Below are 130,776 nucleotides of genomic sequence, written 5' to 3'. Positions count from 1 at the left end.
GTTCTTTGCTCAGTAATAGACATAGCAGGACCTCAAAGAGATGTTTGGTTCCTTCATCTTTCTTGGAGGCTGAATATTTCTAGATGGTCCCAGAGAGAAAAATTTACAAGGATATTCTCTCAAAGAGATAATAGAAATTACAGATGGAGTTAAAAGTTTGTGTCAAGAGATAGCTTAGAGTGGGAGTTGACAAACTGCAGTCCATGGGATAAACCCGGCTGGGTTTTGTATGGCCTATAAGCTAAAAATAATGTTTGCATTTTTAAATGGTTGAAAAAAACAAAAGAAAAATTGTGACCTGTGAAAATTATATAAAATCCAAATTTCAGGGTCCCTAAATTAGGTTTCATTAGAATACAGCCACGCCGACTCACTTTGTATTTTCTGTACCGGCTTTTGAGCTACAACAGCAGATTTGAGAAGTTGTGACAGAAACTATATGGCCTGCAAAAGTGAAAACGCCTATTAGTACCAGAAAAAGTTTGCCAACTCTCGGTTCAGAGTGACTTTCTGCTTGAATATTGAGAATAATTTCTCAGGAACCCAGAGTAAGTAGTTCCGAAGGACTTCAGCGTGGCATGACCTAAATGTGGCAGGTTTCAGAATTACTTGGGAGGAAATCCTGTTATTGCAGGAATCTTTAAGGGGGCAAAACCCTACTGGAGGCTTCAAATTCTCATCTGAGTACCACTTTGGGTAGGTTCTTCTGCTGGGTTTCGCGCCTTTGGCACCTCTGTCACTCCGTGGCTCTTCTGGTTTATGTCCTGAGGAAGCTCTGCTTGCATTCACCGTGAATTACAATAATTAAAATTAAGTGGTGCCTCCTGTGTGGGAATTTTCCAGTCCCTGACAGGAAGACGCTTCCAAAGGATTCTTCTTTCTCAAGAGTACCCTCTGCTGGTCAGTTCTCAGAAGGCACCTTATCATCACGTTTACAGCTGCAGGTGGGTTTTGATGCCAGGAAGAAGCCAGAGGCGGGTTTTGATCTAGAGACAAAAGCATTTTGGTTACTGTCTCCATGCCTGGGCAAGTTTTTCACAGTACATGGGCATTAGCATCTGAAGATATAGAACTTATTCATCGTTGAACTTGGTGAGGGAACAAAACTCTCGTTGAATGCAAACGAACAATCCCTAGTTAGGCAGGAGAGTACACACAGCCTTGTTGAATGAATGGCGGCTTTCAAACCACCCGTTACTATGGCAAAGCTGTGTTCATTGTTTGCCACCCTAAGGAAGGCTGATAGTGTCTTGATAAGAGAAGGGCAAGGTCTGATTTATTAAGACTTTGAGGTCTAGTTTAAGGCAGATCAGAGAGGCCTAATTAGGACGGGGAGAGGATTGTGGTATAACAGATTAGGATTGGCGGATACAACAGGGTAAGGTGAGTCGACGAATGCAAACTGTCTACTGATGACTTGAGACCTGCCAGAAATTTCTACAATGAAACAAAGATTTGCAACCTGCTTTTCCAAGGTAAGGGTCTCTGGACTAGTAAAGTTATGCTAATTAAAGTGACATAATGTAGACAGGAAGCTGTGGAGGTTAGGAGGGACGCTAGTTTGGGTGCTAGGTTCTGTCGACTGAACCTAAAAGTTCAGTGAATAACCTAAAAGTTAAGAATTATGTTTTACTTGGCTGACAAAACTGAGGACTTAAGCCCGGGACGCAGCCTCTCAGATAGCTCTAAGGGACTGCTCCAAAGAGGTAAGGGAGAAGCCAGGATAATTTTTTGCAACAAAGACCAGGCAGTTGGAACTTCAAAAGATTATTGTTAATATAAAAACAACCAGGGGCTTCCCTGGTGGCGCAGTGGTTGAGAGTCCGCCTGCTGATGCAGGGGACACGGGTTCGTGCCCCGGTCCGGGAAGATCCCACATGCCGCGGAGCGGCTGGGCCCGTGAGCCATGGCCGCTGGGCCTGCGTGTCCGGAGCCTGTGCTCCGCAACGGGAGAGGCCACAACAGTGAGAGGCCCGTGTACCGCAAAAAAAAACCCAAAAACAAAAAAACCCCAGATATCTCAAGTTAATGAATTTAGCCCTTTTCTATGTATGGGAACATGTGAGAGTCTGTGCTCATTGAAATCATTCCTTTGATGTGCACCTTAGCTATGTAGGGCCACTAACCTATTCTTTCCCATCCTGAGTCCCCTCAGGGATCACTTTGGGGGGGCTATATTGGCTTGATGACTGCCACATTCTTCATTTACTGATATGGCGGGTGGCATTTTTCATTCACACTTCTTAAGATGGTCAGTGTTGTCTAAGAGGTCTAGTGTGGATGGGAGGTGGGCTTAGTGCCCTGGTGACTTCAGACAAAATGTTGGGCCTGCTCTGGACTTCCAGTTTTGTTTGGGGTGAATGGAACTGTGTTAATAACTCTTCGTGTTTGGATGTGGGCGCTCTGCAGCTATAGGGGAGCTGGTGAGAGAAACCAGACTATGTTACCCCAAACTATGCCTCTCTGACATAAAAATTATTTTGAGCTGAAGGCAATTAAGAAGCAGCAAACCCAGGAAAAGCTCTCCCTTTTTTTGCCTAAAGGCAGGAAATAAATTCTCCTTTTACTGGAGATAGACTCTTATCAGCCCAGAGGTGGCACCGGAGGAATCTGTAAACAAAGCTAATTAAACTAACACTTATCCTTATTAAGGAAGATAAGGGTTGAGGGAGATAAGGACTACCTTGGCCTAGTTGAACCATCCCTAGCCCAAACTCCTTTGTCTTGTCAATTCTTCACAAATGTATTGTTTCTTTGTCTAAGAAATATAAAATCTTCCTGCTCTGGTCACTTCTTTGAGTCTTCATCCTCTTGTGAGGAATCCTACATACATGTAAAAAAAATTTTTTAATTCATATGCTTTTCTCCTGTTAATCTGCCTTTGTCAGTTTAATTTTTAGACCCATTCAGGGACCCTAAGAGGGTCAAGGAAAGCTTTCTCCTTCCCAGCACCTGTCAGGAAGAGGGTTGGTCTCTGTAGGCTGCTGAGTGCTGGTTTCACAGGAGTATATGCATTGGGCCCTGCGGGGGCCAGGGTGAGTGAGAGACTACCCCTCTGCAGAAGCCCTGCCCTCACTGAAGAGATCCAGATGGTGCCGAGGACAGGGCCCAGGCTTGGCTGGATGCAGGGAAAAGTCAAGGAACCTGCACAGGGTTGACATGAGAGCTGGGATTCCAGGGATGGTGGGAAAGGAGAGGCTTCGGGAAAGTCTCCCAGACCAGGAGGCCAGAAAGCTCCCAGCATGTCCAGTGTGCTTTGGGATCAAGGTAGGAAAAGAAGTCTGGGGCCGGGTGCTTGAGGGCCTTATTTGCAAAGGTGTTGAACTTGACCCTGGAGGTGGTACGGAGCCCCTGAAAAAGCTTTAGCAGCAAAGTGCTAAATATGCTAGCGATTTTCCTTGTTATTTAGAATTCCACTCCAGCCTGGAAAATAACAATAACATATTGAGGGCCTTCACTAAGAAAGTGGCTTCAGGATGGAGAGGAGGAAAGATTCAGGATGAAGAGGTGGAATCACCATGCCTTGAAGACCCCTTAAATGTGGGAGTGAGGAAGAGAGAAGGTTTTCTAGCTTGGATGATACAGTAGACTTTGGTTCCGTAAGCTGAGATGGGAAATGCAAGAGAACAGGTGGATTCATCGCAGACAGTGCCCCTTTGGTATATGGATTATTTTGAGCTGATTGTTTTTTAAAACAGCAAACAGCAGATAAGCTCTGAAAGTAGAGTACAAGTTACCCTTTCATATGGGAAATTTATATTTATAAAGGAACTCTCCATTTGTAAGGGTGTCTCCCTCTCTGTACCCGGAAGAGAAGGGTGACCCGAAATCACAAGACACTCTTATCCATGGAGAAGGCAGGGACTTAAATCTGTGTAACAAACCACCGTGCTTTTCCTGGTCATTGCCCCCATGACCGGCCTTCCCCACACCGGTTTTTTGTTTTTAGCGAAGATGGTATTTCAGCCTGAATTCTAAGCCACCTCTTGGAGAGTTACTCAGTTTTTCCTGGGTGTCTCCCATATACGTATACATGAGGTATACCTGTGAATAAACTTGTTTGTGTTTCTCTCATTAATCAATCTCTTTCGTAACGGGGCCCCAGCTGAGCATTTAGAAGGCTAGAGGGAAGAGGTTTTCTCTTTCCCCACAAAGGTGAAATGTTCAGCTTTGCAGTTGCTGGCTATGAGGTACAGAGGATGGGGCTAGCCTGGGAAATGCAGAATTAGAGCTTATCTGAGAGGTGGGGATTGGACAGACAGGTTTAGGCTTCACAGCTGAAGCTACAAAATAGCTGAAGTCAGCAAAGAAGAGAGTGCAAGTGGAGAACAGAAGTGAAAAAAACCTGAAGGAAACAGTGGTACCTCTGCTGTAGTGTCAGGAGCTGAGCAAAGCCAGATCCTTACAAGGTCCTATGCTTCTCCCTCCAGGGACGGAGGCTCTTGCCAAAGGACAAGAAAGTGTCTTAGAGCATCTGTGGACATCTGGGGGCCTCCTACCACCTGCCCAGTGGTGAGAAGGCCATCAACCACATGGAGGACCAAGCTGGGTCAAAGAGGAACAAGGACTCCCACATCTCACAGGACAGAATGAGGAGGACAGAGAAGGTAATTAGTTTTTATGGAACAGAGGATGTAACCTGTTTCTTCCTCTGAAGTTGATCAACTCAATGCTTGAAAGGTTGGGAAACAATAGAAGTGGGAAGGAAATTGTACCAAAAGAAGCTGCCTCTGTGGGGATCCAGCTGTGTGAGCTGCAGGAAAAGCAGGTGTGTGCTCTCATGGTTGGTCCAGTCTCAGTTGTTGAACAGGGACAGATGAATAGCCCTGAAGGAGGCAGGGCTGAGCCAAGGCTTAGGAAAGGGTCTGAGTGAGGGACTCCTGTGTAGAAGCGGTCAGCTCATGACGGCCCAGAAATGTCTCCAACAGCTGTTCTCAATCTTGAGCACATCACCTGGCGGGCTTGTCAATACACAGATTGCTAGCCTCACCCTCCGAGCTCGGATTCAGTATGTCTGGGGCGGGGCTGGAGAACGTGCATTTCTAATGAGTTCCCAGGGGATGCTGATGTTACTGGTCCAGGGATCACTCTTTGAGAACCACTGGTCTATGAGATCCCCAAAGGGTAGTGTGCATACCTTTACCCAAGATGATGGTAGACAGTATATAGGGGAATGTTACACACTGAAACAGTTGTGTATATATTTTCGTGTGTATTTAAAAAGTACTACGTGCCTATAAAATTCATGATTTTAAGAATATTCTGGTTTAGAACAAGGCTAAAGTGGGTCTAAGCAAAAAGTGAGTCAAATTTAAATAAAAATACTTAGCCAAAAAAGTAGTGTAGGTAAAGTGAGAATACAGGGTAAATCAGAAAGTGGTATGCAGATGACTAATATTTAGTAAACATGAACATCAAAAGGAAGTGACCATACATTTATACTTACTATGTAGTTAGGGGTCAGGGTGGATATTCAAAAATTAACAAATAGAAAGGCATGGACACGGCACAGTCAGAACAGACAAGGTCAAAAGCAGTCAGTTCTGCCATAGAAGGGACTGCAGATAAATATCAACCCAGTCAGGGCAGTTGATTGGGTCTCTGTTTTATAGATGAGAGAACTGAAGTTTCGAGAATTTGTTTCCCAAGATCACAGTCAAATTAGGAGCAAAGCTACAACCAGAGCATATAGAGCATTGCAGAGGTAAGAACAGCAGAATGTGCCCAGGATATTCACATGCAAAGCTGGACATACTCCTGTGTTAATGCTGTTCCTTCCACACAACCTCCACCCCCAGAAATAGAGGGGCTTCTTCCTTTGTGCCATGGCCCTACACTGGACCCTCCTTCCTCTCCTATGGATGACCCAGGCCTCCACAGGCCCTCCACTGGCCCATGTGTACACATGTATATACAAGTCCTGCCTATAAGTCATTTTAATTGTTTACACTTTTCAACAAATATTTCTAGAGCACTGCTGGAGCCAGGACACTGTGCTAGATGCAGGATACAAAACAATGAAACACAAACCCTACCCTCAAGGAGCTCACAGTCACTGACGGCAGCAGACTAGAAATGATTACACGGAGTCATGATGCACTGAGGGAAGTTGCACACCACCAGGTGGAAAGAGGGTGGTCCAAGGCACCCCAAAGGTGGTGACCTGACCGGGGTCGTGAAGGCCAGGAGGACTTCCCCAAGTAGAGGAAGGATACTAGGCTATTCCAGGCTGAGAGGGGGGCAAGTGCAAAGGGACAGAGAAGAGAGGTCATGGTGCACTGCGGAACCAACATTGGTTCAGTGTGGTTGAAGCACTGAGTGTGGGAGGGCGTGATAGGAAATTAGCACAGCGTGTGCTTCGTGCCAGGCACTGCTGCAAGCACTGTGTACACACACGCACACATACACACACACACACACACACACTCTTTGCATATCAATTCATATATACACATACATGCACAAATGAATCAATATACATGTATACACATTATTAACATATGCACATATCATACACATATATGCGACGTGTGCATTATATGTTGATACATATAAATTCATATACACATGTGTATATGTGTATCATATATGTAATATGTTGATGAATAAAGATAATTTTAATCTTCACAGCCTACCAGGTAAGTACTATTACTAATCTCATTTAAAGGACAGGAAACTGGGACTTCCCTAGTGGCGCAGTGGTTAAGAACCCGCCTGCCAATGCAGGGGGCACGGGTTCGAGCCCTGGTCCGGGAAGATCCCACATGCCTCAGAGCAACTCAGCCCGTGTGCCACAACTAGTGAGCATGCACTCTAGAGCCTGCGAGCTACAGCTACTGAGCCCTTGTGCCACAACTACTGAAGCCCGTGTGCCTAGAGACTGTGCTCTGCAACAAGAGAAGCCACTGCAATGAGAAGCCCGCGCACCACAACAAAGAGTAGACCTTGCTCACTGCAATTAGAGAAAACCCGCACACAGCAACAAAGACCCAACACAGCCAAAAATAAATTAATTAATTAAAATTAATTAATTAATAATTTTAAAAAGACAGGAGACTGAGGCACAGAAAGCTTTAATAATCTTCCCAGGGAAAATAATTAGTAAGTAGAAAAAATATTAGTAGTAAAATTATTAGTAATATTCCAAAGAAAATTATTAGTAAGTGGCACAGCTGGGATCCCTGAACCCAGGCCATCAGATTATAAAACTTGAACTCTTACCCACTAGACTATACAGGACCCAGGACCAACAGAATGAGGGTGAAAAGGAATGTAGACAGGCTTCAGACATATAGGGCCTCAGACCCCGTGCTGAACGGATGGGACTTTAAGACTGCCAGCTTGAAGTGTTTTAAGCAGAGGAGAGACAGGATTCATTTATTCAGTCAGTCGGTCAATACATAATTATTAAGTGCCTACAGCATTCTGGGTACCATATACCAGACCCTGGCAATAGAGCAGCAAACAAGGTAGAAACGATCCATACAGTCAAGGGGCTTATCTGCTATCAGTGGGAACAGTCATAAAAAGAAAAAGTCCACAATTAATTAACTTCTCACCATGGTGGTAAGTAAACAGAATAGCAAGTCAGTTGGATGAAAGTGTGTGGCCAGGGGCCCAGCCTGTTCCAAGGAGTTAGTGGCAGCTTTCCGGAGTAAGGGAAATGCCATCTTAGGGCTGCGTAGGCAGGAACTGGGCAAAGGGGAATGGCGGGGAAAGGTGAGAGGGAGTTCCAGCCTGAGTCATGGTCAACTGGATCTGGAGCACAGAATCAGAGATTGGAGAATACGAAAGGAAAAGGAAGAGAGAGTGGGCTTTATTTTTGGAAACACTGAGTTTGAGGTGTCAAGAGGGATGGAAATGTCCAGTGGACATTGGGTACAAAGACTGTATACAAGGATCTGGGCTTCAGGAGAGAGGCCAGACATGAGGATATAGATCTGACAGTCGGCAAACATGGCAGTTCGAACCCTAAGAATGAATGAGATTGTCAGGGAATGTTTGAATAGAGAGAGAAAATGGCTGCAAATGGTTCCCAAGGTAGAATAGGAGGCAAATATCTGAACTCTTTGGGGCAGAAAGGAGGGGAAATCAGCCATAAACCATCAGAAGTGGGTCTTCCTACCACCAACCTCAACCCCCATCCCAGGCCTCATACTCACAAACAGCCTTACATACAGACATTGAGCTAAATTTCCACATGAGGCTACATATGCAGTCTTCTTATCTGTGAGAGAGAGAGAGAGTGTGTGTGTGTGTGCGTGTGTGTGTGTGCAAAAAGTGTTAATTTGCTGTACATTAAACATTTAATGTATACCACAATTTTTACAAGGTTTGGTGGTCCTTGATTTTAAAAACATACCTAAAACCTCAAAAACTAGAAATAGTCTGACCTCCCTCAACTTCAAAGAGGCCCTGAAAGGGTAGGCAGGGTTTTCCACATCTTTGCTATCGCTCCCAAGCTGCCTGGTTCCTTCATTGTTCCAGCTCTCCAGGGTGTTCTTTTCCAAGGACAGTCTCTCTGAGGCTGGATGAACTCCTGCCAGCAGCCCCCTTAGTAATATCCCTTTCGGATTTCTCAGTCCTCTGGAGTCCCTCCCCCGCCCCTTTTTTTAAGCTGGAAAGACAATCAGGAATGACCAAATCTTGGGTGAACGTGAACCAAGGTGGATTCTTGAACACCAAATCTTGGGTGAACGTGAACATGTGGATTCTAATTCCAGGGCCTTTTCATGTGCTTCCTCAAGGTGACTGAGCCTTCATTCAAATTCAGTAAGACATTCAGATTGTCAAATTTCATTTGGCAATAATAAATAGACCTATGGTTTTCTTCTGTTCATCAGATTTTTCTGTGATCCTCTATAATAGAGATCTCAAGTTTTAAGGCTATATTTTTGAGAATTCTTGAGAATGAAACTAAGAGCCTGAGTTTTGTTCCCACCTCTGCCACTAATGCTATGTGAGCAACCCAGTGGATCTTTGTTGTCGTCTTTTGTTTTTTAATTAATTAATTTTATTTTATTTAATTTTGGCTGCATTGGGTCTTCATTGCTGCACACAGGCTTTCTCTAGTTGTGGCGAGCGGGGGCTACTCTTCGTTGCGGTGCGCGGGCTTCTCATTGCGGTGGCTTCTCTTGTTGCGGAGCACGGGCTCTAGGTGTGTGGGCTCAGTAGTTGTGGCTCGCAGGCTCAGTAGTTGTGGCACATGGGCTTAGTTGCTCCACGGCATGTGGGATCTTCCCGGACGAGGGATCGAACCCATGTCCCCTGCTTTGGCAGGCAGATTTTTAACCACTGAGCCACCAGGGAAGTCCTGGTATCTTTATTTTTTTTAACTGAAGTATCACATCAGCAAGCATGTGTTGACAGCTTACTAGATACAAGGCTCTGTGTTAGTACCATGGGAAAGAAAGTCCTCAAGTTCAGGAAGTGGAATATCAGGCCAGGGTATAATGACACCAGTACACCATGATCATAATACAATGCCCAAAGGATGACAGTCAATCTGTGTTCCATGGGGGCTCAAAGAGCAGGAAAGATGCCTCCTAGCAGAGATGGCATTTGAAAGGACCTTGGAAGATCAGGAGGTCTTGAGAAGAAGAGCATGGTACTGAAGGCCAGGGAAGGCAGGGAGGGTGGACAGCAATGGGCACAGCATTCAAGGTGGAGGAACAGCATAAGAAAAGGCACAGAAGCAGAGAAATCTGGGAGTTGTTCAGGGCCGTGCTTACAACTGCTACTGATCTACAATGAGTTAAGTAGAGAAACTGAGAGTAAGCATTTTAAAAATTTATATAGTAATTTTCTGTTCAAACTAATACTTTTTTAAAAATTGAGCTTGTGTTTATGTCCTTTTATTTCATTTTTCATTTACTGTTAAACTCTTTTGCCTTTTACTATTGCAATCAATTGGAAATTTTTAAATTGGTCCTTCGCCACAAATAGTTTAAGAAGCACTGGGGTTCAGGGAATGTCAAGTCTCTAGCTCCATACAGTGTCGAATGTGAAGCAGAACTGGAAAAAGTAAGCTTGAAGTGGTATTTTGAGGCATATTGCAGGGGGTGGCTTTTTAAAGGTGATATAAGTCTATTGGTGGGCTCAGAGAAGGCAAGGAGACAGGAAAGTATGGGAGGAGGATCTGAAATATGTGAAATCTTCTGACTTCTAAGTGTTGGATCTAATTGTAATTTTGTAGTAGTTCAGATGAAACAAAACATATCTGAGGACCACGTGTGGGCCACTGGTTTGCAGTCTGACATAGGCAGATGGGGCTGAGTTACTCAGTTAAACAGGCAGCAGCAGAGGATCAGCGCTGCAGTCCCCTGGGTCCCAGAGGCCATGGAAGTGGAGTTCTGTCACTTAGATGGTGCAAGAGCAGTGAGATGTTCCAGAACAACTGAGGGCAGTACAGCACAGAGAACCTAGAGACTTGGCTGTGGGCATGAAGGGGGCCAGCAGTGACTTGTGCACCAACAACCAAAGACTGGGCAGAAATGAGAACATCCTGGGGTACTGGGGGTGGTCTGTGAGGGCACTGATCCACCACCCACTCCTTGGCATTTCTGAATGTCCCCCAAATTTAGGCATAACCCTTGGAAACGAGATCATAATGGACTCATCATAAGTTGACTGTGATTGACCTTCTACCACAAGTGGAAAGGAGGTTCAAGCAGAAATTTGGTTCACATTCGTGAACTGTTTTATTTCACTTTCTCCAGCAATGCTTGGATTGGACAGGCTGGCACCTACTTTATTTCCCATGAGCACTATCAAAGAAGCCCATGGTCAGAAGCAGATCTGTACTTTAAAAAAAAAAAAAAAAAAAAATCCCAGGGCTTCTCTGGTGGCGCAGTGGTTAAGAGTCCGCCTGCCAATGCAGGGGACACAGGTTCGGGCCCTGGTCCAGGAAGATCCCACATGCCGCGGAGCAACTAAGCCCGTGCACCACAACTACTGAGACTGCACTCTAGAGCCCGTGCTCCACAACAAGAGAAGCCACCGCAATGAGAAGCCCACACACCGCAACGAAGAGTAGCCCCCGCTCGCCGCCAACTAGAGAAAGCCTGCGCACAGCAAAGAAGACCCAACGGAGCCAAAAATAAATAAATAAAATTTATAAAAACAAACAAAAATCCCAAATACTTCCTGCCTGTGAGGAAAGAGTGTGGAAAAGGCAGCACTTTTAAAGACACACACTCTGCTGAACTCTGAAGACTAGGGCTGCCAGAAAGTTGGGTTCATTGGGGAAATAGCTCAAACCCTCATTAACAATCTAAATTATTTATTCCTGCATAGTCATTAGTGGGACCAGTGAGGTCAGGTCTCAGGTTCCAACACCACCATTGGGGAGATTTCGTGATGACAGCTGGAGAGGAAAGGATGAGAGAGAATGCCGGTCCTGGAGGCTAACACCCGTGCCCAGCATGGGATGTTAGGTACTGAACATGGAATTCCCAGGAGGCTGCTGCCGCTGCTCTCATTGGCCAAAGCTAAGTAAGAATGATGCAGCAAACATGAAAAATAAAGAGAAACAGTGTTCAAGTGGGGATGAGAGTGAAGAGCAAAACTTTTCCTCTATTATTAAGCCTCAATGTAGTAGCACATTTACCACATTTTCCAGGGAGCTTTTCAAAAGAAAAAGCTTTTCCTGAGCCGAGGAGAGGAATTGGGGCCTGCATCTCACTGGAAAATAGGAAAATCTGTTTGAATTAAGAGTCAAAATGGGAGAGCTGAGAAATATGTCTTGACTGACAGGGGCTGTATTTCTCCTTTTCTATCTAATGTGCTCTTGCTGTTTAGAATGTATTTTACTATAAAGGAGAAATTATCCAAATGTCTCTCCAGCTCTTCCAGCAATGCTGAGTAATAAACAGGAGTTATGAGGGTGAATAGTTTATAGGGATGACACTCCATCATCCATAAACATGGCTGAAAAGAGGGGAAAGGGTAATTTGCAATAGCTAATCCCCTCTCATATACATGAAAATATACCAGACAGCCTGCCCTGAAATTCGCCCCTGTTCCCTAATCATTGCAGCAGCCTCCTAACAGGCCTCCCAGTTTCTTATGCTTTACCAACTACCTTCTGTTCTCCACCCACCCAGCAGCCAGGAGGATCATAAAGCCCAAGTCGCAGCTTGTCACCCTCTGTTTAATACCATCAATGGCTTTCTTTTGCACTTAGAAGAAAATCCAGATTTCTTGGCCTCCAAGGCCCTGCTGACCTGTGTCAAAGATAAACAAAGCCAGACGCTAGTTAAAGTGACAAGGACAGATTTTAATCAGCAATACAGTTTGCAACAAGAAAGAGTCCACCATGAACGGAACTCAACCTGGATTTGCCAAGGAAGTGCAAGATTACAAAGCGCTAGTCAGTATAAGTGCAATTAGACTAGCTGTGTCTGTTGGTTGGCTACTATGGAAGTTAGGATACTATCTCCCAATAGAGACTGAGAGACAGAGGCCTTATCCTCAGGTCATGGCCAGAACAGACAGCAAATTTTTGGACAGCCTTGAGTTTTCTTAGGTAGATACTTTAAGCATGGGGGCGGGGGGCTAGGGTTATCTTAGGGATGTGGCCTTGAGCTGTTAGAAAATATGTTAGTGTTTGTTCAAGTCTTTATGGATCAAGCTTGAGACCTAGTCGAGGAGAGGGCTCTGAGGAGCCTGGCTCAAGGTAGGCTGAGAAGAGAATCTTTATCACCTGCCCTTTCCCTACCATCACTCCCTCTCCACTTAACACAAACATACCCACCACCCACCTTGCTCATGCCCTCCTCCACCCTGCCCTGTCTTCGGTTCCACAGTATCATGTCCTTCCTGCCAAAGAGATTTTTGGCTCATACTATTTTCTCTGCCTGTTTTCTCATTTGGACATCCAGTAATAGCTCATACTTTATGACTCAGCCCAAAGGTCACCACCTTCAAGAGACCTCTTCTGACTACCCTGTCTAAATCAGAGACCTTTCTGTTTGTCTCTATCTCCTTTGCCTTGTTGCTGTTTTCTGTCTCCCTGTTGGGCTACAAGTTCCATGATGATAAAGATCAAATCTGTCTTTATCATCAGTATATCTCAAGTATCTAGCATGGTACAGAACAGATGCTCAATAAATACCTGGTGAATGAATGAATGAATGAATGCTCTCCGCCCTCACCCAGGTCTGACTTCCTCCTAGATTGACCCACTGTGAGTTACTTGGGGTTTACCTGTCATTTGAGCACAGAATAGTTCTGCGAGACTTTGAAGTACAAGGTAGAGAATCTTGTGTTCCTGCACCAAAATAAAATTTTACATAAAATGTCCTCGTATCTGAGAGCCAGTGTAGGATTAGGGCAAGTCTGGAGGAGTTCCCCATCTCCCTTCTTTGCAGCCTGCAGGCTGAGCTCCAGTGCTGTGGTTTGCAGAGAGGAATCCTGGGAAGTCTGGCTCCAACGTGAAGCCTGCATTTGGAGCCCACTTGTCAGGACAATGCCCTTTACAAGATGATCAAAGGGCCTTTGAGAAACCTGACTTCCCAACACCATAGGGAGCCCTGTAGTGGCAGCCCCTGCCCAACTCCTAGTTTCCTGGAGAAAGACCAGTTCTCAGAAATTTGAAAAAAGGACGATTTAGCCAGTACTATGCTTAGTGAAATAAGTCAGACAGAGACAGACAAATATTGTATGATATTACTTAGATGTGGAATCTAAAAAAATAAACTAGTGAATATAACAAAACAGAAACAGACTCATAGAGAACAAACCAGTGGTTACCAGTGGGGAGAGGGAAGAAGGGAAAGGCAAGATAGGGGTAGGGGATTAAAAGGTACAAACTACTATGTATAAAATAAATAAGCTACAAGGATATAGTGTACATCACAGAGAATATAGCCTATATTAAATAATAGCTATAAATGTAGTATAATCTTTAAAAATTGTGAATCACTATGTCGTACATCTGAAACATATAATATTGTAGTTCAACTATACCTCAATAAAATAATAATAATTAAAAAATATTAGAGGGGGCTTCCCTGGTGGTGCAGTGGTTGAGAGTCCGCCTGCCGATGCAGGGGACACGGGTTCGTGCCCGGTCCGGGAGGATCCCACATGCCGCGGAGCGGCTGGGCCCGTGAGCCATGGCCTCTGAGCCTGCGTGTCCGGAGCCTGTGCTCCGCAACGGGAGAGGCCACAGCAGTGAGAGGCCCGTGTACCGCAAAAAAAAAAAAAAAAATTAGAAAAAAGGGAAATGACTAAGACTTTGTGGGTGATTCAGAGAGTTAGCAAATCTACCTGAGGGTTCACTGGGGTGCCGAGGAGAGGAAAGAGGGAATAACAGTGTCCACAGGAGATCTGGAAAGCAGATTATTTAAATTTATATGTTAATCTATGAGATCATAAGCTCTGCCTTATTCATTACCTGCTTTCAAGCATTCAGAATTGGCTCTTCTATAATGTTTAGGGGAAGCTTTGTCAAAATTCTGTCAACGCAAATGTTGATCTCCATTGCCCTGCTCCCAACCCTGCCTCTCCAAACCCTTTCCTCGCTGCCTTTTGGGACGTGACATATTCCTGGTTTTCTTTCTCCTTCCAACCATTTTTCTCATGAAAGTCACTTTTCTGTGACTTTCCCTCTTACTCCCACTTAACTATGAATACCGGGTTTTCCTAGGATGCAGTCACCAGCACCCTCTTTTCTTTCTGTGGTTTCTCAGGGAGCCCATCCTCACGGTTCAACTACAGCTTTATACTGACGGCTCCTCAGTTGACATCTCTAGCCTGGACCACTCACTCAAGCTCACTCCCGAATCTCAGGAGTGTTCACGGGTGTAAGCGAAGAAACATCATGATTCTCCCTCTGCCCTCTGAGTTCTTGGCTGAAACCCCTGTAACAACAACAACAACAAAAACAGGTTAACCAGAGAAAACCAATCCAGTTACTAACACGTGCAGCACGCATCATGCAGGAGAACCTAAACCAAAAGTAACTCAGAATGGCAGCTTAGAATTCCAGCTTACAGAGCATTTTCGACAGAGAACAGTACATTTGTAGAGAAATAACAGGACAGAGCAGTTTTAGTCTTCCAAGGGTAGCCAACTAAGGAGGGAAGATAAATACATGGGAGGAAACTAATGGAGGAAGGTTTGTTTGCAGATTTCTCTGTTGCATCTCTGGGCTGATGAGAGTCTACCTCTAGTAAAAGGAGAATTTATAACCTGCCTTTAGGCAAAAAAAAGGGGAGCTTTTTCTGGGTTTGTTGCTTCTCAATTGCCTTCAGCTCAAAATAATTTTTATGTCACAGAGGTACACCTATTTGGCAGTGACATATTCTGGTTTCCTTCACATTTACATCAACCATCACCTCAAACTCAGTAGGTCCTGAACTTGATTCCTCATGTTCCCCAGCTGGGTCATTTGTACCAATGCTCCTGCTTCTATGCCTGCATCCACCATTCTTCAATTCTCTGATGTGTGACATTCCCGAGGTCACCTTTAAGCCATCCCCAGCTTATCCCATGCTGAGTCCCACCAGCTCTGGATTGTTTCTTTTGACTCTCTCTGGCCTCTGTCCTCATGTTAAGACTATTTCAATCATAAGTGACAAAACCCTAACCCAACCTGGATCAAGCACCCAAAGGAATTTATGGGCTCACATATCTGAAAAGCAAGACATTTTCAGGAATTGTCTTTTTCTACCTCTTGGCTCTGTTTTCTTTGTGTTGCTTTCATTGTCAGGCAAGCTTTTCTCCTGAGTATCAAGTATGGAAGGTGAATCCTCCATGCTCCCTGTATAGGACTAAGGAAACTCCTATTCATTCCTATTCCATTTCTACCATTAAAATTGAGATTCACTGGCCTGCTTTTTAATTTTAACATTAAATCATGAAATTCCAGAGCCTGACCTAAAAAAAAAAAGGTGCAAGTCTTCATAATTAACAGAAGAGTCTCAGAAAGAGATGAAGGAGATTTTCTCTCCCAAGGAAGAATAAAGACCTCTCTGCATTTACATCTTGTCAAAAAAGATCTGATTTAATGGGGCATTAAATTGACAGCATTCATTAGAATATCAAACTTGTCTTTCTATGTGATAGAGACTTATTACCAACTTATTCTGTTGTCTTCGGAAGAATAATTTGAACAAAGGGGTCTAGTAAAAACTGCTAAGACTTTAAAAAAATGTTGCAAGTTGTGAAAATAACCTCAAAGAGCAACCTGTATCTCTGATTTGTTGTCTGACTTGATAATGCGTTGGCCTGGTAATAATGTTGACATTGCCTCCTCTGCATTTCTGAAACCATATGAACTCTTGCAAATATTCTAGGCTCTGTGAGCCATGTGTCTCTGTCATAGCCATTCAGCTCTACGCTTATAGCACCAGAGCAGTCAGTAAGCAAATGGGTGTGGCTGTGTTCCAATACCACTTTATTTAGGGACACAAAATTTGAATTTCATATAATTGTCATGTGTCCTGAAATATTCTTTTGATTTTTCAATTATTTAAAAATATATAAACCTTCCCCATCTCTCGTTTACACTGAGTACTAGAACTGTCTTTCCCCATTTATTCATGTGGCTAACTCCCTTACCTCCTTACATCTCTACATTTACCTTCTCAATGAGGCCTAACCTGACCATCCTGTTGAAAACTGCAAGCTGCATCGTTTCCCACTGCCTCCACTGTCCCCACCTCCCCTCCTATTCCTCTTACCTTATGACTTTCCCATAGGACTTACTGCCTTCTAAAATATGAAATAATTTACTTATTTATAATTATATTGCTCATCTTCCCTTGCCAGATGGCAAGCTCTCCGAGGGCAGAGGTTTTCTGTGTAAAAGTTCACAGGTGCATCCAAAATGCCTAGAAGACTGGCTGGCACACAGACAATATTGAACAACTTTGTTGAATAATTAAACAGATGGATTAATGACCTATCAACCCCCTGCTCAACTACTAGATTGGAGTTCAGGTCATCTGATAATAAAAGTCGACTTCCCCTTCTTTTTTTTTTTTTTTTTTTTTTTGCGGTATGCGGGCCTCTCACTGTTGGTGGCCTCTCCTGTTGCAGGGCACAGGCTCAGCGGCCATGGCTCACGGGCCCAGCCACTCTGCGGCATGTGGGATCCTCCCAGACCGGGGCACGAACTCGTGTCCCCTGCATCGGCAGGCGGACTCTCAACTACTGCGCCACCAGGGAAGCCCCTACTTCCCCTTCTTGACGTAAATACATAGAGGGCTCGATCTTCAGAAATGGAATTGTCTAAGATTCACTTCTTGTTGGACACTTCATTCAAGGTAGGCCAAATGCAGGAAAAAAAGACAAAATGGTTTGTAAATAAAAAAGAAGTTGAATGCTTATAATCTGCTATACGTCTTTTCCAAAATTAGCTTTAACCCCTGCTCGAGTCTGGGGGTCCCTGCAGCCTTCTCTGTGTCTGAATCCTCTTCCAATCTTCTCACACCTGGTGGTGATGACCAGAGTTTCAAGTGGCTGATAACTTTGGGCCTGAAATAGACATGGTTAAGAGCAAACAGCTTAGTTTTTTGCACTAAAGAGTCAATTCCAGAAAATAAAATTGAAAAGCTGCTTTCCCCCACTTTTTACCTTAGTGTGGCATGAAAGGTCTTTCTTGATCGGGTCCTTGCCTCTGTCCAAGTCTCATCAGCTGTCATTCTCTCCTACCCTCCAGCTCCTATAAGCTCTAGCCCCTCCGGGCCGTGCTGCTGCTCACTCCTTCCCTTTGTACATCCTCTTCCCTCAAAACAAGTTACCCTTTTGACTGCAAAAGAGTGTGTCTGTGTGTCTGTTTATTGCTTGTTTTCCCTCAAGGGCCTTTTAAACTTCATGAAAGTAGAAGCTTGGTCTGTCTTGCTCACTGTTGTCTCTCCAGTGTCTGAAAGCAGATGGGACTGGATCTGAAAGGGTGTTAAATAAAAGTTTTGATTATTACTAGAAGGCAACGAGGACCCACTAAAAGATTCTAAGCATTAAACTGTTATGGACAGGTTTTTGTTTTAGAAAATAAGTATCATTGCTGCGTGGGGGAAAGGATTGGAGAAGGCAAGACTGGACCTAAGAAATCAGACAATTAGAGTAAGCAAAAAATGATGAGGGCCTGATTTGAGGCAGCATCAGTGGGGTTGGGAGAAGATGAGGGATTTGAGAGAGACATGAGAGAGAACAGCAGAAATCAATAAACTAGTGGATGTTGTAACTTCAGTAAGAGGGAGTAAAGGATAAGTCCAGGTTTCTGGCTTCAAGATTCTGGCTGCTGGTGATGTCTGGAACTCTCACACAGTATTACAGTTATGTTTACCTGTGGGTCACTCCCAACGAGTCATAAAGGGACCTTGCTAAAAGTCTTTGCATTAGCAGTGTTAGAAGAGCATCTATTATGTAGGAGGCATATAATAATTAAATGAATGAATGAATACACTGAAAATAGTAAACAGTTTGCATGATCAAGACGGCGAGGAAAGCAAGAGGTAACTGGCTTCTCGGTTGCTTTCTGCCTATTGTACAACTAGGAGGCTGACAATAAAGTTTATTTGAGCGTCGACGTGCCCCGACGTGGCCCCGCCTTCGCAGCCGGAGCCGCGATTGGTGGGCATTGGCAGGCGGCGGCCGTCCCTAAGCTACGATTGGCTAAGGCCGCCGTCATTTCGGAGCGCCCGGCGCCCGCCCGCCCTCTCGCCGCGTCGCCGGTGTCTGTGCCGCCCGCTCCTCCGCGCCTCTCTTCTCCCGGCCGCAGCCTGGGGGACCGGAGCGAGCAGCGGGCACCATGTTCCGACGCAAGCTGACGGCCCTCGACTACCACAACCCTGCCGGCTTCAACTGCAAAGGTGAGGAGGCGGTCCTGGGCCCGCCGCGCGTCAGTGATTCCCCCCCCCCCCCCCGCTTCCTCGCCGCCGGGCCGCCGTTCTCTCAGCGCCGGCACCTGGGCTCCCCACCCGGACCGTCCGCGGCCTTGTCTCCCCTGGACTCCTCTCCTCCCGGCCGCCAAGCACCTCTGCTTTCCGCCTTCCTTCCCCGGCTTCAGAGCCCCGCCACCCGCTCTTGCCTCGGCATCAGCACTTTCTGCACTTGCTGAACTCCAGACCCCACGCCCACCCCCCCTCGCCCGCACCCTCAGCGCTCTAGAGGGAAAGTCTTCGCTTTTTGACGTAGCCCTTCAGCCCCGTGGCTTCCGGGTGATTGGGCGATACCTTGAGCACCTGTTGGGGGCCAGCAGAGTGGTGGAATCCGAGGAAGATGCTGAGTAACTTGAAGACTCGTTCATTGCCCCTTGGGAACTAAGGGGTGGGGTGGGGGCAGTGGGAGCCCATCCGGCAGTTTGAGCTCGAGATAGAACGAAGTCCAGTACTGACAGTGTCGGGGCAAGCGCGTATAGGAACGAGCTAATGACAGTGTGCGAGTCGTGCAAAAAAAGTTAATAGCAGACGAGCGGGGCGGTTGAATTGTAAATACAAAGGTATTTGGTAATTCACAGCATTAAAATTGTAAGAAGTATTAACATTGCTCCCCACTGCTACTCACCTACTACCCACTATTCATTTTCTTCCAGAGTTCTTGGCCTGTGGTAGACTAATAAGTTTGAAAGTGATCAAGCACACCCTGGGATGTTCAGACCATTGTATAAGTCTCAAGACTTCATAAGGGAGGCCTGAATTTGAATTCAAGCTTGAATTTTGTAATTGAAAATAATTTCCAAGCAGGATAGCAGAGTTTTGTTGATCTGTAGAAGCATGTCAATTTATAGAAACTTGTTTTTCTGCTTTGCCTTTTATGTAAGAAAAAAGGTTCAGTGGTAGTAGAGCTTAGATCTGAATTTGAATCTTTGAGCCTCAGGCTTTTTCACTGGTAAAATAGGGATATTACCTACCTCGAAATGGTGTGGGAGGATTAAATGAAACAACATCTGTACTTTTTCATGAATGCGTTTAATGTGCCATAACAGTAAAAGACAATGGGAGTCAGTATCTTCTTTCTGTTTGCCATTTAATTTCTTGTACGTTATGATTGCTGTAAATTTAACCTGGCCCAGTCCTTCCTCCTCTTCCCCATAGGAACTGGAATAATAACTGACACTTAAATAGCAAAACTGTGTGCTAGACACTGTTTTGATCGTTAAATATTTTATTTAATCTTCATAACAACCCTATGAGGTAAGTCTTACTATTACTCCCCATTTTGTAACTCAAGAATCTGAGGCCTGGAAAATTTAGGTAATTAGCCCAATTTCACACAACCACTAAATGTCTGGAGTCAATTTGAATTCAGGCCAGGATATGAACATAAGTCAATCCAAAGTCTGCACTTTCAACTCCTGCTTCAAGCAGCTCAAGTAACTTATAATTTTGGAGTTAAAAAAAAAAATTCCACAAGACTGTTTGTGAAGGAAGTGTTTTACCTGCTACCTAGTGCTTCTCGTGATTTATATGGTGTTTTTATTGCAGATGAAACAGAATTTAGAAACTTTATTGTTTGGCTCGAAGACCAGAAAATCAGACACTACAAGATTGAAGACAGAGGTAATTTAAGAAACATTCACAGCAGTGACTGGCCCAAGTTCTTTGAAAAGGTAATGAATTAGAAAGTAAAATAAAACGTACAGAGAGCTTGTCTAAAAATTATATGAAGACAGGCAAGCTTAAAATTACTGTGTTCTTTTAAAATAAATAACACTAATAATGATCAGTGTTAGAAAAGCTAGACTTCAGGAATTTTACTTTTTTCTTACCATGTTTTTTGGTTTTTAAAGCAGATTATATTATCTCTTCCTACCAAACATTCAGTATTAGATAGAAATAGTATGGTGAATCATTAGGCATGAGGGTGGAGGGGAGTATAGAGTAGGCTGAGGAGAGAGGAAAGCTCATGTGCCATAAAGAGTTTGAACTTGACCCAACTGGGGAGCTACCACAGTTTTAGGTGATATGACTGGACTAGTCTTCCCACTCCTCACCTTTCCCAACCAATCCCTGCTTACTCGAAACTGTCAGCTTTAAGCTTATGTAGCTGGAGAGGAGGCGCTTATCCCCAGTACTTAGATGTGTGCCTGACATACAGTAGAGAGACCTGTTTGTTTCATGAATTTATATATTTGTGTGTGTTTATTTGTTTACATGTATGTGTATGTATGTAAATGAATGATATATGAATATTCATTTCTGCATTTTCTCTATAGCAAAACTTACTCTGTATTCACATCTTTTAGGGCCCTATACCTGACTAGCCCGCTGCCCATTGAAAACTAACTTTATAGACTGTTAACTAATAAAGGTAATGGCACAAGTAGACACTCAAAAAAAAGGGAAGAAATAGTTTTGTCCAGAAACACTGAGACTTCTTAAATAAACAGTGACACATATTCTCTAAATAGTAAAAATGGCAAAAATCAGAATTTTTACATTACATTAAAAATATAGCAGAGATACAGTTAGAGTATTATATTAAAATAAGACGTTATTGACACGCTTGAAAACTAAGATTATGTCTTGTTTTTGCTTATTTTTAACATACACAGTTGTCCCTTGTTATGTACAATAGAAATAATCCTGAAAAGATCTGCGTGTGTTATCTTATTTTTGTGGCTGGAATAACTTTCCTGTTGACCTAGTTTAATTTTAGTAATGTTTTTGCAGAAAACAGAGTTGTTTTCAAATTAGAATAAAAATTACATTTTACAGTATCATTATTTACATTAAACATTTTTATTAGCTCTATTACTTTGACGAGCTCTCTTCCTTTAAGAATATGAAAAGTAATGGTCACTTCGGCAGCACATATACTAAAATTGGAGCAACAATATAGAGAGGATTAGCATGGTCACTGCACAAGGATGACACGCAAATTCGTGAAGTGTTCCATATTTTTAATTGAGTTATTTGTAGTGAGGTGGATGGACCTAGAGGCTATCATACAGAGTGAAGTAGGTCAGAAAGGGAAAAACAAATACCATATGCTAACACATATATATGGAATCTAAAAAAAAAAAAAAAAACAGGTTCTGATGAACCTAGGGGCAGGACAGGAGTAAAGACGCAGATGTAGAGAATGGACTTGAGGACCCGAGGAGGGGGAAGGGGAAGCTGGGACGAAGTGAGAGAGTAGCGTTGACATATATACACTACTAGATGTAAAACAGATAGCTAGTGGGAAGCAGCTGCATAGCACAGGGAGATCAGCTCAGTGCTTTGTGACCACCTAGAGGGGTGGGATAGGGAGGGTGGGAGGGAGATGCAAGAGGGAGGGGATATGGGGATATATGTATACGTATAGCTGATTCACTTTGTTGTACAGCAGAAACTAAAACAACATTGTAAAGCAGTTATACTCCAATAAAAATGTTAAATAAAAGAATATGAAAAGTGACTAAATTTTCATTTACTGGTGTTTAGCTCCCTAAGTTTCTAGTTTTATGAATTAGAGGATTGTGTAAGTTACATACTGCCTCTGACAATGGGCAAGTTTATTAACCATTCTGTGGCTCAATACTGTTATCAATAAATGGGGATAACAGTGGTATCTATCTCATAGGAGTGGTATGTATTGTTATTGAAATATACCTATGTACCTTTTCACAGAGGTGCCTGGACCATATCAAGTGCTATATGTTTATTAATTTCCCTGCCTCTACTACTATTATTGCTACTACTGGATTATTTTCCTTTGCCCTTCAAGAGTATTTTTGAAATTTTTGATAGGCTTCTTAAGACTTTGAAATACATTGTTAGGATTTTATATTTCTTATATTACATCTACGATGGCCTGCTCACGTGTACAAGACAATACAGAGTTCCACATGTGGAAGGGTACTGAAGAATATGAAAAACTTTCTGATGAAAAACACCCAGAATTGACAGTAAAGTAGTATAACCTAAAGATAAATATATTGGAACTTACACAGATATTATCTTTCAAGGTGGTTTCTTTGGAATGATGATGTCATTGCCTAAAGTATATTTGGAACTTCTTTTGGAAATACTTTTAGATCAGGAGACATCTTTTGAATATCCTTAATATTGACAGTTTTTTAATACTTCGAACATGGATTTGCTTTTTGCATCATGACTAAATCTTGTGAATGAGGTGCTTTTTTTTTAAAGCAGAGGAATAAAATTTTTGATTAGAAAATAAGTGACGGCTAAAAAGTGCTGATTCATTAATTATCCCGCAAAGAATTTCCAAAAAGGAGTTCCAGAAGTTTTGAGTAATGTCATTGTTGGTGGAATTAGATTTTAAGTTCCTAAGAGACTTAGTTTAAGGACATACTCATTTGAATATGCAGCTTCTGACATTTATTCAAAACGCTTGTATGTCACATGGCTTACTCTATTCAGAAGCATTTCCACGATATGAAAGCTAAGGTTTAGATAATAATTGGTTTTGTTTTGTTTGGGGTTTTTGGTATATCCTCCTTTTTAATTAAAGTCCTTTTTATTTACCTGCTCTATGTGTATTGAGACCTAGAATCAGAAAGTTTAGATTCAGCTCCCCGATTTAAGTCGTATAGCTGTCAGCAAGTGCTGACCTCTAGGCTTCGGTTTTCTCATCTACAAAATGAAGTTATTCTGCATCTAGGCAGTGGTGCCCTATCTGGAATCTGCAAAAGTAAAAATTTCAAAAAGCATGATGGGCCTACTTCATTTTTTTTCCCTGAGTGGTACACTTAAGTGTTTCCTTCCTTTGGGTTATATAATTGCATCAAAGGTTTAGTAATGTAAATGTTATAAGAAATTCTTAGAGATCCAAACCAAGGTCTCTTTCAACTCTACCATTTTTTTATTTTGTGACTTTATAGTAATAATGAAACCAGACTTTTTATTCCCCTTACAGTATCTCAGAGATGTTAACTGTCCTTTCAAGATTCAAGATCGACCAGAAGCAATCGACTGGCTTCTTGGTTTAGCTGTTAGACTTGAATATGGAGATAATGGTATGTTTTGTGGGGAATGTCTGTTTTAAAGAGAGAGAGGAAAGGTGGGAAAGGAGTGTAAAAATGTAGGGAACTTGCCAGTTTATCTTACATTGTTTTACTTTTGGTTCATTTTAAGTTTTGTACATCCTCATCTCACTTTACAGCATCTGTTTAAAAATTTACTTTTTGTAATTATTCTTCTGTATCCAGCTCCCAAATGGTCTAGGAAAGAATTTTCTTTTCTAAAATTAGAGCGTCTCCTTACTCTCATAAGATATTAAAAGCACTGGTTTCCATTGGTATTTAGATTTTTCTTTTAGAATTTGAAGGCGATGTCTTCTGAAGAAGAAGGCTAATTGAATGTCTTCTCACAATGTCACATTACTTTGGTGAATTTGCCATCTTTCAGTCTGTACCTTAGCCTTTCAAGTTCACTTGTTGCTGCTGTCCCAGAATTGATAGGATTTCAAGTGTTGGTTGCAGCAGGTAATTTCACAAGAGACTGAAATATACATCTAATGCAAATTTGCACTATAGGCCAAAATATATTTATTATTATTGTTTAATGTTATTTTATTACAGATACTTGTATCATTGGAAGGTTTTGAATGTTAGTACCTATAGTAAAAATAGTTTTCCAATAAACTGTTTTCTCTCAGGCCATTTCAGTTTGAAAGGCCTGCTAACATCTGAATGTAAGATCTGATTATCTTACTTTACCTCCATCCCCTGCATTTATGTTGTTCTCTTTCATGGGACTGTCAGTTCCAGTCCTCTTAATGATTTACGTTTGAAGCCTTTTTAATGTCTTTGGCCTCTCCCTTTTCCTCTTATTCTGTTCCATCCTTTTTTCCCTTGTCGTATCTTTCCTTCTCCATCCTCACTGCTGTCGCCCTAATTCAAGCTCTTGCCACTTTTTCCTGAGATTATTGGAATGTCTTTCATACTAGTCTCCCATCTATGTCACCCTCTAGTCTCATCCACATGGCCCACCAAGCTAATTTTTTGAAACATAAATGTTTTAGAATGCTACACTTTGTTTCCAAACGATAGTTCCTTTTACGTATTCAGAAACCATTGCTTTCCCATTTAACCCTATAGCTTTTTAAGTCATTCGCCACTTTCCATTTTGCTTATGTCTTACTTGCGCCACTAAATTGTAAGCTGATACTCAGCTTTGTTTCCTACATGGTACCTCTATTAGTTTCCTGTTGCTGCTGTAACAAATTACCACAAACTCAGTGACTTAAAAGACTGTTTATTATCTTACAGTTTTGGAGGTCAGAAGTCCAACATCTGTATTAGGACTGAAGTCAATTTGTCGACTGGGTTGGTTCCTTTTGGAGGCTCTAGGGGAAGATCCGTTTCTTTGTCTTTTCCATCTTCTAGAGGCTGCCTGCATTCTGTGACTCTGGCCCCTTTATCTTCAAATCTAGCAGAATATCATCTTCTAAACTCTGTGATTCTGCTCTCATTGTCACATCTTCTCTGACTGACCTTCCTGCCTCCCTCTTATAAGGATGCTTTGGTTACATTGGGCGCACCTAGGTAATCCAGGATAACCCCTATACCCCCAATTTCAAGGTCCTTAATTTAATCACATCCACAAAGTCCCTTTTGCCATGTAAGACACCATATTCATAAGTTCCAGGGATTAGAATATGGACATTTTTTTGCGGGGGAGGGAGCAGTCATGATTCTCTCTGCCACAGTACCTGAGTTTCTTGTGTACAGTAGATGTGCTTATCAACCATAAATGCTTGGTAAATTCAATATATGAATGTCTATACATACTGGTGTGGAGCATCAGCCAGCTGTTTTTTTTGCTGGTTCTTCAAACTTAAGTTTCAGATGCCTTATGGCAGAAATCTTAAGGAAAACTCAAAGACTTTTTCTTTACTATGGAGCCTTTAGCAAAATATGCCTGTTCTGGTCTGAGTTGGTAGGAACTCTGTTAGTTAATTTGCAACAAAGTATTCTCCAGCTTTTCAAGTGTTTTTCAGCTATTCCCACGTAAAATTATAGTCACATCTCAATTTATTTCTATTTTACCCTTATTTAGTCCATTTGTCCCATTTTTATAATACTTCAACTTAGGTTACCTAGGTTGTACCAAGAACAGTAGATGCCATATGATTGTGTATCCTTGTAGTTGACTGTATTACTGTTAAGTACAGTTACTTCTCAGTGATAAGCATGGTCTTCTTTAATGTATTAAAAAAAACTGAGTTTGCATGAGAAACACTGCCCCTTATCGGTAGGAGGCACTGCTGTGCTTTTATGGTTTACATTAATAAGTTACATTCTTCTTGACTTTTAAGTTATTTAAAATTTTTATTCTTATTTGATAAAACCATTGTGAATTTTTATTGTTTGTGCCTTAATGTTTTTTAAAGCCTTTTGCTAGCTTGTCAATTAAGGTGATTAAAATCTGACTTAAATTCTTTTAACTCTTTTGACATAATTTTAGATTTACAGAAAGATTGCAAGAATAGTAAAAATAATTTTTCCATACTCAGATTCTGCAGATATTAACAGTTTACTTCATTTGCCTTATCCTTCTCTCTCTATATATATACATACTCCTAATTTTTTCTAAACCATTTGACACTAAGTTGTAAATGATTTCTCTTTTACCCTTATGTGCATTTCCTAAAAAAAGTCATTGTCTTACATAGCTACAGTACATTTATCAAAATCGGAAATTAACTTTAATTCTTTACTGTTATCTGTATGTGAGATTCACATTTCATCATTTGTCTCAATGTTCCTTATGGCAAAAACAAGCAAACAAAAACCTCCAGAGCAGTCCTGGATCATGTGTTACATTTATTCTCCTTAGTCTCTTTAGTCTCCTACAGTCTGGAATAGTTACTCAGTCGTCATGCTTCAGGACACTGACATTTATTTTGTAGAATGTCCTTCAGTTTGAGTGAGTCTGATGTTTCCTCATGATTAGATTCAGGGTTTGTAGTTTTGTTGAGAGTAACACAGAAGTGATGTTGTGTTCTTTTAAGTGCATCATATCAGGAGGCATGTGTTGGTGATATGCCTGAATACTGGTCATGTTATTCTGATCACTTGGTTAAGCTTTCTTCAGTGTAAAAATTACACATCTTGTGGAGAGAGATTGGATGATTTCTATATGCTTCTCCTCTTCAAACCTTAGCTTTAGTATACATTTGATGATTTTTGCCTGAGTCAATTATTATGTTGATTATGATGACTAGAAGGTGTTTTTCTAATTCCATCATTCCTCTACATTTATTTTTTGTCTTTCCACTATAAGGAAGAGCTTTCCCTTCTCACCAGTTTATGTTTGTTTGTTTATTCAGATCAGTGTAGATATGTGGATTCTTATTTTACTCAGTGGGTCTTAATCCTTTTTTGTCATTGTGTATTTTGATGTTTACATTGTTCCAGGTTTGGCCAGTAGCTCCTTTAAGCTAACTCCTGTCTGATTTAAATTTTAATCCTTTTATTTTCCCTTAGCAAATCATATAAGCACTATAGCCAAAGATGGCATTTTGGGCCTTAAGTTTGGTGAATTACTATTAAATATTTTTATTTGTAAAGTCTTTTAAAATATTATTTAGTATTTTTCAGGTAAGAGTAATAAAATCTTCTTTTGGAATTCTGCATTTTAAGTCTCCATAAAATAAGTTTAGGTTTGCATATGATGGTATAGTTGAAGTGATTTTTTTTTTTTTTTTTCTTTTTGCGGTATGCGGGCCTCTCACTGCTGTGGCCTCTCCCATTGCGGAGCACAGGCTCCGGATGCGCAGGCCCAGCGGCCATGGCTCATGGGCCCAGCCACTCCACGACATGTGGGATCCTCCCGGACCAGGGCACGAACCTGTGTCCCCTGCATCGGCAGGCGGACTCTCAGCCACTGTGCCACCAGGGAAGCCCTGAAGTGATTTTTTTTAGAAAGCAAGGTTTTTGGTTTTGTATACAGCATTCACAGAATTTGCGAAGAAACTTCTTAGTGTGTTTGTATTTAACCTCACGTGACCTATACTTACCCTTCTCCCATTCTTCTACCCCTACCAAGTTTGACAGGAAGCTGAAAAGCAGACTTTCTCTTCTAAAATTTAGGTAGTTTTTGAAATGTTTTGCTTTAAGAAATGTTAATGAAAAGATATTTGTGTCTGATAATCATTTCAGCTTAATTAAAAAGCTAGTCACATTGTCTTCTAGTAGATTTTTTATTATAGCATTTTTTTTTTGAATGCTTGGGTTGTCTTATGCTTATAACCAGTTTGGCTCAGTTAAATTCAGTAAATAAGCAACGTTTGTTTTACCTTAAGTTGAAGCTCTGCAAATTGTATTTTTGCCTATTTTTACAGCTGAAAAATACAAGGACTTGGTACCTGATAATACAAAAAACGCTGACAATGCAGCTAAAAATGCAGAGCCATTGATCAATTTGGATGGTAAGTTTATAAATGCATAAAAATGATCATCAACATTTTTGGTTTCTTAAATGTTTTTTACTTCCTAGAATGAAGTCTGGGTTTATTTGGTTGTAGTAGATTAAGAGTGTTTCATGCAGACAACATTTGTGTTGATATTTTATTCTCTGTGCTGTTTTTTCCTGTCAGTTATAGTGTGCTTTCTCGCTCCTCTTGTAGCTGAATATCTGAAACTGAAAATGCTCTTCTTTCATCTGCTCATAGTAACTTGGGGGTTTTGATTTTATTTAATCATGGTGGTGATTGTTTGCCTTCCTGGGTGCAGAAAATATTTTTTCTAATCTAATGACAGTATGAGACAAGTGTTAAAATTTTTCATTGTTTTAAGTCCCAGATGTCTTTAAGTAATTCTTTCTCCTTTTAAAAGTATTAAGATTCTAATTACTTAGATTATAATATGTTAAATATTCTTTCACTGACTGACTGTGACCTGTAATTTATGAGTTACCCTTAATGAATTAATAAGCTGCTTGGATGCTCTAGAGCTGCTGCTTGGAGAAAAGGTTTTGGGAAAACTGTCCATTGAAGGGAATCTGTGTATTAAAATTAATAGCTTTGGGAAGAAAGGTTAATTAATAGTGTTACATAAATGGGCCTTGCAGAGAAAGTTACAGAACAAACCTCATGTGAGTTAATTTAGTCATTTATTGGATTGTTCACTTTGGTTGATTAGTAGGAAAACCATTGATCTCATCAGTTTACCTGATTTACCCCATACTGCTTTTGTCAGCAGCAATTTTAGAAATTAAAGAGATTTGTTGTTACTAGAAAATAAATTTTTTTTTAAGTTTATATGTTTACATATACGTTTGTAATTACATGCTTGCAGAGCTGTAAGTTTCCATTTTTAATCTTTTATAGTAAATAATCCTGATTTTAAGGCTGGTGTAATGGCTTTGGCTAACCTTCTTCAGATTCAGCGTCATGACGATTACCTGGTAATGCTTAAGGTCAGCTTCATTTCTTGATTCTTGACAAAAACTCTGTATATAATTTTAAAAACTTCATTTTCTAAAAATAACTGTGTTTGATATTTAAATCTATGGTAGAATGAGGAAAATGTTGGAGGAATGTGGGACATAAAGCAGATTTCTTGAATTCATTGGTTTTAGCTTACCTAACAACTAATATCAAAGAGTGTTTACTGTGTGCCTGCCACTGTGCACAGATGACTCATTCAATCCTCCCAACATTCCTAGAGGTGGATGCTAGTGTCTTTTTAAAATATGTATATGAAGAAACTGAGACTTAAAGATAATAGATAAATAATGTTCAAGCTGACATAGAAAATGATAGTCAGGATTTTAATCTAGGCACTGGACCTTATGCTCCATTCTTTTCTTTTTTGGCCACATGGCATCTGGGATCTTAGTTCCCTGACCAGGGATCGAACCCACACCCCCTGCATTGGAAGCAGAGTCCTAACCACTGGACCGCCAAGGACGTCCTGGTCCATTTATTTTCCTATATCACCCCACTTCTGTTTAATCAGTCCTTTTAAATATTCATGGTCTGTATTCATTAAGATTGTGGAAAATGCCAAACTTGTAATGGTGAATTTGGTCAAAAACATACCCCCAAATCTCTTTGAGGAATGAATGTTTCTGTCCTCCAAGCCCCCCATCCTAGATAGGCCACTCAGTTCATACCTTACAGCAGGGAACCTGATGGCCTAAAAGAGGCCTCTTATTTCTCGGTGGAAAAATATACTCATGCTTCAGAAGATTTATGTTGAGTAATTTTGATAGTCTAGTGGGGGGAAGGGGAGGGGCAGGGGACTGGTACTACCAGACTTGGAAGTTATTTTAAAAATTATTATTGATTTTATGAGAAATTAAAGAGCTTTAAATTACTTTAAACTGCTTTGCAGGAAATTGAATAATTTCACTCTACCCACAAGAGATCATAATTTATTCTCCTTTTTAGAATTGTATTTATTAAATGACAGTTGTAATATGGGAATACTGTTCTATTCCTAGATTATTATAATTCTCTATACTGAATCTGAGTGTTAACTCAGATTTTCTCAACTCAGATTGGACGCCAAGAGACAAAAGTTGTTTTTAGTGAAATTTAGCTCTTTCAAAGGCTTGTTCCTTACTCAGGCAATTATAGAAATTGCTTTGGAACAGTTCTACGGTGGTTATGTCAGCTTTAATCATAAACTGAGTGAGAGGAGAACAGACAATGCTAGCATATTTGGGGTGCTAAAGTACAATATAAGTCAGTTATAATCAAAAGCTTTATAAAATTCTAATCCTAGCATGTTTGTCCTTTTGAGTTATTTTAAGAAGCATTCAAACAATACATGACAATATGGAAAACATCCATATTGCAGCTGTGAGAATCAATACATTAACTGGCAGCTGGACTGTGTAAAATACATTTGCAGTTACTGTTAGATTGGTTTAATTCTTTTTCATATGTAGCATTTGGTTTGTTTTTATTAAAAATAATTTTCACACTTATCTTGGTTGCAACTGTCATCCACTAATTAAAATTCCATTAAAAAATCTTACTTTTTATGTGTGAGCAGGTGTGTGTATGCATTTGTGTCTGCAGTGGTAAAATGCCTTGCTAATGAAAAAAATGTGTCCTTTGAAAGATCTGAAAACATTTTACTGTAATCAAGTGAAGAAAGCAGGGACAGTGTGTATGATATGCTACGCTTTGTATCAAAGGTGCATATGTGTGTGTGTGTGTGTGTGTGTGTGTGCGCGCGCGCACGCACGTGCACTTGCATATATCCCTGAGTGTGCTTGTAATTTGATAGAGGCCTTGTGAGTATACACAAGGATCTGGTAGCAATAATTGTTTTCTGAAAGTATGGCTGAAGCTTGGGTAGAAAGGAGACATACTTTTTCGCCATGTATCCTTCTTTATTTAAAAAAAAATTTTAGCACACACAAATTACTTATTCAAAAAACGTAATTGTAACGAACATCATTCCACATTATTAAATATTAGAAGTGAAAACTTTCATTACAGTAGCTATTTTTTTGATTTTTAATTTGCTGGGGAGTTTGTTAATGAATTAGGTATTTCTAATTTCATCAAATTGGGCATCCTTATTCTGTAGTCTCAGAGAAGAAAAGATAACAGACAGCCTATAAAAAGTAAAAATACTATTTTGGGATTTTTTAGGCAATTCGCATTTTGGTCCAGGAGCGCCTGACACAGGATGCAGTTGCTAAAGCAAATCAAACGAAAGAGGTATGCTGTTTTTTTAATTTAAATAAATTTTAAATTAATTATTACTGAAAGTTTCTTTTGGTTGTCACAAGTTTGAACTTTACCTGAGAATGCTTAAGATATCAATTCTGTGTTAGAACTGCCCAGAGAAAGAATAGCTTACTTCAGTGGGATTGAATTTGATTCTGAAGCAAACTGTATCCAGTATTTTTTTTTTTTTTTTGTGGTACGTGGGCCTCTCACTGTTGTGGCCTCTCCTGTTGCGGAGCACAGGCTCCGGATGCGCAGGCTCAGCGGCCATGGCTCACGGGCCCAGCCGCTCCGCAGCATGTGGGATCGTCCTGGACTGGAGCACGAACCCATGTCCCCTGCATCGGCAGGCGGGCTCTCAACCACTGCGCCACCCGGGAAGCCCTATCCAGTCATCTCTGAGTGAAAAGTGAACTTCATGTTTATCTCACTTCATTACTTTTAAGAAGCCTCCAATAGCATATCCACAGTCTACCAGTTCAAAACCACCGCATGTGCCCAGTTAAAGTTTATTTCAAAGAACTTAACACTTGTGAAATTTACTGGGTTACTTTGACTAACTGCTAGAAAACAGGACACACCTTCTCTTTTTTAGTAATTCATTTTCTTTTCTATTTAAGTCTTTATCTTCACACTTTTGTTTCTTCAGAGAAATCTCAGTTTATTCTATTTCCTAGCATAAATCATAAAAATGTAGCTTGTTAATAAATCTAGGATATTTTTAGATGAACTGTCCTAGAAACCCAAATGCCCCTGAAGTCCTCTTGACTATGGGTCAGTACAGAGAATGTCCTCAGGGGTTAGCAGCTGCAGGTGTCTGATAATGCCCCTTCCTGCTACACAGATGAAGGTCTTGGGTACAGTCCACATTCTGGACCCTGGTCCTTCTATTGTGTCTCCCTCACCCTCCAATTCCCCAATTGTCCTCTGATCCCATCTTTATCGAAGCCCAACAGTATTAAGGTTATTAATGCCGGGGCAGTGTAGTCTCCTCTGAAAGACAGTTTCTTTTAAAGTTTCTTATTGGCTTATTAATTATGTATGAATCAGGCCACTGGAAATTGGATTAAAGATCAGCTTATTTCACCCACACTATAGAACAGACAGTAAATTGTTCTGGCATAATAAAATCATTCATCATTCAGCAAAATTATGCCTTTGGTTTGGAAGGCAGTGCAAATAAGGCCATAGCCAAATCTCTTTGCTCTTGTTTGCAAAGTAAAATTCAGCTTATTTTCAATGCTCCAAATAAATCTGAACTTTAATGTCATCTCAAAAGATACTATGCTGGGCTTCCGTCGTGGCGCAGTGGTTGAGAGTCCGCCTGCCGATGCTAGGGGACATGGGTTCTTGCCCCGGTCCGGGAAGATCCCACATGCCACGGAGCGGCTGGGCCCGTGAGCCATGGCCGCTGAGCCTGCGCGTCCAGAGCCTGTGCTCCGCAACGGGAGAGGCCACAACAGTGAGAGGCCCGCGTTCCGCAAAAAAAATAAAAAAGATACTATGCTATAATAATACAGTGGAAGAGTTCTATAGTTGAGTGTTCTTGTTTGCAATCGTTCATAACTAGCATTTGGGGCGTGTGGTCATCTTCAGGGGTGCCTGTTCCTAGGTGGTCTGTTGGCAGATGAAGGGAGAACAGAAACTCTGGTACCAGACTGACACAGAAAGCTACTCAAGTACAATTCTACTCTAGTTTTTTGCTAACAGAATTTTCATACCCATTTGTTTCTTCATGTGTATAATGTATTACTAGTGATTTTAAAGCATTTTGAGTCTGGGTAGATTTGCATTAATAATTAGGCAAGAAGTGAGTAGTGACAGCTTAGCATTTGTACTGTTGAAAGTATAGTGACTTTTTTTAAAACTGGTGATGATTTTATACAGTATAATCAGCAGAAAGTCTAGACTGCCTGTCCTCGTTTTTATTTGATAGTTATTGTGAACTTTATACAGGTTGGCGCCACCATAGTCACCATCTCTGGTATATCTATGCAGGTGCTGACTGGTTAGCTAAATGGTTTAGATTCTGTTCATTTTCCTAGATGACTTCAAAGTAACTTTTAAATGAACTGTTGAAAGTTAATATAATCTGGTAAACATCATGCTTGCAGAAAAAAGCTATGTATATTTTAGATTTGTTCAATTCATAAAGGCAAATTAATGTGCTCCGAAGTAAACTTGCTTGAGGAAATTCATCTTAAAAGTAGTCCTGGGCTTCCCTGGTGGCGCAGTGGTTGAGAGTCCGCCTGCCGATGCAGGGGACACAGGTTCATGCCCTGGTCTGGGAAGATCCCACATGCCGCGGAGCGGCTGGGCCCATGAGCCATGGCCGCTGGGCCTGTGCTCCGCAACGGGAAAGGCCCCAACAGTGAGAGGCCCGCGTTACCACACACACACACAAAAATAGTCCTATTTGCCTGGTACACTGCTGCTTACTATAACTGAAACAGTGGCAGCCCTGCTCAACCTTCCTTCCATAGCAGTAGTGACAGCACTTCTGCAAAAAAGAGCTATTCTTTCATATGTCTGGTCTTAAAGGATTGGATGTGTTATGGGACTAGCTGCCGACTACATGTAAAGGCCATTCTTTCCTAACTAGTTGTAGTAGGAAAAACCTAACTCATAAAAAGGCAAATTTTAAAGAGAAAATTCTCAGGCACCTTGCCACTGCAGCTAAAAGGGTTAAAATAATAGCTAGCTGCTTTTCAATTTGAGGTGAGAAAATGTGAACGAATAACTATACGGTCTGATTTTTGTCCTTTTTTTCCTAAAGGGCTTGCCTGTTGCTTTAGACAAGCATATTCTTGGTTTTGACACAGGAGGTAAGTACGTGATTTTGTTTTAATTCAAACTGTTTTTAGAGACTTACTGAATATTTGGGGGAAATGAGTGAATATATGCAAACGTTATTGATTAATGCAGTGTTTCTTATGAAACAGATGCAGTTCTTAATGAAGCTGCTCAAATTCTGCGACTGCTGCATATAGAAGAGCTCAGAGAGCTACAGACAAAGATTAATGAAGCCATAGTAGCCGTTCAGGCGATTATTGCCGATCCAAAGACAGACCACAGACTGGGGAAAGTTGGAAGATGAACATTTTAGGATTTCAGCTTCTCACCTACTTAGTACAGTTGGGAACCATGTACGCTTTGGCATGTGTTTGGAAATGTCATGTCTTCAAGGGAAGAATTCCAGAAAATTGACTATGTTCTACAGGTATTTACCATCACTGCATTTTCTTTAATAAATTTGGGAAGGTGATTTTTTTGTTCTTTGACCATGTGTTATGTTTATGTATTTGTATAATTAATTAATTAATCTGCTTCCTCCCTTGTGGTTTAGGTACATGCCACCCCCCCTAACTTCATTATACATATAGACAATACAGATCGTTAAGTCATAGGAAAACTTAAAATATTTTATTGGAGTAATCTAGAAAATTTGAGAACTGTTACATCTTTAATATTTATATATAAATGTAATTTCTGTGGGTAATTCTATAGAGGGACTTACAGGATCAGAAAATACAAACTGAAACATTGTAGCACCTTTTAATATAAATAGAAATGCACTTATGCAGAGGTAAAAAAAAAAAATCTTAGAATAAGTTGGCTCTTTCCCATCAGTTCTGCATAGCCTTCTCTACATCAAGGTTTATGATCTTTAGGATCATATTTTTATACTGATCACATGTACTTTAATTTCTTGGCCAGGAAGAATCTGTAGCAATAGTCAGATTTAGGGTCTTAACGTGCTCTAACTGGTTCTTAGTTCAATTAATTTGGCCTTTTAAATATGACATAAATGTTTATTAAAAGTTGCTTTAATAAGCAACAATTAAAATTGTTACCTTTTTAAACTTGAAATAACTTTTGTTTTTAAAAATACAGTAGTAAAGATTGAGGTATAAACTTTTCACAAAATATACTTAGTCTTTTTGCACTGAAAATGTTCATATGTCCAGAACTTCTAATGGCCAATTGCTTTTTCACTTTCTTCACCTTTGTCCGCAGTAAATGTTCTTTAGGGTCCTGATTCCGATTGTAAACTCCCAAGTCCTTTATAATACCATAGTTACTTTCTTCCTGTGGAGGGAGGGGACAGCATGTGAGTATTTTATATCCAGTTTGCCACAGCAAGTCTTTTAAAGAGGAAATATCCTAATAGACCTTTTTTTGTGTGTATAGTTAAGCTAGGTAGACTTAAGGTAGTAGAATGGTCACCCCTATGTGTTGGCCATTAGCTTTTCTAGGTCAGAGTGGCTCTCACCAGTGGCAGCAGCAGGCCAAGTGTGGTCAGTTACCAGATCTCTCTTTCTCTACCTGGCTGATCCAAAGGAGCCACCTGAGCATGTCCGTTTACCTGTTGGGCAGTAGGGGTAGACTGCAGTTATCCCGTAGAGATGAGATCGCTGCTCTGGGAGATACTCATCAGTAAACTGGCCACTGTCTCTATTTACTGATATAACACCATCCCTGGTAACAGAAAGGAAGAGTGAATTCATAGGATTTAAGGTTGGATAGAAAAAGCCAGTTTATCAGGAAGAGAAATCTCTGCCAGACTTCTAGAATACATTTTTAAAAGTCAATTTAAATCACATAACTAAGTTAGATACCTCATGGTACCATTTAAAGGTAGTCTTTTATTCTCTGAAGATCAGATTCAGAGTAATGTGCTTCCTTTTTGGATAGTTTATTACCAAATAGCTCTGCCCTTTTTAAGCTGCATGTGAGCAATACCATTAAATTTCTGGGTGCCGTAAAAGTATGCTTTTAAAAGCAGTAACACTTGAATGATGTTAATCTCTCTGCTAATGAAGAGAGAATGAAATGAAAACTTCAGCAGGAGGGCTTAATAACTAAAGTTGCTTACTAACATTTGGTACAAGTGGTGTGTCCTCCAAAACTGGACAAGCCTGAAAAGGCAAACTGAGTGTGTCAGGCTCACCTTCTCCAGTCGGTGTGGTAGAAGTGATCTGCATAGCTCACAATGCTGAACGGGTAGTTGAGGTTGTTTTGAATAACACGCCGTCCAGTTCCATCAGGTAGTGTACACTCTAGTTTTTTAGTTCCTTTTAAAACATCAAAGAGGGAAAAGAGATCCTTTCATGCGATGGGAAAAAAAAAAATCCTTTACCAAAAATAGTGGCAGGTAAATTCATTCTCAAAGGAAACAAAGGTAGAACTAGAATATTCTATCCCCATTGCAATAATACAAATTAAAAACTGTAAAATTTTCCTATTCTATTACCAGTCTTCAGTTTGTTTAAGAGCGTTATAGCTTTTAGTGGAATTTAAACTCTTAATCCTTTTTTGGAAGAAAGGATTGCATTTACAGAAATCTGGCTAAGTTTCTCCCAAAGTAGGACATTAGAGATGAAATTATATCAGTGTTAAAAAAAGTTTGTATTAGCTCTTAAATTGTTACAAACATAACATTTGGACAAATATTAATACTTGCCCTTTGTAAGCAATGTATAATAATAGCCAAGGCTGCCTTTTAACTAAAATCCTTAATTTTTTTTTTAAAGACTGTATTATTTTCTAGTTAGGAATTAAAAGTTCCATTTTTCAATGTAGATTTTTTAATAGCTAAACGAGGCAAGAATCTCCAAGTTTCACATTTCTCATGGAACCCTGATTTAAATTTCAAATACTTATTAAAAATATAAATGCAGTATAATGAAACAGCATCTTTTCAGTTGTGCTAATAATGAAATCACACAACAGAAAGAGAGAACCTGGGAATAGGCAACCCAGATTTATTACTGAAGGAAGCCATCCTGCCACATCGCTTTGTCCTCAGCACAATAGCATACTGACTGTTAAAGTAACAGATATTTATAAATGTTATAATACTGGCAAAAAAGGAAAATAACTCCTGTTCATTTAAGCCTGTCGATTCCAACAATGGCTAATATTTATTTTTAACCTAAAAAGTGTGCCAAGTGCTCACGTGGAGGAAGGGCAAGCAGTACAAAAGTAGGCTGGACACAGTACTAGCCCTCAAGCTTACCACCTGATTCAAACACATACATCCAGGACCTCAGGAAGTTCATCACAGGAGTCATTACAAAGTGCCCTCTAAAAGGAGTCGATCATTTGCTGTACTCTTACAAATGTAAGCCAGAAGTCCTAAATGGTGGGATTTGGTTTTACTGTAAAATCTGTTCGAGTGCCCACGCTTACTGAACATGGTAGTGTTCTGTATTTGCATTCCATGAGTAGTAGTACCTGCATCTGCCCAGCAGAGCAGTTTGGAGAAGGGGTCAAAGGTTAAACCATTGGGTAGTCCAATGTCTTTATTCACTAGAATTCTTCTATTTTCTCCATCTAAAGACGATGATTCAATTTTAGGAGCTTCTCGATTCCAATCTGTCCAGTACAGGTTGCTGTGGATAAATTAAATGGAGAAAGATAAACCTTTCCCAATGTATAGAACCCAAATTTCAGAGCCATCTTTGAGGCTTTTCACTAAGCATTTCTGAGTCAAAAACACTTCGCTGAAAATGAAAGCTGAAGGTTATCTTTACTGATTTGAAGGTTTCTCTGGAATTTCATTTGGTAGAAGCCCCATTAAATATGACAAGAGTTTCTCAAGGTATAGAAATCCTCCCTGATTCTGACAAGTCCTACTGAAACACGGACCAAGTTATATGTCCCAGTTGATGACCTTAGCAATTATCATAGACAGGAAACACTGTTCTTTTGACTGTTGCCACTGTGAAAATGCGGCCAGAGAAATAACATGCCTGGTGTCTGAGTTTTGCTTACTCACCAGCTAATGCAGTAACCTCACTGCAGGTTTAACACTGGGATTTCCTAATGTGTTGCTGGAGGAGACCGACTTCATTCCGGTTGAAGTGCTGTCTCAGGCCTGGCCCGATTTTCTGATCCAAAGTGCCCCCCAGTCTCACTCACACACTCTGAATTCTCTGTGTATCACATCACAGGCTTAATAATTTCCTATTATCCATTAGTTTACTGTCTTATTTCCTCCTAGTAGAACATAAACTCCATGAAAGAACAGACCTGTCTTTGCCTAAACAGTACCTGACACCTAGTAGATCCTCAGTGAATACTACTAACTTAATATATTTTGAACTTTTATGCCCATGTTCTGACCCTCCCCCTACAACTGTACTTAGAGCCCAAGGGCTTCAAATGAGGATCTACAGGTAACAGAGGAGAATTAGGGAAGCCCGGCTGACCCTCGGATTGGATCCACAGCGATGGCGCGGGGGTTCACCAGGTCCGTGTGGAAGAGGGCCCTGCGCTCAGAGCCGTCCAGCCTGGCCCTCTCTATCTTATCCAGGCCGCTGTCTGTCCAGTACATCGTTCTATGAAAGTGGTCGATGGCAAGTCCTTCGGGGCTTATCAGACCTGGAATAAAACAAAGGCAGGGCTGGAGCAACTGCAGCTGTGAAAGGTGAACCTGAAGCAGAGAGCTCTGCTTATTACTATGTTTGAATAGTTGGGGGAAAAAAGTCTTGAGAGTTTCTAAGTCAAAACACACGGAGTCAGTAGAGGAACAGATCCTGCGTTTAGTTCTTCTGCCACCTCTAGTACCCTCTAGCCTAACAAGACCTCCCAGCCTGATGGCAGCAGGCATCCCCAGGGCTGGGGCCAGGCAGCGTCAACTGTAGCCGCACCTTGAATTCTTACTGCAAGCCCTTTGTATCCAGAGTCCTATCAAGAAGGTAGAGGGGAGACTTTGGCATAAAAGAGGCAAACAACTTGGACTTGGCAGAATGAAATGGAATGGGGATTGTCTTCTGGGTGAAGCTGCTGACCTGAGTTAATGATGGTCTCGGGCTCTGCTCCCGATTCCAGACGGGCGCGGCTAATTGTCCGTCCAGCAACGTCTGTCCAGTACACCATCCTCTCCCGGCAGTCGTAATCAATTCCCACGACTATGGAGCCCTTTGTGACCAAGACACCGAATTGGAAGAATTAGGATTCCTTGCATGTCCCCCGACTTCATGCTCGGCTGCCTCACTCATGCATGGCTGCAGCGAACAACCCTGCATCACATGGTTTTATGGCAGCCAAGCACAGTGGTTAGATGTGTTGGTGATGGAGGCCAACTTCCCAGGGCAGAGCCAGGCTTGGCCACTTGCTAGCTGTGTGACTTTGGTACTGAACCTCTATATGCCTTTGTCTCCTCATTTGCCAAATGAAGATAACAATACCTACTTCACGTGGCTGCTATAAACAGTAATACCATAAGTGCTTATAAAATACCTTAATCAGTAATTAATATACTGTAAGCTCTCAACAAGCACTATTACTATTGGTGGTAAAAACAGAAGTGATTTCATGAAAAGATTAGCCCCTTCAGTGATTAGAGGACAAATGCTAGTCTCAGCGAAGTCAGTCTTTTAATATTTCACTGGACAAAAACTGACTCTTTCAGACGTTATCAGCACTTTTTCAAAAAGCCTTTCTAAAATTTGCCAATATATAACAAAATCTACCCTCCCCTCCCCTGTGAGATCTTTCTGCTATCTGAGGTGCAGTCACCCTTACCCCCATCTCTGCCTCTTACTCCAAGGCAATCATTTAGTTGTACCCTTGTGTAAAAGAAAGTATACAACTTGATGGGTTAAGGAACTGGGGAATGGTGGTCACCTGACCTCTGGCTAGGGAGCTCTCCCCTCCTTCCTTATTACTAAATAAATGATGCAGTCTTTTTTTAAATGCCGAGTCTGTGATATTCCTTTCCAAAACTCTGCACAGAAGTTGCTTCATTCAATTTCCAACCCAGAGTCCTGCTCTGAGAAGCCTGGCAGACGTGCAGAGCCAACATGCAAGGGCCACCCAGCTATCCCTGAGGTCATGCAAGCTCCCTCCCTGCTTGCCTAACAGCCTCCTGGGGCTGTCCTGAACTTATGCCTCTGGGAGAGGAGTCAGTACAAGAAACTACAAGGCAGGATTAGGCTCCTGTGGAAGAGTGGGCAGTTTATATGGGACGATCTGAAGGTCAAGTACAATTTTAAAATTTAAAGTCATCTGTCGCGGGCACGGGTACATGGGCCTCCATTAACCCAGGGAATCATGGGATCCATTAACTCATGTAAATGATTTCAAGGTTTCTTGGAGGAAAAAGTCCCAGTTTAAGTAAGTTTCCACAAGATGTGCTTAGAACCCATATTCCATTTCTCTTTCAGTTCCACCACCATTACCATCAACAACCCTGCCCTCATCAGAGGCAAGTCAGAAATGCAGTGAAGCCGCCTGACTTGGCTAGAATAAATAGACAGCTTGAGGTGATGACAATTTTCTCTTTTAGAGAAACTTCACAAAACAGCAGCGAGTATTTGGAAACTCATACACAACTCACACCTTGAAAACCAAAAATCCCACATTGTTTTCTGAACACCGGCTACTCCTAAACTTTTTTGGACCAGATAAGAGGTTATTCATTAACAGAAGTAAATGTAAACATGGACGCTGTATTATTCTTTCTCATAGATGAGCGAATACCTGGAGCGTGAAGTTTAGAAACGGAATTAGGCGATTTTCCATTGTAAGTGTCAGTGCCCTTCTGGTGAACTCCCTTCTCTTTGCAACATTTTAGAGAAGAAATCCCTTCTCCAAAATGGAGTGTCTTGACCATAGGGAGGCTGCTGGCTCAGGAAGCAGCCAGCATCCCCGGGGGAAAGTCCTGTCCGTTCCTTTCCACGATCACCCACGCTCCCCAAAGTTTCATCTATGACAGAGTCAGAGAAGATAAGAGGCTGGTCGACAGAACCAAATGGAAGGGCAGAGGGCTGCAACGATGAGGCCGTCATTAGTTGGCTTCCAGGATCTCTGCAGAGATGTCTATGGCTTAAAGAGAATGCTGGGGACCTGGGTTTACCTTCTGTCACTTTCCCTTGGATCCCCACACGCCGCCTCAATACGCTGACAATTCCCTTACCACACATCCGAAACCCCGTGAGCCAACTGGAGAAAGCGGCCTTGGTCAGTCAGACGTGACTCCCAGCCACAGAGAGCCCCCTCCTCTTCTGTGTGTCAGGCTCCCGAAGACCGCAGCCCAGAAACCCTCCAGGATCCCCCTCCACCTCAGGCCTTGCCCAGATCTGGAAACCCGATGCAGACCCGCCCCCCGGGGGAGAAATCCACTTTACATGCAGCGACAGCAGGGTCTTGGCTGTGTCCTTCTGAAGCCTGGTACCATTGAGGGGCAAGTGGCCGATCTGCTGGCCCTGGGCATAGAGCAGGAAGGTGCCAACAGGTGGAGGGGTCACGTCGGGCCGGGGCGTGGGCCGGGCTGTGGGCGGAGCAACCGTGGGTATACCTGCGGTGGGGAAGAGGAGGGTATGGGTAGCAGACAGGGAAGGAAACGGGGTGGGTGGGGGGAGGGGAAGAAAAGTTACTTTCCCACATACCAGAGCCTCCAGAAACATCAAAAGTTTTCACCCTGGACAGATGTGCTCCAGATGTTCCTTAAAAGAAATTCTAATTTCTAGAGGTTTTCCCCAAAGATCAATTATGTAAATCACTGCCAATTACTGCGGAGGAAGACAACAAAACATTCCCCTCAGAACAAAGGAGAAAGTTTTCTTTTTCTTTTCTTTTCTTTTTTTTTTTTTTTTTTTAAGGGAAAAACTCCAGAGCCAGTGTTGTGTCAGCTTCTCTCTGGGGCCCCAGGGTGACACGTGTCCCCTTTCACCCTGGGCTCAGAGTAGGGGAAGGGAGGAGGAACTGCATATCGAATTTAGTTCCAGATGTTCTAATTACAGAAACTGTTAATGACAAAACCAAATGTTAAATCTGAATCGGGATCTGGGGCAGACCAGGTTATAAATCAACACGGCTTATCAGCGACTTCTGTTGGACCTGTTCACCCCTCATTCCCCCACCTTCACCCGCAGCTGGCAGCTTTCCTTCAGGGACACCTCAGATGCTGCCCCTGGGTGCTTACATGCAGGGGTGATGCCTGGCTGGGAGCGGGTGCCCGGCACCTCTCTGCCGTCCTGGTCCACACACCAGCAGAAGTCACTCTTCCCATGGCACTGCAGAGGCATGAAGTAGCCCAGGTCATCGCACTGGGGCACGTACTGGTCGTCCCTTGGTGTGCCACCGTAGTGCTCCAGCAGGCTTTCCCTCCAGCGCTCACAGACGGTCCGGGGCCTCTGGGTGGGCTCTGAGCAGGTGGGGACAAAAAGCCTTTGATTGTAAACCAAGGACGGAATGCAGCACGTGGCTTAAGATCCCCACTCCTGGCCTCCTGGCCTTCTTCCTCCTCGTGTCCATTAACGACACCTCAGCCAAGCCCCTGGATGCTGGCCCCGAGTAGCAAAGTGCTCTAAGAAGTTCTCCACAGGAATCAGGAAAAGGGGTCATCCTGATGCTCCTGTCTCCCTAGGCCAGAAGGATTGTCATCAATGCCCAGCCACATCAGGAAAGAACAAGAGGAGGTAACATCTGGGGTGCAAGGCTCGCTCAGCCTGGGAAGGGGCGTCTAACAGTCCTTGGGGACTCAGGGCCTACATGATGCTTAAAGCCAATATTTATTCTTTCTCGTTTCAAACTCCAGGACCTGCGTCTGAGAGGGCTGTCTTGACATTGGCCAGCGTGTCTTAGAAAGTATTACTGAATGCCCTACTTACGTGGCCTTGAGTATCTGTCCATTGGCAAACTATACTGAGTAAAAATAAAACCTACTGTAATTAGTATGCGTGAGCATAGGAGACTTGGTGGCAAACAACTTGATACTGACTGTGAGACACTGCAGCTCTGTGAATCCTTTGGCCGCCCTGCTCTGGGCTTATCTCAAAGCTGAACCTTCTTCTGGAGACTCCAGCTTCCCACCATGTTGCTCTGTCCCCTCCTTTCTCCAGCTTCCTTCCCCATCCTTCCCCCTGCCCCCCATGCCCGTACCCCCCTTCCTCACCACCATGCCTAAACTCCTGTTAGCTGCCCTTGCAGAGCAGTTTCTCTGCCTGCAATTTTTTCCCAGACTGCTTCCACAAGGCTGCCAAGGCTCTGTCCCAAACACGGCAGTTCTCTTGAGAGGACTGCTTCAGGCAGTTTAACTTGTACAGCCTCCTAAGATAGGATTACCTAAAGGAACTTAAGTAGAAGGTACTTCTTCATTAATTCCTGCAATTCATGCCTATGGTCTGTAGAATCATACAGCCAAGTACCTACTTATACCACCATGTGGATGTGTAACAGAGATCTCGGAGGAGAACAAAAACTGGGCTTTCCGCCATCAAAGCTGCTCTCCCCTAGACTTTTCCATGTCACTAGACAGCACCTCCATTCTTTCCATTGCTCAGGCCCAGTCATCCCCAACTCCCTTCTCTCACTCTCCACGTCTGATATGTCAAAAAACGTCAGCTGTATATCTTCACATCTCACCACACCCACTCCTGTCATCTTATGCCAGGATTACTATGATAGCCTTCTTATTGGTTTCCCTGCTTCCATCATCTTTCCTGCCCACCCTCTCCACCACCCCACAGTAAACTCAACTGGCAGCCAGAAAGAGTCCCTTTAAAAAAACTCATTTCATGTCACTCCTTTGGTCAAAACCTCCAATGGCTTCAAAGAACAGTTGGAAACATTACATTTGGGCTCCAGCACCTACACCTCCCCTAGGAAAGGATGGTGAGTAAAATCTTCAGAGCTCAAACCCAATGAGCACAACTCCAGGACTCACGACGTTTGTGGGAAACGGATGCCCTTCAGGCTGTCTCTATAGCTTATGACCCACAAGAAGCAAAGCTCTTTTTAAAACATCTTGGAGAAGGAGAGACTGACTTCCTCACCTAGATGTGTCTCAAAGGAACCAGAGAAGGAAATGCCACTTCCTCAGACACTCATCATCCATCACAAGGTGGGACTCCCTGGAGAAGTTCCCAACACTGCCCCAGATCCACATAACAAACTCAGAGGATCGCTTCTCAGGGGACCACCCAACGAGGCCCATCTCTTTGTTTGGAATGCGACACACAGCACAGTCAGCTTCTGGGAAAGGGGCACCTCACGTCACCTACACGTGGGCATCCCAATCATTCCTTATTATTTCAAGCTACTTCTTGATCCAACCATGGATTTATTTCTATTTCTGGTTGGCAGGGTTTTACATATTTTTAAATTTTGGGCACAGAATGTTCTCTCTCCCTTCAAAGCTGACCCCATTATGCAGATGAGACTGGTCAGAAATGGCAGCCGAAGACAAACCAGCACTGGGAGAGAAGCTTGGCTGTGGGAAAGAGTCTGTACAAAGGAACATGTTCTTCTTTTAGTAATTAACTTTTCATTCTCTTGGCTCCCTTCTGGGTCACTGTTCTTAACACATGCCTGTCTTAATAAATTTCATAGAATTCTGAACCATTCCCTTAAGGTGCCTCCCAACCATCTGATTTCTTCAAACCCCAGCTGGAGTTAGAACCAAGACCTTTTAAAGACTAGGCATGAGTGAAACAGAATTTCTCTGTATTCCTTTTCTTTTTTTTGGACCTGCAAAATATTTTCCTAAAAACAGGGACAGAGAGGAACTAGGAGTGTCACTGTGGAAGCAAGGGTATATATACATCTAGATCAAGCATTAACACTTTCTACTTATATGAATCTTAGAACCACTAATGTCCTGGCCATCACAATTCATATTATTGAAAGGATCAAAACTGGTAGTAATTCTCCAGTTCTTACTCTCATACGTTAAAAGCCAAGACTAGTACTTATGGAACCCTTTTCAATAGTAAAAATGGATCTTTGGGGGCTTCTCTGGTGGCGCAGTGGTTGAGAGTCCGCCTGCCGATGCAGGGGACGCAGGTTCGTGCCCCGGTCCGGGAAGATCCCACATGCCGCGGAGCGGCTGGGCCCGTGAGCCATGGCCGCTGAGCCTGCGCGTCTGGAGCCTGTGCTCCGCAACGGGAGAGGCCACAATGGTGAGAGGCCCGCGTACCGCAAAAAAAAAAAAAAAAAGGATCTTTGAATAGCAAGCTCATGGATATGTACAGGAATTATTTTGGCTAAAATGATATCAAACCAATTCTATGTTTTCATAATAAAGTTCTTCTGTATTAAAAGAAAAAGTTCTTCCCGTCTTTGCACAACTCAGCGAGGCGTAGAAACCTGCCTTGGCAACCTGCAGTTGGCATGAACTGTGAGCGCTTGGGAACCACACCTCACACAGGTGGGGGGTGCTCAGATGGTAACAGACAGGTTCATGCGCTGCATCTCAGATCACGCAGGCTAACAAAACGGGTTCCTGCATCTCTTCTAAAGGTGACAGGAGCAAGAGCGATTCCCCATCGACATGCGAGCCTGGCTAGAGGGGGCTGGGGTTACCTGCTTAGAGCACACTAGCTGCATCCCCCTACACGTGTCACACTTACTTTTCCCACTGACACTAAAACAGCCTTCGGACTGTTTCCTGCACTCCAGAAGTCAGAGTTAAGTGATACAAAGTTACATGGGAAGGCAGTTTCCCTTTTGGACAAGAGGCTGGTCTGGCGAGGTCATCAAGCTCTAAGATCTCCCTAAGCTGCAGTAACAGATTTGGGCAGTGGCCTCAGCCTGACCTCCACACTCAGTTTCAACTTCTAGTCTTGTACTTGTCTAAGAGGCTGGAGTCCAACATGCATGTCACGCCTGGGTCTGTGTGTCTCTGTAAGATGAACGTGCACATAGGTGTGTGCCCACCATTCAAGTGTTCCTAGGAGGAAGGGGGCTGTGCAAGGATGATGATCAGCCCTGAGTCTGTGTGGTCTGGGCAGGGGTTATAATCTATCCCACAGTAAGCAGCGTTCTGCCGCTCTGCCCCAGGCCTGTGCTGGGACCAGGTGTCTTTCCGGACTGGCTTACCTCGTGGTCCGCAGCGAGGCGGGACGGAGCCGGGTGGGGTCCGGGTGCCAGGGACTTCTTGGCCATCGGGGTCCACGCACCAGCAGAAGCCAGTGCTGCCGTGACACTGCAGTGGCAGGAAGTGGCCCTGCTCATCGCACTGCGGGATGTGGAGCTGGGCAACAGGATGAGTGCGCTGGGCCTGGGCTTCGCGCTGCTGGCGCTCACAGGGTCTCAGTCCAGAGGTGGGGTCTTCCGGGACCAGAGCAAAGGAGATACAAAGGAGGAGTAAAAGGCATTGCAACCCATCCACTTTTACCAGCCAGCCTCAAAGTCTCCTGAGGGTTTCTTTTTTTCTATAACTGGAAGACAGGATAACATGGGAAAAATAGCAAGGCGCTGGAATTTTGGAGTCCTGGGTTCTTATTTTAGCTCTGCCACTATCTACCTAATTTCTCCCTAATTCCCGCAGTTTGCCCTGTAAGTCCTGGCTGATGATACAGTGAAACAGGCCTCTCCCCTCAGCCCTCAGGGTCCTATTGCTATTTGGGTAAAATGAAGAGCAACCCATGGCTTCTGTCCAAACATCCCAAGAGACTCCAGAGAAAACAATTAAAACTGCGTTCATCCCCTGAGGTCCAGAGCTGAAGTCTGAGAAACTCCAGGTCAAGGGCAGTTGCTAGACTGCACCGTGTTGGCCAAGTTCTACTAGAACAGTCACCATGGGGGCTCACTCCCTGCTCACTACTGCATGTGCCTCCTGGTCGGTCAGCTCGATCTCAAGGCTTCATCTAAATTGTGCACTTATCAAAGCAAAGCAGATCACCAGGAGAGTTAACCAGAACTGCTACTAGGTAGGACCATGGATGGGTCATACGTCGGGCCTCCCAGAATGCTAATAACCAGTGAACTGTCAGTAAACTAGGCAGCCAGAAATAATGCAGGAAAAAATCCAGAGCCTGGAAAATCCACCAACTCAGGCCTCAGACCCGGATAAGTCAAGAGTGGGCTGAGGTGCTGTAGAAAAACAGCATTGAAGGATCTGGGAGTTTTCTGTGCCTGATCTGGCCCCCCAGACCTTACCAGGTGTGCACTGAAATCCATCCCCATGATATCCGGGTTGGCAACGGCAGGAGAAGGAGCCAGGAGTGTTGGAGCAGGTGGCCGAGGGGTGACATCTGTTTTCCGAGCATTCGTCAACATCTGCAGTGGTCAGGGAGGGAGAGAGAGGGAGGGAGGGAGGGAAGGAAGGAAGGGCACAACTTCACTGCACACAATCTATGCCACCCCATGGCTTTAGTGCGCCCGGATCAACCACGAGGGCTCCACTTCAGAAGACCTCGGGCGTGAGCAGAAACACGTCGGCACCTTAAAGACAAGCTTAACAGTCCAAAGTCAAGGGACACGTCCAGTGTAGAAATCAAACATATACTCCACAGAGAAATATATCCTGGCACCTTTCATCTACAGTGAATTCCAGGAAGTTTTTACCTTTGAACTAGGTCCATAAACCATCCATTCCCTTCCATTGTATTCCATATAATAAATATACGTAACAATAGGTTTTTGTTTTTCCTTTCCTTATTGGCACCATCTCCCTTTAGCACTGATTTACAGATGCAAAGAACCCATTGAGGCTCCAAATACTTCTTCAACTAAGTAAGAAGCCCATTCAGTCTTACATAGTCAGAGAGTCCTACTACCTAGAATGCCCAATTAATCAGAAATTTTCTTTACTTTCCACCTTTAGAAGAAATAGACAAGTATCAGAAAAATATTATCAGAGATTTTGAAACAACACACAGAAAAGAAAATCTAAATTTGTCTGGCTTATCAGTACAAACAATTCAGGTCCCAACATTCTCCATATGGTACCATGAGGATTAATTCTCACATTTCTCAAAACTGCAACATCCTGAAACTTCAAACAAAGGCTGACTTACATTCCTTTTATTTACTGAAATCAGCACAGGCTGACAATAGCAAGACACCACCCCAGCTCCACCCTGCTGCCAAAAAATAAAGAAAGAAAAGTCTGAAAATATAACTGTTGAAACCAATGGCCAGTGGTAGAGATAAGCCATCTTCAGAGACAGGAAGTCTTCCTGAGTAAAAGAAGGATAAAGGGTGTAGATCTGATCAACGCTCGACTGAAAATAAAACAGAGTAGTCGCATCTATGTTTTTAAAATGTGTGAACAGGGAAAAATGCGGGACGGGGTGATCGGTGTAAAACCTAGAGAAGAGGAGTCCCAGAAGGAGAGAACTGCATCAATTCTGTACAGCTCGTGCACAGACACATTGCACCCTGGAAGCCAGAGACTTACAGCCTTGAATGTGACGTCAGTCAGACGTGGCTCCTCGCCCAGCCTCCGGGACCCAGGTGAAATCTCTTCTAGGGCGATCAGTGCCACCCTTGCTGTGACCATGCTTTCACTGAGCCACCTTCCCATGACTAAGGGCCTTTCCCAGGTACCAGTAAGTGGATGTGCTGGATACACAACACAGGCGTTCTGTTCAGGGGAGAGGAATCTCTGACATCGTAATTAGCAATGTAATCACTTATACTGCTTATCCTCAGGCTCAGGGAGTTTACTGCACGTAAATTAGTTCACCCTGAAGTCCAAAACCCCTGAATGCTCGACACAACCAAGTTTAATGCCACCCAGAGAGGCTCTGCCTAGATGAGCAGTGGGCCTGTCTAGTCACCTTCCTTTCACTGACAAAGGCTGGAAAGTGGTTATAAATTCATTTGCAAGGTTAGAATCAAACCAGGTTTGCTGGTTAGCTCCTCAGTTAACCGAAAATAAACCAAATAAAAATAATTACAACAACAAAAAGCTTATCCCCAATCCAATCATCATGGATTCTATGATGTGTCCTAATTAATTATCGTTGAGGTTGGCCCTCTGTCTCTTCAGTAGGACAACTCAAATGTCCAGTTGGATGAAGCTGGTGCCCATCCAGATCCTTGGGACTGGAAGATGCTATAAAACCAAAGCTGTAAAAATTAACGTCGAGCCAAATGCAGGAATTTAAAGCTATTCATAATGCATATGCTAGAAGTACTTCTCATGGTAACAGGAACCCCAGGCAATGGCAGGAAGCAGGAATTCCTGAGATACAGGGCCTATTTCTAGAAACCACGGATCAGTTGCTTGTGATTATTTTTGAACTAAGAGAAAGAGGACTCCCCCAGAGGTACCGAGTTATGTTCTTAAAGACTATGGCCTAGGAATTCTGACCAGACCGGAAAGAGCAGCCATCCTCCCACAGATACCAAAGTCAAGGGGAGACAATAACTGATGAACGACCAACAGAGAGAAGGTCTCTGAAGAGACTAAAAGCATCACAAGTGAACAACAGCTGTCCCCCAAAGCTGGAGAAGTTGAAGACTCCCTGAAGCACAGTGCCCAACACCTCTTTGGAGAACCTTGCACCGTGACAGGAAACTGGAGCCTCGCCAGCTACTCCGGGGCCTGGGTACGGAGCAGGTTACACCCCTCCTTAGGAGCGCCAATCCTGAGGAGTGTGTGGGGGAAACCCGAGCTTTTGTGTAAAGGAGAAGTCTTCCCAATTTCACAGGCGGTCGGGTGTCGAGAGAAAGCGCAGAGAGACTTTCGACCCCTTGGCAAGAGGAGCTTCCTGTTACACCACTGGGGACGGGGGGCTGCTTAACCATCACTGTTGGGGTCTTCAAGGACTGGTAGAACACTGAGGTCAATGTAGCAAGGTTCAAGGCAGAGTAGAGCCCCTTACCAGTCAGATAACACAAGATGGCTTATTCTCAGTGTAATTCTCCATTCTGTCCTCTACCAAGCTGCTAAGAAAACCTGTTTGGAAACTGTATTAAAAATTCTCTATTTTGAGTTCATGCTTTGGTGCTTCAACATTCTTCTCCCTGCCTTACTTCTGAGCCCACACCCAAAAGCAGCTGAAATCCCTTCAAAACAAACCCAACCCCTGGACTCGAGCTTCCCCCTCTCTACCTCCCCTGCTTTGCTTTTGAACCACCCAGTGAAATTTCCTGGCGCCACCTCAAATCGACCTGCCTCCAGACCCCAACAAAGGCTTCGGCCCATGAGTTCTTGTTTCCTACCTACTCGGTCAAGAACCCTGCTGCTGGCTGTGCCCTTTGCATCCTGTGTGGCATGCAGTGACCCGCTCTCTGGGACCTGTGAGTATAATCAGCTTCTTCTCTGCTTCTGCTGTGGCCACGCCAACTTTACTATACCTTACCCAGCATCGACATGCTTCCAGTAGAAACCACGAGAGAGGACAGTGTAAGTACCTCTCCTCACAGCCCTTCTCTGGGTAATGGGCCATCTGTAACCCGGTACCTCAACTCACACGCGAGGAAAGGTCCCAGCTCAAAACACGCTGCTTTTCCACCCGGCAGGATCATCAAGACCTACAGGGACACACATGCCTGAGAAATATCCAGCTCACACCAATGCAGGGCTGAAATTAATCCCCACTGAGGGAAGCTGGAAAGATTTCATTCTAGTTGCACAGAAGTAATTCCTCTTAGTGACTCAGACTAGGCGGAGAACCCAAAGCCAAGTGCAGCCTCCCCGGGGAAACTGGTTTTTAACAAACTGGCTGGAGAAAAACCCACACACCCTTTTAATGCTAGTTTGATGGAGTGAAAACAAATGTGTGTTTCAAGTGTGCACACCTTCCACAAAATAGAGGCTTCATCTCTATTTTTCTCTTCTTTCTCTATCGCTATGGTCACTGGGACACATGCACACTGTGACATGCCTTTAAAAATGCACACACACCCACACACATTTATATACTTATCCTGCAAGCCTCCTTCATGATTAGCCCAGCCTGATTCATGCACAGCACAGGTATTTAGGAAAATGACTATTCATTCTCTACTACCCCACAGTCTGGAAGCTTGAACGGCAACCACAGGGTAACTATGGCAGGCAGCCTCTCAGATGGTCCCCAAAGATCCCTCCCTCCTGCTATTCAGTGTCTTATGTAATCCCCTTCCTTTGAGTAACTTGCTTCCAACCAAGACACTAAAGCAGTACTGAGGGGATGTCATTTTTGTGATCACTGCCAACCTGCTGGCAGACCCCCTGCTGAAGGCTTTGATGAAGGAAGCTACTTTGTAGGAGAGGTCCGCGTGGCAAGAAGCTGAAGGTCACCTCCTGGCAACAGCCAGCGGGGACCCGAGGCTCTCAGTCCGATAGTCCTTGGGGAACTGAATCCTGCCAATAACCACGTGAGGCTCTTTCCCCACCTGGGCCTTCAGGTGAGGCCCCAGGTCTGGCAGAGAGCCCCTGACTAGACCCTATAGAGCATAATAATGTGTATTGTTTTAAGCTGCTATGTTTTGGAGGGGAATTGGTTATGCTGCAGTAGATCACTAATACACTGGGGAAGCAATGGATGGGCTTGGTCTATTTTTAAGTTTGTGGGTTCCAGAGAGAATCTCAAAAATAGAGAACCAGAGATAAAACAGGGACAACTGAACATGGCAGAAATCAGCAAGAAGACAACAATAACAAAGAATGACAACCCTATAAAACTCCCAGCATGGAAAAGTAGCTAATGTCAGGATCCTAATATGACCCCAAAATGTAACCCAAGTCCTACAGGACAGGCAGAAGTTAAAAGAAGGGAGAGAGAATGATTCTAGAAGGGGTTAGGACAAGAAGCAGCTCATCTACATTAACATTCTGATCTTAACAGTCATCACATCTAAGCTGCAATAATCTCAACTTCTTTGTTTTAAACCAAAGACCTAAGGAATGAAATACTTTCAAAACACCATCTCTGCTGGCCTGAGCAGCCAGATGTTTAAACATGAAATTCTACTGACCAGATTTTTTCCTTTGTGCATTCTCATTTCTGAGAGCCAGTAGTGTGTTAAATCGAAATGAAGGATGAGTCCCACGCGGTGGAAAGAGCAGTATTTCCACTGCGGGGCTTAGCAGAAACATGAGAAGTTTATGTGCGTCACCTGACACCCCTCCCTCCAGACCTAGAGGGTACCTCTGTCTGTACAGAGTATCTATTACACATGGAGCTCTCTGGCCGGTCAACTGGGACAAGCATCTGTGACTTACAAATCTACCTCATCCTAACTTGAAATGCACCCGAGCTCTGTCTAAACCTGGGGATGGGACTTCCCTGGTGGCTCAGTGGTTAAGAATCCGCCTGCCAATGCAAGGGACACGGGTTTGATCCCTGGTCCGGGAAGATCCCACATGCCATGAAGCAACTAAGCCCGTGTGCCACAACTACTGAGCCTGTGCTCTAGAGCCTGTTAGCCACAACTACTGAGCTTGTGTGCCACAGCTACTGAAGCCTGCGCGCCTAGAGCCCGTGCTCCGCAACGAGAAGCCACCACAATGAGAAGCCCGCGCACCGCAACGAAGAGTAGCCCCCGCTCGCCACAACTACAGAAAGCCCGTGTGCAGCAACGAAGACCCAACGCAACCAAAAATAAATAAAATTGATTCTTTAAAAAATAATAATAAATAAATAAACCTGAGGGTGTTTTTAGGGAGAAAAAAAAAAAACTCAGGGTTGAACTGAGCCACAGTTTTGGGTCATTTCAATATAAACTATGTTTTCAAAAGTAAACCATACAGCTAAGCTTCTGTACAGCAGAAGTGGAAACATTAAAGAGCCAGGTTCAGACAATCCCGAAAAACGCCACATCTGGAAAGGAGTAGAGGGGCTGCGCTGCCCTGACATGTCTGTTCTGTCAATAACGTATGGCTTCAGGCTGCTGGTCCACTCAGCCTGTCCTGCTGAAACCAAAGGGAAAAGGAAGGAGGAGGAGAATCAAACAGCTAGCGAGGAGGTCAGGGTCAAGCTATTCGATCAGTTAAGAAGCTCCCAGGAGTTACAAGGCTGTTCTTAGCAAATCAGCTCAGTGGGCCCAGGTATACGGGGACAGAGGCAAGAAGCAATTTGATGAGAGAGGGAAAGCCTGCATTTTAGGTTTATATTCCTAAAATCAACCCTTTTCCCACCATCCTCTCATTCCCAGTGTCTCATTTAACCATTATTTGTGTGCATTACTGACAGATGTTTTGAAGATCTTTAGTGATTATGTAGATTTACTGAATGATCTCTATATTAAGGTACTACTAATCCCAGTTTCATGAACATTTATAATCAGTGTTATGCCTAGTTTTTCAGTAACAACCTCATACTTTTCTAAGTTAAATTTGAACAGTTAGTCCTGCTTTCTGGTTTAGTGATTTTATAAAGTTCAGTATGAAGTCTTAAAGACAGTTAGATTTCTGGGAGAAAAGCTTTGAGTACTTAGGTATGCATTAATATCCTTTTATATCTGTGGGTTTATTTCTTCTTCTCTCTCTCTCCCTCTCCCCTTCCAGAGAGAGAGAAGAAAGGGAATAAATTACACAGAAAGAGCTGTATGTATGTTTAGAGATAGCTTAAATTACCACTTCACGCAGGGGAATAGCAACTAAAAATTAGGCAGGACTGGAAGTGCTGAATTAAGCCATTAGCCAGAGAGATTGAAGGATGGAGACTTCCTCCCAGGAGGATATATGCCTTTCCCCACATCCCTCCTGGCTACACTAGCTCCAGGGAACAGAAGGCTACAAGCTGGCAGGGTCTCCCCACTGCTCCAGGCACGGCTCTTCCAAGGACCACCATACATGCTCAACAATCTGGTCCCAGGGCAATCACCCTCGGCTTCTCTTTCTGACTCAAAGGACACCTTTTCTTTCTCTTTCGGCAGTTCCACAGCGGTGCGAGTCAAAGGAAGGGAGAGGCTTCTGAAAGGCCCTGGGGATGTGCATCCAAAGCAACGTTCAGGGTCGCTGAGGCCGCCCACAGTTACTCACCGGTGCACTGGTGCCCGTCGCCGGCGTAACCAGGCAGGCAGGCGCAGCTGAATGAGCTGCCTCCGTGGTGAATGCACTGGGCCTGGCTGGCGGGAGCACAGTTGTGACGGCCATCCTCACAGGGGTTGGGAGGTGGGGCGATCACTGAAAAGAGAAGAAGGCAAGGATGTCCAAGAGCCCAGGCCTGCGAATGGGTGAACCCTGCACACCAACAGCATCGGGACATCTGGGGGCTTATAAGGAATGCAGGTTCTCAGGCCCCAGAGCAGAGCCAGTGAATCAGAATAGGAATTTTAACAAGATCCCTAGATGGTTTGTATGCATATTAAAATTTGAGAAGTGCTGGTCATGGTTTGTGGCTATAACACTAGGCATGAAGATCAGTCATTAAAAACTGTCCTTGATTAAAGTTTATAACTCCCCAGAGCACTGCTGCTTTGCATGCCTGCATATGTACGTACGTATGTACGTACGTACGTACACACACACACACACACACACACACACACACAGTCTCTGTGATCACTACTTTTTCATCTCACTGGATTAAAAAGTGGGTTGTCTCTAATATCATCTAGCTCTAACAGTGGGATGAATTTGGAATTCTAGTTCTTTTGGATCCACTCTTTGGTCAAGGATTTTTCTGGAATTCTAGAAAGGCTATATTTATTACAGACGGAGCTCTTTGACCAGTCAAGTGAGACAGGCCTCTTTGAATTACAAATCCATTTCATTCTAATTTGAGAAACATCTGACCTCTATCTAGACCTGTTGGTATTAGAGAAGTTCATAGTCTTGTTACATGATTGGGCCAAACACCAAGATACACAGCAGTCCCGACAGAGGTGAACATTCTTCCATAACTTACACCAAAAATATCTATTTAGAGAAAAACAACAGCACAACAACAACAAAAACACCCAAACAAAAACAAAACCCCAACAAACAGGGAGGAACTGAGCCATAGCTTTGGGTTATTTCAATGTAAATTGTCTGTTTTCTAAAAAACCATCCAACAGAACTTCTGTATAACAGAAGTGGAAACAGTAATGAGTCCAAGAGCAAGGTTCAGCATAATTTTGGCTAAAAAGAGGCACAGTTTTGGCACTCACAGACGCAGGTGTGCCGGTCGTCTGCAAACTCATAACCACTCCGGCACTCACACCTGTAGCTTCCCAGCAAGTTGACACACACAGAGTTGGGGCCACAGCGATGGAAGCCAGTTGCACATTCATTTACATCTAAGAAAGAATAAGAACAGAAAAAGCTGCTTAAACCAAAGTCCCCACAGGTGGAAGGTCTGCAAACTCAATGTTCGCTCACCCCTAAGAGGTTTCAATGGGACCAACAGTTGGTAGACTCGACAGGGGTTGAAATGTAGGCTAAACAACAGATGTGGACGCATGTTGCAGATCGTCATAAACATAAACATTTATTTCAAGTCATTCCAGTATGAGCCTCAGTGAGATATGTTTTGAACAAATATTCTGAGAATTCTTTAAACATTTAAACAATTCTGAACATTTAGAAGAGAAACACACAAAGTAACGATTTTTCTTTTAAAATGTAAAGAAATTTCCACTACTGCTTTTGAGATACAGTAAGTGAAAGAAATAGGTGGATGTCTGAAATCTGAAGGTAACCAGAAATGCACTCTTTAATGAATGTAAAAAATACTTGATTCCGTCTTAAAATGACAACATTTGAGAATGTAAAATATCCAGGTATTACAAGAGCCATTTTCAGAGTCCCAGCCAGAAATACCCACCTCCAAACTACCCTCTTAAACCTAACCAGAATCTGCATAGTTTTTAAATAGCTGTATTTAGATGAATAGCTGCTAAACTCATTGATCCATGGAGACGACAAAGCAGACACTTGTCTTCTACGGACATAATGTTGGAGGACACCATGAGGGAACGCAGAGCATACGGCTCTTACCCACGCAACTCCGTCCATCTCCCTGGTACCCAGATGCACACTCGCAGGTGTAGTCTACACCTGTCGCCGGATGGCACTGAGCCGTGGTAGCGCATGTGTGACTCCCGTCATAGCAAGGATTCACTGGGGTGGGATCTGAGTCCCCTGCATGGGTAGAGAGAAAATAAAAAACAAAAGCACAATCTGGCTGTCATAAAGAGAACGGCACAGAAGAAAGAAGATCGGCAAGTCCTTGGAACTGGCTGTGGACCTGTCTGTCTGGGGCCCGCCTGGCGACCTTACTAAATTATTAATATCCAAAGCGAGGGTGGATCATCTGCGTCGCAGTTTTCGATTCCAGAATGGCTTCCCCTTGCCCACTCTGCAGACAACTAACCTTTTCTTGTTTACAGCAGGTTTGTGTCAGGGAATTAAAATATCCAACACATGGCATCCTTTTATTTAAAAGTGCTTTCATTCTATCTTCTCAGGATAATTCTCTGAGGCAGGCTGTCATTCCTTTTATTGGTAATTTTCACCGATAAGGAAAATAAACGAGAGACATTAGAAAACTTGCCCAAGCTCACAACGCCAGGAAGTGGTACATCAAGGACTTATACCCAAAATTTCTGCCTCCTAATTGCGCAGTCTCTCACTAAGTGCACTATTCCATGGGTCAAAATTCAATTAATGAGAAAATCTTGCTTTTTAAAAAAAAATTTATAAGACCAAATAAATAGGAATGGCTTATCACAGTATTTACACTTTAGGATTAACCTTGCCATGACTCCATCCATCCACTGGGTAGTGATGACTGTTAACATCTGAAATCTTCCCTAAAGATCTTTACTTCTAGATCGAGTGTAACAGTAATGTGTATTAAGCACTTACGTGCCTAGCACTGTTCTAAACCCATACATATACCATTCCATTAAATACTCATGTCTATAACGTGAGGAAGGTATCGTCATCATCTTCATTTTACCGCAGCACAGAGAGGTCAAGTAACCTGCCCAAGGTCACACAGCCAGAAGAGGTGGATGCATCAAAAAGCTGGGCAGTCTGGCTGCAGAGCCCACCCATGCTTTCCATCATTTTGCTACAACTACCACCAAAGGAACTTCATAAAGTCATCTAATCGAAGCCAAGAGCACAGAGATGGTGGCGCTGGAGACAGCCCCAGTTGCCCAGACTGGATGAATCCGTTAACTTTGGGCACTTCCATTTACTTCTCCGATTCCTCAGGTGTAAAATGAGAATAGAAATAATGCTTATATCTGCTAGAACTGCTGAAGAAAATAAAGAAAACCCAACTCAATGTATGTGAAAGGAAACTCCACCACAGGCCAGCCCACACAGCCCCCAGTGACTGCGTTCCTTCTTCCTCACCAGCTGGGCAGAGTTCATTCTCGCTTGAAGTTTTAGCTTCGTCTCAGTCCTGAGAATTAATTCTGACCTTAGATTCAAAAGATTGCATGAGCCCCACCCAAACCTCCCAGGCTCTACCTCAAGCCATCCCTGCTCCTAATGGGGCTCCATCTAAGTCATGATAACTAGACTTCTGTCCCCGGGTTTCTGCCTCGACAGCCAGCTTGGTGCACAAGCCTACCTTGCCCTCCACAGCTGTCTCACTGCCCTAGAAACCAGCAGCTTGGCATCCCTAGACTTTGGCAGTACCACCTCCCCCTGGACTCCCTTTGCTTTCACTCTAGCTCACACACATCTCCCCACCCCCTGACCTCACGTGGGTGGGCCTCACCCACATAATTCCCAGTCTAGATCCAAGTGCTTGCTGCTGTCGCCTACCTCACAGATGGACTTCCCTCTAGTCCTTAGGACACCTGGCCACTTCCCCAGTGCTAGCCCACCGCCCACGTTACGACTCTTCCAGTTTCCTCTATGGGTCTGCTGTGAATGGGGATGCCTTGGCCGAGTCCCTGATGGGACGCCTTCACTTTCTGGTAAACTCCCATCATCGCTTTATAAGAAACACCATGTGTGGTCCCGCGGCGGAATATTCTCCTATCATTGATTCCCACATTATGGCCTGAAAATAAGGAGGGCCATGGGTTTACCCTCAGTTCACCTCAGTGACATTGGCTGAAGTAACGGAATCTTTGCAAGTAAACAGGACCAACAGTGGCTCTAGCATTTCTAAACCTGAGGAGCTGAAGTACGCCAGCAGAGGCCTCGCTCCCCAAATCACACAGACATCCATGGACGTCCCTCATCCCTCCCCTCTGGTTCTCTTGCCAGACGGGCCCGGGAGCACAGCACTGGGGTTGACTTGATCGTATTGCCCAAGGTCCTGAGTCAGTCCCCTGAGTGTTGCAGTTGAGAAAGACAGGGTTGCATCCTCACTGAAGGCCCCACGTGAGACAAGAACCTGACTGTCCCCCATTATTCTCTCTCCATTTTAGGAGAAGGTTTTGTACCAATTCCTGACGTACCCAGTCAAAGGAAGAAGTGAGCTTTGAAATGTTTTCGTTTACAAACACTAGTGGCTTAGCCCTCACGTTCAGTACTTTGCAGTATCAAAACTTCACCGTGGCACACTCCAGCAGAGATTAGTGCGTATACGTGATGTCAAGAGTTTACCACCCAGTGAGGCATTAAAAGAGAAAACATGCAGCACAAAAGTTGATTGGCAAACTTGGACAGGACACACTAGGGCACCTGAAATTGAGGAGAAAGTGTGCATAATTACATCATGCTGACTTAAAACAGACTTCACTGACAGCACGGCCACATCATTTGCTGAGCCCAGCGCAAAACGAAAATGTGGGACTCTTTGTTCAAAAATTATTAAGTTTCAAGATGGTGACAGCACAGCTTTAAACCAAGTGTCAACCCTTTCTGAGCCTGAGGCCCTGTGCTCAGAATTTGGTTTCCAAACGCACTATATTCAAAACCCATTTCTAAAAATGTTTGGTTATCCATTCTCTATGGCTAGTTAGCTTTTCTCCTATTATAGTGAATAAAGAAGAGCTGTATCCTTCTTAAGACATTTTCGATTTCACCCTTACCCTCCTGAACAGCTTGACTCTCTGACAGAGGATCTGGAACTAATTTACTCATTTAATCAAGAGGGGAAGAGTGGTTTTCCTTAAAGGAACAGTCCGTTCAGCTTCAATGCATGGCCCTCTGCCCAAAGGCTCCTCAGCTGGAGAGCTGAGCGGGAGAGCAAAGGCAGGAAGCGTTCCTGGATCCTGCCCTGTGAACCCACCAATACCAGCCAAGCCACACGGGAAGCTCAAACTCTCGGGGAGGGCAGGGGGCTGACTGGAGGGCTGTGGAGGTTCTGGACACTCCTTCTAGAACCCGGGACGCTGAACCCGGAGCTCCCACGTCAGGTGGGGCAGCTGTGTTGTTTCGAGCGCATGCCAGCCAGATAAACGCTCCCTCCAGAAAAAGGCAAAGGCTCTTGAGACGATACTGCCATGCACTGCGAGGGGAAAGAAAAAAAAGGTGGTGTTTTGTTTTCCTTTTAATAAATTTTCTTCTTTCTTCCCCATTTTTCTCCTATTCGGGTAGAATGAACAGTATTGCTGTTTTCTGTAGGGGTGGATGAGCAGGGTTAAAACCCAAAGGGTAAATCCCCACGTTCCTTCTTTTAAAGTTTGGTCTATATTACGAGGCAGTCGCGGGGTCTGTGGAGTCGACGTGGAGCCACGGTGCTGTGAGGGGGAAACAGTGGGCTCTGGAGCTGGCGTTGGGTTCGAGTCCCAGCTCAACACTTCTAGCTGTGACCAGGCAGATGACTTCATGTCTACACCGAAGTCTCTGTAAAATGAGTAATAATTCCCTTACTGGGTAGGGCTGTGGTGGGGATTAAATGAGTTAATTCACGCAAGGTACTTAGAACAGTGCTTGGCATCAGGAAGACTGTCCTTTGCTACTACTAGCACTACTACTGCTTATTATTATTATTTGACCTGGGTAGAAGGGAAAAATCATGCAACTCTAAAGGCAAATTAGCAACTTGGTACCTGCCAGTTTGCTGGCTTTCTGACCCTTTGCTACTTCTCCCTTTGGCTGTGTCTCTAGGAAAGACACACCCAGAGATCTGTCTTTTCCTTACATGATTCCAGAGTCTGAATGAGACCTTGAGGGCTGGGAGGCTCTCCTGATAAACTACTCTTCTTACAGATCAGACACCTATACCCAGCAAAGGGCTGAACTGGACATTCAAAGGTGAAGGTCATTTTCCCCTGGTGTTCTTGTTGACATCTCTCCTTGAGATCTTTTCCTTCCTTCTGAGGTCCGTGTTCCTGTAAAGTCAGCTGACATTTTTATACTATTAATTCACTACCATATAACCCCTTCTTCAGACACTCAATGGCTGCGCCCCCCAACCCAGTTTCTTAAAACCAAACCAACAAACCACACCAACAAGCTCAGGATTCCCGTTTCAAATCACCTCTACATCCTAGGGAGGAGCCCTGTCCTCTTACCTTAATCTCCTGTTATCATACTGCTGAAGTGACCGCTGCACATCAAGCCCAAGAAGGCTTAAGGGGCCCTCAGCTCCAGTGGTGAAGCACAGGCTCTCCAGTTACAGACTCACCTCTCTGAGGTATGGATTCTGGGCTCAGCAGTATCAATACGGAACTGAACAAGGGAAACATTCTTTCTCCTCATGTGCCTCTTCTAGGGGAAGACTGCCTACTGGTTTTGAGAATTAAAATGCTCCCTTGATCTGACAAGGTCATTTCACATCTGTAGAGCTCCCTGACTTCCCAGGCTCATCCTCTGGCTTGCCTAGAACATTTTTTAAAAATTAGCATACTTTAGTTTTTTAAAACAGGTTTAGGTTTACCAAATACATTGAGCAGAAAGTACAGTTTCCATAGCTACCTCCTACCAATTTGCACAGTTTCCCCTGTTATTAATATCGTGTATTAGTGTGGTACATTTGTTATAACTGATAAACCAATATTGATATATTGTTATTAACTAAAATCCATAGTTTACATTGGCATACACTCTTTGTGTGGTCCAGTTCTATAGGTTTTGACAAACGTATAATGATGTGTATCCACCACTATAGTATCATACAGAATAGTTTCACTGCCCTAAAAATCCCCTGTGCTCTACCTATTCATCCCTCTCTCCCTCCCCCCGAGTCCCTGGCAACCACTGATCTACTATCTCTACAGTTTTACCTTTTCTAGAAAGTCTAGAATCACACAGTACAAAGCCTTTTCAGACTGGCTTCTTTCACTTAATAATATGCACTTAAAGTCCCTCATGCCCTGTAGTTCCTTGATAGATCTAGAACATTTGTATCCAGAGCTTCAGTGGCCATGGCTCACGGGCCCAGCCACTCCACGGCACGTGGGATCTTCCCGGACCGGGGCACGAACCCGTGTCCCCTGCATCGGCAGGCGGACTCTCAACCACTGCGCCACCAGGGAAGCCCGTATCCAGATTTTTAATCAAGCTTCACAGGTGAGGCTAATGATGATTGAAGTATAAGAACCACTGCTTTAGAGTTTTGTTTTTTTCCCCACAACTGTTTTTTCAAATTGATATAGTTCACATACCATGTAATTCACCCATCTAAAGTACACATTCCATGCAAATGGAAATGAAAAAACTGAAGAAACATCAAGTGCGCAATTAGTTTTTAATATAGTCACAGAGCTGTGTAACCATCAACCACAATTAATTTTAGAACATTTTAATTTTAATCCCCCCCCCCAAAAAGAAACCTTGTACCTTTTAGCAATCAACTCCCTATCCCACTATTATGCCTCCAACCTAGGCAACCACTAATCTACTTTCTGCCTCCGTAGATTTGCCTATCTGGATATTTCACATAAGTAGAATCATGTAATATGTTATCCTTCATGACTCATTACCTTCACTTAGCATAATGCTTTCAAAGCTCATCCAGATTGTACCATGTAACAGTGCTTCATTCCTTTTTATGTTTTATGTTTACGTCTCCATGGCGTATCCTCTCCACATAGGTTTTCAAGATTCAGCGTCACCCATTATAGAAGAACTACTACACTTTCATGATCATACGTTAATAATCATATTTTTAATCAGCTCCTTGGTCCTCTATATTATTTTACTCATATTAGCAACTAAACTAACACATACAAGTACAATAGATGCACGAGAAGTAGAAACCATCTGGACAACCTTACCAGCCATTATCCTAATTCTAATTGCCCTGCCATCATTACAAATGCTTTACATGCTGGACTACATAACACTTCCCTTACTGTAAAGACTGTAGAACACCAATGATACTGAAGCTATGATATACAGACTATGAAGAATTAAATTTTGACTCCTATATAATTCCAACATCAGACCTAAAAACGGGAGAATTACGACTAGTAGAAGTAGACAACGGAGTAGTTTTACCTACAGAAATAACAATCTGAATACTAACCTCCTCAGAAGACATTTTACACTCATGAGCTGTGCCTTTACTAGGCGTAAAAACAGAGGCAATTCCAGGATGCCTAAACCAAACAACTCTCATATCACCACGACCAGGTCTATATTACAGACAATGCTCAGAAATCTGTGGATCAAACCATAGCTTTATACCCATCGTCCTTGAACTAGTACCACTAAAACACTTTGAAAAATGATCCTCATCAATATTATAAATTCCTTAAGAAGCTAAATAGCATTCACCTTTTTAAGTTAAAGACTGGGAGTTAAAACTCCCTTTCATGATATGCCACAATTCAACACTTCAACATGATTTATTACTATTCTATTAATAATTCTAGTCCTATTTATTGCATTCCAACTAAAAATTTCAAAATATACTTATTATTCAAATCCAGCGTTGATGTCTACCAAAGTACAAAAACAATCTACCCCTTGAGAAACAAAATGAACGAAAATCTATTTGCCTCTTTCATTGCCCCAACAATAATAGGACTTCCTATTGTTATCTTAATCATTATATTCCCAGGTATTTTATTCCTAACACCTAATCAACTAATTAACCATTGTATAATTTCAATTCAACAATGATTAGTTCAACTCACACTGAAACAAATAATAGCTATTCACAATCACAAAGGACAGACCTGAGCACTAATACTTAACATCACTTATTTATTCGATCAACAAATCTATTAGGACTATTACCACATTCATTTATACCTACTACACAACTCTCAATAATATTAATAGCAATTTATAATATTAGGAATATAATAATAATAATATTAGGAACAGCAGTTTCTCTATGGGCAGGAACTGTAGTTACAGGCTTTCATCACAAAACAAAAGTGTGCTTAGCTCACTTTCTACCACAGGGAACACTGGTTCCTCTTATTCCTATGCTAGCAGTCATCAAAACTATTAGCTTATTCATTCAACCAACAGCTTTAGCCATACTATTAACAGCTAACATCAGAGCAGGACCCCTATTGATTCATTTAATTGGAAGAGTGACTCTAGCATTGCTGAGTATTAGCACCACCACAGCTCTCATTACATTTCCTATCCTTGTCTTACTTACTATCCTCAAATTCACCATTGCAATAATTCTAGTTTATGCATTTAGCTTACTAGCAAATCTTTACCTACATGACAATACATAATGTCCCACCAAACTCATGCATATCACATAGTAAATCCCAGTCCCTGACCCCTTACAGGAGCTCTCTCAGCCCTTCTAACAACAGCAGACCTAATTATATGATTTCACTTCAACATTATTATTAGCACTAGGCCTACTAACTAATACCTTATCAATAGATCAGTGATGACAAGACATCATCTGAGAAAGTACTTTTCAAGGCCATCATACACCAAGTGTTCAAAAAGGACTTTGATACGGAATAATCCTATTTATTATTTCAGAAGTCCTCTTTTTTTTTTTTTTTTTACCAGTTTCTTTTTGAGCCTTCTACCACTCATGCCTTGCCCCTACACCTGAACTAGGGGGATGCTGACCACCAACAGGCATCCGTCCTCTAAATCCATTAGAAGTACTACTTCTTAATACCTCCGTATTATCAGCCTCTGGGGTATGTATCCACTATCTGACCTCACCACAGCCTCATAGAAGGAAACTGAAAACACATACTCCAAGGTCTTCTTAACACAGTCGCCCTAGGCGTTTATTTCACATTTCTACAGACCTCAGAATATTACAAAACATCCTTTACAATTTCAGATGGGGTATACAGGTCAACTTTCTTCATAGCTACAGGATTCCACAGACTGCGTGTAACTATTGGCTCTTCCTTATCGTCTGCTTCTTACATCAATTAAAATATCACTTCACGGGGCTTCCCTGGTGGCGCAGTGGTTGAGAGTCCGCCTGCCAATGCACGGGACACAGGTTCATGCCCTGGTCCGGGAAGATCCCACATGCCGCAGAGCGGCTGGGCCCGTGAGCCATGGCCGCTGAGCCTGCGCGTCCGGAGCCTGTGCTCCGCAACGGGAGAGGCCCCAACAGTGAGAGGCCTGCGTACCGCAAAAAAAACCAAACAAACAAAAAATTACACATCACTTCACATCTAACCACCATTTCGGCTTCAAAGCCACTGCCTGATATTGACATTCTGTAGATGGAGTACGACTATTCCTTTACGTACCCATTTATTGATGAGGATCTTATTGTTTTAGTATTAAATAGTACAATTGACTTACAATCAATTGGCTTCAGTAGAATCCGAAAAAGAATAACTCTAATATTGACATTAATTACAAACATAGCACTAGCCTCACTACTTGTATTTATCACATTCTGACTTCCCCAATTAAATATTTACACAGAAGAAACAAGTCCTTATGAGTGCGGATTTGACCTTATAGGATCAGCACGTCTACATTTTTCCATACAATTTTTCCTGGTAGCCATTATATTCTCCTTTTTGACTTAGAAATTGCTTTTTTACCCCCTACCCTGAGCATCTCAGACAAATAATCTAAAAACAATACTCATCATAGCTTTATTCCTAATTTTATTACTAGCAATCAGCCTAGCCTAATGAAGGAACCCAAAAAGGACTAGAATGAACTGAATATGGTAATTAAACGAAATGATTTCAACTCATTAGATTATGATTAAGTTCATAATTACCAAGTGCTTTTAGTGTATATAATTATTATAACATTTACAGTATGTCTTATAGAATTATTAATATTATAATTAATTATAATAGAATTATTATAGAATTATTAATATTATAATTAAATATTATAATTAATATCTCACCTACTATCTTCACTATCATGCCTTGAAGGCATAATATTATCACTATTCATTATAGCAACGCTGGTAATCCTAAATACACATTTTGCCCTAGCCAGCATAATACCAATTGTTCTGCTAGTGTTCTCAGCTCGAGAAGCCGCACCCGGACTATCCCTACTAGTAATAGTATCAAACACATATGGCACTGATTATGCACAAAATCTTAATCTCCTCCAATGTTAAAAGTTATTATTCCTACAATTATACTAATACTACTAACATAATTATCAAAGAACAACATAATCTGAATTAATACCACAGTCCCTAGCTTATTAGTCTCATAGCCTTTTTCTTCTTAATCAATTTAAGGACAATAGCCTCAACTTTTCACTAATTCTTTTTCCCCAGCTCATTAGCACCATTACTAATTTTAACAACATGACTCTTACCATAATTAACAGCCAGCCGATTTCACCTACCTCAAAGAATCATTAACTCGAAAAAAATTATATATTACCATGCTAATTACATGACAAATATTCCTAATTATAAAATTCACTGCCACAGAATTAATCTTATTTTATATTTTATTTGAAGCAGTACTAGTTCCAACACTTAGTATCATTACCCGATGGGGTAATCAAACAGAATGTCTTAACACAGGACTTTATTTCTTATTTTATACACTAGTAGGATCACTTCCACTCTTAGTAGCATTAATACATATTCAAAATGTCACAGGCTTACTAAATTTTCTAATACTTCAATATCGAACACAGGCAATAGCCAACTCCTGATCCAACATTTTCATATGACTAGCATGTATGATAGTCTCTCTAGTAAAAATACTCAACGGCCTTCACCTTTGATTACCTGAAGCACATGTAGAAGCCCCCATTGCAGGATCCATAGTCCTCGCAGCTCTACTACTAAAACTCAGAGGCTACGGTACATTGAGAATTACAACAATACTAAACCCACTAATATATTTCATAACATACACTTTTCTCATACTCTCCTTATGAGGAATAATCATAACTAGTTCAATTTGTTTATGCCAAACAGATATAAAATCACCTAGAGCGTATTCTTCTGACAGTCACATAGCACTTGTTATTGTAGTCATTCTTATCCAAACACCTTGAAGTTATATCGGGGCCACTGCTCTAATAATTGCCCACTGCCTCACATCATCCATATTATTCTGCCTAGCAGATTCAAATTACAAACGAATTTACAGCAGAACAATAATTGTAGCCCGAGGTCTACAAACATTCCTCCCAATACCAGCATGATGACTACTAGCAAGCTTAACAAACCTAGCTCTACCCCCTAACTATCAATCTAATTGGAGGACTCTTTGTAGTAGTAACATCCTTTCCATGATCAAATATCACCATTATCCTCATAGGAATTAACATAGTAATTACCACCTTATACTCACTATACATATTAATCATAACAAAATGAGGCAAATATACCCACCATCATTCACATGAGAAAATGCTCTCATAACCCCTTCACATTTTACGTCTCTTACTCCTATCGTTAAACCCCAAAATCATTTTAGGGCCCTTGTACTATAAATACAGTTTCAAAAAAACACTAGATTGTGAATCTAGTAACAGAATCTAGTAACAGTAACAGAATCTAGTAACAGAATCTAGTAACAGTTTCAAAAAAACACTAGATTGTGAATCTAGTAACAGAATCTAGTAACAGTAACAGTGACTTTTTCAAACTTTTAAAGGATAGCTATCCATTGGTCTTAGGAACCAAAACATTGGTGCAACTCCAAATAAAAGTAATAAACTTATTTACCTCTTTCACACTAGTTATACTATTTATACTAACGATACCAATTATAATAACAAACACCAACATCTACAAAATAACACATACCCATCCTTTGTAAAAAAAAACCACTATCTCATATGCTTTTATCACCAGCTTAATTCCAACGATAATATTCATTCATACAGGTCAAGAGATAATTATCTTAAACTGACATTGAATTACTATCCAAACCCTTAGCTTCAAAACAGACTATTTCTCAATATTTGTGCCAGTAGCATTATTTGTCACATGATCTATTATGGAATTTTCAATGTGATACATGCACTCAGATGCTCACATGAATCAATTCTTTAAATACTCCTTTTTCTTATCACAATACTAATTCTTATCACCGTTAACAATCTTTTACAACTTTTCATTGGGTGAGAAGGAGTCGGAATTGTATCTTTTCTACTTATCAGGTGACGATATGGACAAGCAGATGCAAATACAGCCGCTCTCCAAGCAATTTTATATAATCGCATTGGAGACATTGGACTTATTTATCAACAGCATGATTTCTATTTAATTTAAACTCATGAGACATATAACAAATCTTTATACTTAACCAAAATCACTCAAACCTACCTCTAACAGGACTTGTGTTGGCTGCAGCTGGAAAATCCACCCAATTTGGCCTCCAGCCATTCCCTCAGCAATAGAAGGCCCTCCTCCCGTTTCAGTTCTATTCACTCAAGCACAAGAGTTATAGCAGGTATTTTCCTACTTATCTGCTTTTACCCTTTAACAGAATAAATGTACCCAAACAATAAAATTATGTCTGGATAAACATAACTACATTATTTACAGCAATATGTGCTCTCACCCAAAATGACATCAAAAAAATTGTTGCCTTCTCTACTTCAAGCCAGTTAGGCCTTATAATAGTAACAATCGGTATTAAACAACCTTATCTAGCATTTCTCCATGTTTGCACACATGCCTTTTTCAAGGCCATCCTGTTTATATGCTCTGGCCCCATTATTCATAGCCTACATGATGAACAAGACATTCGAAAGATAGAGGTTTATTTAAAGCAATACCTTTTACCACAGCGGCCCTCATTATTGGAAGTCTCTCACTGACAGGAATACCGTTCCTCACAGGTTTCTACTCTAAAGAACTAATTATCGACACTGCTAACACGTTGTACACCAACGCCTGAGCCCAGCAAATAACTCTCGTCACCACATCCCTTACAGCTGTCTATGGCACTCGCATTATTTTCTTCGCACCATTAGGACAATCTCGCTTTTCTACTTTTTATTTTAATGAAAATAACCCACTGCTAATCAATTCTGTTAAACGTTTATTAGCTGTAAGTATCTTTGCTGGATTCATTACCTCCAGCAAAATTCCCCCAATGACAATCCCACAAATAACAATACCTGATTACCTGACGCTAACTGCCTTTGCTGTGCCCATCCTAGGTTTTATTCTGGCATTTGAAATCAGCCCCACTACACAAAACTTAAAATTTAAATATCCCTCAAATTTCTTCAAATTTTCCAACCTCTTAGGCATTTCCCATTATACACCGCTTCCCACCATACTTAAATTTATCAACGAGTCAAAAATCAGCATCATGTCTCCTAGATTTAATCTGACTAGAAAGCATCTTACCCAAAACGACTTCCCTTATTCAAATAAAATTTTCTATACTAGTGTCAGACCAAAAAGGCCTAATCAAACTATATTTTCTTTCATTCCTCATTACCCTTGCCCTAAGCATAATTCTATTTAATTACCATGAGTAACCTCTATAATAACCACAACACCAATAAGTAATGATCAACCAGTAACAATTACCAATTAAGAACCATAGCTATACAACACTGCAGTTCCTATAGGCTCTTCACAAAAAACCCAAAATCACCTGTATCATAAACTACCCAGAGTCCCCTAGTCCATTAAATTAAAATACAATCTCCACTTCCTCATCCTTTAAAACAAAGAATACTATTGAAAATTCTATCATCAACCCTGAAAGAAATATACCTAGAACAGTCTTATTAGAGACTCAAACTTCAGGATACTTCTCAGTGGCTATAGCTATCATATAACCAAATACTACTAATATTCCCCCTAAATAAATAAAAAATACTATTAAACCCCCAAGTGAACCACCAAAATTCAACACAATCCCACAACCAACACCACCACCTACAATCAATTCAAGTCCATCATAAATAGGTGAAGGTTTTGAAGAAAAGCCCACAAAACTAATTACAAAAATAGTACCTAAAATAAATACAATGTATATTATCCTTATTCTTACATGGAATCTAACCATGGCCAATGAAATGAAAAATCATCATTTTAATTCAACTATAAGAACACTAATGACCAACATCCGAAAATCACACCCATTAATAAAAATTACTAACAACGCAATTATTGACCTCCCAGCTCCATCAAACATTTCATCATGTTGAAATTTTGGTTCCCTTCTGGGCATTTTGTTTAGTTCTACAAATCTTGACAGGTTTATTCCTAGCAATACATTATACATCAGACACAATAACTACTTTTTCGTAAGTAACACATGTCTGCCGCGATGTAAATTATGGATGAATTATCCGATATCTACATGCAAATTATTTGCTTATTTATTCATGTAGGACAAGGCTTATATTATGGATCCTATACCTTTTTAGAAACATGAAGCATTGGAATCATTATTTACAGTCATAGCTACAGCATTCATAGGCTACGTCTTACCCTGAGGACAAATATCATTCTGAGGGGCAACAGTTATTACTAATCTCCTTTCAGCAATTCCATATATTGGCACAAGCCCTGTCGAATGAATCTGAGGTGGATTTTCAGTAGATAAAGCAACTCTTACACGATTCTTCGCCTTCCATTTTATTCTCCCATTTATCATTGCAGCACTAGCAGCTGTCCACTTACTATTCCTTCACAAAACAGGATCTAATAACCCCACTGGAATCTCAACTGATACAGACAAAATCCCATGTCACCCCTACTGTACAATCAAAGATATCCTAGATGCCTTACTGCTAATTCTAATACTAATAATATTAGTGCTATTTTCACCCGACTTACTAGGAACCCAGACAACTACACCCCAGCAGACCTTCTCAACACACCACCTCATATCAAGCCAGAGTGATAATTTTCTATTTGCATATGCAATTCTACGATCAATTCCTAATAAATTAGGAGGATGGCCTTAATCTCTTCAATCTTAATTCTAGCATTTATCCCAATGCTTCAAACATCCAAACAACGAAGCATAACATTTCGACCTCTCAGTCAATGCGTATTTTGAGTACTAGTAGCAGACCTATTAACACTAACGTGAATTGGAGGACAACCCACAGAGCACCCCTTCATTATTATCGGACAACTAGCATCCATTCTATATGTCTTTTTAATTCTAGTACTAATGCCAGTAACTAGCATCACTGAAAATAATCTCCTAAAATGAAGAGTCTTTGTAGTATCAATGTGTCTATGACCCTGGTCTTGTAAACCAGAGAAGGAGAATAACACATCTCCCTAAGACTCAAGGAAGAAGCTCCAACTCCACCATCAGCACCCAAAGCTGAAATTCTATTTAAACTATTCCCTGAAGATTTGTTATGGGACATTTACAAGATTACTAAGTACAATCTTAGTATTAAAATAACCTCTTTTTACCATAAATTACCATGTACTTCATGCATAATGTGTATTACATTAATAAGTACATGTACATATCATAAATACATGATATGTATAATCGTACATTATTTACCCCATGCTTATAAGCATGTACATTACATAGTACATATTATTGATTGTACACAGTACATTAAGTCAAACCAATTCTAGTCAACATACATATCATACCCACTAGATCACGAGCTCAATCAGCAAAGCTGCGTGAAACTATCAACCCCACTTAGCAGGTGTCCTTCTTCTTCCTCTGGGCCCATAACCTGTGAGGGTTTCTATTAATGAACTTTATCAGACATCTGGTTCTTCAGGACCATCTCACCTAAAATCACCCACTCTTTCCTCTTAAATAAGACATCTCGATGGACTAATGACTAATCAGCCCATGCTTACACATAACTATGGTTTTATGCATTTGGTATTTTTTAATTTTTATAGGGATGCTGGGACTCAGCTATGGCCACGTGAGGTCTTAACACAGTCAAATAAACTGTAGCTGGACTTTAATTGAATATTATTTACCAACATCATCAACCATAAGGTGTTATTCAGTCAATGGCTACAGGACATAAGGAAATTACACACACATACATATACATACACATACACATTGAACAGGTAAATAACCTGTTTAACAAGCCCTCCTTACGCCCCACTAAGTCCCATATTCTACATGCCCATAATGCCCTGCCAAACCCCCCAAACAAGGCAAAAACATATAAATACATAGAATTTAGTTAATTTATCCAACAAACATAAACAATGCTCAAAATAGGATATACCTAGAAAATAAACCCTAATCGTACCAATGAATTACTTAGATATCTACCATTTATATAGACAGGTATCTCCCTAGATCTATGGACCATTTTTATCAAAATTTTAATACTAAATCTAGCATAAATCATACAACTATATACATGTTATTTCACAATATAAACACAACTTGTTAATGTAGCTTAAAACCTAAAGGAAGACACTAAAAGTGCCTAGATGAATTTATCAACTCCATAAACACCGAGGTTTGGTCCCAGCCTTTCTATTAGTTTTTAATAAAATTACACATGCAAGCATCTGAGCCCCAGTGAGAATGCCCTCTAAACCCTTAAAAGGACCTGGCGTCAAGTATACTAAGACTAGCAGCTCATAACACCTTGCTTAACCACACATCCACAGGAAACAGCAGTGATCAAAATTAAGCCATAAACAAAAGTTCAACTAATTTATATTAACTAGGGTTGGTAAATTTCGAGCCAGCCACCGCGATCAAACGATTAACCCAAATTAATAGAAATTCAGTGGAAAGCATGTTAAAGAGTAATGTAAAGTTAAATTTTAATTAAGCTGTAAAAAGCCATCGCTAAAATAAAAATAGACTACGAAAGTGACTTTAGTATTTCCTAATTACACGACAGCTAAGACCCAAACTGGGATGAGACACCGCACTATGCTTAGTCCTAAACCCAAATAATTATTCTAACAAAATTATTCGCCAGAGTACTACCAGCAGCAGCTTAAAACTCAAAGGTCTTGGTAGTGCTTCACACCCCTCTACAGGAGCCTGTTCTGTAATCCATAAACCCCGATAAACCTCACCAACCCTGGCTAATTCAGTCTATATGCCGTCTTCAGCAAGCCCCGAAAAGGAATAAACGTAAGCGTAATTATACATAAAAACATTAGGTCAAGGTGTAACCTATGGAGTGAGAAGAAACGGGCTACATTTTCTATCTCAAGAATGTATTTCTCACTACACGCAGGTTTTTATGGAAACTAAAAACCAAAGGAAGATTTAGTAGCAAATTAAGAATAGAGTGCTTAACTGAATAAGGACATGAAGTAAGCACACACTGCCCATCACCTTCCTCAAGTATTACGATAGCTTCCTACAATCTATTACTAAACACTAATTATATGAGAGGAGACAAGTCGTAACAAGGTAAGCACACTGCAAAGTGTGCCTGGATAAATCAAAGCATAGCTTACATAAAAGCACCTAGTTTACCCCTAGGAGATTTCATAATTTATGAACGCTTTGAACTAAATCTAGCCAACCCCCCACAAGTTTTACTAATATAAGCAAATTAAGTAAAACATTTACTCCACATTTAAAGTATAGGGGATAGAAATTTAAAATATCCTCTGGCACTACAGAGAACCTACCTTAAGGGAATGATGAAACATTAAAAGTAACAAAAAGCAGTTAACCCCTTGTACATTTTGCATAATGATTTAACTAGTAAACGTTTAACAAAGAGAACTTAAGTTCAACATCCTGAAACCAGATGAGCTACTTATGAACAGTTTATTAGAACTCATCTATGTAGCAAAATAAGTAGATTTATTATAAGAAGATTTATAAGTAGAGTTGACAAGCCTAACGTGCCTGGTGATAGCTGGTTGTCCAGGAAAAGAATCTTAGTTCAACTTTAAAAATTACCAAAACAATTATAAATTTTAATGTACTTTTAAATGTTAATCTTAAAAGGTACACCTTTTTAGAAATGGATACAACCTTATCTAGAGAGTAAAAACAACACCATAGTTGGCTTAAAAACAGCCACCAATTAAGAAAGCTTTCAAGTCCAACAATAACTTTATCTTAATACCAATAATAATGAGCAAATCAACTCCTAGCTTTATACTGGACGAGTCTATTGACCAATAGTGGCAATAATGTTAATATGAGTAACAAGAAATATTTCTCCTTGCATAAGCTTACATCAGTAACTAATACTATATTGATAATTAACAGCACATGAGCACAATGCAACATTAAATTATTTATTTAGTAAGAGGTTAATCCAACACAGGCATGCATTCAAGAAAAGATTTTAAAAAGTAAAAGGAACTCGGCAAACATAAACCCTGCCTGTTGACCAAAAACATCACCTCTTGCATAACTAGCAGTAGAGGCACTGCCAGCCCAGTGACAACTGTTAAACGGCCATGGTATCCTGGCCATGCAAAGGTAGCATAATCATTTGTTCTCTAAATAAGGACTTGTATGAATGGACTCATGAGGGTTTTACTGTCTCTTATTTTCAATCAGTGAAATTGACCTTCCCATGAAGAGGCGGGAATAATAAAATAAGACGAGAAGACCCTATGCAACTTTAATTAACCCCCCAAAAAACTAACTAAAGCGCTAAGGGATAAGAAATTTTTATATGGGTTGACAATTTTTCTTTTTTTTTTTTGCGGTACGCGGGCCTCTCACTGTTGTGGCCTCTCCCGTTGCGGAGCACAGGCTCTGGACGCGCAGGCTCAGCGGCCATGGCTCACGGGACCAGCCGCTCCGCGGCACGTGGGATCTTCCCGGACCGAAGCACGAACTCGTGTCCCCTGCATCCACAGGCAGACTCTCAACCACTGAGCCACCAGGGAAGCCCCCTGGGTTGACAATTTTGGTTGGAGTGAGCTCAGAGAACAAAAAAGGCTCTGAGTGATTGAAGTCTAGACTTACTAGTCAAAACATATCATTTCTTGATCCAAAAATTTATCAGTGGAACACGTTAGCCTAGGGGTAACAGCTCAATCCTCTTCTAGAGTTCATATCAACAGTAGGGTTTACGATCTCAATGTTGGATCTGGACACCCCAATGGTGTAACCTCTATTAAAGGTTCATTTGTTCAATGATTAAAGTCCTACGTGATCTAAGTTCAGACCGGAGTAATACAGGTCGGTTCCTATCTATTATATATTTCCTTCAGTTCAAAAGGACAAGAGAAATAAGGCCCACTTTAAAAAAAGCACCTGATAAACCAGTTAATGGTATAATCTTAATTTAATTAATATATACAAAATATTACCCAAGAACAGGGTTTGTTAAGGTGGCGGAGCCCAGTAATTGCGTAAAAATTAAACCTTTGTAACTGGAGGTTCAAATCCTCTCCCTAACAAAATGTTTATAATTAACATCTTAATACTCGTTACCTCCATTCTCCTAGCCATGGCATTCCTCACATTAATTGAACGAAAAATCCTAGGTTATATGCAACTTTGAAAAGGACCAAATGTCATTTGGACCATATGGCCTATTACAACCTATTGCTGACACAAATTATTCATTAAAGAACCATTACGACCAGCTACATCCTCCATTTCCATATTTATTATTGCACCAATCCTAGCCCTAACCTTAGCCCTAATCATATGAATTCCTCTACCTATACCTTATCCCCTCAGCAATATAAATCTAGGGGTGTTATTTATAATAGCTATGTCAAGCCTCGCCGTATATTCCATCTTATGATCCGGATGGGCCTCCAACTCAAAATATGTATTAATTGCAGCCCCCCGAGCAGTAGCACAAACAATTTCATATGAAGTAATACTAGCAACTATTCTTCTATCAGCCCTTTAAATAAATGGAACTTTTACTTTCTCAACCCTCATCACAACACAAGAACATTTATGAATAATCTTCCCATCATGACCCCTAGCTGTGATTTATCTCCTCTCTAGCAGAAACAAACCGAGCCCCCTTTGACCTAACAACAGAAGGAGAATCTGAACTCATATCGGGTTTCAACGTAGAATATGCAGCAGGCCCATGCATTACATTTTTCTTAGAATATGCCATTATAATGAATATTTTCACAACAATCCTCTTTCTAGGAGCATTCCACAACCCCCGCATACTAGAACTATATACAACCAACTTTATTATAAAAACACTATTATTAAGTTTTTTCCCTATGATTTTGAGCATCCTACCCTCGATTCCAATATGATCAGTTAATACATCTACTGTGAACAAACTTCCTACCACTAACACTAGCCCTATGCATATGGCACGTCTCACTACCTACTATAACATCAAGCATCCCTCCACAAACATAAGAAATATGTCTGATAAAAGAGTTATTTTGATAGAGTAAATAATAGAGGTTTAAGCCTTCTTATTTCTAGAATCACAGGAATTGAACCTATCCTTAAGAATTCAAAGTTCTTTGTGCTACCATATTACACTATATTCTTTTTTTTTTTTTTTTTTTTTTTTTTGCGGTACGCGGGCCTCTCACTGTTGTGTCCTCTCCCGTTGCGGGGCACAGGCTCGGACGCGCAGGCTCAGTGGCCATGGCTCACGGGCCTAGCCGCTCCGCGGCATGTGGGATCTTCCCGGACCGGGGCACGAACCCGCGTCCCCTGCATCGGCAGGCGGACTCTCAACCACTGCGCCACCAGGTAAGCCCCTATTACACTATATTCTATACTAAGGTCAGTTAAATGAGCTATTGGCCCCATACCCCGAATATGTTGGTTTATATCCTTCCAGTACTAATAAAACTCCATCATCTTTATCATCATCCTAACAACAATTCTCTCAGGGACCATAACTGTAATAACCAGCTCTCACTGACTACTTATCTGAATCGGATTCGAAAGAAATATTAGCCATTATCCCCATCATAATAAAAAAGTTCAACCCATGAGCTATAGAAGCGCCCACTAAATATTTTCTAACACAAGCTACCGCATCAATATTACATATAATAGCTTTTATCCTTAACCTATTATATTCCGGCCAATGCACCATTACAAAAATCTTTAATCCAATAGTATCAGTAGTAATAACAATAGCCCTAACCATAAAACTAGGACTATCTCCATTCCACTTCTGAGTGCCTGAAGTTACATAAGGTATTTCATTAATAGCATGCCTAATCTTAATAACATGACAAAAACTTGCACCCTTATTAGTATTATACCAAATTTCACCATCCATTAACCTGAATTTAATACTATCCTTATCCATACTATCTATTATAATTGGAGAGTTATGACATTCTAAAAATCTATTCATCAATTGATGGGCATTTGGGTTGTTTCCACCTTTTGGCTATTATGAAGTTTTCATAAGCTATTCTTTCTCCTGGTATATAACTAGGAGTGGAGTTACTCAAATAGTAACTTCGTGTTTACTTTTGAGAAATTGCTGTTTTCCACAGTTACACCATTCTACACGCATACCAGCAACATGTGAGGGTTTCAGTTTCTCCACATGCCCACCAACATGTGCTACTATCCATTTTTTGACTATAGCCATCCACATGCATATAAAGTAATATTTCATTATGGTTTTGATCTTTGCATTTTCCTGATGATGAATGATGTTGAGCATTTCTTCATGGGCTCATTGGATGTCTTCTTTAGAGAAATACCTATCCAAATTTTTTGCCTATCTTTTAATTAGATTATTTGTCTCATTGAGTTGTAAAAGTTCATATATTCTAGATACAAGTCTCTTATTAAATATATGATTTGCAAATATTTTCTCCCATTCTGTAGGTTGTATTTCACTTTGTTGATAAAGTCCTCTGAAGCACAAAAGTTTTTAATTTTTTTTTTTTTTGGCCATGCTGCTTGGCTTGCAGGATCTTAGTTCCCCAACCAGGGATTGAACCTGGACCACAGCAGCACTGAATCCTAACAACTGGACCACCAGGGAATTCCCAAAAGTTTTAAATTTTGATGATATCCCATTTATCTATTTTTTTCTTGTTGCTTGTACTTTTAGCATAATATCGAAGAAACCATTGCCAAATTCAGGGTCACAAAAGTTCACCCCTAAGTTTTTTCTAAAATTTTAAGTACATTAAGGCCTTTGACCCATTTTTAGTTAATTTTTGTATATGGTGTGAAGTAGAGGTCCATCTTCATTCTTTTTCTAATGAGTATTATTCAATTTTACTGCAATTCTTGTTTGTCTAGAAGTAGATTTAACAATACTTCAATATTTTATAATGCTTTACAATTAGGCAAAACGCTTTCAGGTTTGCATATGCAATGTCTACATATGCAATTTCATTTTTAATTGAAGTATAGTTGATTTACAATATTGTGTTTCAGCTGTATAACATAGTGATTCAATATTTTTATAAATCATACTCCATTTAAAGTTATTATAAACTATTGGCTATATTCCCTGTGCTGTACAGTATATCCTTGTAGATTATTTATTTTATATAGAGTAGTTTGTACCTCTTAATCCCCTACCCCTACCTTCTCCCTCCCCTCCATCCCTCTCCCCACTGGTAACCACTAGTTCTCCACATCTGTCTATTTCTGTTTTGTTATATTCATTTCATTCATGTTTGTTTTTTGGATTCCACATATAAGTTACAGTATACAGTATTTCTCTTTCCCTGTCTGACTTATCTTACTAAGCATAAAACCCTCCAAGTCCATTGTGTTGTTGCAAATGGCAAAATTTCACTCTTTTTCATGGCCAAATAGTATTCCAGAGTGTGTGTGTGTGTGTGTGTGTGTGTGTGTGTGTGTGTGTGTGTGTGTGTGTGTGTGTGTGTGTGTGTGTGTGTATACCAAGTGTTCTTTATCCATTCATCTGTTGATTGGCACTTGGGTTCCCTTCCATATCTTGGCCATTATAAATAATTGTGCTACTAACATTGGGGCACATGTATCTTCTCGATTTTTTTTTCATTTTCTTCAGATACATACCCAGGAATGGAACTGTTGGATCATATAGTAGTTCTATTTTTAGTTTTTTGAGGAAACTCCAAACTGTTTTCCACAGTGGCTGCACAGATTTACATTCCTACCAACAGTGTACAAGGGTTCCTTTATCTCCACATCCTTGCCAACACATTTATTTGTGTTCTTTTTGATGATAGCACCTCACATCTGTCAGAATGGCTATCTCATTGTGGTTTTGATTTGCATTTCCCTGATGATTAGCGATGTTGAGCATCTTTTTCATGTACCTATTGGCCATCTGTATTTCCTCTTTGGAAAAATTTCTACTCAGTTCTTCTGCCCATTTTTCAATGAGTTGTTTGGGGGTTTTTTATGTTGATTTGTATGAGCTATTTATATATGTTGGATATATATGTTGGATATGTTGAGCATCTTTTCATGTGCCTGTTGGCCATTTGTATGTCTATTTTGAAAAATGTCTATTCAGGTCTTCTGTCCAATTTTTAATTGGGTTATTTAGTTTTTGGTATTGAGTTTTATGAGCTGTTTATAAATGTGTGGGTTTATTTCTGGGATCTCTATTCTGTTCCATTGATTTATGGGTATGTTTTTTATAACAGTACCATACTCTTGATTACTGTAATTTTGTAGTATAGTCTGAAGTCCGGGCACATGATACTTCCAGCTTTCTTCTTTTTTCTCAAGGTTGCTGTGGCTATTTGGGGTCTTCTGTGGTTCCATATAAATTTTCAGATTATTTGTTCTAATTCAGATTATCTGTTTTCATTCCTGTGAAAAAAAATGTCCTGGGTATTTTGTTAGGGATTGCATTAAATCTGTAGTTTGTTTTCACTAGTATGGACATTTTAACAATATTAATTATTCCAGTCCATGAACAGGCATATCTTTCCATTTCTTTGTATCATCTTCAATTTTCTTCATAAATGTCTTATACTTTTCAGAGTATGGGTCTTTCACCTCCTTGGCTAAGTTTATTCCTAAGTATTTTATTCTTTTTGATGTGATTCTAAATGGGTTTTCTTGCTTTCTGATAGTTCATTATTAGTGTATAGAAAAGCAAGACTTGTGCACATTAATCTTGTATCTTGCAACTATACTGAATTCATTTATTAGTCATAATAGTTTTTTGGTGGAGACTTTAGGGTTTTCTCTATATAGTGTCATGTCATCTGTAAATAGTGACAGCTTTACTTCTTCCCTTCCAATCTGGATGTCTTTTCTTTCTCTTGTCTTATTGCTGTGACCATCTTCATCCTTTTGCATGTGGATATCCAGAGCTATCCCAGAACCATTTGTTAAAAAGGCTACTCTTTCTCCTTATTGAGTTGTTTTGGCATCCTTGTCAAAAATCAATTGACTGTAAATGTGAGTGCTTATTTCTGGATTCTCACTTCTATTCCCATTGATCTGTATATCTATCCTTATTCGAGGACCACACTGTATTGATTACTCTTAAGTTTTGAAATCAGGAGGTATGATTCCTCCAACTCTGTTCCTTTTCAAGATTCTTTTGGCTATTCTGGGTTCTTTAAATTTTTATATGAATTTTAGGATCACCTTTTCAGTTTCTGCAAAAAAGCCAGCTGATAGGATTGTGCTGAATCTACAGATCAATTTAGAAAGCACTGCCATCTTAACAATATTATGTCTTCTGCTTGTGGGTTCCAAGGGGGATGGTGGGGAGGGGAAGGGATGGATTGGGAGTTTGGGGTTAGTAGATGCAAACTATTACATTTAGAATGGATAAACAAGGTCCTACTGTATAGCACAGGGAACTATATTGAATCTCCTGGGATAAACCATAATGGAAAAGAAGAAGAATATATATATGTGTATAACTGAGTCACTTTGCTGTACAGCAGAAATTAACACAGTATTGTAAATCAACTATACTTCAATTAAAAAATAATTTAAAAAACACAATATGTCTTCTGATCCATGAACTTAAAATGTTTTTCCATTTATTTAAGCCATCTTTGTTTGCAAAAACATTTATAGATGTCAATGTAAAAGCATTGCACTTCTTCCTAAAAATTTATTCCTAAATGTTTTATTCTTTTGGAAATGGAATCGTTTTCTTAATTTCCTTTTCAGTTTACTCATTGCTACTTTATAGAAATACAATTAATTTTTGTACACCGATCTTATATCCTGCAACCTTACTGAACTACTATTAGTTCAAATAGTTTTTTTTAAAATTAATGAATTCCTTAGTTTTTCTACAAATAAGGTCATGTCAAAGGAGAATAGAGATAATTTTACTTCTTCCTTTCCAATCTAGATGGCTTTTTTTTTTCTTCATTTTCTTGCCTAACTGCCCTGGCTAGAACTTCCAGTACAGTGATAAAGTGTCAAGAGCAGGCATCTTCTTTCTGATCTTAGAGGGAAAGCAACCAGTCTTTCCTCATTAAGTATGATGCTAATTTGGTTTTTTTCATACATGCAAGTTCTATTTCACTTTGTTCTTCTAGGCACTGGCTCTTTGTCCCACCTTGATTTGGTGAAATCCTTCTCATCTTCTAAGTTTTAGCTAAAATTTCACTTCGTTGGGGACATCATTCCTGAACCTTGCAACTAGGCTCACAGCAGCCTGCACTTATCACAATCATAACAAATATTTGTCAGCATCAATCTCCCTCCTAACTTGGCCACACCTTGTTCACAGGTGTAACCCCAACACAGACGGCACACACAATTGGGTGTTGCAGTAAACCAGCCTCATGTATATGCTCTATTCCTGATCTTGGCAGGAACACTATTCTAAAAGTTCCATTTCTACCTCTCAAGGACAGGACCCTGCTTTATTCATCCTTACACCCAGCACCTAACAGAGCCTGGCACTCAGTTACCCTTAGTAACCTATGTGAATCATTCTGAGGCCACTCAAAAGGCATGAAAGAAAGAAGGTTGGATGTAATTGTTGCCCAGCAATAACAAAAAAGGGAAACCATACCTTCAACAGGGCCAATCTGATTGGTCACAGCGAATCTGAGCACTTTTTCTTCATCTGTGTACAAGGCAAAGACCCGGTCCACATTCAGCTGCTGGGTGGTGGGGATGACCCGGTGTCTGGGGCCATGCCTGCATGCCTGGTAAGTGATGTTCTGGTGGAGGCGGTAGGACCGTGTTTGGTTGACGGCACCCAACGTGAGGGAGTAGGCTCTGGAACTTGTGGAGGTCACAGCTGCAATAGACATTATTCAGTCAAACGAGGACATTTACAGATACTAAATACAGAGGCTTTTTATGTGAGGTGAGTGTCTCTGCACAGTTTTTCATGTAGTTGCTGGAGCATGTCCCCTTGGGAAGTTTGAGCTTATATGGGAAACCTGCAAGGCAGTCCCAAGAACCCACGTAGATGTAAAACCAAAGCACTGAGAGGGAGGAGGTATAATCGCTGCCGTCAATATTCGCAAAGAATGACTTTACTATATGCCAGCCATGCCCAGCACTCTATAAGCAGTGCCTCATTTATTCCTCACAACAGCCAGTGAGGTGGGCCCTGCCATCTTGTGTGGAGAGTCTCACAGAGGTTAGAGAGTTAATTAAGTAGTCTAAGAAGCAAAGCTGGGGGCTTCCCTGGTGGCGCGGTGGTTGAGAGTCCACCTGCCTGTGCAGGGGACACGGGTTCGTGCCCTGGTCCGGGAAGAACCCACATGCCGCGAAGCGGCTGGGCCCGTGAGCCATGGCCTCTGAGCCTGCGCGTCTGGAGCCTGTGCTCCGCAACGGGAGAGGCCACAACAGTGAGAGGCCCGCGTACCGCAAAAATAAATAAATAAGAAACAAAGCTGGTATGCAGAGCTGGAACTGGAACTCAATTGGCCTGACTCTACCCCGCTCCCCCCAAGTTTTCAACCAATCCATCCATCAGTGCACAGAAGACTTCCAAGACCTTGCACTTAAGTCTGGAGGCTTCTGGGGAAAGGGGTGGGGGTCTTTTATCTCCACCTGAGTGCAGAGTTGGGAGGCCAGGCAGTTTTCTAGCCATCAGCTACCCTGTGCCCAGGCCAGATCTCTGCTGCCCATTCACTTCCCTGTGCCTCTTGCCTGGCTTCCAGCTCTCACACCGCACGAGAAGCAAAGGCACAACTCTAAACAAACCCCTGTGCTGCAGGACAGCAACTGAGATTGGGGCAGCATCTCAAAATCAGGGGGCGTCTTACAGAACACATCACACCTTACACATATCAACCATGTAAGAGAGACAGAAAAGGGGTGATTATTCTCATTCTAAAGATGAGAAAATAAGCTCTCAGACAGTAAGTGATCTTACTCCCCACAGACTTTAAACTCATCCATAAGAATTCCTGTCTTCCGACTCCAAATCTAGTGGTAGTTTTGCGACACTGTACGGCATCTCTGATTTCAAAGCAGGCTGAACCAAGGTTACAGAACAAGTATATATTCCAATAATCAATATTTTTCCACAGCCCAGAGAGCAGGACAGTTAAAAACTGTACAAAATTATACCATCCCTCCCCAGCCCATAGACAAGGTTGTTATTATATCATCATCTGCAAATATTGGGTAGGGATGTTGATATTCTTGTGTATAACAGCCATCACTTTTCTCATACTAATAAAATAACAAGAATAATAAAAACAACACGGAGCTCATTTCATGTGTCACACACTGTTCTATAAGGACATTCCACGTAGTCACTCACATAATCCTCACAACTATCTCGTGAGATGCGCACCATCCCCATTTTACGGAGAACTGGTTGCACGTACCTGAGTCCGAGTAGTGGTAGAGCTCCTTGTAGGGAGCAATGTGGGCTGTGAAGTTTGCTGGGATGTAAGGCACCTGGCCTTGAATGTTGGTTTGAATGCTCAGATAGTTCTCTGGGTCCAGCCCCTCAGCAGTTTGAGTGATTCGAACCCTTTCCTCTCCTGGGTAGAAAGTAACTTCCATGTCATGGACAAAGGTAGCACCTGGAGAGGAAAAAAATCCAGCACAGGGATGAAAGGGGGCCTTGCATCTTCCAGCAATAGTCACCAGTTCATACTTCCACTTCCCAGTTTCTCCTACTGTTGGGGATGGTGCCTAAGGAGATCTGATAACCAAGGTTAAGTACTATCAGCCGTTGATCTCACCAGTTCCCCGAACTTTCTGTTAAAGAGCATGGTTCCACTCTATCCCATCTCACACTGCTTCTCTTCGTAGGAACTTGTTTTCTGTGAAAAATAAACCCCTAGGAACATCCTTGACCTCTCTCTTTCTATGGCTGTCAGACTTAACAAAAACAATCAAAAATCCCCAGGACACCTATTTACATTTGAATATCAGATGAATAAAAAACATTTTTAGTGTAAGTATGTCCCATACAATATTTGCAGCATACTTATACTAAATTATTCTATTATTAATTGTTTATCTGAAATTCAAATGTAACTAGGTATACTGTATTTTATTTATCTACTTTTGACTCAAGGTTTTATCAAAACTTGATTAAAAGCAAGATCCTACAAATGCCTATTGAGCTCTACAGCTGGAGGGCCAAGAACTTTTCTCTCACACTTTATGTGCAATAAAGGGGTAGTGAGGTGAGAAGCCAAGAAGTATTCTCTATACCCTTGCTATCAAAGGGTGGTCCTTAGACCAGCATTATCATCTCCTGGAAGCTTGCTAGGAAAACAGGATCACAGACCCCCCCAGGCCCGCCACCCCCGGCCTACTGAATCAGAACCTGCACCTTCCCGAGGCCCCAGGTGACGTGCAGGTGGGTTAAAGTCTGAGAAGCACTGTCTATACTAGTATAGATCAGAGTCATCAGGGGACAAAGAAGAAAGGCACCCCTCCCCCATGGAGTAAAATCATCTCCAGATGCCCTGGAACTACCACCTGCATCCCTCTTTGGCAGATCTGTGAGTGACAACTGAATTACATGGAGTCTGACAAAGCAGCGTCAAGGGTTCTTGAAGGTAAGAGGGCACGAATGCTCCACATGGGATCATCTTATTTCTCAGAACAACCTGGAGAACCTTTAGAAGAAATCACTGTCTTTTAAAAACAGTCCTGCAAGGCCAAACCATCCCCAACTACCTCGGGGCAGAAAAACTACACCTGTGTGGCTCTGAAACATTGCACAACTGACTACTGAATGAAAACCCAAGGCTCCACGCCGCCAAAGCCATGGTGACCTGCGGCCCTCCTCACCTGTGAGGCTGAAGCCGTTCTCCCAGCCTGGTTTTTCTAAAGCAAAGAGCCAGCCAAACAGGCCTCCGATCGGCGTGAGCGGGAGAAGGGCCTGGGCGGCGGGCTGCGGGATGTGGCCGATGGCCAGGTAGGCTCTGCCGTCGTCGCCCACCACATAAGCGTGCAGGTCCGCGTCGGTGAAGTACACGGGCGTGTGGCCCACGCGGAGGTGCCCACTCACCTTCCCATTGACTCGATGAGGTGTCCCTGAGAGACAGCAAACCCCGTCAGCCTTGACCGTTGTCCACATGCACAGATAAAAACTATCCCACTGACAACTCCCCACACTCCACCTTCAGCCCTTTTCGCAACTCCCTAACCCAGCCGCTACCCACCTAGGTACAAAACAGACCTGCCTTTGATCTCACTTCTCCCATCCTCCCTCTCTCCTATCCACTTGCACCCTAAGGAGCTAGCCAAAAGGGAGGAAACATTTTTGTTTAATCCTCAAGTTGGGAAATCAGCTGAAACATGTTCATTCCTCAAACTTTTATGGAGCACCTGCAAGTTGCTTAGGCTTTGATTCAAGCAGTAGAGACACAAGGTCCATAAACAGAGCTCACAGTGGCAGCTGGAAACAGCAAGCGACAGAAACAGACCCAGGGCAGCCCCCACCCCAATCAAGCCAGCACCCCTCACCTTTGGGCAGACAGTGCTTCCCATTCCCGTAAAACCTGGACTGGCAGTGGCAGCAGAAGCCCGTGGCATAGTCGGTGCAGAAGGCGTGCCGGGAACAGCGCTCGTGGTTGTGTTCACAGGTCTCCTTGTTGGCAGTGTTGTACATGAAGACTGGAAAGTAAAACAAACTTGCATGTAAAGGACAAAGTGATTCCAGCATCATGGTTGCCAAGGTTCATCACGGACACAGCATCTGCTGTGTAATAAACAAATGGGGTTTTAATAATTAAGAGACGGAAATAACATTCAACTCAGGGGAATTAACTTGCTTTGTCTGCTGGCAAGAAGTACTGCTGACTGCTCCCATCTGGTCTCTCTGCAGAGCTGGTGAGCGAGGATGAGACTGCGCCCCTCGGTGCAGTGACAGGAAAGCCAACCAGGAAGTACGTGTTAGGTTGAACTGCCATTTTCTGGGTCAAAAATGGCCAAAGGTCAGCAATTTTATACGGTTCAAACTAATATTAATGAGCTCCCGAGAGGAAGACCGAAGAGAGAAACTAACGAACACGGTCTTATGTCTAACCATTCTTTTACTTTTGGTAACCTTGAACTTGAAGAGAATAACCTATAGCTTGTCTTACTTCCCAGAAAAAAATTTTTTTTTCTGAAAGAGAAGAAGGGCATTGAAGAAAGAACACACATACACACACACACCCTAAAGAAAGTGTATAGGAGGCAGGTGGAGATGGAGGGGAAGGAAACAGGGAGCCCAGCTGTGAAAGGCTCTGTGCCTTTGCAGGGTTTCTTATGGTGGGTGTGGCCCGAGCCAGATGTCAGGGCAGCAACGGAGAGCCTGGCCATAGTCACCATTCTCTAGGAAGCCATATGGACCTGGGTAAGCTCAGTGCTCCAGTAGCTGTTCCTTCCAGCTCTCGCTTATTCTGCCCATTAAAAAAAAGAGAATCATTTGTGCTACCAAGAAACAAAGGAACTGGAGCAGATGCTATTGTCCCTAAAGGGAAATGGCCAAGAAATTGGAATTGGGGTGTGGCTGGGGGTTGCTGACAGATAAGAGAAAGCTTTGTCCGGGACACGGGGGATGATCCCAATCCCAGGCACGGCCACCAGGAGGCAAAGTGGCTGTGCACACCTCTGCCTCTGCATCCCCCGGAGCAGGAGTTGGGTGGAGACTCCAGGAGCCGCCTGAGCAAAGATGGCACAAAACTCTAGTACTGGACTCCAGTGCTGTTGTGAGGCGCCAGCTCCCAAGGAAGACAGATAACCTGCTCCTGGGAAAAACTGGGTGGCAGCTGTGTTCCACATCTAGGTCTGAAAAGGAGGAAATGGGAAGGGGAAGAAGAAATGGAAAGATCAGTACTTACCCAGTATTCCGGGGAGAACAGAAAACAAACCAACGGTGGGGCAGGGTGGGAACGTAGCACCATAGAAGTAACAATGGAGCCAGCGTAGACTTGTATCAGCAAGTGAGAATATAACAAAGTGAACATTGAAAGAGTGCCTAATATGTGCCAGGTACTATGCTATGAACTTTATTAACTCTTTTAATTTGCACAAGAGGGACTTTTTTAATCCCTGTTTTGCAGGTAGACAAGCGAGGCAAAGATTAAGGTGACTCTCCTGAAGTCACACAGGCAGTAGGTGGTGGAGTTGGGATCTGAACCTAGGAAGTCTGGCTCCAGATTCCTAACAGCTGTACTCAACCACCCTCTGGCAGAGCTCAAGGACATCGATCACGAGAGCCAGGCAAAGGATCTGCTCAGGTGACTGGGGTTAATCAACACAGGCTTTGGACAGTCAGGTTTGAGTCCTACTTTATAAATAAGGCTACATGGGAGAAGACAGCAGAGATTGTCCAGATGGCTGTCACAGCTGACAGAAAAGTACAGGTAGGAGAACTGAGTAGCAGCAGCAGTGTTAACTTCTGGACAGTATTTAACTGCTGCTTACAGATTCTTGAGAAAGAAGTGAGCTGAGGGTTGGCAGGACGGACGATCTTGACTCAAGTGGAATATCTGACTGGGAACAGAGTGAGTTAAGTCGGTGACTCAAGATTTGGTACCAGGCCTACACAGCTGAGAAATTCCAGTTTGATAAAAATAGAAAAGTAGGCATCACCATGAACACTTTTTTCCCCTCCCGCCTTTTTTTTTTTTTTTCTGGTACGCAGCCCTCTCACTGTTGTGGCCTCTCCCGTTGCAGAGCACAGGCTCCGGATGCACAGGCTCAGCGGCCATGGCTCATGGGCCCAGCTGCTCCGCGGCATGTGGGATCTTCCCGGACCGGGGCACGAACCCGCATCGCCTGCATCGGCAGGCGGACTCTCAACCACTGCGCCACCAGGGAAGCCCCCATGAACACTTTTTAAAACAGGAAAGTGACACAAAACTCAAGGCAGAAAAACAGAATGGATAATAAAGAAGATTATAAGAGGTTGCTGTGAGAAAACGATGTATCATTATCTATACCATTGGTTTAATAAGGGGGGAAAATTCCAGTCTGAGTAAAAAATAAATGAATGTAACTTGTCAAAATCTTGGGGTTTTCCAGCTCTGAAAAGTCACAAGTATTAAGAAGCAGCCCCTGGAGGGACTGGCACAGTTGTGAGTGTGTTCATGGCATCGGCTGCCATCAGGACTCTCCCTCCAGAACACAAGGGAAGCAGGGGCAGCAGAGGGTCCCAAGTTCTGACGTCCAACAGCAGCCTGACTCAGGTGGCTCTGCAGAAACCACAGAAATGCACCGTGTGTCTCCTCCTCTCCAAACTCAGGATGACACCCCTTCTCACACCTCATTGCCAGAAATCACGTTATTTCTTAGCGTACTTCTGAGCACCAACGTAAAAAGACAACCTGATGCAGGACTAAAAGGTAGTGATTTTCAGGAAATTCAGGTAAAAATAAAATCACATTAACACTGTTCTGCCTTCAAATTAAAGAAATGATGGGTTTGTATTATGTTCCGTCTATTTGTTGTTTTGTGAAGACTTGTTCTTCCGCCCGATCCCTCCTCTGAGAGGATTATGAAACAGGGAGAGATGAACTGGAGGAGGACTACAGATGTGTTGAGTTGGGTTAATTGAACTAAAATACTAGGAGGAGGCATGGCTTTTCTATGGGTAAAAAGAGAGGCTCAGCAGCGCAGCCAGCAACTTACAAATGCAACTGTGACAAAGTTTATAAGTTCATGGACACGCAGACCACACGTTTCTAACAAAAAATAACAGTTAGGGCCCCGTGAAAGGCTATTATGAGACAAACTATAATTACGATGGGTTAAATTAACTATTGGTAAGCTGGCTTGGGGATCTTTTTCAACTGTGTGTGTGTGTGTGTGAAGAGCTGCATGCCCAGGATGGGACTTACTGAGCCAAGAACACAAGCTCAGCCTTCCAGCCCACGCCAGTCACACTGGGGAAAGATGGGTGCGCTCCTAGACAGAGGAACACCGGGACCCCTTTTCCGTGCCTGCCTTCACATGCAGACATGCACGTGTAACACTGACAATGTCAGCTTAGATGAAAGGTAAATGCCTGTTACAATTTTCTTTCATTCTTTCAGTAATTCAAACAAATACTTATCGAGCACTCCCTATGGGCCCGGCACTGGACTAGGAATTAGGGACACAGCTGAGAACAAAAGAGACAAAAATTCCTGTCCTGGAGCTTACATTCCCCCCTCTAGGCAGCAGTCAACAGACAGGTCAATTATTCAGTACGGCGGATGGTGTCAAGAACTGTGCAGAAGCTTAAAGTAAAAGAACAAGAGGGCTGGAGACGGAAGTGATTTTGCTTCTTTTAAATGACACAGCCACGGAGCGCCTGGGGAGAGGATGAGCTTTGGGCAGAGGCCTGGAAGAGGAGAGGATGAGTGAGGGTAAGAGCTCCCGTCAGGCTGGCGGGGCACGTGGGAGGGACGGGGCAGGGAGACGGGAGAAGGCAGGAGAGGTAATCCTGGCCAGTTCTCACCCGTCGGGCCTCACAGGTCAAGGGAAGGATTTGGGCTTTAGTCTGAGTGGGGGGGCAGGGGACGCTGCTGGGGAGCAGAAGAGTGCCACGGTCTGACTTACAGGAACCTCAGGAATGAGCCGGTGCCTTGATAGTAGAAGGTCCTGGTGGAGAGGATGAGAAGAGACCAAATCTGGAGTTGTTTGAAGGTGGAGCTGCCGGGGTTTGCTGATGAATTGGATGGAGGGAGAGAAGGAGTCGGGGGAGGGTAGAGAGAGGGAAGGAGAGCAGGGTGGGGAGGACAAGCAGAGAAAGAGAGGGGTCCACGGGGATGTTCATTTCCTGGCGTGGGAACTGGAAGGCTGGAAGCGCCATTTATGGGAGCAGGTCTGTGGCAGCTCAGCTCCGGCGACGCCTTTGAGGCATCTGGGAAGCCTCACCCCGCCCCTGACACGGTCTTATACCCTCAGCACGGCACTACTCAACCATTCAGAGGGACAGCTGCGTTCTTCCCTAGGGATTCTGGGAACCACTGCATCAGAATCACCTGGGATGCCAGTTAAAAATGCAAATTCCCAGGGCACACCTTAGACCTACCAATTCAGACTCTCGATGGGCGGATCCCACGAGTCTGTACCTTAGCCACTCCTGGGGTGACTCTTACGTCCAGTGACGAAAATGTTCAGGATATTTGCAAACTTTCCATTTCTGAGCCAGAGAATGCTGATTAATGTAGTGAATGAATTTCATCTGACCAATTAGCTCCTGGGGGTGGCTGGGATTTCAGGGAATGCTCTAGCATTCATTCCTGGCCTGGCTGAGAAGCGGAACGCTGTGCTTATGGCCCACTTAGGCCAAACCCCCAAGCGGGGCACGTGAAGATCCTTAGTGGACGGAACCGGGAGCCCAGGAGCCATCTCCCTTCCCTGAGGAAGGGGGAGAACAGGACCTAGAAATGTGACCCCACGTGTGGCTCTCTAACCAGGGAAGAAAAGCCAGACGTCTGGCCAACGTGACTTCTCAAATTTCTATGGGAACTGCAGGTGGATTCAAAGATGCTGAATTCTGTGAAGGTGGGGAATCAGTGTCTAAATCCCAGCTGGATGAGATGTGCAGTGAGCAGATGCAAAAACAAAGTGGCACTTTTTCTTCTTCTGTGGTCGTTTCTATGCCTCTGTCCCTCACAGCTTTGAATGTGTTTTCACACACTTCTTCCTATTCTGGTGAGGAGGTGGTATCCCCTCTTTACAGATGACACCAATGAGGCCCACAGAGATTATCGGATCTTCTGGCTCTAAATCCCACGCCCCTTCCATTATACCAGCAGTACTCAACTGTGATGGGCTTCAGAATCACCAGGGGACCTGGTTTAAAAAGGCAGATTCCGGGGACTTCCCTGGTGGCCCAGTGGGTAAGCCTCCGCCCTCCCAATGCAGGGAGCTTGGGCTCCATCCCCACTCAGGGAACTCGATCCCGCATGCGTGCCGCAGCTGAAAAAAAGATCCCGCGTATCCCAACTGAAGATCCCGTGTGCCCCAACTAAGACCCGGCGCAGCCTAAATAAATAAATATTTTAAAGATAAATAAAAAGGCAGATTCTGGGTCAGAAGGTGGAGGAAGGGTGTGGAATCAGCATTTTAAACCAGGGCCACGGGAGAAATAGCCACAAGTGGACTAGAGCGAAACTTTGAGAAATATAGTTTGCATTCCACAGATTCCTCTCTCCTGAATTTTACCCACTGGGGCAGGCTGTCTTCCAGACCCTCCGGGGACCCACGCTCTGCCTCGCAGCTCCTGTCGCAGAGAGTCAAATACGATAGGGACAAGTCTGCTGGCAGCTCGGGCCCAGCAGGAGGGCAGAGGCCGGCCAGGTTTGAATGAGCTCAGCTTGCAGCAGCTTTGTTAACTGAGGTTAGACTGTTGCTAAAGGAAACTTCACGTGAGGATTTTAAAAATCTCATTTCTTTTTCCCAGTTAATGCTTTTCACTCTTCTCCTATCCTTAAACAGAAAGAAAAATGGGGTAGGGTTATGGGGCTATGTAAGGGAAAAGAAGCAAAGGTGCTGCCAGGGTACTTGAGACTTGTCCTAATTGGGAGTTTTCCACACAAATGGAAAACTCCTCTGCACTTGTTCTGACCCATCCTTCAGTCTTCATTTCTCCAGAAACACTTAAGCGCTCGTCTTCCGCCCTGGCCCGGCCACGTGGAAGGCCAGCAGGCTCCACGGAGAAGACCGGGTTCATCATGCAAACGGGGACGGAGGGCTTCCTGCGCGGGGCTGCCCCTGGCAGCTGAGCTGTCTTTTACTTTCAACAGCTCTTCCTGCCACCTCAAGAAAAAGGACCTACGTTTTCACTGCAGGACAGATTTTTCTTAGGTTTCCCACCTCACAGAATGATAGACGAATAAGAAAAACCATATCCGGGCTTCCCTGGTGGCGCAGTGGTTGAGAGTCCGCCTGCCGATGCAGGGGACACGGGTTCGTGCCCCGGTCCGGGAAGATCCCGCATGCCGTGGAGCAGATGGGCCCATGAGCCATGGCCACTGAGCCTGCGCGTCCGGAGCCTGTGCTCCGCAACGGGAGAGGCCACAACAGTGAGAGGCCCACGTACTGCAAAAAAAAAAAAAAAAAAAAAAAAAAAAACCACATCCAACTGTATAATGAAAAACAGTGGTATGCTTTTCCCTCCAGTTTTCGTCTGTTTTGGGGGTATGTGTGTGGTACATAGTGAAGCTCGTTGGGCAAACAGTTATTAGGACCCTGTTTCTCTGTGGGGGGGGTTACATCCACCATCGTGAGACTAGCAGGCTCTCCTGTGCAGGTGTCTTCACAGGTATGGGGGTCCTCTTGTTCACAGTCCCTCAGCAACCTGGGGGTGCACCTGGGAGAGGGGCTTTTGTGCCTGGAAGGCTGGGCTGGGCAGCAGAGCCTGCTCGAATTCATCCCAGGGTAGAAGCTGCTTGAGCAACACATTCCTGAGGCCTCTCCCAAGGCCACAAGTAGAGTTGGACCAGAAGCTACAGGGAAATCCCTGTTCACACCCTGGGCCTGCCCTGCGTGAATGCCGTCTAAGTAGAATCAACAGGATCCCACAGTGGAGTGAGAACACGTGAGGTCTCTGAAAGCCAGGTGTCCCTCCCCCTTTCTAATTCATCATGCAGACTGAGGTCAGATTAAGCTTCCCATTGCACCCCCTGGGCAGGTTTAAAAGTCTCTACGACCCCTGTGAATCAAGCTTGTCCTGCTGCCCACAACACCGGCAGTCTCTGGCCCTAGGCATCTGGAGCCTCAGTGGCAGCTGCCTCTCACATCCCCCGCCCCCAGCTCCCTCCCTCCCTCCCTCCCTCTCCATTTCCACCTCACCACCTCCACTCCTGTCACTCCTCTGTCCAGAATACGCCCCCGTTTCTCCCTCTCTAAACTGAGACTCCGACCCCGCGGCCTGGCTCAAGCCCCCCTCCTCCATGAAGACTTCCCTGATGGCACCGCAGGTGAATCTGCCCTGCGCTGTGCCACCTGGCAGCTTGCTCTAATCTTCCATGGCTTCGCCGCAGTACTGGTCTGCCTCTTACGCAGACAAATCACTCCGTATTTTCAGTCTTCAATTTCCTTCTCTGTACTGTGAGAAGGATAATAGTATCTACCCCACAGGGCAATTCTGAGGATCAACTGTGCTAGTGCAATCCAAGCAAAGTTTCCTCTCAGAGTCTGAGTGGACATTTGATAAATACCAGTGAAAACTTCCACTCGTGCCCCAGTCAGAGAAGGGCACATGGTAGGTGCTCAGGTAACTTTTGGTTTGACAACAAGCTTCCAGAGCTGCTTGGAGAAGTAAGACCCCTGAGACAGAGAAAGCTTGTGCATCCAATTTACTGCCGGTTCTGTGGTCTATGAAAACAGAACAAAGCAAATAATACGCTCGAGGCTAGAACTAGAGTGAAATTGGGACATTCTTGCCTGGTGTGGACATGATCTTAAAAGAATCTAGATTTCTCAATAAAAAGTCTATAAAAAGAGTGCCTAAGAGGGAAAAAAAAAATTTAAAGAGAAGGGAGAGATATTTGGGGGAGGGCTTTAAATTTTAATTTCTTGGTTTACCAAACTGCCTACTATGAAGCTTCAAGGGGAAACTAAAATTTATTGGGCACGGTGCTTCCACGCCCAATTCTAATTCTCGCGACTCTTTGATGAGGTCTACGTTATCTCCATTTTATAGCTGAAGAAAATGAGAGTCAAACAGAGAAAATGTCTTATCCCAAACCACATGGCAGAGCTGGGAATCAAGCTCAACTCCATCAAACACCAAAATCCACACTCCTCCACTGCATCAGTAGGAAAAGCTGGTCAAGATGGCTTGAGGCCGGACAGTTAGCAGGCGCTCTTTGGCGTGAGTCTCTGCCACCCCGCCCACTGGCTTTCCCAGAGGGAGTCCACTTTTGCCTGATGGACCTCTGGGATGCCAATGTTTTGTTTGAAAAAACAAAGTTCACTGCCAAGAAAAACCAAGTAATTAACAATTTGCATGGTTCTATACAGTCAGCTCCCCGGTATCTCCGCGGATTCGAGGAACGGCGGATCCTGTGCAATGTCAAGGATCTGCGGTTAGGGGAACCCGCAGGTGGGGGGGCCTGAGGATGCAGAACCGTGGATACGGAGGGCTGACTAAGGGGCTTGAGCATCCAGAGATTTTGGTATCTGCGGGGGGATCCTGGAACAAATTCCCCATGGATACCGAGTCTTCCTACAGCCTGAGGTGAAACCAGAGGTTCACCTATTTTTCCCTTTCTGCTTTCAAGTTTTCAAGCTTTCCCTGTCTGCTAATACGGTGGTTGACTTTTTTTTTCTAGTTTCAAAAACTTCTAGTTAGATTTATTTTCCTAAATGTTTCATTGTATTAACCAGCTGTTTCGAAGGCGTTTTGCCATTTCTAAGATGTCAGTGGTAGACGTCATCCAGAAGCTGATAAGTGTCATAGCCATGCCCCGCGAGGGTTCTCGCTGCTGCCTCTTTTTCTCTATGGCCAGTTCCCTGGACCCCTACAGCTATTCGAGCTTATCCAGCCCCTCACAGTTCAAAGCAGGATGTGCAGCCCCTTCTTCTTAACCCTTTAACAACTCACCCCAGGGATCTGCTTTCTAATATTCCAAGCTCTTCCCAGAGCAGGAAATCACAACCCACAAATGAAAAGACCACATAGGAGCACATCTTTACCTCAAAAATCTCTTTGATCAAAGTGTCTTTGATACTTGGCTTTACATTTTGTTTAGATAGACGGCACTTATGCTGAAAATTCAGGAGACTATCAGAAGGGTGTGAAGGTTCTGAAGCCTTCCAATAAACTTCACATCCTCAACTTGAGAGAAACGTGGTCCTTAGGCACAAATTAAGGCACAAGTATTTAACAAGCCCACTCTTCATTCTCTACTACCCCACCCCCATTCCCACTGCTTTAAATCCTCTATAATTAGTAACAGCAGCCACCATTTATTAAGATCCAACTAGTACAGACGCTAGCCTAAGAACTTCGTGATCTCTTTTAATCCTCTCAACAAATTTAGGAGAAACTGGAGGCTTGGGCGCTACATCAAGTGTCACCCGGACAGCGTGACAGCCAGAATTCAAACCTACACCAACGTTCTCCCTCTAATCATTACACGATGCTGCCTCAGTCACAAAACAGTTTCACCTCTCCTGAAAGAAGGGCTTCTTCAAGCAAATTCTTGCAGATCAGGACCACAGCAGAGCCACCTGGAAGACCCTCTGCTTGGTCAACCTGTTTTACCATAAAAAGTATGGGAAACAGAAAAGGTGAAGGAAAAAAAACAAAGGTCCTGAAGAATGCTTTCACCTCTGACCTCTCTCCTCCTGTCAGAGGTCAGATGAGCAGTCCCTGGAACAAATGGGATGAATCCGTGGCCAGTTTCCCATTCAGGTGTTTACATCCCTGACTGGGAAGAAAGAGCTGACATGACAAGTCTCGCCTTCAAAAGAAGGTGACATGGGCTCCGTGTCTGTATTAATTAACCGTCACCTCCCCTGGGCATTTCTCTGCTGGCCCCTCGCTCTGGTCAGTGAGTCATGAAATGAGGGCAAGTCTCCGAGGAGCTGACTAGCACAGCTGCACAGCCGTGAACCAGAAATGACAAGACACAGGTGGTTCGCAGTTTTCTCTCCCCAGGGGTCCCCTCTCCCACAGCCCACCGCCGTGTCTCTAAGCAAGGGGAGCACCGGGGTCATCCCTTCACAGAGGAAGAAGCCGGAATGTTCATCCGAGCCAGCACAACTCGCTGCTTGAAACTAAAGCCTGAAGCCCTCCAGTGCCGTAATGTGTGCGAAGCCTCAAAACGCTTCTTTACCTTTGCTGAACTTTCAAACTGAAATAACTTCATTCCACGTGAGAGCACAGCTGGCACGCGCAACCCCAGTTCTTCCCCACGGGATTCATGAGGCCCATTTTAAAAATAAATAAATAAATAAATAAAACATTAGTAATGGTCAAGAGATTCCAAACGGAATTTGCCTGCCAAGATTTCTTTGGCAAAGGAAAGATACTCCATCTCCTGAAACAATGGGTTTTAGAAATCAGTCCCAAGCCTCTTTTTGCGAAACTCTTCCTCAACTTGCTTGAGAGAAAATTCACGACTCTCTGGAAGATCAGCATTTTTTCAATGAATTCTTTAGCACCCAGGGTTCAAACCCACTTACCCTCGGTGTTGGAACTGATGTCGTCCTCCACTCCGACCACTTGCCTCCTGCGACCCAGGGGTGGAGTGTGATCCGGCCCGGGGTAATTTGGAAGAACGGCCTCTCCTCCTGGATGGGCTGGAGGAACATCCCTGTCTGCAGGCTGTGCCCGTCCATCTGGGTAGGGAGGCGGGGCTTGCTGGGAAGGATCCAGTGAACCTCCAGTCTCTGGTGGAGCAGGGACTGTGGTCCCCGGCTGTTCAGAAGACTCAACTCGGCCTTTTAAATCCGGGGCATCTATCTCCCCCTGAGGTCTCCCCTCTTTGGTTTGAGGGTTCAAGGTGGCAGAGTCTGTTTCAGGCCCATCCCTAGATGTTGGACGTGGCAAAGGGGAGGCCAGGTCAGAATCTGGCGGAGGGATCCCACCTCCTAACGGCCTCGAATCAGCTTTCGAGTGGAAGGAAACATCGGCTGTGCTGTGGTCATTCGACGCTTCCTCTGGCTCAGCAGGGGAGGGGTATTCCACGTCCTCCTCATTCTCATCATAATAATCCAAGTTGTCCTCGGTGTAGTCACCCTCCAGGGCCGCAGCGCGGCTGAAGGAATGTCCCAGGGGAGCCGGAGGGTGGGCTTTGGAAAGGTCTCCTCCAACCGTCGCTGGCCTGACATTATCCAATGGGGAGGTGCTGCCGATATGAAAAGCCCACACTCCAGGAATCCCCAGGTTGCTGTGTCTAAATAAAACGGAAACAGGACTTTGTCACAAAAGTGTCCATCCACCACCTTCCCACAAAGGCGAGCGATTTATCTTAAAACTGAAGGACTATTAAGATCAGATTCAGAGTTTTCACTGGCAGGAAACCCAAATAAAACCAGACTTACACGGTAACTAAAGATCATACTGGAATTTTGATGTAAACTACCTCTTATTTAACAATGGGTTTCAAAGGCCATGTGTCTACCGAATGCCAGACCCTCAAATCAGAATTCTGCTCTACGTGTTTTATCTAAATGGTTATTTGAAAACAAATAGGGAATCTGGGAATATTTTATCCTTCCTCTACTTTTATTTTTTTTATTTATTTTGTTTTTTCGGTATGTGGGCCTCTCCCGTTGCGGAGCACAGGCTCTGGACGCGCAGGCTCAGCGGCCACGGCTCACGGGCCCAGCCGCTCCGCGGCATGTGGGATCTTCCCGGACCCGGGCACAAACCCATGTCCCCTGCATCGGCAGGTGGACTCTCAACCACTGCACCACCAGGGAAGCCCTATCCTTCCTCTACTTTTAACAAACTCAAGAAAACATATGCTTAAACATTTTTGCCAAACCCTTAAACAATATTTTTTATTTGAGAGTTAGTTACATGCCAAGTGTTAAACATTCTTCAACACAACTTGCAACGTAGGGGCAGTGATCATGACTGATTTTTCAGAGGAGAAAACAGGTTTAGAGAGATGAATCGTCTTAAGGTTGCACAATTAATAACTGACAGAGCTTGGACTTGAACTCAGCACTACCACGGAAGCCCGTGTTCTGAACATCCACATTACGTCAGAAAACTAATACACTAGTCAGTGCACATCCTAATTATCTTACTCCACATTACAGAATGTTAGAGACATTTTGCGGTTTAGTCATGTGGATTAATCAATCAACTAATTCACAGAGACTGGTGAACCCATGTCCAAAAATTCAAAGGAATAGAAATGCCTAAGTCTCAAAAATGTTGAGCCAATGTAGAACAAAATTAAGGGGAACATAAGAAAGTAAGTTAATCAAACTGCCACGGGTCACAGGTGAGAGGTATCCAGAAACACCTGGAGCCAGGGAGCTCACGCGTTTCCCTCACTAGAAAAGAACACGGGCTCCATTCAGCCTTCCAAATATCCCAGCGATCCGTTACTTTAGTCAGTGATACATTCCAAAGAGGACAACCCCATACACAATTTCAAAAAAATAAGAAAAAACCTGAAGGAACAAAGGGTCTGGCTGGCTTGAATACACCCATTTCTGTACTTTCTGGCATATGGCCCAAACACCAGGCTCTAAGTCTCTCATGCTGTGGGATTTCCTCAAAAGTCAGTCCATGAAAAATCAGTTAATGACTAATAAGACAACAGGAAATTCACTGAGTCATGTAAGGGCAAGAGACTTTTGCTCATTTGGGTTGGTACTCATCATATTCATGTGGATTTCTATAGCAATAATATTTTTAACACAATTCCAAGAATCAATCAATCAATCCCCACCCCCTTGCGTATTGTTGCTGTTGCCACTGCTGCTGTTGTAATGAGTTCAGGGAAACAGGAGCGTAGAAAGCAAAACTGTGATCCTTTGTGCGGTATGTTATGTAGACTTGGTAGGTTCTAAGAATTAATGCCAGTGCTTTTTGGCAAGCAAGCAAGGAACCCTGAAGAAGATAAGAGAGAATTCTGAAGATCTGAGGATGTGGAGTTTATTATCACATCAGAGGTGTTGTAGCTGTGAAATTTCTTCTTGAAGTCAGAAACAGAAAACTATAAAAGCTTAAAAGAGTAGGAAAATACAAATTATGACAGATAAAAGCTAAATAAAATGATCTTCTAATTAAATATAAATCACTACCCTAGCTTTTGTCATTGGGCATGATGAGAAAGCCGCCAGTTTGAGTTTATCCTAAAATCCAAGGTCATTTGGAAAGCTTAGCGACAGAAAGAACTTAATTTCCTAGAAAGGAAAACAAGGCTACAAAATGAGATGACAGTGCCTTCCTCCCTGGGTTGTTAGGAGGATTAAGTTAGAAAATCACATAAAATGTTCAGCATGGGGCCCTGCATGTAATAAGTACTTAGTAACTACTGTCTTCCAGGAGATAGAAAAGTATAATCTCAAAAAATACAAATGTGTACATTCATATTTAAATGTGCAGAAGAAGAGTTATGACAAACACACTATGAATTATATAATTTATGACCTCTGAGCTTATAATTATGAGACAAGTTTGAGGAAGACAACAAATCCATTGTGGTTTTTTTTTTTTTTTTTGCACTACGTGGGCCTCTCACTGTTGTGGCCTCTCCCGTTGCGGAGCACAGGCTCTGGATGCGCAGGCCCAGCGTCCATGGCTCATGGGCCCAGCCGCTCCGCGGCATGTGGGATCTTCCCAGACCGGGGCACAAACCCGTGTCCTCTGCATCGGCAGGTGGACTCTCAACCACTGCGCCACCAGGGAAGCCCTACAATTCCACTGACTAGGAGAATAACTTTATTTTTTAGAGATGCATACTGAAGCATTGAGGAGTGAATGGCATGCTGTGTGTCACTTACTTTAAATTACTTATGCAAAAAAGAAAAAAAATGATGAATATGGCAAAATGTCAACAGCTTGTAAATCTAGATGACTCCCTCCACTTTTCTGCCTATTTTTGAAATTTTAACTAATGAATGCTGGAGAGGGTGTGGAGAAAAAGGAACCCTCCTATACTGTTGGTGGGAATGTAAATTGATAACAGCCACTATGGAAAACAGTATGGAGGTTCCTTAAAAAACTAAAAATAGAGCTACCATATGATCCTGCAATACCACTCACTCCTGGGCATATATTCGGAGAAAACTATAATTCAAAAAGATACATGAACCCCAATGTTCATTGCAGCACTATTTACAATAGCTAAGACATGGAACCAACATAAATGTCCATTGACAGATGAACGGATAAAGAAGATGTGGTATATATATACAATGGAATACTACTCAACCATAAAAAAGAATTAAATAATGCCATTTGCAGCAACATGGATGGACCTAGAGATTATCATACTAAGTGAAGTAAGCCAGGCAGAGAAAGACAAATATCCCATGATATCACTTATATGTGGAATATAAAAACAGTGATACAAATGAACTTGTTTACAAAATAGAAACAGACCCACAGACATAGAAAACAAACTTATGGTAACCAAAGGGGAAAGGTGGGGAGGGATAAATTAGAAGTTTGAGATTAACATATACACACTACTATATATAAAATAGATAACCAATAAGGACCTACTGTATAGCACAGGGAACTATATTCAGTATCTTGTAATACCCTATAATGGCAAAGCATTCGGAAAAAAAAAAATCTGAATCACTTTGCTGTACACCTGAAACTAATACAACATTGTAAATCAACTATACTTCAATAACACACACACACACACACACACACACACACACACACACACACCCCAGATACATAAATAAATAAATAAATAAATAAATAAATGTAAAATAGAAGATTAAACTGAGGAACATTTCTATAATTTGGAGGTAGAGAAGGCTTTTCTAAGAATAATACCAAGACCTGAAATCATAAAGGAAAAGGCCAATAACTTTGACAACCCTAAACTTACACCTTCTAGATCATAACTAACTTTAAAGATGAACAACTGGATAAAAATATTCACAGCATTTGAGAGCAAATATCTTTACTAGGTTTTTTCTTATTTGTTAAAGGTCTTTGTAAACACCTCAATAGAAAATAGCGAAGAAATGGCTATTAACCACATGAAGAGGTGTTCGGTTTTATTAGTAATCAAAGAAATTACAGTGAAAATATGAACATTTTACACCTATCAGATTCACAAATACTAGAAAGATTAGAAGCTTGTAGGAAACAGACGCTGTTGATCACAGCCCTCCTTACTGGTGAGAATGTAAGTTGGTGCAGGGTTTCTGAAGGGCAGTTGGTTAGCATACATTAAAATGTTACAATGCATATATCCTTTCTCAGCAATTCTACTTTCAAGAATTTATGTTTAAGACAAACGAGCATCTGAGCAATGTGTATTATTTTGTTTACTGAAACAATAATTATAAAAGGAAAAACCAGAAATAAGTTAAATGTTCATCAATAAGTTATTGTCTTAATAATACAGGCTATATATGATGCCATGTTTTATAGCATTCAAATAATAATGTAACAGATATCTTACTGAAAGACACCCATAGACAGCAAGTGGGAAGATGCCATATGTATAACAAAAGAACCATTTTGGTTTTGAAGAAGGTTGTGCATAAACCTAAAATCCTGGAATGACTGTTAATAATGGTTATCACTTGAAGTAGCGAGAATGGGTAATTTTTACTTTTCACATTTCTCGGCATTGTTTGTACTTTATTTTAGTTTTTTTGTTTGTTTGTTTTTTGCGGTACGCAGGCCTCTCATTGTTGTGGCCTCTCCCGTTGCGGAGCGCAGGCTCAGCGGCCATGGCTCACGGGCCCAGCCACTCCGCGGCATGTGGGATCTTCCCGGACCGGGGCACAAACCCGTGTCCCCTGCATCGGCAGGCGGACTCTCAACCACTGTGCCACCAGGGAAGCCCTATTTTAGTTTTTATACTAAGTACAGATTCTACGAAAGAAAAATTCCTCTGATGGTCATTTTGGCCCCATATCTTCCACTTTCAATCAAGCAACTCAGAGGTTTCTATGAAGCATGAAAGACAAAGATGAGGTAGGCATGGAGGGAGGTAAATGGAAGTGGTGTATGTGTGTACGTGTGTGCGTGCGTGTGTCTGTGTGAGTTCTTAGAGGCCATTACGGCTATGGTGGGGGAACACGTCTGCTTTTTCCCTCCGGCTTTTCGGCCCTCACTGCCTCCTGTACCCTGAGGAGGTGTTAGCACTTACTCCCATGCTCTGGAACTGTTGTTTGTCTGTCTACTCTAGGAGAGTGCAGGTTGCTTGCGTGCAGGGCCTGGGCCTTAGATATCTTTCTCTTTCCAGCGCTTGGCCCATGGTGAGCTCTCGATAATGTCTGAGAGGCAGAGAACCTATGGCTCCAGAGTAGAAGAGGAGGGTGGAACCAGGGGAGGGAGAATAAGGAGCTAAGTTTTCTCCAGAGTCAAGACTAAAAAGGCAACCTTGGTGGAGCTCAAAAGATGTCCGACATGAGTCATGAGAGGGGAAAGCAGGCCAGGATTCAGCATAAAATAAGTAGTTCAGAGCTCCAGGCTTGTGGTTGAATTTCGGCTTTGCCACTTCATAACTTTGAGATTATAGGCAATTTAACTTCCCTAAGCTCATGTGTCACATTGAGAAAAGAGAAGAACTTACCCCCTGAGATTCTTGTTGAGTTTTAATTAAGAGAACTTCTGGAAAGTGTGTAGCACAATGTTGGCATACAGTAAGCTCTCAATAAACGTCAGCTCTCAGTAACCCTATTTGGTTGTAGGGCCCGCTCTCTGGTCTCTGAGTAAAGCAGATGGCATGCAAAAGTGTAAGATGTTCCAATACCCAGGAATCATGTAACGAAACTTAGAGGAGTCAAGGGAGGCCAGGTAACCAAAGTATTCTCTGTCTGCCTTCTAGACCAGTATTCAGGGAAGGGATAAAAGCAGAGATTTTCTTTAGAGCCTGGAAATTATTAAATATCAACAGGTGCTAACCCAGATACTGGGCACGATGCGGACGAGCAGAGTGAGCTTATGTGATGGGACTAAGGAATGTGCTTGGTCCCAGGCATTGCATGGAAAACCCTCAGGACGATTTCAGATAATGAAGCAACTGAGAAATCCTGAGACATCCAAAAATCTACCGATCTGTTTGTTTGGTTTTCCTTTTTTTCCCCAAATTACACTACTCTTAACTTTTAACACCTATCTGTCCAAAAGACTAACTCACAACGTCTCCAGCTGTGAAACGATCAACCTGGAAAAACCTCAACCTGGGCAGTTGTATTACTGGGTGTTTTTATGTGGTTCCAAGGGCAATGGTTTCCATAGCAAGCCTCACTGGCTGTGCTCACACACACACACACACACACACACACACACACACACACAGAGTTCTGTTTCCAGTATCTATAGCCAATAGGGCAGGAAAAATAAAAGACTTTATATTTTGGTCAACGTGCTCCTCCCAGGGTCTAGCCTAGTTCCTGGTTTTGATCTGATCCCTTGCTTAGAAACCACGGAGATGATATTTAATGAGTAGGGCCACTCAAGTTCAGGTAGCTCCTAAGGGTCTTTACATTCCAACAGGAAAGGGCGTAAGCCCCATGTTACTTACTGGTAGAGGTTTTTCACAGACTGTTCAGTGCTAGTCAAGCTGAAATATGGTCCCTCTCTCTTCAGGTCACCGACCTCCCCTCTGCAGAAGCCCACGCGGGCTGGAAGCTCGAGCTGGACATTGTAAGATTCTTTGGGGCGGGTTCCAAAGAACTGAAGGCCATTGGCAGGATAAAGAAAGAGGGCGTAGGTGTCAGACTTATCAGATGCCAAAACTGCTTGAAAAGTATTCAGCTGTGAAAAAAAAAGAAAATATTCTTAATAAAACAAACAAAAAACAACAAAGAAACCCCAAAGCATTATAAATGCAAAGGGTTGTCCCCCTTCTCAGGATTTCTCTAAATTGTTTTTACACATAATATTCTTTTAAATTTCCTCTCCAAATTATAAACATAATTACATCAGCTATATTATTGTTATAATCATCTTTTATCAATTTAGATTAATAGTTGAAATATGCATAGGTAAAAAAAAACACTGGTTACAAAAAATAAAACTATTTTTTAAGGTTTCAAACTTCTTTCATCCAAACTTCTTTCAGAGCTGAGAGAAAGTAGCAAAATTAACCTGTACATTCCCACAGCCACTGCCCTAGTTTTCTGCCCTGGGCACTCATCTGGATCATTCATTCATTCATTCATTCACTCATTCACTCATTTATCAAATGCCCATTATGGGCAGGGGTGGTATGAGGCACTGGCTGATCAAAAGGCCTCCTTACCGTTCCCAAAGCCTTACTCTCTATTCTCTCCCATCCACCTTTTATTTTTATATATAAATTTATTTTATTTATTTATATTTGGCTGTGTTGGGTCTTCGCTGCTGCACACAGGCTTTCTCTAGTTGCGGTGAGCGGGGGCTACTCTTTGTTGTAGTGTGCGGGCTTCTCATTGCGGTGGCGTCTCTTGTTGAGTGCAGAGCATGGGCTCTAGGCACATGGGCTTCAGTAGTTGCGGCACGTGGGCTCAGTAGTTGTGGTGCACGGGCTTAGTTGCTCTGCGGCATGTGGGATCTTCCTGGACCAGGGCTCGAACCCATGTCCCCTGCACTGGTAGGCAGATTCTTAACCACTGCACCACCAGGGAAGCCCCCATCTACCTTTTGACACCAGCACCAGAGTTACCCTACCCTCATGTCTCAGATGAGGAAACAAAGACATAGGGGCTAAGAGATCTGCCTAAGGTCAGGCTACTAATATGCGGTGGCAGGCCGGCCAGGGTCCCTGCCCTGCACCACCAGGCTGTCCCAACCGCTCCTTGGCCGGCCATCTCAGGTGATTTATAAGCTGCAAACTCTCTTCTCAGGCTCAGATCCCCTGCATCTCCACCGATTATTTAATATTGCCCATTTGCACCATGCACTTTGATGCTTCTGCACATTTGCTCACGTTTTCCTGTGCCTGGGAACACTCCTGACCTTCTAATGCTGCCCCTCTGAGGGGTTTTGCAATTCCCTGTAGATTTATTGCTGTTCTCTGACCCTCCACAGTATCTTAGTGTTTCAAGTTAGCACTCACCTCGTCTTGCCTGGTTAGCTGCTTCCATGTTTGTAAACTCAGTTCATTAATTCATTTGTACATTACTTCAAACAGCCAGGTGCCTATTAAGCACTCGACAGTATGCTTGGCGCAAAGAGGCCAAGGAACAAAGGACGCAGCCGCTGCCCAGGACAGTCTCAGAGCTTAGGACAGGGAAGCAGCCACGGCTGGGATTCTAGGAGAACTGCTGGAGGAGGTAGTGGAGGCCAGAAGGGAGGGTGTGGGCCCAACACCTTAAGGGCTGCGGTGGGGAGGCGTTGCAGAGGCTGCCTGTGAACATTAATAAACACTGCAGAAGCCAAAGCAGACCAGAAAGAGAGGCCAGGAGCCTGAGTTAGCCACAGACTCAGCACCCAGGTCCTTATAGAATCACTCATTAAAGTTCAACTTACTCTCGTATTTTCAACAAGACACTTTTTTTTTTTTTTTTTTTTTTTGCGGTACGCGGGCCTCTCACTGTGTGGCCTCTCCCGCTGCGGAGCACAGGCTCCGGACGCGCAGGCTCAGCGGCCATGGCTCACGGGCCCAGCCGCTCTGCGGCATGTGGGATCTTCCCGGACCGGGGCACGAACCCGTGTCCCCTGCATTGGCAGGCAGACCCCCCAACCACTGCGCCACCAGGGAAGCCCCAACAAGACACATTTTTGCCTTTACCTACATGCAGCTATCTCCGCTCACCCAAATGATCAGTTAATGGTGTTTGAGTATCTTAAAAAAGATGTTATATTAAGGTCTCTGAGAACACCTCTCTCACTAAATCCCACTCCTTTTACAATTTAGCAGGCAGCAGGGGAGGTATTTATAAATACCACCACTTCCCAAATAATATGGCTCCTAGAAACGTTATTTACTGATAAGTAGCACAGTTTCCCCATTTTGCTAGACAGACAAAATTAGGCAGAGAGAAGCACATCACAGTTTACTAAATGAAACAGCAAACAAGAGGCATGGGTCTGCATTTTGTTCTGTCCTGGGTCCTTCCCCATATGGTGGTCAAGCTCTTTCCTAGTGTTGATTCTTCTTTCCTATGTTTAATTTCAAAGTAAAGTTTTGAGGGTTTGCTTACAAGACAAAGAAATTCAGGTGTTAAAATGCTTTTCCAGAAAAACACCAAAATACTATCCAAACTTTCTTTTAGATCTCCAACACAGAAAAGGTCACCTTGCTTGGCTTGGGTTTTTGCTTTTCTTTCTTTCTTTAAGTTCAGAAACTTAGTGATGGGGGGCAGGGGGCAGTGCTCATATATTTGTTACTGTTGTCGTTGTTGATTGCTTCATCCGGAAAGCCTGACTTTTCCAAAAACAAAAGGCAAGGGATGTTTTCTAGAATTTCCCAAAGCTCGGAAGCCATAACTTCTGCCAAATGTAAACAAAGGCTGTCCTGTATCATGTCTATACAGAGTATATGCTATTCAGTACATCATCGATTAATGGAGATTCAATAACTTCAGTTTTACTTTAGTCCAAATAAAGTTCAACTAGAGAAAGAAAGGTACTTAAGGAAGGAGACAGATTCTGTTTTAAAAAGCAAAGCTTTCGGAGTTCCTGGCATTGATTGCCCACAATAAACGTCAGATAGGAGGAATCCTGGTTCTAAGTCTAGAGAAATTCTATAAGATAAGGAGGTCCCATAGATTGTGAAGGAATCGAAGGGGATGGGAGGGGAGGGAAAAAGTAAACAGAGCTGTGAAGGGGAGAGTCTGGCTTTTTACTGTGGGGTCTGGGTATAGAGCACTTTATTTTATTCATTCTTTCAGCCAGTCAGCAAGTTCATTTCAATGAAAATGTATTCAATGTCTTTTATATGCCATCCTGAGACAAGCACTTATTACAGGGGGCAAGCATTTATTTAATCTACTTGTCTCCACCGAAATAGGCAAATAGAAGAATTTTAAGTAGAATATAGGATCCCAGAGAACGGCCAAAAACGTTTGCCTGTTTAAAAACCACCCGCATACCAAATGATCGCTTTTAAAGTTCTCTCCGTTCCACCAAATTCTACATCTAATCGCTAAAGAGCCCTCTTCGTGATGTCCTGCAGGGCTCCTCCCCCAGGAGCACTCCTTGACAGGCTTCCAGACCGGAAAGGTCTTCACATTCCTGGAGAAAAGTCTTTGCAAGAACCCCACATGCTCTGTCCCTGAAGCGAAAGCCTCAGATGGGCTGCCAAACCCCACAAAAGGGTCACCAGTTCCCAATGCCCTCAGGATCCCAGGGAGGAGAAAGGGGCCGCCACGGGACGAGGAGCAGGGCCAGTGCTGCGGAGCTTCAAGATCTGCCATCCTGTTATCAGAAAGAGAGAAAAGCCAGAGCCCTCGGCAGAAAGCAGGCAGCGCTGGGCTCTCCCTCCCAGGTGTGGGACGTTGCTAATCAGTGTTGACTTGATCCTCGGCAGAGCCAGGTTGATGAATAGGAAACATGCCCCTCAATGAGCTCCTGATTTTTGCAACTGATTTAACTGATTTCAGCCATCTGGCCAAAAAATCACAGCGGTGCCACCCATGTCCCAAAGGGGTTTGCCTCGAGTGGTTTACAAAAACTACAATGAAAATTAAGAAGTAGGGTGTCTCCTACACACGTCCCAAAATTCTCTTCCCTGTCTTCTCTAGGGTCACATGCTCTCTACAGTCATAGCATCGTTGACTCCTGGCCTCCAGTGTTCGGTGTGAACAGGAATCTCCATTCCTTAGCGTATTTCTCCATCTCCCGTTACCTATAGGTCACTGTCATATGCAAGATTTTCCCGCGTTCATTTTTTTCTTCCCTAAATCCTACAGATCCTGCCAAAAAATTCAAAAATAAGTGCTCAGTACTATCACATCACTAATATTATAACCTTCCTGACACTTAGTCTTTAGCAAAACGTCAGCATTTCTTTAACCAATTTCCATATATGTCTCTGTTCTCTCTGTCTGCATGGCTATATCTCAGACAGAGGCTAAACTCTTTCAGGTAGACTGTAGACCTCCCCTCTTCTGGACCTCAGCTTCAGAGCTCAAAAAGCTACAACCATGTCCTGCTTTTCTCCCTGGATCCAACCGTCTCTGTCAATGACTATCATTCCTTGAAACAAGTCAGCATGCCTCACTCCCCATGGTGAAACCTCCATTGGGAAGTCTTCTGCTCATCTTATGTTACTGCCCCACACCTACCTTCATCCATTTCTCCAGCCTCAGCTCTCTTGGCCTTCTCCCAGGACACATCCTAGGCCAGAACAATCTGTCCTGCTGCCCCATTGTCAATATCCATTCTTTCAGTCCAACTTAATACAGGTCAACAATGCATTCCCTGTACCATACCTCACAGATCTATGTAGCCCAGTTCCCTATCCCCCTTCATCCTTCAAACAACAACAAAACAAGAGTCTCACCTACCCCACCCCCGAAAAAAAAAAACACAACTAAAGTAAACATATGGGCAGTATGTCTCCTGCCCATAAGTTCTCTGAAGGTCAATACCGTGACTGCTCTGTGAAGTACCTATGACAGTTCAAGGAGTCTCAGATTGAGTGAGTTGATAAACACCATTTGGTGATATGTTTTTAGATGCAGTAACACCTTGACATTCCTGCAATATCAGGTACCACATCCTGTCACACCCACCACGAACATCCACGGCGAGAAAGGGCAACATCTGAAATAGTTTTAAATGGTAAAGATGCCATTCCTTTGATATCTTCGTTTCCAGTAACTCTGCAACATGAAGTTAGTATGCCAAGGTTTAAGAAGGCCATGTAGAATTCACACAGTCCTTCAAGCAAAGTTGATTATTGCTTGCCAAAATCTATCTCCAAAGAATTATGAAAACGAGAACTCATGTCACAGAGCTCTTCAAAGTATTCAGAAGAAACGTCAATGTGGGTAATTAAAGAAACATCCTCTCTCCAAACAGGATATCTCCTTTCTAAATGAAACAAATTCTGAAGCCAACTCAGCATATGGCAATGTCTGAAGATTGATTTTAATTAGAAAAGTAAGAGATGGATTTTACAAATCTTCCCCCACTCTGCCCCCACCATAAAAAGGCCTAGACAGAAGTTGCAATTTAGAAAAGCTTGTATTTAAAGAGTCCTTAAGTAGAAGACTTACATCACAGCATCCTTACAAGACAGAGAAATAGAGAAATAAAAGAACCAGAATCTGGTCCCATCAACCCAATGTAGGGGAACACAGATTGGCTGGGCATATGCACTTGCTAAGTCTAAGGGACCACAATGGCTACTTTAAAATGTCACCTTAGTGAATTCTCACAACAGTCCTGTAAGGTGGGCATTGCTACTTCATTTTACAGATTAGGAAACTAAGACTGAGGCTGGATCATTGCTTCCAAAGTCACTGGATAACCTTTCATAAACCACTTCTTTCAAAATGTTTTTTATTGTCATTATCTTCACATCAGAAGCATTAGTCCCATGCTGCAGATGAAACTGAGAAAAGTAATTAAAGTCACCTTGTCTGTACTATAATTTTCAGTTTCAAATAAGCCCTGATAAAATTGGAATACTAAAGCTCTAATGTGACCTCATCACCCCAGAGATTCTGTGCAACTGCTCCTCTCTCCGATTCCTCTCACTCAGCTCAACGTTGTCTTTCTCTGTTGAAAAAATAAGATAGATGCAGCTGAATTCACTTAAGAGCACTGGAATACTAATTTGGAAGTAATAAGGAGTCGATCGTGTCCTTGGAAAATTTCATTCGAAATTCATTCTTCCTTTGAATGAAATATGGTTCCAAGGACTCTTCTGGTACAAAGATCACATTGAGACAATAAAAAAAACCTCATTTATTGGAAGTCTTTGGAAAAGGTACAACTATTGTTGTGTCTACCTACATCACTTGTGCCAAGGAAATGGGTCCTGCATGAAAAGTCTGGGTAAAAGCAACAATGACAGAAACCTAAGAATCAAGAAATCTGTATTCTAAACCTGGCTTTGCCTCACTACGTACAGAATTCTAGACAATTGCCTTAACTTACTAGGTAATGGCAAAAAATAAGTCTTGCTGTACTTATCTTAAACATGCAGCATTGTTGTGGGAAGACAGCATGATAAAATGTTATTATAAGAATTAACAAGATATCCTGAATAAACAACATATATAATAATTGTCTAAGTAGTCAGTCTTTCCATTGAACCCTTACCTTCTCAATACAATCAAAAAGAGCTCTCTTTAAAAAATAAAATAACAGGGTTTCCCTGGTGGCACAGTGGTTGAGAGTCCGCCTGCCGATGCAGGGGACGCGGGTTCGTGCCCCGGTCCGGGAGGATCCCACATGCCGCGGAGCGGCTGGGCCCGTGAGCCATGGCCGCTGAGCCTGCGCGTCCGGAGCCTGTGCTCCGCAACGGGAGGGGCCGCAACAGTGAGAGGCCCGCGTACCGCAAAAAATAAAAAAAATAAAAAAACAACAAAAAACTTCTGTTTAAAATTCTTCAAAAGCTGCCCAATGCCAAAGAACTAAGTCCAAACTCCTAGCATAGCATGATCTGCCCCTGCTCCATGGCCTTCCCAGCCTCATGTCCCACCACCCTTCCTCTTCAGTAATAAGATACCACATGGGATGCCCCAAACACATTATACAATATAGTCCATGGGTGATATGTCATATGCTACCTCTTCTATTGGGAATGTTCTACTCTACTCAACTCAGATGCAAAGACAATTGCTCACTGAAACTTTCCCAGATCAGGTCCCCTAACAAGGGAGGGATAGAGTTAGTCTCCTTAAGTCAAGATGCTACTTCACTTATCATACTGAATAATAATCAATATCCCTATTAAACTATGACAACCTTAGGAGTAAAGAATGTGTCCTTTCACAGTCTCTACATGCCCTGACATACAGTAAGTGCAAAAAAGTTTGTTGGATGAATAAATCTCAACTATGTTTAAATATAAATTACTTATATACACATACATATATGAATATGTCACATATAAGATATATGTTTAGAAAAGAAGACTGGAAGAAAACACAATAAAATACTAGCAGTGGTGACCTCTGGTTAGTAAAATTATAAACGTTATTTTCTAAACTTTGTATTATAGGTATGTTAAACTTTAAATGCTTTTTAAACTTATGGACAAAAGTGAATTAATGAATGCAACATACCTTATTCATTTCTCCAACCCTCCACCTAGACCAATGCCCTGAACAAAGAAGGTGCTCAAAGTCTGTGTCTGTTCCTGTTTTATAAATAAGTTCATTTGTATCATTTTTTTTTTAGATTCCACATATAAGCGATAGCATACGATATTTCTCTTTCTCTTTCTGACTTACTTCACTCAGTATGACAATCTCTAGGTCCATCCATGTTGCCGCAAATGGCATTATTTCATTCTTTTTAGTGGCTGAGTAATATTCCATTGTATAAATGACTTAGAGAACAAGCTTATGGTTACCAGGGGGGAAGGGATAATTAGGGAGTCTGAGTCTGACATGTACACACTGCTATATTTAAAATGGATAACCAACAAGGACCTACTGTACAGCACAGGGAACTCTGCTCAATGTTATGTGGCAGTCTGGATGGGAGGAGAGTTTGGGGGAGAATGGACACATCTATATGTATGGCTGAGTTGCTTTGCTGTGCACCTGAAGCTATCACAACATTGTTAATCGGCTATACTCCAATATAAACTTTAATTTTTTTTAAAAAAAGAAGGTGCTCAGTCTATTTATTTGAACTGAATGTACTCTGTTGAATTGAATAACTGAAATGTCAAACCTATGCATTAAAAGATTATGCAATAAACAAAACTAGATGTTGCCTGACCCAAAATAAAATGAATGGCAAAAATCAATTCAAATCATTTTTATTTCTAGATCTTCTTTGCTTAGTAAAGCCTTTAGGAAATATTCCTCTTACTCAGGGAGCACAGAATAAGAATGGCCACCATCTTGAATCACTCACTGAGAGTGGGCAAGCTAGTTAATCTCTCTGAACCTACGGAGGATACGTGTCATCTTTCTATAGCTAAGAATCATTTTGATGAGTTAAAATAGAGATAAACTCAAAGAGTTTCAGCCTTTAGAGTTGACATTTTAGATTCAGGTCTAATTTCATAGGAGGAAGCCCTTACCTACCCCAGGAGTGAGGCAGCTCCCCTTTTGCCAGGCCACCCTGGGGCCACCTGATGTCCATCTGGAGTACCTCAAATGTTGCTGCCAAGCCTAACGACTGGGTGCTTACGCTGTTTCACTTTCTCAGGTAGAGACTATACAAGGAATCAAGGGCAGTCTCCTGTAAAGTACGGAGCATGTGAACTGGTACCTGGAGGGCAATTTGGCAAAGGCTATTAAAACCTTATAAAAAATGCATCACTCTGGCCCACCAGTTCCGCTTCCTGGAATGTCAGCTAGTGACATGGTACAAAGATTTAGCTTAAGAAAGAAAAAGTGCTTCACAAATTTATAATGAGAAAAATTGGAAATAACCTTGCTGACCACTGGGCACAATGAGAAATCCACCGGATGGAATATATGCAAACATTAACAGTGATGTTGTAGAAGTATATTTATTGACAGCTAAACATATTCACAATTTACTAATTAGTGAAAAAAAAGTTACAAAGCCGTATGTGCAATGTGAACTCATCATTAATAGACAGTGATAGATACAGATATGGATAGGAAAAAGCCCTGGCAGATGCACACGAAACTGTTTAACAGTGGTTATCTTTGAGTGGCAGGAAAATGAATGGTTGTTCTTTTAAAAATTGCCAGCATTTCCTGATGTTTTTCCTTCACTGAACATATAATTAGAAATAATTCTTGTATATACGAGGTGATTCTAAAAACAATCAAACCATAAACCCCTTCTGCATCTGCACTGGGGCACTCACATCCCTTAAGCAGTTCTCCTTGCAAGAGTGACCTCTCAGACCCTCAGAGAAAGCTTGGAGAAAACAGCCTTCTTCACTTCCGAGCCACTTCAGCCCTGGTGCCGCCAAAGTATACATCAGATTTAGCGGGAGAGCAGACTCCGGAAAAATTTCAAGCCAGTCCCTGGGTCCCAGCCCAGAATCCAAGCCCATTTCCTCGGTTGGCACAGAGGCCAATCAAGCATCCCTGGTCGCTTACCTCTCCCGAGGGCGGGGCCCAGCGCGTGGCCTCCTCGTAGGCGCCCACCTGCTCCCAGGTAGCCAGGAAGGCGTGGGTGGGGGCGAAGTGCGCGCCGGAGCGCGGGAAGCCTGCACGCACGTAGCGGGCGGCCAGGCCCAGCACCGCCGGGGAGGTGTCCTCGCGGTAAAGGACCCGGCCCCTGCCGTGACTCGTGTCGATGTCGGCCAGGAAAGGGGCGATGGCCGGGAAGTCTGTGGGGAAATCATCGTCCACATACTGGGTCTCCCTGGGGAAGTCCTGGGTGGAGATGATGCCGTTGGTGACCACCTGGGGGACGAGCGGGACAAAAGTGTGACGGTCGCGTACGTTGCAGGAAGCCCAAGGAGGGCCACCACAGGTCCGGACGCGAGCGCCCACCCTGGCTCCGTAAAGAGGGAAGGGAACCGCCCCGGGCATGAAGTTTCCCCTTCCCCATCGGCTGGGAGCCCGATTCCTGGTTCAGGGCGACCAGCGCAACTTCAACCGGCGTCCCACCCGTCACCCCTACCCCACAAGCGCGGTGCAATGGGTCCAGGAGCCCTAAAACTCGTTCACGTTATCTTCTCATTTCCCGCACAACCCTGGAAAAAAGCTACGGGTCGGAGGAGGGAACACCCAGCTCTGAAGAAGTGCACAGCCTCCTCGCTGTCCTAACTGGAAACCCCACTGGCCGGCTTAGCAATCCCACCTTCTTTTCTGCCTGGGACTCATGCGGCTGCGAACAATTCTTACCCCCTCCCCCCGCCCCCCTGAAGCAGGGAAAAGCAGTGGGTCCGGCAACAGCATCGCTGCAAAGCCAGGTCCCACCCCGAGGGCGCTCGGGGACAGCCGACTGTGCGGACTATTTCCTCCCTTCGAAAGGAAGGGGTTCGCTGAGAGCCGCACTACACTGACGCCTGTTCAGAAGCTGCAAGAAATCTGCAGAATCCCGCACCAGGAAGAAGCTAAACTTACGTAGAGTTCGCTGAATTGGGCTTCATAGAAGCGCAGGGGAAGCGCCAGCTTCACGGCAGCCGAGCTTTCGTCGTCGCCTTCCTGCAGGAGCTGGTCCCCTCGCGACTGCCCGTAGGGGAATAGCTCGCCCGGGTGCAGCGCCGCGGCCCGGGACAGCAGCAGCAGCAGCAGCAGCATCGGCGGCGGCGGCGGCAGCGCGGGCCGCCCGTCCGCCCGGTCCCCCCGCATGCTCTCTCGGCCCTGGGCTGTCCCGCGGCAGAGCGCGTCCCTGCCCCGCCAGCCAGCCCACTAGCCCCGCCGCGCTGGCCTCCAACCTGGATCCCGGCGGGGTCCCGGGCGGGGCGGGACTCCGGGCCCTCCCAGAGCGATGATTGGCTGCGGCCCTGGCCCCGGGACCAATCGCCAGTTCTGAGAAAGTTCGACAGCGGCCACCACATCTGGTTCTAGTTTAAGTTTTCTAAGGCAGTGGTCACCGGACCGGCGGGGCTGGCGGGGTGAAACATCCCGGCCAGGGGTGGTCGGAACCACTTCTCCTCCGCCTCCGCTCCCCGAGAGCTCGCGGGGTCACCCTCACCCTCCTCTCGGGGCTGCCCAGGGGTGCCGGCGACTCCTGCCTCCGGGACCAAATGGCCCGCACGGTCCGAAGGCAGCAGCGCTGCAGGAGATGACCTCAGCGCCAAGGGGGACCTCGCGGCAGCTTGTGCAGCTGCTGGCTGGCGCGAAGTGCCCCGCCAGGCTGGCAAGGCGAGGATGGTGCCCTGCCCTGGGGTGCCGGGCGCCCCTCGCCCTCGAGGTCTGGCTCTCGGGCCGAGAAGCAAAAGGCACTTTTGCTGTGTCGCAGCCACAGCTTCCTCGGCCTCATCGCTCCACCCAGAGACGCTGAGGAGAAGCGCGCCTTTGTATGAAGCCGGGGGGCTGACTCCTAAATTCCGTCCCCCTCCCGAAGGCCGCCTCCCGGGAGAGCTGGACCGCACGGGAGGACTGGGCCACCGGGCCGAAATGCCTGCCAGTTCGGGTCAAGAGCGTTGTTTATCTTCCCCGGGGAAAACCGCACCCGGGAAGGCCATGAAACGCGACAGTGTGTGATCAGCTCTGCTTGGGGCATGGAATGAGGCATCCGGTTTGGACACCAAGCAGAAATGGGTCAGGCGGCACGGTGGAGGGACCCCGGGTCTCTCGCCCGCTCCCCGCGGGCATGGAAGCTGCCCTTGACAGCGTCCACGGAGGTGGTAACCCGAGCTCTCCACGGGACTGGAAATCGCACAACCTCCAAACCAGCTGCGAGGGTGTTCGGGAACCCCATCTACCATAAACATCCTCGCTGCGAAGCTCCAGGAGCCCGACGAGATTTTATTACCAATTTTACTATCAAGAGCTTGATATTTCCCAGATAGACTGTTTTCTCTCTCGGGACCCCCATGGGGTCCTTGGAAGCAAAGGTATTTAAAAAGAAGGGAAAAGCAAACCTTTGGAAATGCCTTACGGGATGCTCAAAAAACAGATTTCTTTTTGTGGGTGTTTATTCCAGTTATACAAATACTTACCGGCCCACAGGGACAAGCCCTGAAAACTTTGAAAAGATCAGACTGTGAGACTCACAGAATCAACACAAAATGGAAAATTGCCCCAAAGCAGTTTGCTTCCTCAGACTGTGGAGATTTTGTATATTTGGTGTTACAAAAATGTATTTGTGTTTGCATACATGTTCTTTCTTTTGGAGACAGATACTTTCATTGTACTGAGGAGGAATTAGAAGCTCAAAGACATGAGGTGACTTGACTTGCCCAAGGTCACCTAAAGTTACTCCTTGATATGAAATCCTTCACTGGCTTTCTGTAGCTTTTGCAAATCTCTCAACTGAGAAGAATAATAGTGAACATTTATTTAGTGGTGATAAGCCATAAGTTAGTGGGTCAGGTAGACCCTACGATGGCCCCCAATGATCCCCAGTGTCTGATGTTCACTCCCTTGCATAATCTCTTCCCCTGCAGTAGTAGGCTGGCCTAGTAACTTCTAAACCAAAGAATGTGGCAATAGGGATAAGAAATCATTTCAATGATTAGGCTAAATCTGTCTTGCTAGCAGACTCTCTCTCCCTGGCTTTGATGAAGCAAGCCATTATGCTGGAAAGGCCCACATAGCAAGGAACCGAGGGCAGGCTCTGGCCAACATCCGTAAGGCACTGCCAGCAATCATGTAAGTGAGCTTGGAAATGGATCCTTCCCCAGTCATGTCTTGAGATGGCGCATTAGCTCTGGCTGACACTCTGTCTACAGCCTTGTGAGAGACCCTGAAGCAGAGGACCCTCACTAAGCAGGGCTCAGATTCCGGACCCACAGGTACTTGAGAATTTAATAAAGCCGTGTTGTTTTAAGCTGTTATGGTTTGGGATAATTTGTTATGCAGCAACAGATAAGTGATAGAGCTAGACAGACACTGTGCTAAAGAAATCAAGACTTGATTTCTGGGTAAAAAAAAAAGAAAAGAACAGTTACTGCTACATGGCTAGTAAGTATAAGAGCTGTGACTTGAACTCAGTTCTGTCTGATTTCTAAACCTCTGCTCTTTAGCTCTAAATCACACTGCCACAAGGCCTTCTGCAAGGCAGCTCAAGACTACCTCTTTAACTTCAGCTCTGGCCACCACTGGCCTTTCAGCTGAGACTTTAGTTCTCAAATGCAACCTCCTATTATATGGTTTGGAACATCCCCACATGCTAGTCCCTCTACCTATAATGTTCTTTCCAATCAATCTCATCTAGCCAAAAACTTATTCAAGATTTGAATCAAAACCCTTCTCTTCAGGAAGCTTTCCTGGAAACCAGTCTAACATAGAAGCCCCTTCTCTGCTCCATGTGCCCAGCGCTTGTCATTATCATATCTCCTGCCACCCCTGGTCTCCTCATAGCCCCCTCCCTACCACTACAACACTTGGAGGGAGGGGACTTGATCTCATTCAGGGCCTGCTACAACTGCAGCCTGGCTCGTTGGAAGACCCTTAAAGAAACGTTTGTTGAATGAGTGAAGACAAGCAAGGCAACCTAGGCCTAGGATCTATGTCTGCAGCTCAGATGAAACATTCTTGTCCCTACACCACCTTTCCTGCTAATCTGACCTGAGTTTTGTAATCCTCTTTACCAGGCTGCCTAGCGACTCACCTACCACTGCTCTCCAGTTTTTGTCATTCTTTCATTCATTCGTCCATTCAGCAACTATTTCCTGGGAGTTTACCACAACAAACACAACTCGGCAAGAAATAACAGAGCGCAAGATGTGACCCTTGACCTTACAGATCTCATAAGCAGTTGCAAAAACAAAGCATAAGTATGGAGAAAAAAAAAGGAGCAATGCTGCAATTTAGCATGCATTTAACAGCAAAACGGGCAAAAATTGCCCTTGAACTGAGAGGCTGTCACTAGGTTTGGATCTGATGTTATCTGAATAGGAAGAAGTGGATCCAACAGGGAAGAGGCTGAAATGAGCAGTCCTGACTCCTCTCTGCATTAAAGTGGCCAAATTCTTTTTGAAATATGAAGCTTTGGACAGCTGTGCTTGAGCAGACACTCCTTTGAGCTCTTATTCTAATATTGTTTTTAAAAGACTCTATGGTGGGCTTCCCTGGTGGCGCAGTGATTGAGAGTCCGCCTGCCGATGCAGGGGACACGGGTTCGTGCCCCAGTCTGGGAAGATCCCACATGCCGTTGAGCGGCTGGGCCTGTGAGCCATGGCCGCTGAGCCTGCGCGTCCGGAGCCTGTGCTCCGCAATGGGAGAGGCCACAACAGTGAGAGGCCCACGTACCGCAAAAAAAAAAAAAAAAAAAAGACTCTATGGTACCCAAAGAGTGGTTTCTCCTTTAAAATGTCACTTTGGGTCTTGATGAAAAGAAAAAAAATCTGTCATAGCTATTTCACTGGTCAAAGTAAATACTGAAAAAAATATTTCTCTTGTATCCCCAGCTCCAGAGTAGAATTTCCATGACCTGCCAGACTAGCTAAAGAGGCAGAGGCCCTTCCAGGCTGGAAGTTATAGAGGACTTCTTCTCTAGACATTTTTAGTCCTCTTGGATTGGCTCTTCAGAGTAATTGCTTGAGAGGTAAGATTCTCAAGTGCAGGAGTTTTTATCCCAACCCAGGGGTGGTACCAGATGCCTGGCAAGTGTCTCCAAAGTTTTATATATATATATATATATATATATACACTTGTGGTTATATTTCTGTTATAAATACCATGACTTCAAGAATGATGACATTTCCTGTTATTTTAATCAAGAGAATGAAAACACATTTGTTCCATGGTATGGCAAATAGATTTTAGTATTCAAGGCCAAGTTCTATGTATAGCACGGACTGGTGTGTGTACATGTTTGTATTGGAGGTGGCCTTGGCAGAAAATGTTCTGGTTCTTGTTGCACACAGTGATTCTCTACATGACTTTACTCTCCATTAAATTCCAGGCTGGGCGTTCTAGCAGGTAGAGAAAATAGAGTTGTGCAAATTTGCACATCTCCACAGACTCAGGATTGATTGAAAATTATGTTAGGCCTATGAAAAACCATTCACTACTTAGAAATTCCTAGTGCTTGGGATATATTTGAAGGTCATTACAATGTGGGTGGGATGCCCTACATTTGAATGACCTCCAAATATATCCCAAGCCCTAGGTCTTCACTTGAGTTTTTCATTTATATCCAACTCCCTGCTGAATATCCTCTTGGGATGATACTTCAGACCCACATCTAAGAGAATGAGATCCACTACTCAGAATTGCTGAGTTTTCAGTTTCAGTTAATGGCAACAGTATCCACTCCCTCTCTATTACCATTGCCCTGTTTGGGGTCCTCATTATTTCCCACCTGCTAGCTTTTGTGGCAGAAACTACAGGTTAGCTACATACCATACCTAATAACTACCACTTATTCCCAACCTCCTCCCTTGCCCAAATCTACTACATAAGTAAGAAGGTCACTGATTTCCCAGCTTCTCTTACAGCTAGAGGTGGCCAGCTAGTGTAGTCCTAACCTGACCACCAGTAGTTTGCTCAAAGTGGTGGTCCCTGGGAGGGCTTTGACACTGGTGATTAAAGGGAAGAGTAGCATCTTTGCCTATTCTTGCGTCCTTAAACACAGATGTGTTGTTTTGAGCTCAGACGGCCATCTTCTGGCCATGAGGTGACAACTGTGAGGACTAAAGGATAGCAAAGCAAAAAGACAACACGGATGTGAGTGTCTTAGCCAGTGAGGAACTGCCTACCTCCAGACTTAGAAAATAAACCCTGTTTGCTTAAGCACTGTTCCACACAGCAGTACCCAATCCTAACAGATACTCTGCTAAATCCTTCCTCTATGTGTATCTAAAACACAAATCTGACCATCACATATTCCTGTCTAAGACCCTCTGGTGGCTCTCCCTCACCTTTAGGGTGAATCTTAATCTGGAAGGGCCCTCACGGCTTGGCCTCATCTGTCATCTCCTGCCCCTTCCTGCTTACACCTTTAGCAACACCCAACTGTTTCTAGTTCCCCGTCCACACAAGTATTTTCCTTCTGGTGTTCCTCTGGTCATGCTGTTTCTGGACTGGAACACCCTGCCCATCTCCTGATGGTCTCTCCTTCCCTTCAAGATTCAGTAAAGACATCACATCACATGGGCAGCCTCCCCCAATTCTGGCAGAGAACCTCTCCTCTGCATGGCTGTGACACCTGGGCACACTCCTGTCTCAGCTCTTCACTGAAAATACTGAAATGGCCTTTTAATGTCTGTCCCTTCATCTGGTTGTAACGGCACTCTTCTGTGTTCTTTTTTCTTATGCACTCTAATGTCTATTTCAGACTATCTTTACCACAAGCCTGAGCACGGAAAGAGAGATAGGCCTTGACAGTCCCACCTGGCCACTAGAATGTGAACCAGCGCTCGAGGGTAGGATCGGATCTTCCTCATATTCTAAATCTCATGGGTCTAGCATAGTACCTGCTACAACCCTCTGGGCTGTTTAGTAAACCACTGTTGATTTGAACGGGGAAAAAGTGTTGTAAAGAAATCTTTCTTAACTCCTGTACTTTTTCCCGAACAACCCACTCCCTGCTTCTTCACATATTAATTATATTCTGGATTGTTGCGGGGAAAGTAGAAATTAAAAGGTGTGGCTTTCATGTCGGTAGACAAGACTCCCACCGCTGATTATATTCGAAGGTATTCCGGTGGATGGCATTAGATGCCTATAGAAAGAATAGTGCAGAAAGGCCAATACTGCTCCCTCTCCTCCTGTGACTACCCCAAGTACAAGTTAGCATTTAATTACTATAACATCAGCATGCAGCTCCTTCCCAAAGACTTCTCTCCCTACCCAGACGGTAAGTTCCTCAAAGGTCCTGCTTTTCACTTCCTTTAAGACTCCCACAGCTGTCTAACACAATGCTGAATAAATAAGGGCTGGTCAACTTCTAATGAGTTGAGTGACTGCCCGGGAGTGATCTCAGTGTGCGCTGTCTCATTGGGTAGTGGCTGTGGCCGTGTTTCCAGAGGCTGTTGTCCTTGGCTTCATCTGTGCTACTTTCCTAGACATCCTGTGCTTCTTACCGAATTGAATCACCTTGTTTCTGCCGCATGTGACCTGCTGGCCTTGTCACTTCCTCTAGAAGTTAGTGCATGAGTCAGACCAATGCTAATAAAGCCAAAGATAACCATGGCAAGCCTTAATTGAACCTTTATAATGTACCAGATTCTAGTTAAGGACTGGATAAGAATGATTTCATTCATCCATTGTACACCTCCATTTTGCAGATAAAGAAACTGAGGCGAGAGGGACTAAGCAACTTGACCAAAAACTAAGCCAGCAAGGGTTGAAACCAGAATTCAAACCCAGGCAGTCCAACTCTGTTAGTGTTTATCTGTGGCCTCCAGAGCTTTTTTGATTTGCCACCTGAACATTGCTGTGTCAGGTACCAGGCAGAGAATCTGATCCGAAAATAACCAAAATCCACCCTCAGCAGTAGTTTCCCAGATACGTCTGATATTTGAAACACAGCCTACAGGACATATATTCTCTACATTCCTTCACTGTACTAAGTTATGTCATCAGAAAACAATGCAGTAGGGTTATGTTATCTTACTGCTTCCAAAAAATACCTTGACTGAGCTAAGATTTAATTTTATGCTTTCAACTTTTATGGAAGGTCTTTATGAGAAAAATCAACTTGATAAACATTTCAGTATCTTTTTATAAAGCTACACTTAATGATACTATTTTAATGAATTTTCTCATATAAGGTTTACAAGAAAAATGCCTCCTAAAATTCAGGACCAGGAATAAGTAAGTATCTCCAGTCTAATCTGGGGGTCTCTGGGAATCAAACATTGATTAAGGGCTTCCCTGGTGGCGCAGCGGTTGAGAGTCACCTACCGATGCAGGGGACACGGGTTCGTGCCCCGGTCCGGGAGGATCCCACGTGCCGCGGAGCGGCTGGGCCCGTGAGCCATGGCCGCTGAGTCTGCGCATCCGGAGCCTGTGCTCCGCAACGGGAGAGGCCACAGCAGTGAGAGGCCCGCGTACCGCAAAAAAAAAAAAAAGAAAAAAACCAAATATTGATTAAACTGTACAACTCCACATAGATCACATGGTGCCAGTCACAGAACCCAAGAGTTAATCCTGAGCTCATTTCCTTTCAGGAAAGCATTTTAATTCTATAGCAATTCTCCAAGTTCACTGTGCGGAAAACGAATATGTCACCTTTCACACCAACCCAGGCCTCCTCCTGCCTCTCATTGCTGTCAACTGTGACGCCATGTCCCCAGACACTCAAGCTGAAACCTCAGCCGCCTCTATTCGACTCCTCGCTTTCCCTTTCCATGTGCATCCAAGTACTTGACAAACGCCACAGACCACAGATTCACAGAGATCAAGGTTTTGTCTTTTTTGCTCACTGGTGTATTCCCTGCCCCTAATGTAACACCTGACACATGGTAAGTGTTCCATAAATATTTACTGCACGAATAAAATTCTGTAGATTTATTTCCTGCCTCCTGTTCTCCAGTCTTTTCCCCCCTTCCAATCCTCCCTGCCGTCACTCAAGTCCAGGCACTTACCACCTCTCCTCGTCGTTAAACAACACTCTAATCCACCCAGTCTTAGCTCACAAGTTCCAGTCTGTCAGAGTTCAGCTGCTGTTAAGTAAGCTTCCTAAAATACCTGAGTATGCGCCTTCCTTGTTCAAAGGCTTCCCTTGACTTACCATTCAAGAGGAGCATTGGATATTATTCTTACATCTGCTTGCAGTAATAACTACATGGCATGAGTGAAAAGCGGGGAGGGGGAGCAGAGGCCAGACCACGGCAGCTGGGGAGGAAGACGCTGATTAGAACTAAGCACAGGGTCAGGATGAAGACAGATAGCTTACGCACCTTTCAGGTTGTGGGAATGAAAGGAGGTTACGCAAAGCAGGTAAAAATGATAAAGCGCCACAGACAGTTAATGTTTTATCTATCAGTAATACCTGTTCCTGTAGATGTCATCAAAAAAAAAAAAAGCAAAGACATGTCAGAGAAATGGATGTACCATTTTAGAAAGACTTCTGTCATAGGTTTTCATTCATTATCTTACTAGGTCATAACAATCCTTACATCAGTAGAGGAGTTTGTGGTTTACAGTGCATGATTTCACATGCATTATCTCATGCAGTTCATTCCAACATCCTGAGAGGCAAGCATTAGTATCTTCAGGGGAGACCTTGGAGAGGTCGGGAGACATGGCCAGAAGTTGCCTAGCTAGTAAATGGTAGTACATGCCCAGTGGCACTGACACTGTGGAATTTGTTTGTGGGCACGTTCTTTGCTTCTGTGTTACCTTGAACTAAAACCCTAGACTTTGTATGCCAAGGCTGGTACCTTAGTCACTCCACCAGTGCCGTCCCACTACCACCATCCACTGCTCTATGTAGTTCTGGAGTATTAGCATTCACTATATACTCTATGCATTAGTAGCAGCAGTAGTACTGGCAATCTACTTCAAATGTTTCATGATCCAGGCAAGCGTGCATTACTTCATTTAATCCTCATGGCAACTCTTTGAGGAAAATATTATTATTTCTTTTTACACCTGATGAATTTTTTACATTCTGATGAGGCCCAGAAAAGCAATTTAGCTAAGGATACACAACTACCAAGTACCGAGGATAAAATTCAAACCTGGGCAGGCTACCTTAAAAGCTTGAGTATTTAACATCATTATACCATGTGTCCTAGAATTTTAAACATCTCCATCCTTCTAAATTGTCCTTTAATAGGGTCCTTCGTCACCCCTTTGCCACTTCTTTAATTTTTATTCTATATATTCAATGAGCAGTATCCTGATAGACAGGTGAGTTCATGATTCAGGAACAGTCCTGAGCATTATGTATCCTTGAACTCCATTACTGATTTGATCTCATTGGGTTTCATATGTTTTTCTCCTCTTATTTCATAGACTCATAGCCTTTTAGAACTGGAAGGGGCCCAAGAAATCCTGTACTCCAATCCCCTTGCTTCAGTGTGACAAAACTCTGACTCGGAAAGTTTCAGTCTCTCGTTCACACATCATAGTAGGAAGAGAATCAAGTTTCAAGTTCCCAGGCTAGCAACCATGGAGCCAAAGCTCCAGCCCTTTGTGCCCCATGCAGTGCCGGCAATAAACAGAGATGATGGGAAGAAGCACCCTCTCTCAGATCAGTTCAAAGCGCTGGTGATGTACTCTGCTGAACTCTCTGGCTAGGATCTCTTCAAAGACAAGGTATACGGGAAGGACTTAATAGGCCCCTGTTCCCTTGACTTCAACGTGGAAGCATTCACTTGGTAGTTTCGGTTGGAAAGACCACCTTTTAGCCCTTAATTGAAGCATCTGGCAGCCACAGTAAACAGAATAACAGAATCACATAAGCAGAATGGTAGCTTCCCAATGTTATTTTTCCGACGGGGCGGGGGCGGGGGGGGGGGAAGGTGTTCTATTCCAAGAAGGGAAATAAAATGATAGGCATTTGGGGAAGGGCGCTTCCTTCAGCTGAGACTCCTGGGTAAGCCGTTCTGTGAAGTGATGACTTCACTAAAAACATCTGGTGCATCCTGACCATTACTTAGGGTGCCATTTGAAAGACTCACTTACCTGGAATGATCTGTTTTGGCCCTTCTATTTACAACCCCAAGCCTGACTCATTAATAAGCCATGTGAATAGGACAGGCCTCATCTCTACGCTGAGCTGGGTAATGAACGCAACCAAGAAAAATTCAGCCTTCTGGCCTCAGGCCAGCAGATTTTCTTGTGTTGTTTTCTCCTTCTCCTCCTCCTTCTTTTTCCTAGTTTTTTTAAATTGCCCTTCCATAATACACACACACTTAAAGGAAAAATGTAATTGAAAACATTGCTTTATATTTGGCAAATATCATGCTAACTGCTAAAGAGATTATTCTCACGCCGCCCACCAAAGCATTCCATTGTACATTTTGGAGCTCAGGCAGATATACACAGTTAGGGTCCATGAAACTGTCACAGGAGAGAGAACCTTGCTTACTGTGGCCCTCAAGGGCTTCTATACTCATGGTTTTAATAAAAGGAAGAAGGAGCATAGGAATGTAAGACAAGTAGGATGAAACAACCTTTTGCATCTAATTGGTGGGTGGGGGAAAGGCAACCCTCAGGCGTGAAGGGGGTTAAAGCCTTAATGGATGTACATCTTCCACATCTGTATCATCTACTCCTGAAGAACTGAGCATTGACCTACACTTCACACAGTTTTCATTTATAAAGAGAGTTTGCAAGTGATGGCTCTGAACTCCCAATCTCTCCTCAAGTAGCAAGAGAATCACAGTTCATTCACACTTGGCAACTGCCTTTGTCAATTTAAAAGCAGTCTCTCTTAACTCTACCCAGAAAATTTACAAGGATGAATAGAGACTTGTGAAGAAATATATATTTTTCTCATAAAACACTAATTAGATCTTTTTCTTTCAATAACATTTTTCTGTTTTAATAGTTATTTTAAAACGTACATACAGGGCTTCCCTGGTGGCGCAGTGGTTGAGAGTCCGCCTGCCAATTCAGGGGACACGGGTTCATGCCCCGGTCCGGGAGGATCCCACATGCCGCGGAGCGGCTGGACCCATGAGCCATGGCCGCTGAGCCTGCGCGTCCGGAGCCTGTGCTCCGCAACGGGAGAGGCCACAACAGTGAGAGGCCCATGTACCGCAAACAAACAAACAAACAAAAATGTACATACAGGGGCTTCCCCGGTGGCGCAGGGGTTAAGAATCCGCCTGCAGATGCAGCGTACACGGGTTCGTGACCCGGTCCGGGAAGATCCCACATTCGGCGGAGCAACTAAGCCCGTGAGCCACAACTACTGAGCCTGCGCGTCTGGAGTCTGTGCTCCGCAACGGGAGAGGCCGCGACAGTGAGAGGCTCGCGCACCGCGATGAAGAGTGGCCCCTGCTCGCTGCAACTGGAGAAAGCCCTCGCACAGAAACGAAGACCCAACACAGCCAAAAATAAATAAATAAATAAATTTAAAACGTACGTACAGTAAATTTCGCTTTTTTGGTGTACAGTTCTACGAGTTTCGACAAAAGCTTAGAGCTGTATGATCACTACCACAATCAAGAGACAGAAAGTTCCATCACTCTAAAACATTGCCCAGTGCATCCACTTCCCTCACCCCACCTCTCAGCCCTAGACACCACTAATCTGTTCTCCAAATGTCATATAGATGAAATCACAGAGCTATTTGAGCTGGACTTCTTTCACTTAGCATAATGCATTTCAGATTCATTTATGTTGGTACATGTACCTGTACATTATTCTTTTTTACTGCTGAGTAGTCCATTTTATGGGTGTACTGCAGTTTCTTTATCCACTCACTAGCTGAAGGACATTGAGCTGTTTCCAGATGTTGCTGATTATGAATAAAGCAGCTATAAACATTCATGTACAGGTGTTTGTGTGAAAATAAGTTTCATTCTTTTGTCCTAGGAGTGCAATTTCTGGGTCATATGCTAAGTGTCTGTTTAACTTTAAACCAAACTGTCAAACTGTTTTCCAGAGTTGTGGTACCATTTTACATTCCCATCAGCAATGTCTAAATGATACGGGTTTTCCTCATCCTTTCCAGCATTTGATGTTGCCACTATTGTTTACTTTAGCCATTGTGATAGATGTGCTGTGGTAGCTCACCGTGGTTTTAATTTGTATTTCTCTAATTATTAACAATGTTGAGCATCTTTTCATATGCTTATCTGCCATCTGTATATACAGATTTTAAAAACAGTCTTTACCTGGTTTCAAATGTGATACATGCTTGTTATAAAAAATTTAAATGTTACAGAAATATGTTATATTGAATACAAAAGTTTCCTTTAATAATTTTAGCTTCTAGTCATAGCTACTGTTAACACCTTAGTGTATATTCCTCCATGTATATGCTAACATATACAGTATTTATAGAAGTGCAAAAATGGTGGCATTTTATACGTACTGTTTGAAAACTTGCTTTTACTCACTTAATAGTAATCCTGGATAGCTTTCCACATTGTGGCGTTCAATTGCCTTGTGTTATATTTTCTAATAAAATAGAAATTTTTCTGATTTTAAGTCCAAAAAGTCACATTTTGACAATCCCATATTTTTAAACATAATAGCAATTAGTATTTCTACTATATTGTCGTAAAATTTTAAAGTTGTACCAACTTCCTGATGAAATTATACACTACACATTTCCCAGCTTTGAACTGAGAACTTTGTTGCAGCAATAAGGACTATTTTAAGAAGACGTAACCAGTTGAAAAAAATTATGTGGAAATATAAAACAAGGTCCGGTTAATTTCATGTTTGTGTCTTAAGAAACTTGGCATATGGGTAGCTGCTCTATCATAGGGAATAGCAAGACTACAAAGAAATTTATTACATTGTATTATTGCTTACCACAGTTTTCCATATTAAACAAACTGATATTGGTATGTGCATTTAATTATTTCACTTAAAGGCACTTCCTTTCTGCATCAATCACTCCTATGAACTCATAATATTCTCACGGGGGTTAAATTACTACCAGTGTCCTTTTATGAATGATTTCATAAAGAATAGATATGAAGGCAAGGGAATGTAAATGATTTATTTCTTGCGACTAAAACTGAGACCCCCCATGCTTGTTTAAATTTAAGGAAATTAGGGGGAAATGCTGACAATATGATTATTCTTAAGTAGAAGAGGTTTTCTTGTTTTGGTTTTTTGGTTGTTTTTTTTTTAATAGCCATAGATAGGCATATTTAATCTTAGAAGGCTATTGAGAAGTAAGAAAGAAAAAGGAACTATCAGAGACCTTAGTGGGTATTTCCTCTCTCTCTCTTCTAAGAGTATTTAATCTTTTGGTTTTCTAAGCAAATCTTTTGCAGCTGCCTAGGCTCTGTTCATGCCAAGGACCCTCTGTTTATACTAACTACACCCAAAGAATTCTTCTTACACAAGTTGTACTACTTAAGCTCTTTTGCAAGTCTCAGGCTTTATCGCATACGTGGGGAAACAGAGCCATACTTTTCTTTCTCAACATTCCTTCTGGTCAAAGGAGAATGTACAGGATTTAATTCCTTCAGCATCAGTCTTAACCTAAGACTGCTTGTGACTTGCACGTATCAATGTGTGAGAAAATTCTCATAAGCCTTTGGCTAGATATACCTACCATTACCATGCAATGTGAATTTAGGGTGACAGCTCTAAGAAGGGCCCAGGAACAACCGTTTAGTCCATTTGGATTCAGGTGGTTTTCTAACCTAAACTTAAAATCAGCAAGAACCAAACAGTCTAAGAAACAGAATAACACAACTAGACCCAGTTCTCCTGGAGAAGACTGGTTCCGGATATTCATTCATAAGTTCACAACTTTTTAATTCCATGAAAAATACACTTATCTTGGACCTAGTTTTTAAAGCCCTTAAAGATGAAAGAAATTATATATCATCTTTTTATCACTGAACCCCAAATTATACAATAATTGAGCTAATTCTCAACTTTTAACATTTTTCCTGAAAGCTCAAAGGCTGTGAATAAAAGGAAGTTCCTTCTGTCCAGCTGTGTCTGTTCAACCCCCATACTTAATATTATGTAAACATTTGGATCATAAATGCCATTCACTTACATTGTCTCCGTTGATGCCTGTTCAACTGTTTCAGAAGTGAGACAGTCAAAGCCAAGAAGGGTCAAGGGACACATCCAAGATCGTGTAGCTGATGTGGCCGAAGGTGGACTCAATCACGACCCTTCAATTCCTCCATATGTTTACTGTACCACAATTGCTTTTTCCCAGATTATCCAGATCATAAAAATGGAAATACAGCCAATCATTCTGATGCTTGCTATCACCCAGATACCAGTGAATGACAGCTTTTTTTTTTTTTCCATCATATAGATAAAACTTCATCTATGTCCAACCTTGCTTGGCACACATTACTCTCTCCAACCTCTTATTTATTTCCCCGTTCCTCCCTAAAAGTTCATCAGGATTCAGAGACTCAGGTCTAGCCTTGGTCTAGCCACACCTCACTCACTTGTGAGCTGTGTGACCTTCACCAAATTCCTTGAGCACTCTGAGCACCTGTTTCCTCATTTTGTGAAATAAGGAAGACAACAGCAGTCTCCTCAAAATAGCTGTAGGGAAGATTAGGTGAGAAAAGTCTTTAGGGCAGTGTCTGGCCAGGGTAAGTACTCTGTCTCAATGTCCCAAGAAGGCCCCCTCCAAAAATAAATCTAGTGGGTACATGAAGAGTAGAGAGACTGCGGACCTTGTCACTAAATCGTGGATGATACAAGTTAGCTCCAGGCTCCAAAATGTGTTTGATGACAATATAACATACAAAGTAAGCTGTGGTGTGCTGGAGGCGGCTGATACCAGCAAGAGTCGATTTTATGTATTTCTTCCCAACTCCATGCTTGGTGAGGTCAAGTAGGTAGCTTGAAATCAGCCATGGTTGGGGGTATTTACACTCCAGGAAACTGGCAAGCGCTATAAAGCAGACCTCCCCTCCCCTCCCAGAGAGCCGGCTGTTGGACACTCACCAGCATACCACAGATAGAGACCAGGCTTTTAAGTCAAACAAATTGACTCTGTAGCCAAACCTAAACTCTGAAGTTTACTAGTTCACCCTGGTATATAGTAGACTCAAGCCATCTGAGTCTCTGCTTCCTCACCTTTGAGTGAGGATAACAGTACTCACTTTGGAGACTGTTGAAAAAATTAAATGAGATAAAGTATGTGAAACACTTAGAACAGGACCTAAGACCTAGCAAACATTATACATCAAAAAATAGATGAGAGTGGTTGTTATTATTGTTGTAAAGAGTCTGTCAGCCTAGGTTAGGAAAGGCTTTGTTTCATGGAAAAAATTTCTATTCAAGTTCTTTTATTGTCTCTGAGAAAATATTTAAACAAATTTGAACATCTAAACACAGGCAGTTTTAAAGCCAAAAGTCTAAGTGCTCTGAGTCTCCTCTGAGCGTTTTTCAACAATGTTGGGCCCAAAGCCAGCACACGTTACAACCTTTTCAACCCACCCCAGGCTGCCTCAACAGCAGGCCTCCCCCAGAGAAAAGAATCTGATGCAACACCAGCAAGAGAATCTTCCTCCTTAGACTCTCTTAAGTCTTTCATCCTTTTTGTTTAAAAAAAAAAAAAAGCTAAAAACTTGAGATGCAACAGGCTTCCAAAAATTCAAATGCAGAGAGTCCAGAGAAAGGAATATTCAAAATATAAAAATCTGAGGTTCAGAGGCATGTGGATGAAGGGCCTGGGCCTGAGGCCCTCCTTGCCATACTGCAGGAAGAGCCCAGACGCCCACAGATGTCCCCTCTAGCAGGGTAAAATCAAGATTTTCTGTGGACAGCTGCCTCTTTATTCCTATATAGACTTTCCCGAACACAACAGTACTACGAGCTGTACCACCACTGTCCCATTACCATGCAAGATGAAAGACAAAGAGAACCTTAAAATTGCACTTTGTTCCACGGACAGGACTCCAAGGGGTGAAATCTTTTTCTACGGTTGCATAGCTTATTAACTGACTGTGTCTAGAGCTCAGATTGTTTTTACTTCCGTCCGAGTGCAATTTTCCCAGTCTGCAACTTTTCAAGTCCAAGACCTTAAACTTCGAGTCTCCTCCTCTGAATTGACTGTTGGAATTCTGCTTCTTCAAGCTAACCTTGAACCAAATTCCCACATGGCAATACCCCTCCCCTTCCATTTTTTAGGAACGCTGACCTCCTTCTGGATTCACTTCATCCCGTGCAGAGGCTGGACCCCAGGGTCTGACTCTGTAGGCCTCCCAGCATCATCAGCCTTCTCTGGATCTCTCCAGCCCTTGACTTTTCCATTCACAATCTCAGGTTGCCGGGCCTGGCTGTGTTCATACAACATTAGCTGGGTCCTAAGTGCTACTCAGAACCCTTTCTTTGGTTGCTTATTCCAATATTCACCACTGAGACTGACCTAGGCTTTTCCCGCTGCCCAGTGCTCCTGCCTCCCCACGACCCCCTCTCTGAAAAGCCTAGAGAAGTGAATCACAGCATACTAAGAATGACTAGATCCATCAAAGGTTATGTCGGGCTTCCCTGGTGGCGCAGTGGTTGAGCGTCCACCTGCCGATGCAGGGGACGCGGGTTCGTGCCCCGGTCCGGGAAGATCGCACATGCCGCGGAGCAGCTGGGCCCGTGAGCCATGGCCGCTGAGCCTGCGCGTCCGGAGCCTGTGCTCCGCAACGGGAGAGGCCACAACAGTGAGAGGCCCGCGTACCGCAAAAAAAAAAAAAAAAAAAAAAAAAAAAAAGGTTATGTCATTCAATGCTCTCGTTCTACAGAGAAGGAATCGAGATCACAGATGCTCAGAAATTGAGCACCTCAAGTCCCCTGGCCTACAGGTTCCCTCCAGGTAGGTAAAGTACAATACCACGAGGTGTTAGAGATTCAGATTTGCTCATAGCCCCAGCCTGGCAGATTTTAGAGACACGCCTGTTCCTCTTGACTCCCTGCCTTCAACTTGTCCTCTGACCATACCTCCTCTGCACAACTTTAAAATATCTCTATCACTTTCTCTCCTCCTTTCATTCAGCAAGTGTCAATTGAGCATATACTCTACAGTCAGCATAAAGGAGGTGCAAGAGCTAAAAAGATAAAGAGGACACACCCCATCTTCCTAAATCTACATCTCCTTCCTAGAAGAACCCAGACTTTAGCCTATCCTGTTTTAAATAAGGAATTTTTCTCATCTCCCCAAATTACTATTTTTATTTATTAAATGTGTTAAATATATTTATTAAATGTCTCCTCTAAACTCTGTATCTCTTTTCTCCA

The 130,776-nt window shown here is 43.0% G+C and overlaps 2 protein-coding genes across 2 annotated transcripts; one reads left to right on the top strand and one right to left on the bottom strand.

Moving 5' to 3' along the window:
• The first annotated feature begins 18,681 nt into the window (after positions 1–18,681).
• Positions 18,682–34,861, top strand: RTRAF (RNA transcription, translation and transport factor). The gene is made up of 8 exons (XM_082851781.1): positions 18,682–18,821; positions 20,436–20,560; positions 23,818–23,917; positions 28,249–28,335; positions 29,236–29,324; positions 31,519–31,587; positions 34,373–34,421; positions 34,539–34,861. Exons 1-8 carry the CDS (start codon positions 18,761–18,763, stop codon positions 34,691–34,693), a joined length of 735 nt encoding a protein of 244 aa, XP_082707907.1. The 5' UTR covers positions 18,682–18,760; the 3' UTR covers positions 34,694–34,861.
• Positions 34,862–35,918: 1,057 nt separating this feature from the next.
• Positions 35,919–113,670, bottom strand: NID2 (nidogen 2; the record flags this gene model as incomplete). Its single annotated transcript, XM_082836980.1, has 20 exons — positions 113,428–113,670; positions 112,453–112,761; positions 102,840–103,072; positions 95,830–96,542; positions 85,180–85,329; positions 84,502–84,747; positions 83,076–83,276; positions 81,296–81,526; positions 56,192–56,335; positions 55,363–55,491; positions 54,251–54,394; positions 47,488–47,607; positions 46,426–46,656; positions 42,530–42,751; positions 41,733–41,902; positions 39,393–39,522; positions 38,811–38,982; positions 37,834–37,991; positions 36,548–36,671; positions 35,919–36,075 (listed from the first exon to the last, which is right to left on the bottom strand). The coding sequence occupies exons 1-20, from the start codon at positions 113,653–113,655 to the stop codon at positions 35,919–35,921; spliced, it is 4,212 nt and encodes a 1,403-aa protein (XP_082693106.1). The 5' UTR covers positions 113,656–113,670.
• Between the last annotated feature and the right edge of the window lie 17,106 nt (positions 113,671–130,776).

The sequence above is a fragment of the Leucopleurus acutus genome, assembly GCF_964270905.1.
Source record: "Leucopleurus acutus genome assembly, chromosome: 1".
NCBI classification, from domain to species: domain Eukaryota; kingdom Metazoa; phylum Chordata; class Mammalia; order Artiodactyla; family Delphinidae; genus Leucopleurus; species Leucopleurus acutus.
Note: the sequence above shows the minus strand (reverse complement) of the source record. Positions and strands in the feature narration are given on the sequence as shown.

Excerpts from the sequence above, each read along its gene's own strand:
- RTRAF (XM_082851781.1), top strand. The coding sequence starts at position 18,761 with ATGTTCCGACGCAAGCTGACGGCCCTCGACTACCACAACCCTGCCGGC. Across the intron at positions 29,325-31,518 it reads ATTACCTGGTAATGCTTAAG|GCAATTCGCATTTTGGTCCA; the intron begins GTCAGCTTCATT and ends GGGATTTTTTAG. Across the intron at positions 31,588-34,372 it reads AAGCAAATCAAACGAAAGAG|GGCTTGCCTGTTGCTTTAGA; the intron begins GTATGCTGTTTT and ends TTTTTCCTAAAG.